At 37.7% G+C, this 144,179-nt stretch overlaps 5 protein-coding genes and 1 gene segment (V, D, J or C); 4 read left to right on the top strand and 2 right to left on the bottom strand.

Moving 5' to 3' along the window:
• Positions 1-17,742: 17,742 nt before the first annotated feature.
• slc39a9 (solute carrier family 39 member 9) lies at positions 17,743-28,435 on the top strand. The gene is made up of 7 exons (XM_079852504.1): positions 17,743-18,286; positions 19,999-20,107; positions 21,247-21,447; positions 21,522-21,590; positions 22,306-22,391; positions 23,719-23,853; positions 26,475-28,435. Exons 1-7 carry the CDS (start codon positions 18,191-18,193, stop codon positions 26,706-26,708), a joined length of 930 nt encoding a protein of 309 aa, XP_079708630.1. The 5' UTR covers positions 17,743-18,190; the 3' UTR covers positions 26,709-28,435.
• A 3,305-nt stretch (positions 28,436-31,740) lies between these two features.
• Positions 31,741-42,072, top strand: plekhd1 (pleckstrin homology domain containing, family D (with coiled-coil domains) member 1). Its single transcript, XM_079854416.1, has 13 exons — positions 31,741-32,066; positions 32,655-32,748; positions 33,219-33,308; positions 33,621-33,697; positions 33,848-33,939; positions 34,059-34,111; positions 34,269-34,363; positions 34,598-34,691; positions 36,393-36,583; positions 37,919-38,051; positions 38,445-38,589; positions 38,784-38,927; positions 40,905-42,072. Exons 1-13 carry the CDS (start codon positions 31,915-31,917, stop codon positions 41,063-41,065), a joined length of 1,521 nt encoding a protein of 506 aa, XP_079710542.1. The 5' UTR covers positions 31,741-31,914; the 3' UTR covers positions 41,066-42,072.
• ccdc177 (coiled-coil domain containing 177) lies at positions 42,033-48,351 on the bottom strand. The gene is made up of 3 exons (XM_079854413.1): positions 48,002-48,351; positions 44,016-47,147; positions 42,033-42,783 (listed from the first exon to the last, which is right to left on the bottom strand). The coding sequence occupies exon 2, from the start codon at positions 47,139-47,141 to the stop codon at positions 44,643-44,645; it is 2,499 nt and encodes an 832-aa protein (XP_079710539.1). The 5' UTR covers positions 47,142-47,147; positions 48,002-48,351; the 3' UTR covers positions 42,033-42,783; positions 44,016-44,642.
• A 13,551-nt stretch (positions 48,352-61,902) lies between these two features.
• On the top strand, positions 61,903-117,845 carry smoc1 (SPARC related modular calcium binding 1). 12 transcript variants are annotated; one of them, XM_079853868.1, is made up of 15 exons: positions 61,903-62,300; positions 74,767-74,932; positions 78,621-78,710; positions 82,182-82,294; positions 82,733-82,832; positions 85,126-85,176; positions 87,822-87,869; positions 90,371-90,421; positions 90,541-90,621; positions 99,029-99,221; positions 100,562-100,644; positions 103,859-103,964; positions 104,937-105,181; positions 106,421-106,454; positions 115,968-117,845. In XM_079853868.1, the coding sequence occupies exons 1-15, from the start codon at positions 62,196-62,198 to the stop codon at positions 116,005-116,007; spliced, it is 1,506 nt and encodes a 501-aa protein (XP_079709994.1). In that variant the 5' UTR covers positions 61,903-62,195; the 3' UTR covers positions 116,008-117,845. The 12 variants fall into 12 exon arrangements, with proteins under 12 accessions (XP_079709994.1, XP_079709992.1, XP_079709990.1 ...); XM_079853866.1 differs by having other exon boundaries at positions 90,371-90,427; XM_079853864.1 differs by having other exon boundaries at positions 90,338-90,421.
• Positions 117,846-124,824: 6,979 nt separating this feature from the next.
• slc2a1c (solute carrier family 2 member 1c) lies at positions 124,825-131,155 on the top strand. 4 transcript variants are annotated; one of them, XM_079853679.1, is made up of 11 exons: positions 124,825-124,857; positions 125,109-125,146; positions 125,313-125,411; positions 125,989-126,149; positions 127,010-127,250; positions 127,370-127,532; positions 127,659-127,843; positions 128,378-128,482; positions 130,036-130,137; positions 130,224-130,427; positions 130,515-131,155. In XM_079853679.1, the coding sequence occupies exons 2-11, from the start codon at positions 125,132-125,134 to the stop codon at positions 130,692-130,694; spliced, it is 1,455 nt and encodes a 484-aa protein (XP_079709805.1). In that variant the 5' UTR covers positions 124,825-124,857; positions 125,109-125,131; the 3' UTR covers positions 130,695-131,155. The 4 variants fall into 4 exon arrangements, with proteins under 4 accessions (XP_079709805.1, XP_079709806.1, XP_079709804.1 ...); XM_079853680.1 differs by lacking the exon at positions 124,825-124,857 and adding an exon at positions 124,920-125,023; XM_079853678.1 differs by lacking the exon at positions 124,825-124,857 and having other exon boundaries at positions 124,920-125,146.
• A 10,251-nt stretch (positions 131,156-141,406) lies between these two features.
• The window catches only part of LOC307148387 (T cell receptor beta chain MC.7.G5-like), a 4,860-nt gene continuing 2,087 nt past the window's right edge, over positions 141,407-144,179 (bottom strand). Inside the window, exons 2-5 of the C gene segment in view lie at positions 142,428-142,778; positions 142,291-142,308; positions 142,051-142,154; positions 141,407-141,848 (exon numbers count right to left, since the gene is read on the bottom strand).

Below are 144,179 nucleotides of genomic sequence, written 5' to 3'. Positions count from 1 at the left end.
CTGCGTTCACTTTCGTTTCGGTCCGGGCTAGAAAGCGCGGAGGCCGACGACTGAACTGTAGCGAATAGCCCTGTATTACCGTGTCCAGCACCCATGTCGACACACCCGGAATAGCCTTCCATGCATTCGCACTCATAGCTAGGGGTCGAATGGCCTCTGAGTCCCGTCCGTCGCATAGCGCGGGACGAGGAATCTGCAGTGGCGGGCACGCTGCGCGCTGAGACAGTGCTGCGAGACGGGGACTCGCTGATAGCAGTGACCGGCCGAATTGCGCTGGGAGAGCGCGCGTGAGTGTTTACAGCAGAGTGTGAACGCGGGGGAGCGGGCACAGGACTCTTTATTAAAACACGGTCGGTGGCGGTGGCGATATCTGAACCCTGAATGTGTGAGACAGAGCGAGCAGTGTGTGGTTGTGAGCACTCGTGAGCGGGCACATTTCCTACACTTATCGCTCGAGCGGCAAGAGCGCGCTTTATGCGAGTGTGCTCTGTAGGGTACACAGGGGGATTTGTGCTTGTGTGTAGAAATGAACACTGGGTTGTGGGCATATTTACTACACTCATAACACTGTCGGCATGAGCCGAATGGCCAGATATTATGCTCATATTGTGATTTAACTGGGTCGCCGTAAAAACGGCGTTTGAGTGCAGGCGAGTGAGTCGACAGACTGGCTCGTTGGCTGCTGAAAACACTACTGCAGTAGCCTTTTTTAAGGGGACTGGCAGAGGAAGACAGATGAATTTTGACGGCGGTCCGGCCGCAGCGGGACCCGGCCGTCTTTTCCTCCCGACGAGTGCTAGGAGGTCTTCGCAGGCTCGGACTTCAGCGAGACTCGAGGCCGGGGCCCTCGCGGGGGCGGCGGCCTGCGCTGGCTGGTTGAGCGGGACCTAGGGCGGCCGCGCTGGCGCTGCTGTGTGGTCGGAGGGCGGGAAGAGCGCTGGGCAGAGCTGCGTGCAGGAGGCTCTGTGCTAGAGCGGCCTGCAGCGGAGCTCGAGCGGCGAGGCAGGAAGAGGCTCATAGCCTGTGATGCCTTCTGCACCTCCGTAAACCGGTCCACAAGGCCACTCACTGCTGGTCCGAAGAGGCCGGTGGGGGAGAGCGGGGCGTTAAGGAAGACGGACCGCTCTGATTCTCCCATATCGGCTAGCGTCAGCCACAGGTGGCGCTCTGTGACGGTGAGCGAGGCCATTGAGCGACCGATAGCTTGTGCAGCTACCTTGGTAGCGCGGAGAGAGAGATCTGTCGCGCTGCGCAGGTCGGTCAAGGTGGTCTGGTCGGGGCCCTTCTTGTCCAGCTGGCGGAGGAGGTCGGCCTGAAGGACCTGAAGGACCGCCATCGTGTGCAGGGCTGAAGCGGCCTGTCCGTTAGCCGAGAAGGCGCGGTGGACGAACGCCGAAGTAGTCCTGCAGGCCTTGGACGGGAGGGCAGACTTTGAGCGCCATCTCGCGGATGGGGGGCAAAGGTGCGCTGCGACCGCCTGTTCGACCGGAGGGATGTTGTTGTATCCCTTCTCCGCGGCTCTGTCCACTCGGGAGAGAGTAGCTGAAGCTGAAGAGCGGAGCCTGGCCGAAACCGGAGCGTTCCACGCTTTGGAGAGTTCCTCGTGGAGCTCGGGCAGAAAAGGCGCTGGTCTGGACGCTGTAGACTGGCGGCGGTTGGGCAGGAAGCATCCATCGAGCCTGTTCGGTGGAGGCACCGCAGGCGGGGACCACTCGAGGCCTAAGCGCTCGACTGCCGTCGTGAGGAGGTGGAGAAGCTCGGCGTCCACACCGGTATGGGTCCTGCCAGACTCTCTTGAAGACAAGGCGGAGCGGAGTGAACCGGACCACTCTTCGCTGTCTGACGCCAGAAGAGAGCAGCTGTCCAGAAGCGCGTCCACTTCTGCTTCATCCTGAGAGGCGACGGCATCGCGGGCCGTAGCCGGCGGCTGCGCGTCGGGAAGCGGGGGAGGCGAGGGAGAGAGCGAGGCTCGCGGGAGGTGCTCCGGCGAGGGCCTGGCTCGGATCTCCGGCTCCGGTGGTCTCTGCGAGCGGCGTTTCTTCTTACGCGGCCCGGAGACAGTTGGAGCGGGTTCTGCATTGAACAAGGCGAGTCGAGCCCGCAGGGTCGACATCGGCAGTTCCTCGCAGAGTTCGCAGCCGCCCGAAGACAAGGCAACGGCTGCATGGTCACGTCCCAGGCAGAGAGCGCAGACCACGTGGCGGTCTCTGTCGCTGAGCGGAGAGCGGCATGAACCGCATGAAACTCGAGGCATTTTGAAACAAACGCCTTTGCTCTTTTAGTGAGTGCTGCAAGAAAAACACACACAAAGCAAGCGAGAAAGGATATATCGCCGGATAGCTGAGCTGGCACGGCAGGCTGAAGGCGGCGAAGATTCGACCGGCTTCCTCAGGCTGTCCTAGGCTGGCTCGTTGCTGGTTTCGACGGCGACGGCTTCTCTCAGAGTGCAGCGATGCGGACAGAAATCAGAGAATTAAGCCTCCGAGCCCTGTTTTTATACGCTCTGACGCCGCCCCTTCTGGCGGGCTGTGACGCGCGAGGGCTCGCGCGCCCTGATTGGGCGTGACGTCACACGGGGCTCACTGGTAGGCTTAAGCAGTTGCCGCGCGGCAGCCAATGAGCACGCAGTATTGCCCGCTCTAGCTCTGCTGTGCCGCCTGCTGCACTGCGTTGACAAATTATGAAAAATTAAGGATAATTTTTTGGCTTCAGTATCTCGAGAAAAGATGATTTTTCCCGTAGCGTAAGTTCCTTACGCAATACGAGAGAACCTCTCGTAAGAGAACCCTGGTTAGAGGTGTGAATGAATTATAGCCATTCTGAAAACGGAATAAAACTCGAGCGTTTGAAGAACCGGACACACATCTCCAACTCATATTGCTCAGTGACGTAGTGTCAACGTGACAACGTGACGAATCGTTCTTTTGAACTAGTTCTTTTTTTGTGAACCGGTCGTACCAGTTCACCAAATCAAAGTGAATCGTTCAAAACAGATTCAGCGCTGACCCAGTTTTCTAAAGTTACTCGCTTTCGGACGTGCCTGACAGTCACTCTGACTCGAAGTAAACAATATTCCAGAGTATAGACCCCTTTTCAGTTGGTAAACATGGTGAAGTTTTTTTGTGGGCGGAGCTTAGGTGGAGGCAGAAAGATCTGCTTGGAGCGTTTGGGCCGTTAACGACAGAGAAGAACGCGCAGTGCAAACACGGAGTGGAATATTGAGCAGAGAGCGCAGCGCGCCGACACACACACGGAACGGAGTTAGCCTATATATATATATATATAAACTGGTGATAGTTTACTGTTCATTAATTCAATCAATTGTTTACATTTTCCAAAGATTTGAAATTACTGGTTCAACAAATAACATGTGATAATTTAGTATCACTCAACCTCCATCACAGGTAACACTACTCAAATTCCCCACACAGGTTCACTATAATTAAATAACCAAATGTATACGCTCAAAATGAATAGTTCACAAAAATACCTTAACAGAAAATTCTTTAAACCCAAGTGTCAATTTCTCCGAATTTTCTAATTATTACGAATGTTAGGGCACACTTTCGGGTGAAACAATACACTTTAGAATCACGGTAGTGGCACCCTACACAAATACAAAACCACTGTCAGCATTTTCTTCATGAGCGTTCAAAGTCAAACTATTTCACGAAAATCAAATATAAAATACTATATTATGCTCGTCATTCACAACCGTTATGCACATACACATTACATTTATGACTTACCGAACTCTTTTATAGAGACGTAATGCCTGCCACGTTCATTGACATAACACCTTCGATCATCTCGAACTCTAACCACAAAATACACATTATACACAGTAGTGATGTTACATTTGACACTGAAGCTTCAAAGTTTTCATGAAGCTCCGTGCCAGTGTTACAACCTATTTGATCCCTGAAATATTTGATTCTAATGGGTGGAGCTACCATGAATATTCACGAGACCATAGCGTGGGCGGGGCGACCATAAGCGAGTGGAAGCGTGAGCGCCTCAGATCGCATTTTGTCGTAAACTACTCCTATAGACCTTATTCACAGCAGCGCCATTTAGATTTTTAATGGGAATGAAAGCGAGGCTGTGAGGGACAGACATGCTTCTCTTCAATGGGCTGTACTGTTATTCAATGTGTTTTTGGATTGTTCTGCTCATGAAACACAGGAAAAATATCTTTCCAAGAAATTTCAGTTGACAAAAAACTCCCGACAATATAAACTGTGAAAAATTGTAAGTCATCTAGGAGCTTAATACAGCTTTTTACAGCGGACGCCATTGGAAACAAGGCAAGACTATCCCTCACAGCCTCACTTTCACGCCTGTCACTGCTCTGAATAAGGCCTATAACTGTTTGTTTCTCACGAATGACTGAGATTATGTTTAAATAAATATTTACAAATATATTCTTGTGTTTTTATTCTGTCTAACAAAGTTGTCTGTAGGCTATTATTAAAATAGCTTTTAAATTATAGGCTGATAACTCAAGACAACATACTGTAGGCTACTTGGAGTTGCATGTTGTTGCATGCTTTGAATGTTGCTTTACACTCAACTTTAAATCATTTTGATGCACAACTGTCAAAGGTTATCCTAGTTGCTTTAACAGTTTCATTGATATCATGCATGGGAGTACCAATTAAGGGCCTTGGCACCCAGGGCAAATAAAAACCTCACTGTATAATACAGTATAAGACCTCATCTAAAAGTAGTATGTTTTGATCAGAGACTATCAGAGAAATCACCAAGTGTTACTTAAAGGAGAACTCAGGTCAGTTTTAACATTGAGCTCATTTTTTTGTAAATTTGGAGTGCTGTCAGTACAGAGAACAACGACAAAAATCGGTGTTGCCTACACGTGTTATCCTCTTTTTAAAATGTGCACATTCAAATTTTCTCTCTTAGCTTAGAGAAATCACAAAACACCCAAGAACTACACCTCAGACTCTACAGGCCTCAGTTAACATGTTAAATGTTAAAGTTCATGACAGTACAGTTAGTAAACACTGGCATGTTTGGAAGGGTTGCAGGAGAAAGCCTATTCTCTCTAAAAAGAACATGTCAGCACGACTTAGATTTGCAAAGTTGCATCTTACACGTGATTTATTTAGGCCCTGTCCCAAATGGCACACTTCATTTGCACTTGCAGTCTTGTGGACTTACAAAAGACTTACAATTGCAGCAGATTTCTACCCGACATGCAGTCAAAGGCTCGGTCCCAGATGGAACCCTAAGCCCTCACAATCTTCCTCCGAGTCCTCACTTTCGTGTGCGGGCTAAGCAAAAGTTTGCATCGAGGGCACATATCGGCCGCGAAGGGGGGCTCGCAAGTACCCTTCTGAGACCTAAAATGACAAATGGGACACCCCACAGTCTTGTAGACTTTATAGACATGCACACACAGCGGCCATTGTAAGTCCAGACCTGAAATGCACATGATGTGTCATTTTGGACAGGGCCAAATATAACACAGGGTTTAAATGTAACACGGACCTTAGTTAGTCAGGGTCAAGCAGGTTGAGTTTCCGCTTATTTTCTCTCGCTGCCAGAAGACGGTCTCCCGCTGATTTGTGGAAGATTTTGTGAAGATACTGGACATAGAGTGTTTTGACACCAAGTACATTTTTTCATCATTTTTTTTTTTTTTTTTTCGGTTTCTGAGTTGGGTGTGTACGTCACCAAATCTAGCTTTATATTAACTTAATCACTGTCTTGTTGGCTAAAACAGCACCATTTTGAAACATATCAGCAACTCCTATAGCGACTGTTAGCTAGGCTTAAAATATGTTTTACTCAGCATGTTAGTTGTAGTACAGTTTTACAACTAAGCCACCAAGTGTACAATGATAATGAAATGAAAACAGGGAGCCACACAACTTTTCAGGTTTGAGTATTTATTTATATATTTATTTTGCCACATTTAATTTTGTTGGACTTTCACAAACAATGTTGGAATTTAAAGTTTTTTTCACATTTGTTTACTATGCATTGATCACTTGTTTATTTATTAAAAAGCCTGTTTTCCATGCAATAAACCCTTTAAAATGTGATTTTAAGCTCGTTTTTATTATTATTACTGTTGTTATTATTATTAATAATAATAATTTTGCATGCAGCTGTCACACACAAATATAATTAAATTGCAATTACAATATTTTATTTATTGATTTATTTATGTATTGCAAAACTGTGCAGCCCTTTCCTATCCATGATATTGATCCATAATAAGGATGATTGGATGAGGGATGGATGTATGGATATTTATCTATACAGATGCACAAACAATATCAAACTATACAGATAAAATAGTACTGAATTATGTGTGACCCCTCTGTCTGTTAAAATGAACCCTGTATATGGGGTAAGTTGTGACATTTGCACTTCTGTCACTTTCAGTGCAACTGTACGAAAATGGTAGGTCCTAGAAAAAGTGTTCATTTGTAGCAGAGATGTGTATGTTGCTTGTGTAAAAAAAAGGATTAATCTAACTTAGTTATTTTTTTTTTAATAATTGAGCCGAAACCAAAATGTGTTAGATTGTGCCCCGCTCTCCCCTATTTATGGCCATCTCTGATGATAAGACCCCCTGAAAACCAAAGTTATACTGACATCAAACCTGCTGTTACTGTATGTCTTGATTTGTCACATCACTTGAACATAATTGCAAATGCTGGAAAGGGAAGATTTTCAATGAATAATGTAGTTGTTTTATTCCTCACACAAAGCTATCATATATCTTCAGAAGACTTGGGAAATCCTATAGTTGTTTTTTTATGGTGCTTTTTTATTTATTTATTTTTTTGCATTTATTTATTTATTTATTAAATTTTTTGCACTGAAGAAATAAAATCAGGTTTTGGGTGAACTATTTATTTCACTGTATGCACAGCATCCTGCCTTACAAACAATGGTTTGTGGCATCATTAATCAGTTCCTTTGTCCCTGACACAAGCACAGATTTCATAGCAGCATCTTTACGATCATTCAGATTTGGTGGTTTTCTTTTGTCTTTGTATCATAGCAACTGCAAAGCATGACTTTATATTGATTCCTTTGGTTTTCAACATATTTGTACTGTCAACATGTTTCCAAGAACTCAAAAAAACAGTCTTTTATTTTTCCTGTAATTTCTGCAGAACATGCTATCTTCTCCAAAATTCAGTGTTTTGAGTATGTTGTGTCGAGAGAGAAACACTTCTAGGTGAAACCTGTTAGACTGCACCTAACTTTCTCTATCTGACTCCAAAATAATATTACAAAACCTCTCTTGGAAACACCTTAGGGTAAAGGTATACAGGCAACTGTTTAGCTCAACAGCTGTTGCTCAAGGTTATTACCTGAGGAGTGAAAACAACAAGGCCCTTTGATTAATCCTGGGAAATCGGATCAAATAAAGAACATTTTTGAATTGAGTGCCAAATGAATCACAATGCTGCTAAGTATCTCTGGAGGGAACTGAATATAACATTCTGACACCTGAATGGTCCAACAAGACACAAAAATCTATCAGCAACAAACAATGACAAGCATTTCCAGCCGATGGGCCCGCAGGACAAGTTCAGTTATCACAGGAACGGCGGAGGAACGAGGGAGAGCAAGGGACGGGTTTGATGAAACTGTCTGCTCATTAAAGAGAACAGGCATTAATCACCAGTCAGCGGTAACCCACAGGTCCGGACGTGGTTGGGACTCAACGAGGCGTGGAGGTGTCCAGGCTCTGATTAGGAAGACGCCGGATGACGGGAGCGGAGGGGGGTTCTTGAGAGGCCGCTTCATTAATTGCTAATTATTTACATGCCAAAGTTCTTATCAGCAAATTTCAAGACACGGCACGATCTGGATGATTCCATCCGGAATGACGACACACAGCTCAAGATGGATTGGACTCTTTCTCACCACAAATGTATAGTTTCTTGTATGTGGCCATTTTGCCCTTTAGAAAGATGTTGCGAGGTGTGTTTGTGTGGCAGATTAGTGTGTTTATGGAGATGTTGCTGAGGTGTTTTGAGTGCATTGCTATATGTTTGTGTGGTTGTTAGGGCATTCCTGTAGCTTAAACAGTAGAGAATGCTGCTTCCAAAACTAATGGGACATGGGTTCAATAATATGACAAAGATGAAATCCATCCTCCTGCCTGGTGTCAGCCGTGTGCTGGAATATCCCACCGCGTCTCAGATCAGCCAGATGAAGAAAGCCGACTCGCTCTGAGAGGGCTGTCATGAAATGAACTATGGCGGCATCCGAAGGCCTCGCAGTGACAGGGGCTTTGATGCAAACCTGAAGAGAACCTGAAGAGACGTGTGCATTATGCAGTGTCATGAAAAGTTGTTTTAATTAGATAGGATCATATATAAGGCACTCAGGAAAGTGGCTTGGTCAAGAAATCTGAACATTAAATCATTGTATCATCTCTCTGAAAAGAAAGGCTAATGGGACACACTAATAACATTTCCCCTTAAGATATATTATGTTTATAAATAATTAAATATATAGGGTTTTTTTTTATTTTGCAAAAGGACAAAGAAGAAATCTGACCAATTATGCAATTTTTTTTCAATAATTTGTATTTATTATTTATCTAAAACACATTGTAGAAAACAAAAGGAGATGTTTAACAATGTTCACGCTCCACTTTGCATACCAGTGTAAGGGATCCACTGGAGGCAAGTAGTAGAGAACCCAAGTGCACTTTATTAAACAAAACAAGATTAAACATAAAACAAAGACATGGACATGGACATGGACATGGACATTAATCAGCCCACAGCATGAGTTAGCCAGAAACGTACACAATATAAAACACAAAACTAAGTATTTTAAACACCCGGTAGAAAATATATACATCAATAATTATTCATAGTTACAGGTTGTGATTCTGAGGAGCAAGCTGGTCATAATAATTTGGGTACTGACCCGAAAGCTGCGATGGAGTCCAGACCTTCTGCCGTCAGTGTGAAGATCTGGCTATGTGAGACTACAGCGTATGTGACTCTCATCGAATGATTTACCAAACGTTCTCTTAACTTAACTTGAGCTATTAGGATCTGACTGTCTGGAATTACATATGGTCGGTGGGGAAACTCCTAAAATCCCTTGAGGGAAAAATGAAATCCTAAGCAGTTAATCCTGTCAGCAGCATTCGGGATAAGCATATTAGGATTCATTTTGGCATAGTAGAATAGACACTGCACTCTGTTTCGTAATTCCATGACTAAAGTCCGGCTTACATGTATCATTTTGTGAGGCTTTGGTCTAATGGTGCCAGTTCGCTAGTTTCTGATAAAGGTAAATATTAGATATGTTCCGACAGAGTAAGGGGTCAAAGTTAGATTGATGTTCCATCCCTAGGATGGTAGATGTCAGTCTTGCGGTGGACTGTGGAAATATTTCATGGGGGTTATAAATTATGAAGACACTCAAAACAAAGCACAGGCAGACTCGATCTGTGGTGTGGAGCATTTCACATGGCAGTCAGATGGAAGCTGAGCGGAATTATAATTTCTCTACATCTGATATATTTGTTTTGTTAAACGCAGTATCTTATTACACCAACAACATTTTGGCAACCATATTTTTTTTTATACACTCTAGGATTATTTGCACCTTAAGAATAATAATAAGATATGTACTTCTTTTTTTTTTTTTAAGAAATACAAGTCTTATTCAGTTTTGTGTAATGTTAGGTTTTGAATTTAAGTTAAACAGTTTTGAAATAATGAATATGCGTAAGGAAATATGTACAACTCTTATGAAAACATGATAGCATTATTTCAAAAGACAACTAGCAGTGTAGAAAGTGTGATCAGTTCATTGGTTTTATAATTCAAATGTTGAAAATGTACCGCTTAATTGTACCAAAATAGTTCCAAAACGATAAACAGAAAAAAAAAAAATATTTAAATGCTTTTGCGTTCTAGTGAGTGAACGCAAAGCTTCTCGTAAAGAACTCAAAAAGGTTACGAGCGAACGCAAAGTTTCTCAGCGAAATGCAAAACATTTGTGAGAGGACGCAAAAGCACATGAATGTTCCTCCCATCTTATATTTTTTCCATCACCGTGTCCCTTTAGTGGGTTCAACAGTAACCCTTGTGAGAAAAAAAAACACTGCTAACTGCTAAACACTGCACATGCTAATAAGCATTAAAAAATAAAAAAAAAGATTACTTAGAGAAATAATACAGCCTACATTTAAAATAATATACTTGTGCAAACTGAATGTAATATTTTCAGACACTTAATTGCATGTTGTTTATTTGCAATTAAATGAAATTGTACATTTATATTAAATTCAATTAGTTGGAGTTAAGAGTGATTTTAAAGACCAACTGCATCTTTAAATATAATTACTTTATTAACTTTGAAATATGCCGTTTTATTTTGACATTATCATGAAGTGCACTCTGAAAAGTTCAGTTCATGAACTTTTCAGTAATATTATACTATCTACAAGTACAGGTTTTTAAAAAATCATAAAGTCATAATCACAAAGTCTGTTTCTGAATGAATGTATTTTTAAGCAACAAGAGGATCGTCCCAGTATATAGTACAGACATGGGGAAAGTGAAAAATTTTGTTGACATCTTTTTGCCTCTGGGGCTTTTGATGAAAGAGCAATACAAGTTGTTTCTCTCAAGAAGGGCTTCTCTTCCTGGGATTGTGTGAAGGCTGGATCCCCAAGCCAAGAGTGTGACCTGATCCTCACCAGCACTCATAAATGTTTGACTGATAGTCAGGTGATTTTTTATATATATAAATAAATATATATATATATATATATATATATATATATATATATATATATATATATATATATATATATATATATATATATATATATATATACATATATTTGTGTGTGTGTGTGTGTCATGTGATTGCATTCATCTATATTATAAATAAATATTTTATGTATTTGGATAACACTGGTATCAATCTCAGACAGGCTTGTTAAATTGTTTACCAGGTCTTCTTAGGTAAATGGAAAACCTAAAGAGGTTGTTCCATGTTATTAAACAAGTCATATTTCTCATGGAGGGGAAGAAAGATCTTTCTGAAGATGAAAAGCATGAAAGGGTGCAATGTCTTGCAAAAGTCATGAAAACAACAAATATTTTGCGAAAACTATCAAACTGTCAATTGAGTGATTTAGAGCACTGAAGAATTCAATTTGAAGCTGCTGGAGTCTCAAGAACCTTTCCATGCTGGCTGGCAGATAAAGTTGCATTTCAGCCACCACTAACCAACGCTCACAAATAAAAATATATATACACTCACCGGCCAGTTTATTAGGTACACCTTTAAACATGTTAACACAAATATCTAATCAGCCAATCACATGTCAGCAACTCAGTGCATTTAGGCATGTAGGTTCGAGCTAATAGAAAGGCAACAGTAACTCAAATAAGCACTTGTTACAGCCGAGGTCTGCAGAAGAGCATTTCTGAACACAAAACACGTTCAGCCTTGAAGCAGAAGAGCAGCAGAAGACACACTCCTGTCCGCTGAGAGCTGAAACTGAGGCTACGGTTCACACTTGCTCACCAACACTGGACAGAAGATTGAAAAAGATGTGCCTGGTCTGATGAGTCTCTATTTCTGCCGCACCATTCTGATGGTCAGAACATGACGTAAACAACATGAAAGCATGTATCCATCCTGCCTCGTCTCAATGGTTCAGGCTGATGCTGCTGGTGGTGTAATGGTGGATATTTTCTTGGCACACTTTGTGCCCCTTACCAATTGAGCATCGTTTAAACACCACAGTCTACCTGAGTTCATGTCCATCCCTTTATGACCACAGTGTTCCCATCGTCTGACGGCTACTTCCAGCAGGATAACACACAATGTCACAAAGCTCAAATCATCTCAACTGGTTTCTTGAACATGACAGTGAGTTCACTAAACTCAAATGGCTTCCGCAGTCCAGATCCACAATAGTGCTCCTTTGGGATGTGCTGGAACGGGATATTCGCATCATTAATGTGCATGTGCAGGATGAAATCAAGACAATATGGACCAAAATATCTGAGGAATGTTTCAAGCACCTTGTTGAATCTATGCCACAAAGAATTATATATAAAATAGAGACCATTAAAACTGCAAAAATATAGCACTTTATATTATATTCTATTATATTCTATTATATTATATTATATTATATTATATTATATTATATTATATTATATTATATTATATTATGTAGCTAGGACAGTCGTTCAATTTATATAGCGATACAAAAAAATATTTTTTTCTTTCAGTTTATTCATTTTAAAATTTTATGACAAGTTTTCATAGTAAAATAATAAAATCTATTCAACCTTTGAGACATTAAACTTAACTTGTCATAAAATTTTAAAATGAATAAACTGAAAAAAAAAAAATTGTATATAAATTGAATGACTGTCCTAGCTACATAATATAATATAATATAATATAATATAATATAATATAATATAATATAATATAATATAATATAATATAATATAATATAATATAACAGATTATATGTTATTATTGAATAGCCATACAATTTATGATATTACATATAAATTACAGATATTTTGTGGATGTTTGTTTTAAAGCTTTAAAGTATATTTTATATATCCAAAGAAGATAGTTTTGGAGTTTCTATTCTATTCTATTCTATTCTATTCTATTCTATTCTATTCTATTCTATTCTATTCTATTCTATTCTATTCTATTCTATTAAATTAAATAATTCTGTAAATATCTGAATATGTAAACCACAAAAATCCACAACATATATGTATTTTAAACATATCTATTCTATGCACTGTAAATGCGCTTGTTTTTACTTGAATAACAGTTAAAATAGATGTTAAGATTTTTAGGTTAGCACTTTTTTCAGTGTGGTTTTTAATAGCATTGCTCTGTTTGTTTCAGTGTCCAATCCAATGATGTGAGTTAGTGAACCATAATATTTCCGCCACTCTCATTATTTGTGCAATTTAGATTGGTGACATTAGACACTTCACCTTTAAACAAACTGTTGTACTCTAGCCGTCATTTAATAAGTCAGCTTGTTGTGGCCTATGCGCTTTGCTTTGTCTATCATTCTCAATGTAATCAAATAGCTTATTGGAATAATCACATTGGCCAAAACTGATTGGGTCACGAGTACACAATGCAGGCAGCGCAGAAGAAGACATTCAATTATTTTTAGAGACGGTCTAAATTTGATTGCATTGGCTTTATATTCCACACACTACACGAAATAGCAGTAACCCTCAGAAGTAATTTAGCTGGAACTAACGAGAGAGAGAGGGAGGACGCTCCTCACTTCAGCTAAAACAGCTTTGATGAACGACCGCTGTCCCACAGCGCACGTTGTCATTAGCCTGACACCAGATAGAAGTTAAGTCTTAAGAAAATGGAAAATTGATTTACCTCTTGCTTTGGAGCAAATTCAGACCTCCTGCATAAACGTTGCAAGAGACACCGGCTGAAAGAGACTTTTTCTCTCTTCATCTTGCAGCAGGAATGACAATTTCAGCAGATGTTGTCTAGGTAACAAGTCAGCATGCATTCACTATATGAAATGGAATATGAGCATCCAATTGAAGATTTGGGGAATAAGTTGAATCTCTACAGCCGAACAAATAATTTAGTAAAGTTCTGTGTCTTTTATAAGCTCATTGGGTTTGAGAAATAGGTGCTGGAAAAAAAGAACACTAAAAGTTGAGTGCATTAATGTTAAAATAAGGATGATTGATTCCTGAAGACAAAGAAATATACTGTAGATGTTTTGCCCCCCTAAAATTGCATGTGCACAAACTTACTGTATTGAAATAGTGGTAATATTCTCCTCTTTGAGAAACAGTAGTAATAAACAGAGGAGATCGGGACTTGTTGTCCCAACTCCAGTGAATATTTCTGAGGTTGAGATTGTGACTTAAGGAAAGCTATTAAACATTTCACATTTCCACAATTATTGCATGGGGAACACACATACACATTGTGAGGTACTCTGTTAGAAGAATATCTTGTTTTGATATATGAAATATTTAAGTGAAAAAACAACAAAGTAATTTTTTATGGAATCACACACTCAAGACAGGTTTTTAGTGGAGAAACGGAGATATTTTATAACAGCAATGAACAATAGGAAATGCAGGTACAAATCAGAGTTATTGCAGTGTAGGGATGATGAATGGATGAGTTTACGGTCTTTGCAGGTGATGAAGGAGATCGTGGACCAGGGATGTACACACCTCGTATATAACACTGGTGGTGAGTAGGTAAGAGGCACGATGGAGATGGGAACACGCTGGAAAACACAGGAGAATCACTGGAGTAACATCAGAGCTTTGAAACACTGGTAAGTTTTCTCATAAACGAGACCGGACAATGGAATCCGAAAACTGAAAAATGCAGCCTTCGAGGAACTTTCCAAGGTATGAAGGCATCAAGACACGTCCGAATACAAAAACAGCTTCACTTCCAGTCTCATGAGATATCTTCATCTGATCGATTTTTGAAATCAGTATAGATGTATCCTTCCCTGCCTTTGATATCCCACAATCCTATGCTTTCCATTCTGTGACAGTTGAGCTAAAGAATAAAGATGGCATCCAAAAGTTGCCAGAACCATGAAGGACACCCTTTTTAATCTTGCTTATTTATTGGGAAAATCTTATTAAATCCAAAATGATATCTAGCATCCCATTCATTAACAACCATATAAACATTCATCACACTATCTAGTCAGCTTGCTTACGATTCTGGAATTTCTGGTAGGCTAAATACGACTTTAGAGGGCATTCATGTCCAATTTTTAACTAGGAAACTCGTATTTATGATCATTTCGATAACACGTGAAGGCAGCATAATACCATTTAAAATACAGATAGCTATTCTGTAATTAATATTATATTATATTATTATATTATGCTAACCACAAAAATTTCTTATTTGGAAAATTAAAATACTAATGTAAAAATGTATTAAACAACATTTAAAACATATGTATTAAACATATTTCATAGCTTTTCAGTAATTGTCAAGAATACTCAGATACAAGAATGAGATGATAAGTTGAATACACACAATGGTAAGTTTATTGACACTGCAGGAACTATGGTAAGCAGATGAGTAATGGCAGCGATATAATATAATACAATAATTATTCTCAAAATCTTATAATTTTAGGACAGAATTTGTAAGAAATCATTGTAATTTACAACCGTTTGAGCGAGGTGTTTGTAATGTTCAAAACCAGAGAAAACGCTATGCAGTTGGGCATTTGGCTCAAATTTTTATTGTTTCTGGATTCAACTTCATATGACAACTAGTGTCCCTTTTACATTTGAAATATGATTTTAGTCCTTATGCTATTTCTTCTATTTCTGTTCCTGTGGCTCAAATGGCACTATAGCAGTGTCAGTGTCATGTGATCAATCCCAGGGAATACATGAACTTGGAAGCCTGAAATATCTTGAAGTCGTTTTGAATAAATTGGTCTGACAAATGTATAAATGTATAATGTCAAGCCCCTGAAAAGGGCTCAGGCAACAAGTGAGCGATTACCAAACAACACAACAGTTCCATCTAGTGTTTGGTTTCAAAGGCTAAAAGAAGAGCTCATTTTCACTGGATAATGTTGCTGCATTTTATTTGTACATGCATGCATGTGTTGTCTCTTTAATGTTTAATGCTCCAAGGTCAGAAAAGATACTAGATTTCTACTGGCAAAATAGGTCTGGTCTGTGTCAAGGTGTGTTTTAACTAATTTAAAGGTTTAGATGCTAAGGGAGGAATCAAGCGATGTTCAAGGACTTGGTATATAATTAAAATTAATGTTTAAATAGTTAGTGTAGTCAGCATTCCCCAAACTGGAGGTCAAATGCTAATCGCTGAATGAGGTCTACTTTCTCATTAGCTATAAAAAAAAAAAAAAAAAAAAAAAAGCATAATTCATCTTTAAACAATGTTGCATACCATTTTCAGAAATAAGGAACAGAAATTCAAATTAAAGTTTTATGTAACGTTTTGAATTCTACCATTGCAATTTTATTTACAGTAGTGGTGACTTCAAAATGACTCTTGAAAGACTAAGAGTTATGGCTTTCTTGGTATTCCAAGTTTATATTTTATGAATGATAAAAAAAATATATATAAAAAAATGGTCATATCTTAATTGCAAAACTTATTATCCAAACAACAAAAAATTACATTGAAAATACAATAAATGAAGTAGTAATTGTGAGAACAAAAGGCACATTTAAAATACTAAAACACATAGTGTGTTTAATAAATTGTAACGGTGACAACAATAGTGTGCAAAAACATAAGGCTTTCAGAAGGCAATATCAGTGCCTGGAATAAGTAACATTTTTCATTTCTGTGTTGATTTTACATTATGCCAACAGTCATTGGCTCACATTCAAACACTCCTCAATCAATATCCATTTTACATTTGCACTGCAGTGTTTGGCACTTTGGGCCTTTCAGCTTGAAGTCCAGGCCAGTCAGGAGCCTGTGAGCATTAGACATCAGCCAATAGTGAAGGAGAAGAGGTCAACTGAAGTGATATTTCATGTTTTCAGACCCGTTCTCTTATGAACCCTTAAATGTTTTATCACCATGCTGCAGCATCCAAGAGCTTACAGATACCAAGCACATTTCTAGCTACTTATATTTATTTTCTGTCCTCGGATTTTAGTTTTGCTTTTAATTATTTAATTTTATGGTATTTGCTAGTGAGCTTTGTTAATTTTCTAATATTAACGCAGGTCCTGAAGCTCTTGCCTGATCATAACCCTTCTTTTTCCAGTGATATTCCTCTGAGCTTTTCTCTTCTGTAATGTCTCTCAGCCAGCTCTCTTTCTACAGTCTTTCTTCAAAGACTTGTTCTTCAAAGGCGTGTCCACTCTCCTCCCCCATCATGAGTGGACACGCCCCTACTGCTGATTGGCTACAAGAGTGTTTTGGTGCTCCGTGGATCAGTCCGATCCACTTTCTTTATTCTCCTATTTACACAGCCACAATACAAACACATTTGTCAGCACTCACACAGAACAGACATCCTTGTTTAGAACCACATTTTTTAGACATCGTCCATTTTACTCACGTGCTTCCCTTTTTTAACAGTTAAAATCAGCAAATTAGTGCATTTTATCAGACACTGTATTAACCATGGTTTATTTTTGCAGTTTTTTCCATGTCTTTATGTATTTAAAAACAACAACAACAACAATGGGGGCTGCGTCCAAAATGAATAAGTAATTACTTCACGACTGCAAGTGTGTGTGTGTGTGTGTGTGTGTGTGTGTGTGTGTGTGTGTGTGTATGTGTGTGTATTATGGATGTAATCCGGACATACTATACATTCTAAATAATAAATTACATTTAAAAAAAAAAAATAATAATAATAAAATAAAACAATTGTTCCAGGGGTAAATTGCAATTTACAATAAATCTAATTAAATAGATTAAATAAATTAAGTGCTTCATGTGTCTTTGATTTCAAAGCAGTTTTGCTGAGTATACTCTGTGTTCTGTTGTTAATAATTGATAATAATTGATGAATTCGGAAGGAACTACATACTACACTTATTATTTTGCCTTAGAAAGATATGGGGGAAATAGTAAATGTAGTATGCTAGTAGTTAGCATACAGTCTGGCTGCGTTTTGATGACGTTGATGGCGTATTTTGGAGAGGGGTGGGGGCTTTTGTTTTGACAGCGATGTGTCCCGGAAGTGCTTCTCTCAGACTGCCAACATCACACACTCGGCTAGTTAGCGACCAGTGTGGCGATACTGCGGAAAAGGTGGCAAACTAGAAAAATGTTGCCTATTTAGGAACCAGCCTGTCATCAACCGCGGCCTGAGATCAGAGAAGCAGACAATGACAAGCGTAAACAAATCTGTTCATTTATGTGGTTATTCGCAGACTGATTGTCATGATTTTAGCCCTTGCTAAGCGTGACGTGATTCTGTGTGATTAAAGTTGAGATAATCGATCAGGTCAATGTACTAAGAGCTCCAAAACCGTCTTCACAGCAGATCAGCAGTGGATGTTCGTTTTTAATCGTGTGATTTGTAAAGGTAGATGCAAACAACTTATTAGCTAACCGGCTAATACACTGACTGGCACCAAACATCGACCGATTGCACAGGATTTGTTGTTAAACTCCTGGATCTCCAGCAGAAATGGATGACTTCAGCTCCATCAGTCTGCTGTCTCTGTCTATGCTAGTCGGTTGTTATGTGGCTGGAACTATTCCCTTGGCTGTTAACTTCTCTGAGGTGAGCTTGAACCCGAGTTGTCCATGTCTACAGTAACTTAGTTTATTTAGGACAGGTGTTCGGGGTGTTTAGTTCTCTGCAGAAGAAGATGTGTTTGAAAATGCAGACATCTATAATGTGCAGTGCTGAGGTTTTCAGAAACAGGTTTGAGATTTGCATTGATCTTCAAATGCTCGAGCAACCCCGATGTAAGCTTCCAAGGGCAAATGGTCTTATAAGTTTGAATGTTTAATGTTATATCAAAGTTTATATTGTGTAGACACGAGCTGTTTAACCTGCCACCCACGCGTGTTTTTGTCTTAAAATGCAGTTCAGGATGATTTTCTGGACAAGTTTATTTTATGGTTTATGATCCACTAAAATGTGTTGTTTTAGTTGTTAATTCAGATAATTAAAAAGTGGGAGGCTGATAAAATGCTTATGTGAGTTTATACAGTATAAATAGCAGTAGAATGTGCTCATACACTGAAATTATTATTATTATCTTTTCATATAATAATTTGTTACTTTTATTTTAATAGGTACACTATTATTTAGAAGGGGTCGTTCACCCAAAAATGAAAATTGTGTCATTTACTCACCCGCATGTCGTTCCAAAACCCGAAGACTTTCATTCATCTTTGGAACACAACTGGAGTTTTCTGTCCGTCCATTGACAGCTATGCAACTACACTGGCGCTTCAAAAAGTTCATAAATAGACCGTAAGACCTAATCCATATGAATTGAGCAGTTTAGTCCAAATTTTCTGAAGAGACACGATCGCTTCATATGATGAACAGTTTTAATGTAGTCTTTTATTCACACAAACATTCATCAAAGAACATAAACAGAAGCTGAAACGCGCAGCGTAACACGAGAATGAACCTCATTGGTTCTTGCTGAAGCTCAAACGTGCTGCGTAACACGAGAATGAACCTCATTGGTTCTTGCTGAAGCTCAAACGTGCTGCGTAACTCGAGAATGAACCTCATTGGTTCTTGCTGAAGCTCAAACGTGCTGCGTAAAACAAGAATGAACCTCATTGGTTCTCGCACATCAAGCGAACATGCATGAGCTTCTGTTCTGTTTACTACAACTGATATGAGTTGATAAATACGTAATATGAATAAAAGCCTACATTCAATCTGTTCATCATATAAAGCGATCAAGTGTCTTCAGAAAATTTGGACTAAACCGCTCAATGCATATGGATCAGTTTTACGATCTCTTCATGAATTTTTTCTAAGCATCAAAGTAGTTGCGTATCTGCCAATGGAGGAACTGAAATCTCTGATTTCATCAAAAAGATCCTCATATGTTTTCCGGAGATAAACCAAACTCTTATGTGTTTCGAGCGACATGAGGGAGAGTACTTAATGACAGAATTAAAATTTTTGGGTGAACTATCCCTTAAATATTTTTTGATGCTGATAATCTCAAAATGACTAAATATTAGGTAATTTATCAGCATGGCCATTATATTGCTCTTTCACTACTGAGATATATGGTGATTATAGCCTTTTTTGTGGACCCAGATGAAGTTTAGGTTCAAATGAAGTTTATAATTCAGAAATGTGATTGTACCTGCATGCCTCTTCTGATTAATCTATTTTCATGATATCCAGGTTATTGACATGAAGATGACCAATGTTAACCTCACACCTAAATGCATAAAGTAGAGCCCGTTGGTTAGTCATGCTAACTGATTCTGCGATTCCTGTCCTGTCTCCAGGAGAAGCTGAAGTTGGTGACGGTGTTGGGAGCTGGGCTGTTGTGTGGCACTGCACTGGCTGTCATTATTCCAGAGGGAGTTCATGCCCTCTATGAGGAAATGCTGGAAGGTGACATTTAAGTTCACACTTCAGTTAATGCATTGATTACTTTTCTTAATAATGCAGAATGAATATATATATATATAAGTTTATTAAGAGTTCTGCATGCGTAAATCCTAAACTGATATCTAGAAGTTTATGCGTGGTAGACATGCTACTTAAGATTATAAAGCTACTAGCTACTCATAATTTAGAGTAGTTAAACTATAGTCGAGCTAATTTTTTTTTTTATTATTGCTTCACTTTAAACTACTAACAAAGAGTTTCTGGCTATTTTGTAGTTATTTATATTATTAAATGCATGTGATTATATACATTCTAATTTAATTAGACCTGTATTATTTCTGGCACAAAACAATAAAGATTTTTGAATGGAGTAATTTTAAAGGGGCTATATGTAAGAATTTTCATGTAGCACTTTTTTTTGGACATCATGTAATGAAACTTAAAAAACAAGACCTTCCCGACTTTGTAGGTTGTCTATGGAAGCCTGTAGACTCATTTTTATGTGAAGGAACATCAAAGTAAACGTGTGCTCCCGAGAGCCTCTCTTCTGTTCAATGACACATGAAATGAGTGCTTATACAATGTTCAGGATAATGCCGAAATAAATGAATTTTCTTTGCATAACATTGACAAGAAATGTCAATATGTTATGCAATGAAAATGGCTTCATTCAAACTATAGTCTCATGCAGCCAGATCTTTACAGTCTATAGTCTCAAATATACGTTATAATCAATCATAGCAGTGTCATTTTTATTATCTCATCTGTCGACATGATGCCAGTGAATTGCAGAGCTGGTGCAAACATTTCATCATCTCTATGATCAGATGCTTTCTTAAAAATGAAAAATGTATCCTCATTTACTCACCCTCAAGTTGTTCCAAATTTGTATGAGTTTCTTTCTTTTGATATTTTGAAGAATGTTGGTAGCCAGACAGTTGACTCTAGCCATTGACTGCCATAGTTGGAAAAACAAATATTTTGGGGTGAACTATCCCTTTAAAATATTGTAGCATTTAGCTGCACCACTAATTCGCCATAACTGTAGTTAAGTTAGTAGTTCCAAACTCCTCATGTGTCCTCATCACTGATGTTATGTATGAATGACTTCTAAAGCTGTACTGGTTCCTGTTTTGGTGTAGGTGGGCACCACCATGGCCATGGGCAGGTGGAAGCAGAGGTTTCTGATCCGAAGGTTGCAGAAGGAGTGGTGGGACCCAGCAGTGAACACAGCCACAGTCACGAGCAGCTCCACGCTTATATCGGCGTCTCTCTGGTGCTGGGCTTCGTCTTCATGCTGTTGGTGGATCAGATCGGGAGTGCTCATATGCACAACAGTGATGGTCCGTGTTGACAAATTACAGTGGTATAAAGTGATGGCATAATGTGTCTGAAACTGTTCTCTCCACACTTTTAGATCCAGAAGCAGCGAGGACTGCCAGCTCTAAAGTCACCACTACGCTTGGCTTGGTCGTCCACGCTGCAGGTAAAACTGATTGAAAAAACTGGTAATGATACACCTTTAATCGAGATATCCAAATGTGTTCTATGTTGTGTGTTATTTTGGTAGCTTCAGATTGTAATTTTGTCATATTTGTAATGCTGTACACTACCGGTCAAAAGTTTGGGAAAATTGCGTGGGTTTTTTTTCATGTTTTAAAAATAACTGGTTTCTATTTGAATACATTTTAGATATTATGCACTTCAAGGCTGCATTTATTTGATCAAAAAAAATTACAAATACTAATATTCTGAAACATATGATAGTTTATATTAAATAACTGTTTTCTGGGTTTATATGCCATTACTCCAGTCTTGAGTAATATCTAATATGCTGATTTGGTTCTCAGTTGTTAGCAAATATATTGGTGCTCAATTATTAATAATGGTTTTCATTAATATCGATGTTGAAATCAGTTTTGGCTGCTTAATAAAAGTACTGTTTTTAACATTGATAATAAAAATGAATATTTCTTGAGCAGCAAATCAGCATATTAGGTTGATTTCTGAAGGATCATTTGACACTGAATTAATGATGCTGAAAATTTAGCTTTGCCTTCTTTTTACTGTATTTTAATCAAATAGACTTCTTTCAAAAACATGAAAAAATCGTAATTATTCCAATCTTTTGACCAGTAGTGTATATTCTGTGTTCTGTTAAATCTGACCAATAATCATATTTGATTTATCTGTTGGTCCAGCTGATGGTGTTGCTCTCGGAGCGGCTGCATCCACGTCTCAGACCAGCGTCCAGCTCATTGTATTTGTGGCCATTATGTTGCATAAGGTACAGTCAACCTTAATGAATTAATGCACTTCTACTCTAGCTTGTGTATTTCTCTAGTGTTCTGTGATTATAGTTATGATAACTTGTTGGCGCTGTTTCTCATTTGTATCGATTTGTTGAGAAAGACCTGCTGAATGACTAAATGTAAATGCAAGCGCCTTTCCAATTGTGTTTCCAAATAAATTCTCCAAATATTTCAGAATGTAAACACAATATATTATAAATGAGTAAAAGCAAACCAGCATGACAGCCCAGTCTTCAGTGTCACATGATCCTTCAGAAATCATTCTAATATGCTGATTTGGTGCAAAAGAAACATTTATTCTTCTTATTATTTGATAAATTGAAGTTTCTAAAGAACAGTATATGTGGAATAGATTTTTTTTTTTTTTTTGGACAATGTTAAAGACTTTACTGTCATGTTGATCAATTTAAAGGGGTGGTTGAATATGATTTCACTTTTCTAACTTTAGTTAGTGTGTAATGTTGCTGTTTGAGCATGAACAACATCTGCAAAGTTACGACGTTCAAAAGTGCAAAGCAAAGGGAGATATTTTCTTTAAAGAATTGGCTTTTTAAGGACTACACGACATTCCTCCCGGGTTAGTGACATCACTAACCTTAAAATGTACATAAACCCGGCCCCGGAACACGATTTATAGATTATCAAGACAGAATATGTTAATCAATGACTAGAAGATGACTACACATAAGCTACATAAATTTACCAACTAACCATTCAGAAATGTTGTCTACATGTTGTCACTTATTCTTGAGTCTCTCCATCTTTCTGACTTCAGTTTGAACATAAAAGGCTAAAAGTTTTTAAAATTTCTGTGCATGTCTGTGTGAGGTAAAAGGACATGAGCTCTTGAAGCTCCGCCCCCTGTGCTGGGAGCATCAGCTCATTTGCATTTAAAGGGACAGACACAAAAACAGTGCGTTTTTGCTCGCCCTCAAAAAGTGACAACTTTAACATGCTATATATATATATATGCTGTATAAAAATATCTGTGGGGTATTTTGAGCTAAAACTTCACATACACACTCTAGGGACATAAAAGACTTATTTTACATCTTGTGAAAAGCATTTTATACCACCCCTTTAAAGCATCCTTGCTGAGTAAAGTTATTCATTTCTTTCAACAACAACAAAAAATCGTATTGACTGGCTATAAATCAATACAGCTATTTTTTACATGATTTGTTTTTTTTTATGAACTGTGTAGCCTTATGAATGTGCTTCTTATGCATTGAAAATGCAATTTTTTTTCATACTGATTTAAATGCAAGTCTATTTTCTATGATGCTATGTATTGTATTTCAGGCTCCTGCTGCATTTGGACTCGTCTCTTTCCTCATGCATGCGGGTTTAGAAAGAAACCGTATCCGGAAACATCTATTAGTCTTTGCCTTGGCTGCCCCTGTTTTGGCCATGCTCACCTACGTAGGACTCAGTCAGGTATGTTCAAGTATTAAAATAAAGCAGACAGTATTTGTAAGCCTTGTTAGTGTCAATTTGATAAAGACAATATCTGCATAACATTTGAACTAGGTTAAAACAAAGACTTTAGATATACAAAGACTCATATTACTATGAACGGGAGAATATGGCGGAATAAGTCCTACATTCTAAATAAAAGAGCCAATCACCAGTTAGTAAAGTCATTGGCCGTTTCTCAATATGTGTCCTTGTGTTCTCGTACTACATCATTATCAACCGTTGAAGTTCAATTCCTATACTCAAGAACGCTAGTACAGACGCATATAGAGTACCCAGATGTGTTCTTGATATCAAGGATTCATCAAATGCTGTTGGAAACCCCAGAAGATGCTACGCTAGTTCACCCAAAAATGAAAATTCTGTCATCATTTACTCACCCTCATGTTGTTCCAAACTATTCTTTTTAATATGCCGAGCACAAGTAACATTAAACACACATACTCGTTTTCAGAAAAACATGCGGTAAAATAAAACAACATAAAATATGTAAATAGTAACTATAATAATATGAAGTAAAAGTTTTAATAGGTTATTTTTAATATTACAGTTTGCCTCTAAAACAATTCAGACTCTAATTTAAATATGTGCTGAATTGGCAAATAGTTTTTTTTTTAGTATTTGTGCTAACATTTTTGTTTTATGTCTACTAATTACCCCATAATGGCACAATAACTAATAAAACTTCAGATGCTTCACCAGGGTTACATAACAACCATGGAGGCCCACGCTATGTTTTTCAGACTCGCCGCAGGCATCCCACATCCCATCGCCATGGGAACAGCTGAGGTGGCAGAGTGGAGATTACTCCTTACCTCTTGCTCCCCTGCTGTGAAACGCCCCATTTCTCTTTCTTTAGGCAGCCTGGAAATCACTGAGATGTAGTGCCATTCCTACCGCTGGGACGCCAACGATCATCCCTGTAACAATCATGAATATTTAATGTTCACCAAAAAACGTCTCCACCTCTCTGACTGTGTCCTAGATTCACCCTTTATCTAAAGGCCCTGATGTGATTCAAGCGAAATCGAAGAACAAACTGCTTTGACGTCGTTTCGGACAAAAGCAGGCCAAAACAAAGTTCCAAACTTTGGCAAGCTGTTTCAAACTCCCAAAACAAACTCCAAACGAAGTTCGTTTTAGCCTAATTTTGTTGAAAATGACGTCAGTATCTCAGTGCCTTTATAGCAGAAAATGAAGTTGTACTTCTGAAAAAGTGTCAGTCACTCGTTTAATACAGTAAAGCTGCTTGATTTTAAGCAATCTATTGTATAAAGTGTAGGGATGCACGATATATTGGCCACCATATTGGTATCGTCCATTTTTTATGTTATCATTATCGGCCCAATAAGAAATTTCGGTTGAGATATTAATGCCGATAAATAATGGATTATTTCCTTCAGTTGAGATACTTCAGATTTGTTCGCCATGATGGTTTTGAATTGCTTGAAATATGATTGAAATCACTTCAAAAATTAAAATACAGTTAAGTACAACGTGCAGTGCAAGTCTGTCAAATAGGCTACATAAATAATGAGAACATTATAATTATGTGCTTGGGACATGGCTTTTAATGACTTTAAAGACTTTTGTTTTTATAATCAGGCTCTCAAAAATTATATAAAAATGTAGATTTGGATTTATCTGCCAATATATCGGTTATCAGCTTTCAAATAAAACAAATTTTCGTATCGGTGCATCCCTAATAAAGTGCTATATAAATAAACGTGACGTGACTTTACTAGACTGCTGAATTGCAGAGCTCGTGCAAACATCCACGTTGCTATGATCATATGCTTTTCTTATGCTTTATTTAAAAAAATGCTTGCTGTTTTCACAATTTGGTTGTTTATTTTGTTATTGAGAGGAAAGCGTGCTGCACATATTTACATATTCATCTAAACGTCGCTCTGAGCAGTGTTGGCGGCATCGGATGTTTGCTAACATGTTGTTGTCGGGATAATTCCGGTTTGCGTGGCTATGCAGATGCAACAAAAAAATTCTGTATTATAAATATTTAAAGCCAGACAAGTAGTTTATTGAGGGTTGATTTGTAAAGAAAAACTACACGCCTGCGCACATATATATTCAAACGCGCATACCTTTAGTCTGAACACGTAATGCGCATGTGCGCGACGTCTGCGTTTTCACGGGTTTGTGTTTTTGAGATTTGCACAGAGATAACGGATAATCGTTTGCACCTTCGAACCTATTTCAGGGAGTGCGTTCTCGAGACACCAGGCATTGTTTTGTGCGGATGGGCGGCCGGAGCGCGTTAAGGGTTTTCCTGCTAGAACCCTAAATTAATAACTAAAGATCTTCGCAACGGAAGTGAATCAATCAATCCAAACTAACTTTAGCTGGACAATAACTTTATTCTAGAGCTGCTGTAAAGCCTAAACAATCTGTTATGGTAATTTCCTTTTAACAATCCATATTGTTAAAAGCGCAATATAAATGAAGGTGACTTGACTTGACTAACAGTATATCGCTGCTCACCTATTTCAAACAAGCAAAGAACAAAAAAGAGCTTCGCCGTGAGTATATCGGGGCCTTAACACTTCTCCTCTTCTTCTATCCAGAGCAGTAAAGAGGCACTATCTGACGTCAACGCCACCGGTGTGGCCATGCTGTTCTCCGCCGGCACCTTCCTGTACGTGGCTACGGTGCACGTCCTCCCGGAAGTGGGCGGCATGGGAGGCCACAGCCACTCTCCCGGGGCCAGCGCGGGGAAAGGACTGAGCAAAGTGGAGGTTGGAGCTCTGGTTCTCGGCTGTCTGATACCTCTAGTGCTGTCCATCGGACACCAGCACTAGTGTTCTTCACTTCAAGCCACAGGTCGGAAAAGTGCGAATTGAACTCTGAACAGCTTTGGCCAAACAACAACCTCACAGAAGTGGTTTGAATCATGCCTCTGTCAGTTTATTCAAGTCGGTGGTTGGAGTGAGCGCAGGAACTTTGCAGTCGGGAATGGGATTTGAGGACATCAGGAATGGGCTGCCCTGCTGCTCCACAAAACACTGTGACTGACAGCTTACGATGACCATACACAAATAAAAGCGATCAAGTGTCCAACTGTTCATTTAATTTGTTCTTTCTTCAGTGGTGCTTGTTTAAAAGAATCTGTTGTGGTTGGGTAGTCATGTTTGCTTTAAATTTGCTATTCTTCTGGTTTTTATATGGAATATGTTCATGGGTCTTTTAAATGATGAACTGGCATAGTTGTGTTCATTTACAAAAATTAAAAAAGTTTTGATACTTTACAAACGTATTAAAATTCATTGGCCCAGAGTAATTATTTTAAGTTTAATTACCCCCTTTTTTGCACAAATCATAATAATGAGATAACAATATTCCATTAATATGATTAATATGGGAACATACACTGGGCTACTGGGTTACAGCTAAATTTCAACTAGTTTCATCATGTATATGGTTATTCGACAAATATGAAATAAGGTTCTTTTTCAAATGTCTAAAGGTTTAGCGGATGAACACATTGTTCTGTTGAGTTCAGTGCATGTACAGCATTATTATTTGACTATTATTGGATCCTGATTGGTTGTTTAATCCTGGAAAAAGGATCTCATTGGTCAGTCAGATGTTTTGTACTGTGATGCTTGCTCAAAGCAGAGCCTGTGTACTGTAAATATGTATTCTCTGTATAAATGACAAAAAAAGACCCTGTTTGACACCATGTTCTCCAGAGTAGTTTTTAGTCTCATTTTAGCTTCTGTAATCGGTGGAAGAGAAAGATCGTTTTTAAATTAATGACATTAAAGGTCCATTTTTGTTCTTTGTCTTAACCGAAGGGAATTTGAGGTCAGTTGGGAAGATTATATGGTGGATTTCTGTTTTGGCAACCTGAAGGTTTTGCACTTGATGAAGAAGTGATCCTTGAGCTGGAACGCTGCTGTGTTCATCACCAAGCCATTTTTAAGGTTGCCTCTGAAGCTTGATTAGGAAAGCATTAGGAGGTAAACTGGGACTCCAGCAACATCCTGGTCCTGGTTTACAAAGTGTTGCATTCTTGCTCTGAAAAATGATAGTTAAAGTCTATGTGAAAGCTGTGTTTTAATGCATTTAGCTCTCTAGCGCCCTCATCTTACTGTAGTGCACAAGTGCAGCATCAATCTCAAATTGTGGAAGATATACAGACGAAAGAGACTTCACGCTGATTTGTAGAAAGGACTCCTCTGAAAGGGAAAATGCGAATCTTACAATGACCTCCTCCTTGAGACTTGGCACGGATATGTAATTTAACTGAATGTTGATTGGTTAGGTGAAATTTTGTGCCATATTGACTTATTTTGACTGATTCTTCTCCTACAGCTCAGCTGTTGCAGAGTCTGGGTAGGAAGGGTGATTGTATTGGGGTAGAGATTTTACAATGAAGCGGAACATGATGAATTCAGTTTTGGGGCTTTTATGTGATCATTCCACAAGAGGAGTATGCCTTATTTTTCTCGCAATTGTTTAACTTAAAATGGTTGCAAAAGTCTTTGTTCATGATTTGAATAAACTTATTTTCTTTTTTAATGGATGCAAGTCGTACTACGTACCTTATTTTGCTTGTCTAAGAACATTTGGAATTGCATTGAGAAATATTTTCACTTTGTGAATTAATAAAGCAAATAAATGAGCGATGAGTAATCATTTAAAAACAGTTTTGCAATTTAATTCTCATTTATTTAGATTTATTCACACAGTTACTGTCCGGTAATTAAGAACAGGCACACATTATGGATTTTGACAGCAATCTGGGACATTTTTCAAGATTTTTAACTTTTAGTGATTTCACATTGAAGTTCAGAAATATATATTACTCCAGTTTTGATTAGACTATTAGCTGAAATAAAATAATATAATATTTGAGCAATATTACTCGAGTAGGAGTGTGATATGGCTCTATATCAGCACGTCTGTGATTAGGCCATAAGCATTATAAGTTATATAAAGAAGTTTGCACGATAGGTAATAAACACAAGCAAACAATTCAGTCAAAATTACAAAAGCAGCGCTAGTTAGTACAGGATTTAAGTTAAAGGTTATGCCCCTTTTTAAGTTTTAGCTCAAAATACCCCATAGATCATTTATTACACCATTTCGTAAATGGCCATTTTTGAGTGGAAGGAAAAACATTTTGTGCATGTGTCTTTAAATGCAAATGAGCAGCTGCTCCCCACCTCACTTTCCAGAAGTGGGCGGAGCCTTTACAGCTCGTGCCTCAGATACTCTTCCAAAAACTAACAAAGCATCTGTTTGGATTTGATTATATTCTCTATTGCGGTCACTCTCACGTGACATTGCAGTTCTTCATCATCATGAAAGTTTATTATCTTCATGCGTTTTAAAGCCATATCAGTCTAAACTTCTGATATGTGGTTTTCTGAGCGCACACATCCGAAGCACACACAGAAAGCTGGCTGTCAGAGTACACGTCCTGTGAGTATTAACATTGCTCTTGCACGTCTTATTGGGCTTAAACTGTCAAATACACACAAGGTTATGTCAGAAACACCAAAGTTCACATACACACAGTCGGTTATGTCTGTGAACGTAAACAGAAAGTAAAAAAGTTGCATGTGTATATTAGATCTGTGTTAAAATGAAAGCAGCGTAATTTACAGTACCTACTATGCTGTTAACATGAATCAAGCAGCAAAGAAAAACTGAAAATAACTCACTGCTCTTGACTGAATAACTTATAGCTTTAATAAGGATACATTTCTTACTTGAATGCTGCTGTTAAATGTTTTGGCGAGGAGATAAACATGGCGGACGGTGTACACCTCACTGAGGGCGTAGTCTATTTAAATTAGGCAGAGTCCATCCGCAGTCGTGGGCGGGGCCTAATATTTGTGACATCACAAAAACTAGAATCTACAAATGGCTTGTTCTGAGGCACTGTTTATGATTTAAGGGGATTAAAAAAGAGGAGTGGGTGGATTTTTACCATTATGGGTGGTTGTGTGCACACTCTGGCGACACACAAACAACACATTTCCAAATAGGCTCAATGTCTACATATAAACCGCGTATTTGAGGTCTAAACAACTACATTCTAGCCTAAAAAACTCTTAAAACTACATTCCTTGACAATAACAGAAGTATTTTTTTAATTATAGTGGGTTTGTTCCTCTGCCATTGACGCTCGCTGTGAGAAATGCAGCCAGTATAGATCCGGCAGAAACAAGCGGAGTGATACAAATTGTGAAATGTTTTCTGTGTGATAGGCTATTAGTATAAAAAACAGACTTGGATGTTCAAGTCATTTCAACTTAAATTACATTATAAATACATTTAAAAAATGAGTTGAATCTTGTATAACTAAAAAACAAATAGAAAATTTCTTAACTTAATTTGATGAGCTAAATTAATGTAAAAACATATGTTGTCATATGTTGATCATATAATTTTTTACAGAATATCGAATGGGTGGAAAATGCTCTCAGCCAATTAGATTCAAGAACCAGAACTGTTGTATAATATAATATAATATAATATAATATAATATAATATAATATAATATAATATAATATAACATAATATAATATAATATAATATAATATAATATAATATAATAAAATCCAAACAGTGAAAAATAATGTGAAAATAATTTATATCAATTATTACACAAATTACAACTCAAGTATACAAGTCATGTCTGTGTTGTGGCATAATTTCCATACATAATAATATTATAAGCATCTGCTAAATGCATACTTGTAGTGTGAAATGACATACAACACAATATAACAACGTACAATATTAAGTTTCCTGTTTTACAGTCAATGTGATTTTTGCTTTACAAATTGAAATTATTTTCTGTGGTAATCAACAGCATCTTTGACTTAGATTTTAACTTGCTTTAAACCAAGAACATTCCTTTAAGATGTACAGTACTATGCAAATAACAAGGTTTAAGATGTAAACCTTTAGTCCATGTGTAAAGTCACAGATTAAGTGTTATTAAATATAAATCCACTGCATATTAAAGCTGTGTTAACTGTCTAGGATACATAATCCCTGATCCATTAGCAAACTACATGCTCATAAACATATGTTCAATGGTGGATAAGATGAAACGCTGTAAACATGGCAGATCTACGAGAATATAGATCCATAATGTGTTTGATAAAGTTGTTTGAAAAAGGAATACATCTATATTCATCATAACACTTACACACACAAACACACCAAATGGCTCTTTAGCCGATTAATCTGTCTGTGAAATTGGACAGATTGCTCTATTATGTAAGAAGAACAATGTCAAAAATCTCCTTTCCCCACCTGTCTAAGGTTATTTATGGTAAATATAAGAAAATTTGTCCTTGTGGACAAAATAAACTTGTTAAAAATTTCTAGTTTGCCCACCTGTTCAACAATGGATATACATTAATCAGCATATTATAATTATTTCTGAAGAATCATGTGACACTGAAGACTGGAGTGATGATGATAATGAAAATTAAGCTTTGATCACAGAGAAAACAGTTATTTTAAATTGGAATATTTCCCAATATTACTATTTTTTGTGTTATTAATCAAATAAATGCAGCCATGGTAAGAATAAAAGACTTTTGAACGGCAGTGTGGGTGTGTGTGTGCGTGCGTACGTGTGTGTGTGTGTGTATATATATATATATATATATATATATAAGTTCCAACGTCATAAGTGAGATAATCCATAAAGTAATAGCATTTCCCTTCAAAATACTGCATTGACGTCCTTCAGATTAAAAAAAAAAACACTCTTTCCTAAAGCCTCTTGGTGTAACCCTCTCATATCTATTCCTCCCTCCCTCTCTGATTCTATTTCCACACTGTCCAGTACCAGCTGATGTCACTATATTGGCAGATACATCATTCCACGTCGCTGAATGACCGGAGGATATCATCACAGACTTTGCCTGATTCAGTGTGTCTCTATTGGAAAGTGTACATGCTACCATTTTAACTTCATTGACTTTTTTTTTTACCACACCTCCTCATCTCCCTCTTCCTGTGAAAGAGTCAGCTATGTTCTCCTCGTCCAAGTCCTCCCTACTCTCACCCTGGACCTCCATGGAGCAAGCTGACTCGGACGCTTTGGATATCAGCACTAAAGTGCAACTGCATGGGGTTCTGTGGAAGAGACCTTTCGGCAGGCCCTCGGCCAAGTGGTCCCGCAGGTATGCATACAAAAATATCAAAAAATAATAATCTTGAGACTCTTTTATTAGAAGATCTTTTTAGTGATCTTTCCCTGCACAGAGATACACATTTTGTTTATCAGTTTTTGTTGTTCGGGTCAATAACGAAGAACATGTTATTATGAAATATATAATGTTATAATGATGCAAAAGAAGAAGCTACGGTATGATTGGAATATGTTTTGTGTGGTGCCTTGTTATAGTGCACTTTAAAAGCTCTGCAGCTTAGACGATATCGAGTAACCCATCATTACAGCTTACTGACCTGAGATGCTTTAAATGTGCCTTTAAAGCTGAGTAAGTCAGATCTATGAGGACGCTCTGTGCTGCCGGTGGCTTTTTGTCCAGCGTACATTAGGACTTATGAAGATCAATTCCAGGAAAGATCAATTCCAGTAAAATGAATGCTATATTTACGGTCATTTATGAATTTGTGGAGGAAGCAATGGACAGTTTTCAACAAGTGCTTAAAGGAGGAAATGTGTTTATTATGTGTTGCGTTAGCTGCGAGGTGATCATTGAATTTCTTGTTGCTGTTAATCGTGAATGTTTGTGCTTTCATAACAGATTCTTCATCATCAAGGATAGTTTTCTGTTGTACTATGCTGAAAACGAGAAAAAAAGCTTTGAGACCAATAAATATTTCAACATTCACCCTAAGGTACACCAACATCGCACATTCTTTTAGTACACTGTAAAAAATATGATTAGTAAGTTATGACAACATATGTTTTTACATTGCTGTAACTAATCAACTTTAGTTAAACAAGATTCAACTCTTTTTTTTTTTTTTTTACGTCAGTTTAATGTAATTTAAGTTGAAATGACTTAAACATCCAAGTTGATTGTACTTAAAAATTTATGGCAGCAACTTTTTTTTTTTTTTACAGTGTACTATGCATTAATTAAATATAAATGAATATAAATTGAATTATATAATCATATACATCACACAAGCAAAAGGGTTGTTGAATATCAGCACAGCTGTTGGATGATTGCTTACTTTTAAAAGATTTTCTAACCAAGATAACATACAGAGTAACTTCAGAAAAATATGTCCAGAGTGTTCTAATATATTTCTTACTAAAAGCATGATATGTATATTTGTTTGAACCTTTTCCTCCATGTCAGGGGGTGATTCCATTAGGTGGATGCATTGTTGAGCCAAGAGAAGACCAAAGCATGCCGTTTGCCATGGTCATCAACCACGAGGACTTTACTGTAAACGCATTTTCTTCTTTTGTATTTTGCATAATTACACTGACAGGTGCTGTTCTGTTTTTTTTAGTAGGACATCAGATCTAGCGTTTATATATATATATATATATATATATATATACTATATATATATAAGGAAAAAGTCACTCAGTCACACATGCTGCATTTTTGTATTTAGTCTTTAGCCATAAATCGCAAAACTATTTTGGTGTTTTTTTTTTATACATGGAAGAAATAATCACTAATAAATAATATATAAATAAATAATATAAATAATACATATATGTCTGTATCTTTCTCCTTACCCTGATACAGGGAAACATTGTCCTGGCTGCGGAGTCGGAGTCAGAGCAGAGTCAGTGGGTGGAGATGCTACACGAGTCGGGGAAAGTGTGAGGGACTTCTAACATCTCTGTGGAAAGATAAATGATTATATCATTTCCATCACTTAAAAAAAAAAAAAAAAGGCATTTGAGCCTTTAGATGCTATAGATTATGACTTTAGTGTTACTTTTTTATTATTATTATTTATTCTCTTAAAGCACTTGGAAGAATGCTCAGTTGGGTGAGGCTATGATCGAGAGTCTTGAAGCTCAGGGGTTACAGCTAGCTAAGGAAAAGCAGGAATACCTGGGTATGGACACAACATTCATATATTCTTTATTTTATTTTATTATGTCAAATTCACAATACAATCTATTAAGGGTGATGTATTGTCTTTTTATTTGATTTGATTGTATTTATTTTATTTAGATAAGCTCATGGAGGAGACTGAGGAACTGTGCTTGCAAAGAGAAGAGAAGGCGGTTAGCTCACTATTTATGATGATTTACACCCACAAATATTTAGTTCTCCAGTTTTTTTTTTTACTATATTATGATGTGTTTGTACACAGATAAGTTTAGATATGCAGTCCATCATGACTGATGGATAAATATGTCTGTGTGTGTCTGTGTTTTGTAGGAGCTGGAGAGACTGAATCAATTGCTGGAAGAAGAAAAGCAGAAGTTTGAAGAAGTGGTTCAAGAGCTGAAAGTAGAACAAGAGCAAATTAAAATGTAAGACACCCCACCGCATTTACTATTATAAACAGTTTTACAAACATATTAACATTTTCGTTTATCCTTCTGTCATTCTTGCATCCATCCATCCATCCATCCATCCAAATGTGCCCAGCCATAAAAATGGGTCTTGAGAGCAATCCAACTTTAGAATAGATAAGATATTAAATGAATATGTTTATATTATCATGTCATCTACCCTGAACATTTTCTACTTCTCTGTGTTGGTAGAGATATGGATGGTACTTCTCAGTGTCTGAAAGGAGTGGAAAATGAGAAAGAGGAGCTTCATAATCTTACCACACTTCTGCAGAAGTCTTTAGAGGTATCCAAAAATAAAATATAATTTGAAGGAAAAAAAAAAATAGAAGTTAAGGGACAATGTACTGTCAGACTCATCATTACAAAATCACCCATAGACTTATCAGAACTCAGATGTGGAGCATAAATAAATAAATGAAGTTTAAAAATAATAATGTTGTGAGAAGAATGAGACCGCAGAGTCATACGAAAGATATTTAACTAGCACATTTTACAATATATTTCTGGCTTATTTTTATCCATGAGGTGTGTCAAGTCAAGTCACCTTCAATACAGATTGTTTCAAAGCATCTTGATAAACAGGAAAATAACAGAATTAATAATGCAAACAGAATTCAGTTCTGTTGTAAAGCATCTCCAAAAAATAGTGTGATTATTATAAATGTATTATTATATTATTATTATTATATTTATTATTTTTATTATTATATAGCTGAAGTCAGTTCAGTGTAGATTCAGTTCAGTTCAATAACTGTGTTAAAGATTACCATGAACAACAAAATGAACAACATCTAAATAACGAGTCAATACATCATAAATCCTTCTTCCAAATCGTGTCTTTGTCTTACCCTGATTCACTAAGATAAGCCTATTACAAGTGTTTATATATTAGACTGGGCAGAATTATTTTCGTGGGAAATTGTTTATATACGTCATTCGCCCGTGTGTGTCTCATCATATTCGTAAATAGAGAAAAGTTGTTCCGGCTACTTGATGGACTATTCCATCAATGGTCCACACTCCAGCCCAGTAGGTGGCAGGAATGCACCTATTATTTGTTTGCCAACCGCCATAAAATCCCAAAAGAAGAAGAAGAAGATAGCCGTGTATGGTGTGGTTAGTTGTCACAACGAGCGAGAAAGGTTGACATGGAGCCGTTAAATCTCCAACCTCTGGAGAATCACCCGTTTTAAACAAACACGGAGACGAGAGTCTGCTGGCAAAAAGAGAACGCGAAAGAGCTCGTAATAAAACATGAATCAACATTAGCTTGGCTTTTCGGAGATGCGAGAACTGAGGGATTTGAAATGTTGCAAAAAAAAAAAACTCAACAGGTGAGTAAGGTATTTTATTGAACAGATAAATTGCCATAGGATGTAGCTCTCTAACTGAGTTCATTGTAAATCATTATCTATTGTGAAGGGTCATTTCATTATGGTTGTTGTAGCGCTGTGCTAGAATTTAATATCAAGTGTTTATTAATGTGTAAAGCTACAGTAACGTTTTCATCTAAACTGGTTATATCTCAACAGCATCAAATATTGCACTTATATGCACATATGGCATCATCTTTGAATTTCCATGTGGTCACCGGTACCGCAAACCACAGTCATGTAGAGCTAAAGCACAACCAAAACAATGTTCTTCTGCAAAATGCATGCAGTTCTGTTTTTTAACCTCTAGAGTACCAAAAGTCCTTTAAGTTAACCAATTATGAAATTACCTCAATTTAGCTATAAGCAACCCTACAGTTTAGTTTTGTTATTCACTTTGAGCCAATTCAGTGTTCAGTAACAGCGTTGATGATACAAAATTCGTCAATTATGAAATGAAGTCAAATCAGCTTTAAAGCAGCTCTGCAGAAAACGGTCCCATACAGTAAATTCTCACCCAATAGTGTCAGTGCAGAGAAATCAATAATATTACTGAATATTAAGTGCCCTGATAAGGTCCATAACAAACATCTGACTCTGTCTGAATTCAGGAGTTATCCCAAGAGAAAAAGCGCACCCTCGAGCTGCTGCGAGAAAGAGGACAGGATGTGGCCGGAACAGGAAGTGATCGTCGGGCCTCTTTAGACTCCCATAATCCTGAGGTGCAGCTTCAGGGAAACCTGTGGCAGATCGAGGAGCAGATGAGCAGTCTGCTGAAAGAGAAAGAACAGGCAGAAGACAGGTGAATAACACATTTTCTTTCCATGTACAAAGATTTCCTATTCCTTTAACAAAAAAAATAAAAAAATAAAAAAAGAGATTTATTTGGAATGTTGCAGTGTTTGTGTGCAGAGCCATCGTTTGTCTAGAAAGTGCATTAGAATAAATGGACCGTTGAGATCCTGACAGTGGAAATGTACATTGATCCCTAAATGATCCAGTCTATCGATCAGATGTGAATGAAGCACACAAGACAGAGAGTGGATTGACTAGCGGATATGAGTGACCTCAAAAGCAGGATATAAATAAATGTGACTCTGCTGTATGCTCCATTACGCATGATACAACAATTTTACAAATAACAACCTGATAAGATGGCATTGATTTTTGCTTAGTTTAAAAAAATTAAGTCTTATTTCTGTTTGCTGTTGCTAACTCTTAAAAAATGTCAGATTTAATAAATCTATAATTGAATTTATACTACTACTGTTTGCTGCAATATATACATTGGAGTATGTACAATATCTGTCAAAAGTTTGAAAACATTATTTGTAAAAAAAAAATTGAAGAAAGTATCTTCTGCTCACCAAAGCTGCATTTATTTACGGTAATCAAAATACAGTAAAACTGTAATATTGTGAAATATTACTACAATCTGAAATAACTGTTTTCTTTTTTTATATATTTTAAAAATGCAAAGTTTTTACAGTGATGCAAAGCTGCATTTTCAGCATCATTCCTCCAGTCTTCACTGTCACATGATCCTTCAGAAACCATTCTAATAAGCTGATATGTTTCTCAAGAAACATTTAATATTATTATCAGTGTTGAAAACTTCTTCATCTACTGTCTACTGTGAAGGGTAATTTCATTATGGTTGTGGTAGCGCTGTGCTGGAATTTATTTTCAAGTGCTTATTAATGGGTAAAGCTACAGTAATATCTTCAGCTAGTCAGCTTGAGATTCTTTCCATCTAAACTGGTTATGCTGCATCTCTTAAGCCTAGAGGTGAATGTTTTATGAGCAGTAGGATAATCTCTCTCCCTTTTTAGTTATGAGAAAGTCACACAGAGCCGAAGTACAACCAAAACAATGTTCCTCTACAAAATGCATGCAGTTTTGTTTTTTACCACTAAAAGTTAGATAGTGTCCCTTTAAATTTTGATAAATAAATATACAAAAGAATATGATCAATAATTTATTCAGCGCTTTTACACAGGAAACAGCAAGCAAAGAACAAGCCTCTGCAAATGTGGCATCTCTGGCATCTAATCATAAACTACATGCCAATGCTCGCTTTTCTGCCCCCTAGTGTTCATGCCAGTGAGACTGGCCTTGTTTCTGTCGCCCCCTGCAGGCTGAAGGAGAATGAGAAGCGAGCCAAAGTTCTGCAGGAGGAGAGGGAGTTTTATTCTTCTCAAGCTCAAGCTCTCCAGCAGTCTCTCACACAGCTCACAGCAGACAAACAGCACACTGAGGAAGAGCTGAAGGTGAACACTATGTGCCCTGAAATTGTGGAGCACTATATATATATATATATATATATATATATATATATATATATATATATATATATATATATATATATATATATATATAAACTAATTAAACTTGCTGTAAATTTGGATGTGTAACTATTCTATTTTCAGTTGCATACAGCATTGTGTGTCACATTACCTCTTCTCCATCTCTGGATCATCTGCTCATCTTTTCTCACTTCTAAGTGATACAGTATAAAAATCAACTGAAATTCTATAAAAGCCCATGTCTGCTCCTTCCTTCATACCTTTCACATCTGAAATGCATTTCCCTTACACTCGTCTTCATAATATACATTATATGTTGTTTGTGTGTATTTGTCCTATTGTGTGTGTGTGTGTCAGGCGGAGATGGAGTCTCGTGTGGAACTGGAGCGTAGGCTGAAATTGGCTGAGGAAGCCCTGCAAGATCTAGAACAAGGTCTAAATGCAATAGAACGTACCCGCGAGAGGGAGGAAAGAATGAAAGGAGATGTCAGCCATCTCCGCAGTGAGTACTTTCCATCAGTCGTGTTCTACAACATGAACAAATTAAGTCCCTTGAAAACTAATATAAAGTGTGAACCACTTTTGAAAGCCCTTTCAATCCAGAATTACTTGAATTATTTTGTTATTTCCAAATATCTTTTAGTAAACGTTACTAAACTGCATAAGAACTTAGAGTTGTGTATATTGTTCTCCCAGAGTTCTTTGAGGAATGTATCTGTGCTGCAGAGATCGAGGCCAAGTTACCATCCATCATGAAGAACGCAGTCTATCTGCATAAAGCTGCTGCCCGGCGCATCAAAAGTTGCCGTGTCCAGAGACGGGCCTCCAGACAGCACTGGTGTAAGTGCATGCATGCACACATGATCACATTATCATCTAAGTAGTTCCATTAGCCGCAACTCTATATTGAGGTAACGTATGCACCTATTACCAGAAACAGCACTCCAACTGAGTAACACTATAAACCTGGTTCCATTGAAGGAGATTTATTTTGTACATTTTTAAACATCCTTTGCATAATAGATTGTTTAAATTTTTTCAAAGCATATAATGAATTCTTTTTATAAATTTTCTTAACATGTTAACCAATATAACTTTTTTTGGTAAAGTGTTATTTTATATATTTTGGGATACAACTATGTCTTCAGAAAAGTAACAGGGTTGTCAGTTCTGCAGTTTACTTTTGCAACGGGTATAGCCAATGTAGCGAATCCAATAAAGAGTTGTGTGAAACTCGATATTTATTAAATGGAGAGCGAGAACACAAACACACAACAACGTTAACTGTTGCACTGTGCACTAATCAAAAACACTGGAACAAATCAGAACTCAGGCAAATGCAATGACGAAGAAAAGCATGGCTATAAACTAAACAGCGGTGCGTTTTTACAAAGCCAAGTTCTGCCATAACAAACAGTTTAGTGGAACTTATGAACATAGTTGGCTAACAACGCTTTTGGAAACAAGACAATGAAACCGTAACAACTTTGACTTCTCTTTTTAATAGGATTTTATGTCATTACGGTTTTATTATTATTGGAGTGTGGAATTAGTTAGGGGAAAAAATAATGTGTTAATAGGGTTTACAGATATACACTGTTCAAAAGTTTGGGGTCAGTTAGATTTTTTTGGGGGGGGGGGGGGGGGGATGAATACTTTTAATAACTGAATACATTTACTTTTACATTTTTCTATAAAGACATATATAATGTTACAAAAGATTTCTATTTGTTTTTTTTCTCTAGTCATAAAGAATCCTGAAATATATTGAGTTTCCTTCTTTTATGGGGACTTTCCATAGATGTAATGATTTGTATACTGTATAAACTGTATATTCTATCACCTAACACTAACCCATCACAGAAAACTTTCTGCATTTTTACATGTTCAAAAAAACATTCTGTTTTCCTCATGGAGACCAAAAAATGACATTTTGTCCCCATTTACCTGAACTACACACACACACACACACACACACACACATAGGCATACCAAGGCTGTACACTTGTATATGTGGTTTACGGGAACTCTGCATATGCGTAATAGTTTTTATACTGTACAAACTGTCTTGCACTAAACCTACCCATCACAGAAAACTTTCTGCATTTTTTTAATTTAAAAAAACAAAACAAAAAACAAAAAGTTTTTATAAGCCATTTGGGGAAGTGTCCTCATAAACCATGTTTACGTTGTAATACCCATGTCATATACACATTTGTGTTCTCATAAACCATCTATACAAGAACACACATTGTTGCAGTTGTTTTTACACGTGACCCTGGACCACAAAACCAGTCACATGGGTATTTTATTTATTTTTTTAATTGAGATGTATATATATCATATGAAAGCTGAATAAGTAAGATTGATGTATGGTTTGTTAGAATAGGACAATATTTGGTCGAGATACAACTATTTGAAAATCTGGAATCTGAGGGTGTAAAAAAATCGAAACATTGAGAAAATCTCCTTTAAAGTTGTCCATTTATGTCAGCGATTGTGCAACATTCACTCACAAAAATAAATGTTTTATATATTTACGGTAGGAAATTTACAAAATATCTTCATGGAACATGATCTTTACTTAATATCCTCATGATTTTTGGCCTAAAAGAAAAATCTATAATTGTGACCCATATAATGTTGGCTATTGGCACAAATATACCCGTGTGACTTGTGACTGGTTTTGTGATCCAGGGTCACATATGAGAGAAACTAATGCCATGTGGAGTGGCCAAAATTACTTTTAATTTGTCAATGGAAATAAATAGCCTCCACCTCCTCATCATATGCTCCACCCTCTTTCCCTGTGTGCAGTGAAGCACTCTCAATCCTTCGCCTCCTCTCGCAGTGACGCCGCCTCCACCAGTCTGGAAGAGCTGAGGGAAACCGCCCGGCGTCTCACTTCAGACAGCTGTTTGAGACGAAGAGTCTACAAGATCATCACCCGCCAGGACACCGTTCAGTCTGAGGACTAACACGATTCTGACAGACAGAACGGCCTGGGACGGAGGGGAAACTAACGCCCTAATCTCTGCTGTGCGACCTCTGGTGAAAGTTTAACAAGTTTAACATGATTCAGTAAGAGGAAACTACAAACACAGCGTTGTCATAATTTGGAAATATGTATCCTTCAATTGTAAATTTATAACACTGTAGGATAATAGAACTTTGAAATGTCAAATGTTAGCTTTTAGTGAAAATAAAATAACTACAACGCATAGCTTCTATGAAAAATATGCCCTTCAAATTAAAATGTATTTTAAGCCTAAGGAATAATTGTGAGCTATGATGTACTTGTCAAAACTGTAACTGAGAAAAATGGCTTGAAGCTTCTTCGTTTTGAATGATTTGATATTTTTCACACTCTGATTTTTTTTTTTCAGTGACCTTGGTTCTAGAAATATTTTTGTGGAAATTATTTCTTAAAAAGTAGAGCTTAAGCCAAACCAAACAAACCAGCTACTAGGAAAGAACTACAATCCCATGAAGCATTGCTAATGCTGTAAATTAGACTTTTAGGATCCCCTTGAAAACAAGATTGTAATCGTAATAAATAAACAAAACACACACACATATATATATATATATATATCGCAATTCTCTGATTGGTGGAGAGTTCATGGCAGAATCATGGGTAATGTAGTTTTCCCCCAGGAACTCCAGTTAAACATGATTATTTTCAGAGTAAGTTGAAATAGCGCAGGCTGGCGGCTTCAACAAAAACATATTCTATTGATTCACAACCTTGTAGCTTATTGTAATTTGTCTTTAAAGGTTTACAAGTCATCATTAAAAATCAATTCCTATATGGAGAAAATGAATGGCATTTTTTACTTCCGGAACCTGAATTTTGCACATAAAGTGAATTCATTTAACATTGTTATGTTCATATACATAAAACAACTAATATACCATACATTGTTTAGAATTTTTATTCTTTTTAATACAGAATGTTATTTTCAAAACTGAATAATTGGTTCTCAGATAAAGTACCACCCTGCATGTTCCTTTTTAATAAACTACACATTTCTTTGCAGTAGGCTATGGAATGAGAAATAAAACATCTGCTGCCAACGGGAAACATATTTTCATTTACATAATTAAAAGAATGGTACTGCGAGAAAAATATGACACCTTGATAAGATATACTTTTAGATTTAAAATAATAATGCTACAATCATCTTCAAGTCATTGCTGGCCAAATTTACTACAGCAAAACTGTCAGTGTGAACAAATCAAGATCTGTATTATATCTAGCTTGCTTTCCAGATAGCCCTAAAAAGCTCTGTTATGGCTCGAGTATGAATTACTCTCTTTTGGTTATCATCATTAAAGCTGAGATAGTTATGACTTATTAGCTACAATAATTAGGAATAATTGATTACTTAGTTATGATCTAGCACCATTACTTTGCTTCCATTTAAAATTGAACACAATAATCTATACAAATGAAATGGTTTCTTCTGGCTTTTTATGCTATTAAAAGTGTTGTTGGTGAGCCATCTGGAAAAGCTGAAAGTAAAATGGCTTCAGTGTTTATTAAACCTTCCAATTACATCATGCCTAGCTGAGTCACTGCCAGAGAGGGAATAAGGGTCCATAATTAAAGTGAAATGTATTTTGCGGTCTCCTGGAGGTTATATTTTACTGAATCAGGTCGCAGATGTCATCATCATCTTCTCCTCTCCCAAACCTGCATCAGAAGAGACAAACCAGATAACAGTCAATTAACAGAAGCTTTCTTACTGTATCTCACATAACTAATAATTAAGCTGTAACCCTTGCTTGGATAACAGATTTGGCATTATTTTGACAGAACACCTGTTTCTTTGTAAAATTCTGCATTAATATAGTTTAATTTTAATATATAAGAGATTTATAAGATATATAAATATATTTTTTATTATATATTTTTTTAATATATAACAATGGTAGAAATGTGTTTTGCAATTATCATACAAATAAATGAAATAATTATCTAAAGAGCCTGTGTACAGAGGCACTGAAAAAAAATGCTAGCCCTAGAATACAGTTTTTGTCCAGGTCGTTGACTGCTGTACAGAACAAGAAATCCTGTGACAGATGGCTGCCGTGACAAACATCACTGTGGGTTAAGCTCTCATAGGAATTGAAATGCCGACTGCAGTGCTTTTCTCACAGATATCGACGCGAGCTCTCCTCCAATCCTGTTCTCTAGATACGTACCAGGATGACATGGCATTTTTTAGTCAAATGTTTTCTGACTAGCGCCCTGTTTCTCACAAGTTCCCAATGTCACCTTCAAAAGTGTGAATATGCCTAATTAAGGTTGGAATGCAAATACCTAGCTATTATGTAATATGAACTTGCATGCAATATGCATATTGCTTCAGTGCACTTTCATTTACATTACACAAGCAAATTATTTTAATGTGATGATAGTGGACATGCGTTCACCATCAATGTGCAGACAATGTTCAAAATGTAGTATGCATCCTGTGCATAGTATGCAAATTTTCTGTATGACCTGCTCCCAAAATGTGCAGCATAAAAACAAAGCATACTGCACAGAACACCATATCCCACAATGCAATGCTCTCCACTTTCTCTGGTTTTAGTTATCATATTTATTCCCAAGATTATGATTGGATGGTCCTCACAAAATGTGATGAGATCAATAATGTACCCCCTCAGAAATAATTGATACTGATTGGTCAATTGTATTTAGCGATCAATTATTTCTGAATAATGACCATTGATGGAGTTCAGTGATTGTGTTTGTGTTCATCATGTCAGGGTTTATTTAGCAAAAATGTCTGGATGACTGTGCATTATTCCCATACATGATGCCTACTGCTTCACTATTTTTTACAGTGTATACTATCATGCCATATATACAGTAGTAAAGACGAATGAAGCTCATGAGGAAAAAATGATTGAACACACCTGAAGGAATGCAGGGGATGACAGTGTGGGATTGCTGACCAAAGACTCCTGTGCTTCATCAGCAGATACACTGTGCTGAGATCATTCTTTGTCATGTCCTGACTCCGCATTTCGCCAGAGTTTGGTTTACACACATCAAGTCATGGCTCACCCTGCAATGGCCTTGAGTCTCCCTCAAAAGATTTACTCTGGGACTCTGGGAGAAGCATCCCCTCCCCCTTTTCTTTCTCTTCTTCTAAGAAATAAAGCCACCCTTAGAAAGAAGCCATCACTGTTGCCATAGTGCCAACCGTCTTTGTAAACAATGAACTCTTTATATACAGCTCTCAAAGCAACATGGCTGCCAAGTTACAAAAAAACAATCATGCCCCAACATATGATCATCCACACATAAGCACAAAGTTCTTCGATTAACATTTAAAATATATAAATACAGAAAAATATTTCTTTAGATGACATGATGAAAATGATCCAGCATCAGGAATAATGAATCTTTAGGTAAAACACTTGAGGGCATGACCATCAGTTTTGTTGCTGTAGTTTGGTGATGAGGCTAGCATGTAGGCTCAAGCACAACTTATTTCTAGACAGATGTGCATGGAAAGAGCAAATAAGTTGGACAGTTGCTCACTTCTCAACTAAATTTGCATTTAACTGAGCCTCCAGGGCCATCTTGTCAAAGGTGCGCATGTTTGTCTCTTCGCGAACGCGATCTCGCACATGGAAAGATGCGCGGGCCACGGATCGGGCACTTTCCAACACTGCACGTTTTTCTCGGAAAATCTGTTCACTTTTTTCCAGTTTGCGCTCAATGGACTGCAACAATTCTAGCCGGCGCTGTTTCTCCTCTTCCTCGACACGTTGACGGTTGAGCCTCTGAAGTCGTTCTTTTTCCTGCCGGCTTTGCCCCGCACGTTGGGCCTTCTCCCGCGCCCGCACTTCGGCCACTTGAGCGGCTTGTTGTGCTCGTCTTTCAGCTTCCCGAGCCTTTGCCTCCATCTGTTCCTTCTGCTGTTGCTCACGCAGCTCGGCGGCCCGTCTTGCTTTCTGGATCTGCTTCTCTTCTCGCTTAGCTTTCTCCTTTAGCTCTTGCCCACGTTTTTCTTGTATCTGCTCATAGTTCTCCAAAGACCTATTTAGCTTCTCGTCGGCTGTTCTCCGAGCTTCTTCTCGCTCGTCTGCTTCACGACGTGCGATCTCTTGGATGAGAGCCGCATGGCGCCTCTTCTCAGCACGGTTGAGTCCACGACGCTCCTCTTGTGCTTGGTGCTCTCGCTCCTGCCGCTTCAGCTCTGCAATAGTCAGTTTCTCCTTGAGGAGCAGCTTCTCTTGCTCAAGAACAGCAGCTCGGTCCTCCTCCAGAGCTTTAAGGTTCTGTTCTTGTAACGACTTCTTGTGTTTCTCCTCACGAGCAGCCTGTTGCAGTTTCTGCAATCGGCTGCGTTCTTGTTGCTCAGCCAATTCCCTCCAACGCTCCTCACTTTCCACTGCTTGGCGAAGTTTGGCATCTGCAGCCTCTCGCTCCTGCTGGTTAAGCCAGCGCTGCCGGGTAGAAACTTGCGACTGCCATGCTCGTTGGCACTGCTGCACGGCCCTCTGTTTCTCCCGCTCTTCACGTTCCCGACGCAGCTCCTCTAGCCGCTTCTCACTGTCCCATTGCAGGTGTGCTACGTAGCGTGTCTGGCTCATTATGTCCTCCTCTTGGTACCTGGCCAGCATTAACGCAGCAATCTTTCGGTCACGTTCTGGAACAGCTTTAAGTCCTCTGCGTTTCACCTCCTTCACAATGCGCTCCACTTTTTGCATAGTCTGTGGAGAGTGGCTAAGGTCTCCCAAGCTTAAACTGCGACCCATCAGAGAGTTAAAGGTAGCTAAAGTGCGGGCATGAGGGCTTGATGTCTTAGCCCAGTGATCTCTTGCCCCTTCCCAGCTATAGGAAGAGGAAGCAGATTCAGAGGAGGTACATGTAGTAGTTGTGGTGTTCGTTGTTGAAGCAGTCGAGGAACAAAACGCGTCACGCCTTCGTTGCAAAGACTCCAGCGAGTGGCTTCTGCATCTAACCTTTGATTTGGAGATGATGTGTCCATTATGCTGTGCAAACGTACTTGTGATGCCATTGGCAGGACTTTGGACAGAAGATTTCGACACTGTTGGGGCAAGTGAAGTTGATGTCCTTGGAAAAGAAGGAGGTTTTTGTATTGATCTGGGGAAGGTATTTGGAGCCTTTGAAGGAGTACTAAAAGTTTTTTTTGTGGCCTGACCTCCTGGAGCTGACTGAATTGATCGTTGGATTATTGAAGGTTTTGAACCTTGAGGTTTTCCCCCAGATTCCACTTCAAGGGACTTGGGCTTTTTTGCAGACGTTCCTTTAGCAGTAGTAGCAGAGTTCACTGGATTGGCTTTTGAGAACGGAGGAGAGCTGGATGTGGACACTGTAGTAACCAGTCCTGATCCCGCTGTCATGCTTTTAGGATTAGATGTTGCAGATTGTTTTTTGGGTGCACCGCTGCAGGTAGGTGCTATTTTGTGGGCTTGATTTGTTAAACTATGATTATTATTAGCATTTACAGTTTCCTGTGACTTCTCTGAAGCCAGCGGACCACCATTATTGTTGAGAGCTGCCTGCAGATTTCGCCTCTTCTCCTCTCTGATAATCCGCTCTCTCTCCTCTCTACAGTGTCGGAGTTTAGCATGTCTATCCCTCTCATATATCTCAAACATTCCTGTGGCGACACGCATGCTGCGGCCGGGTGCCTCACGGGCAAAATCAGACAGTGGACGAGCCAGAAGTTCCACAGGTTTCACTCCACAACGTGCACATGCCTCGAGAGAGCGAGGGCTTGTCAGGACATACCGACTGCCTTCTGCTACTGGCGAGTCAAAATTGTAAAGGTCCAGGTGTAGTTTTTGCTCTTCTGGTTGATTGTTTTGCTGCTGGCATGGTTCTTGAGAGCTCGGTACAGGATCAGTAATGGGCTCTGTCTGTGGACTGGAATCCACACTAACATCTGTCTCTCTATTATCACCTGGCTCAGGTAGACATGGTGCTTCAGAGGCTGCAGCTGGGCTTTCAAACTGGGTCCCTCTGAATTTACTCTGGTCATCAGGTTCCAATGGATCCACCATGGTTCACTTTACAAAAAAAAAAAAACAGAAGGCAAAAAGAATGAATTCTGCAGTGTTTCAATGACAGCACTGGATAACACACACATTTTCTAGAGTGGAATCACAGGGATTATTATGTTCTGTCTAGAGATCAAGGCTTAAGAGTGCTATCTAAGGTTGAGGGACGCCATAAAGCTTGCACATGCATGCATATTTTTTACGCTCTCTTTTGTATGTGATGACGGTTCCTGCCTCAGGGTAATTAAATAAGGTTACATGCATGGTGAGCAATATTAAAGAACTCATGCAGTTATTTTTGGAGTCTGTGATTCAGATGTAATCATGCATGCATGTAAAACCATTTAAATATGCCTCATGTCTGCTCTTTCTTTCTATCTATCTATCTATCTATCTATCTATCTATCTGCATCTAAACCTCATTAACACAGTTACTCATTTATAAACAGAATTGTCACAATTTTGTTATTTTTAAATGTCATATTGCATATTTTTATGCATGCATATTATGTCTTGTTTCGTGCACTCCTTCACATAAGTGATACTGAGGCTGTGTATATCGAAAGCCTCGATAAACAGCCTAGTTTAATAGGCCCTAAAAAGACAGATGTTGTTTGTACAGTAAAGAAACGCTGACTTTAAAGAAGACATAGGCTACTGCATAAGCACGACTCTATCCAAGCACAAATGCAAGCAGCATCTCTCTTAACAGACGGTTTCCAGAGCAGATGTTTTGATTTTACATACAGTGTGCGGGCGCAATAATATCTGATTACATGAATGCGCAAGAAATCAAGACATCCACAAGGACACAGCGAACGACGATATTGCAAACACATCACGATCATAAACGCCAGTCTTACCGTTATCAGGGCCCACTCATTCAGAGGGCATCAGGAGGCTGATATGTCCTCTCCTCCTCATCAAATGTGTTTTTGTGGTCGGTTCTCGTCTCGTTCTTTCCTTCAGCAGTCAGTCAGTCAGTCTCCACCTGCTGTTTGACACTCGCATCCTTGGCCGTGAAGCATCTGTGCTCCGCCTCCGCGTGACTGCGCTCTAAAGATATCGCAAATATTCCGCCCTTTGTCCCCACATTTTGACCATATGAACGGAGAATGAGCGATTCTGCGATGCTGTCATGATGAATGTGCTGAAGGATGGCCGGGCGTTATTGTATGATCAGTGTTGTTGCTGTTAAATTCGGACTTGAAATGGATTTATAATATGTCTATCATGTTTCTGCAACATAAATAGTAATGCTAATAATAATACTTTGTATTAGTATTAGCCTATAATAATTATTATTATTATTATTATTATTATTATTATTATTAAAGAATTCACAGGAATTCAGTGGGTTATTTTGGAGAAAAGGGGAAGTCTGTTTTTTAATGCTGTAATAAGTACATGTATACACTAGAGGGCGCACTATCCACAAATATAATGTGGCTCTGAGGAAATCAGCGCTGCTGCACAAAAGTGGCCAAATATCCTTTGTCTTAACTTTGAACAGCATCGGCATTGTTTTATTATTTAAAACCTGACGTATATTTTGTGAAATGTTTTGCTTGAAAGTTGAATGCTGCTTGGTTAAATAGTTTATCTAACGCAATAGCATTTTTACTTTTCTAAGTATGTCCTAATTGTTTAAACAGTTGGACACTGTATAAGATATGTACAGGGAGTTTGGTAGGGTGTTATTCTTTTACTTTTTCTCTTTCATGGGTATAAATATCTTGGTCACACTTTACAATAAGATTTAATTTGTTAACATTTGTTAATGCATTAACTTAAAACTAACAATGAGCAATATATAGTTGCAGCATTTATTAACATCCAATCTCTTTAATAGATGACGAATGAGAGCCAGTGTTGAGCAGATGACACACTAACACCTGCTGGTCTTAGAGCTGGGGAAAGCTGAGAAATCAAACAGAGATGGATGAAGTGAAGAAGATTAGTCATTGCACAAGACAAGTATTTAACCATATACTTGTAAGACTGCCAGTAAAAACAACTTTCCATATACAGTACTTATCCTTAACAGTGTTGCCGTAATGTAAAAAACAGAAACTGCAATGGTACTGCAATGGCCTTTTGTATGTAAGGATGCAGAATGAATGTTGTTGACAACTAGTGAAGAGCAAACACTGTAAATAATGCACCTAATGTCATGTTATAAGTGGCCAACAATCACACAACTAATCTAATAAAATTGTGACACTAAATTAATAGGCCTATGTAATTAACATGGGTAGAAAATTGATATATATGAATAGGTTTATCACTGAAAATTGTATAATACTTTATCTCATTAAACAACATTATGGTAAAAATGGAACAGTGTGGAAACAGCTTTCTTACCTGTACGGCGTTTTGCTCCGGGTGTTCGGCAGGACTGCAGAACAGCCGTTTTCCCCTCCATTTGGCCTAAAACACTGTGTTTGTGGTCATCAGTTTGAAATGTTGACTACAAACACAGAGGTTTACTCGCGTTGCTCTCTTTGTATTTATGATTCTTTGCCGCCTTTAGCTGCTGCCTACAACACACTGAATCCTTCACTGGAAACACAAAGTAACTCACTCCCTCTAAACTTTTTCTCTTTGAATTTTGTCACCCGGGAACAATACAAGTCGACACTATTATGACTAAAAGTTTGCTAAGAAGTGTTTAATTCTAAAGCAGGGCAGTATTTGACTCTGGTAATGCTGGGGCCACACCACAAGATATTCGGGCCGATTTCTCCCTTTCCGACAATCCTAAGTGAAGTCCAGATTATATGTGGTGTGAGGTGTGTTAAGAGAAGAACATCCGAGCCGCCCTGATCACGAATCGTAAATATTTAACATGTTGAATATTTACGATCAGGAATCCTGATGTGTGGGGGGAACCCTGATGACAAAGTCACACATATTCTGTTGATTGTCAGGTGGAACGAAACAATACCAATCAGAAAGCGAGCTGACAGAAGACAGAAGCATAACAACCGCAGTCAGTGGAATGGATATGGACATCAGAGAAGGAGGATCAGCTTGTCGATTTGTGGCAACAGCACGAGTGTTTTTACAACATGTCTTGTAGAACATACCACTATTCTTGCAATTTCTTGCTGCCTATCGTCCGCCATGTTTATTCTGAAGTCTCGAGAGATTTTGCGAGATTTCCCGTGTTCACAGTCGGGACTCTGGTTGAAAAGCTGTTTGTGTGTGGTGTGTTGTCTTCTTCACATCGCGGCACATCACACACTAGGAGCAGAACTGTTAAATCTAAGATTTTTTGTCCTCATGTTTGTGGTCTCTCACATTTTGAAAATCTTACAAGATTTTAAATATCTTTTGGTGTGGCTCCAGCTGCAACATAAGCGTAACCATAGCAGTCTTATATGTTCACGCCATGTAGTAATTACTTAGGCTCAAGATTAATCCATTTGGAGCTGTTCACGCAATGCCACTTGAAGGCAAGCCTGCAACCTTAGCTGAAAAAAGTATAACGCCTGCTAAAGCTGCGGTACACAAGGAAGGAGACAAGAGGATTTTTTTTAATGGATGTCAATGGAGAAGAGGCTTCACTACGCTGAAATAGCTTATCATTTACTGAATCAACAGCCAACATGTTTGCTGATAAACATTTGCTTTGGATTGATCTATTCTGTTGTATAAGAGAAGTCACGGACAATCGTGCGACAGGTATGATTCGGTTTTCGGCACTTCTCATTCATTTCTATGGTATCCTCAAACAGTGACTGACTGTCGCACAACTATGAACGAAATTCAATGACGTCAAGGCTGTAATGTGATTAGTTATCAAGGCACACGTGATCCAAGTTGGCCATTACGCATTCTCCAATGGTGGAGCCACGGGCCCTCGTATCTCCCAATAATAAGACCATCTCTGGTTCACGTCCTCAGACTGGGAATTATGGTTTTCTATGGCATCAATGCCTATGAATCTGCAGTGGTCACGAGGTACAACTAAGCTCTCAGAGATTTCCCTCTCTTTCTACCAGTTGAAATCTTGTAATTACGGTAATTACGACATGGCGTGAACGCACCTTTGGACGGCGACATTCCCAGTGCGTAATGGGTGTCAACGTTTCCCTACCTCGTTCAAAGGGGAAGACAACAGAATTTTTCTGTTTTTTCTAGTCAGGTAGCACAGATAAAAAAAAATAAAAATCACCTTTCAACTGTACAGGCAACAAAGTTTTATTGAAAGCCGATTTTGCCAGCGGATGATGTACCCCTTTAACTGTCCAGAAAGTATGAAAGAAACCCTGACAGACTGGTCATGAGATTTACCCAACAAATTATGTTTTATTAACAAAGTTCGGAAAGAACACGTTCAAATTGCCTATCCAATCAGTACAAGAGGAGGCATATAAATATATACACAGCCGACTTATTTGTTAGTGTGAACTCATGAATAGCAAATCATTGCATTATCAGTTGTGCTAAATTAAATTTAAAAACAAACAGGATGCGTTTTAATTGGCATCCGGAGCCACTTTTCATGGAAAAGGATTAGATAACTGGAGGGGGAGTCTGTGGTGGTGACCCACTAAACTTTTGACCCAGTGTAAGAACAGTGCGAGTTTAATTGGCCCCGTCCATGGACTCCGTCAGAAAAGCTGTGAGACCGGGGTGACATTAAGGAACGTGCAGGATGCCTTGTCATTTGAGGGCATGAGATCTGGTGTGGGGGGTTATGGGAGATATAGCCATTGCACAGTTCACTGTTCACAATGGTATGTGCTGGGGGTCACAGAGAGGTGAGATGCATGGTATAGTGATGAAAATGGTTGGGGTTAGTGGATTGAGATGTAGCATATGGAAAGGTTTCTATGCCTTAATCAAGACACAACAGGATTTTTTTCCCATCTGGATTGCATTTCAGTTATGAGCACTATTAACTGATAGAATGACAGCTTCATGAACCATGATGTCATGTCTAAATTGCTGCTAACATATAGTGGAATATAGAAACTTGACAGTGTAATGGTGAGTTTTTGTAGAATCCTCATGTTTAAACTTTGATTATACACACGGTGCTGTAATCAAAAGCTAATTGTAATTAAAGATCCAGAAAGTGATTTCTGAGAAACGCTGTTGAAAGTGGATCGGCCTGAGAAGCACAACACACTTGTAGCCAATCAGCAGTAGTGGGCGTGTCCACTCATGATGGGGGAGAAGAGAGAGAGAGATTTGAAGAAAGACTGTAGAAAGAGAGATGGCTGAGAGACATTACAAAAGAGAACAGCTCAGAGGAATATCACTGGGAAAAAAAGGGGGTTATGATCAGGCAAGAGCTTTAGGACCCGCGCTAATATTAGAAAAGCTTTCCAGCAGGAAGGCCTGAAAACGGACATGAGGATAAATTGTTTCTGCTCCATTTGTGAGTAACATTGGTTGTGCTGTTTCACAGAACCGAGATATACTGTTAGCTCTAGAAACAGCACAGTTTTTAAAGGTCCCGTTCTTCGTGATCCCATGTTTCAAACTTTAGTTAGTGTGTAATGTTGTTGTTAGAGTATAAATAATATCTGTAAAATTATAAAGCTCAAAGTTCAATGCCAAGCGAGATATTTTATTTAACAGAAGTTGACTACAAAAAAACGGCTGGATTGGACTACACCCCTCTACTTCCTTCTTTAATGATGTCACTAGAACCGTAACCTCCGCCCACAGGAACACAGGCGTATTGATGGCGAAATGTCAACAGACGTGGTTGATGTTTATCTATAATCGGATACCGCAAAAGTGTTGTTAGTTTGCTCTGTCCATTTCACCACGGACTGTTTTTCTAACCTGGGATAATATCAAGCAGACTTCTCTCAGCGTTTCATACTGACGAAGGGGACTATTTCAACTATATTCCAGCAAGCGGTAAGTAGTGATTTAATATGGAAGTAGCGATCAACTTCACATCGTTTCTCTTAGTAGGATGAAAATAATCTTACTTAAACTGTGATTAATATACAGAAAGCGATCAAAGAACAATCCCTTTCCAGTCGCCCAAGCTATCAATCACACAGCGCGAGTTTATCTGGACACTTGCCAAAACTCGTTATGAAATCAATGACGCTGTTACACTGCACAACGAAGCTCTTACTGTATTAATATACATCATGTTTGCATTGGTGAAATCATTAGTGAGAGTGCAGAAACTGCGTTGCAATGATAAGATCTTTTTTCACGCGATCAACAGACTGTCATCTGCTCAATGCTCATCACTGCAACCTTTTATGTGATGGTAATAGATCTAAATACTTAAAAAACTTCTCACGATTCGTTAATCCAGATAGCTGTAATAGTAAAAACGTATAATAGCTGTAATAGTAAAAGTTTTCCAGATAGTTCCACATGTAATGCCAGATATTTCATATGCAAGCATGTCAGCCAATCACAGCAGAGGGCGTTTACACTGAAGTCTCACAGCAGACACGCCCCTTCAAACAGAGTGTTCAAACAGGGAATGAAATCAGGCTAGGAAATATGCCTTTTATTTCTAAATAATACAAATTTTTGATCTAAAAAACATACTAACATTATAAGGGCACCCCTGGAAACATTATAAAATAATAAAAATAATCCATGGAATGGGACCTTTAATGTGTCATTGTTTGTCTGGAGCTGCTGTGCTGCTGGCGACTAACAACTAACTCTTGCTTGTATATACTCTTGTCTACTGTATATTCGTCATATTTGCTTTATTTTTCTTGAAGCCTTATTTTGCTTTGCTTCAGCTATGATAAAAAGACATCAAATCTTGCATTGCGTGTTTGTGCATTTTGGGGGCGGAGCAATGAAGGGAGGGGTGTGTTTGTTTGGGTTAATATCAGTGTTTCTCAGAAATCGCTTACTGCACCTTTAATTTCACTCAAATTCAGATTATTGGATTTTAGAACTGGTGCATTTTGGATGGATAAAAAGGTTTGGTCTATATATGAAATTATACACAGAATGAGACATATCTCTTTTATTTGGCAAACATATGAATTCTATTACAGTTTTTTTAAATCGCTTACACACAATTTCTCAAACTATAGCTCCTTTTCTCTGAACTCTACACAAAACCACAAATGCACACAACATGCAGAACATCACACATCTCTTGCAAAAGCAAACACTTCATTCAAAACTATTATAACTCTTCTAAAAATTGCATTTTTGTATAATAACTGTGCAAGCAAACCATCAAATGATTAGCCATACACGTCAAACTACACACAAATGTGAAAAATATTGTCTTTTGCTTGTTCAGTGTGCAGTCGAGTGTACAGGAGTTTGTCACACATACATGTATGCGCATAAATACACTGTATATAAGTGCACAATTGATGAATTTTACAGTTATTGAACTGAACTGAATCAACACTGAAGTGACTTCAGCTGTGTAATGACACTATTGGCTTGTTAGAGCTGCTTTACAGCAGAATTTGAATTTGTTACTGTGAAGCTGCTTTGAAACAATATAAAGCACTATAGAAATAAAGGTGACGACTTATGAATATTCAGTATATATTTACAAAATAAACATAAATGCAAGGGTAAAAATGTTTGTTTCTCAAAACATTAAGTTTTGATTTCTAAGTGATCAAATTTGGTATATTTACACTTTAAACAGAATGCAAGGGGTAAAAATAATATATTTGTTTCTCAAAACATTGAGTTTTGATTTCTTAGTGAACAAATTATGTATAAGTGTTTTCACACATGGTCATTGAGTGTGGGTATAATCGGAAAATGAGTGTGCTATTTGAATGGCAGTGTTTACCAAATGAAACACAAGAGCTGTTAGTTTAAAATGATGTGTCTAATGTAGGGAACTGTGTTGAGCATTTTGCAAAAAGTTTGATTTACAATTGCAAAAAGTGAAAAGCATATAATGTGTTTTACTGACTTGATCTGAAGATTAGGTACATGAGTGAATGGCCTCAAGTCACACTTTTAGTGTGTAAAAACTGTTTAAAAAACTGTACTACATAAGAGCATGATATCTTTCCTCATAATTATTTTTTTCTGGATTAAAAGTAACCAGCAAAGTCCAGCCGTCCACACAGTGAAATGGAAGCTTATTGGGATTTTTAAGTGTTTTGATTTATCTTAAATGGCCATGCTCCCTTCAGATAATCATTTATGCTGTTAGGTAGGCCTATATTTTGTCTAATTGCCCAAGCTCTAAAGTATTTATACTCTATGCCATTCAAAAGTTTCAAAATGTATTAAGTATAGGTATAGGAAGCAATACTTTGTAGGCCCCAAACATGCAGAATGAACTACATCCAGCCTTGCGACTCAGCGTCCACCTGGCAGGCCTGTCCTTGCGAAGACCGGGACCTCTGAATGCCCCCAGTTCACATTTCTTGCTTGGTTTTGCCAACAGCAAAGGCCACGCTTTGCTGACATTTTGACAACGCTGCGCTCTCGACCCCTTGCTCCCCCCCCCCCCCCCCCCTCCTCCATCGGGCTGGCACAGAGGGAACGAAGCCCCCCTCTCCGGTGGGGTGAAGGTCCCTGGGACCAAGCTGTTAATTCAATCAGGAGGGTGGTATGCTCAATTAGGCACTCATAAGGGCCCAGGAAGGGTCTGGGGCCCCAGCAGCCCTACCCCTGAGAGCCATTAATTGTGGATGACAGTGTGTAAACAGTCGGGTGAATAGGCGGTGCAGGTGTTGGACACACCACTCGTTGGACACTGTCTCAATGGTTCTTTTCACACCCCGCTTTCCTCTGAACATTCTCTATTTCTGTCTCAATCCCTCTTACGTCTATTACTCAGAACTGAATTGTGTAGTCACACTGTAACAAGGACACCTTTAAATAAAACATAATGCCATCATGCCACAAATGCTGTCGACTGAGCTTAACCTCTACAGAACATGGAATATTCCCTTAATATACATTTATATAAAGTCTCAATTACGCTTTGTCCATCAAATGAGGTGGATGAAGAATAAATCAAAATCTCTGTGTGTGTGTGTGTGTGTGTGTGTGTGTGTGTGTGTGTGTGTGTGTGTGTGTGTGTGTGTGTGTGTGTGTGTGTGTGTGTCCTGGTAAACCCTATTTATGGGGACAAAAGATGGCACAAAAATGGCAATATCCGAAATCCTTGTCCTTGGGCTTTTTTGGTGGGTCCCCATGAGGAAAACAGCTTATAAATCATACTAAATTACATTTTTTGAAATTGTAAAAATGCATAAAGTTTTCTGTGAGGGGTAGGTTTAGGGTTAGGGGATAGAATATACAGTTTGTACAGTATAAAAATCATCATGTCTAAGTATAGTCCCCATGAAAAAAATGGAAACCCAATGTGTGTGTGTGTGTGTGTGTGTGTGTGTGTGTGTGTGTGTGTGTGTGTGTGTGTGTGTGTGTGTGTGTGTGTGTGTGTGTGTGTGTGTGTGTGTGTGTGTGTGTGTGTGTGTGTGTGTGTGTGTGTGTGTGTGTTGTGTGTGTTGAGAGGTATCCTTTAAAGAACACCCCAATGAAGGTGTAAAAAGCCAGTGACTGGACTGAACTCTTTGGCCAGGCCTGGGATCATGTGACTCCTCAAGATACGGGAGCTTGTGAAAAATGCAGCCAGTACATGTAAAAGACATGGAATTCCACAAATGAAAGCCAGATGAGGGACTTTAAAGTGAAAGGGCTCCGCATCTGACCTAACATTCTCTTGTTTGAAGTCCTCTCTCCGTCCATCTATTTTCTTCATTCTTCCACGATCAGGTCAAAAAGGCACTTGTGAGAAATATAGACGAAGATGTATTAAGCAATTCTCAGATCTGAATTGTCTTGTTATACGAGTCCCTAAACTCACAATGCTTTATCTTAAAGTATTAAAGGATTAGTTCACTTTTAAAAAAACTTTTGCTGATAATTTACTCACCCCCATGTCATCCAAGATGTCCATGTCTTTCTTTCTTCAGTCGAAAAGAAATTAAGGTTTTTGATGAAAACATTCCAGGATTTTCCCCCATATAATGGACTCCAATGGGACCCAAACGGTTCAAGGTCCAAGTGACAGTTTCAGTGCAGCTTCAAAGGGCTTTAAACGACACCAGACGATGAATAAGCGTCTTATCTAGCGAAACAATCGGTCATTTCAAAAATAAATGAAAAAGTTTTAGTTTTATAAGCACAAATGCTCGTCTTGCTCTGTTCTGTGATGTGCGTTCGTGACGTCACGTAATACGCAATTACGTTGAAAAGGTCACGCTTGAAAAAATTCTGTCCTGAAGAAAATGTTCTTTTAAGCTTTTTCATATTAAAGCACCCAGGATACGCACACGAAATGGGCATTTTAAACGATAAACTGACACAAATACGTTTGAATATGTGTATATGGTCCTCCTTCCGCACATTTTTAAACACGTCAAGCGTGACCTTTTCAACGTAATTGCGTATTACGTGACGTCACGAACGCGCATCACAGAACAGAGCAAGACGAGCATTTGTGCTTATAAAACTTAAACTTTTTTATTTATTTTTGAAATTACCGATTGTTTCGCTAGATAAGACCCTTATTCATCGTCTGGTGTCGTTTAAAGCCCTTTGAAGCTGCACTGAAACTGTCATTTGGACCTTGAACCGTTTGGGTCCCATTGGAGTCCATTATATGGGGGAAAATCCTGGAATGTTTTCATCAAAAACCTTAATTTCTTTTCGACTGAAGAAAGAAAGACATGGACATCTTGGATGACATGGGGTGAGTAAATTATCAGCAAAAGTTTTTTTAAAAGTGAACTAATCCTTTAAGTGACGGGGAATAAATACACACACACAAACACACACACGGTCCTGGGTAGATTACTTAATAATTGCAGTCAATTACAGATTTCAAATTACATGACAAAATTGTTGTCAGTAATCCAATTACATTACACATTTTATGTAATATAATCTGACTAATTTTTAAATGAGTAAATTATGAATTTATTACAATTAAAATCTCAGGGGGTACTTAAATATATTAAAGTATATACAGTAAAGTCAATATAAAGTAAATATATTTTTATATTTTATAGGTTCGGCTGACAAAAAATAATAATAATTGTGAATCCCTGCATCACATGTAAATACAAAATGACGTGAATCTGTGCATTTTGAAAGAAAAAGAAAAACCTTCCAAAAAGCATAGTAATACATGATTAAATTAATAATACATGATTAAATGACTCCCCGAGAGCAGTGCCGTAGATTACTTACAAAATGTAGTCCGCTACTAATTCCAAATTACAAGACAAAAATTGTAGTTAGTAATGTAATCCATAACAGCACATTTTATGTAATATAATTAGACTACTTTTTGATTACGTTTGACCATCCCATTGAATTTAATGGGATAATCTGGGATAATGAAAATCTATCATAAAATTTGTAAATAATTATATTTGTAAATAATTACAAATTATAATAAAAATGTGTTTGAAAGACAAAAGTCTTATAAAGACACATCAATATTAAATGTGTTCATCAGGAGTTGATTATACTGTATATGCAATGTTGCAAAAAACACAACAAAATTATTTCTGTAAATCCAGTGGTCAAATGCTCTCAATTTTCTGTGTGATTTTATCCACCTGACAAGCGGCTCATCTGTATGTGAAATTCCAAAACTGCAAGACTTTCTGAATGTATTCATATATTATGAGTCATTTACGACTATTGTGTGAATATGTAATCATGTAATCAATAAAAAAATTAACTGTAGTCTGATTACGAGAATTTGAAAATGATAATCTAATTACAAGTACTTAATTTGGTAACACTTTATTTTACAGTGTCCTGGTTACATATGTTACATGTACTTGCATAGTAATAACAGTAAGTTATGTATAATTACATGCAACTAACCTCCAACCAAATCCTAATCCCCAAAGTATATGTAGTTGCTTAATATTACTCAGTACTTAAATCTATAATTACACTGACCCCTTAAAATAAAGTGTAACCCTTATTTTTTGTAATCCAGATTACATGTAGTCAGTTATTACCCAGCACTGAGAACACAGACACATGTAGGAACGTACAGCCTCTAATGAGATCTCAGTTCTTTCTCCATTGAGATTACACTGAGACGAAATGGAGACTTCTGCTTCTTTTTCTCCTGAGTAAAAGAACACAGTGTGCAGTTTCAGGACAGATTTTGCAATCTTTTTCAGTATGAACTTCAATATGTCTCATTAAACTCATCCAATAATAAATGATCTTAAATGCACATTCATTGGATAAACTAGTTTAAGGTGACTTTGTTGCAGTGTAATTGCCTTTAAAAATCCTTTTTAAATAAAAGAAAGGGCTGTTTGGTAACACTTTGATTTACAGTGTCCTCGTTACAAGTTACATCTACTTACTATAGTAATAACAGTAAATCATGCATAATACATGCAAATAACCCTAAACCAAACCCTAATCCTAGCCCTATAAGTACATAGTTAATTAATATTACTCCATACTTAATTGTACAATTACACTGTAACATGAAAACCTTCAAATAAAGTGTAAACTTTATCAGCATTGTGCAATTATGCCACAAATACTGTCAACTGAGCTTTACTTGAACAGAACATGGAATATTCCCTTAATATACACTTACTGAATGTCAACAATTTAGTCACCTGTCTTTTCTCCAAATGAATTTTAGAAGAAACAACAGAATTTCTCCTTGCCTCTCAGTTTAAAACCATGCATTTCAAAAAAAGTGCACATAGTTAAACATTTCATGGATTAATTAGACATCTGGCGAGGATCCGTACATCTTGAAGAAGACAATTGCTGTCAAAGACATTAGCTGAAGGAATCTCTCAGGACTGAAACTTTAACTTCTCTGAAAGCTGGTGAAACCACAATAAAGCTCGGTCCAGATGTCTAATTATAAAAGCTGTAAATGGGTTTAACAGCAGTTAGAAGCACACAATTTAAAGTACAAAGGTATTAAGGACACTTAACATGAAGCGGGCCTGTCATGCTTATCTAAGACATCCTAATAACATAAGAGACCTCTCCTCTGTACTGATGTGTTGATGAAAGCCACGAAATGTGCATAGCCTGGTAATAATTGCGTTGGAGTCGGCAGGGTGCCCGCTGGTTTGGGCTGGCTGCTCTTGTCTACAGACACCTGCTAATTTTCTGTCGGCTTTGCTTGCTATAAACAGACAGTGAACCGCCATTGAGGATCTGTGGAAAGGGTCGGTGTGATAATTGGGCAGCACAGACCTTTTCAGCTTGTTCGCCCTTTCCTTTCTCTCTGCCCCTTGTCAAACATTTGTTTCAAGTCCAGCCAAGTGACAACAGCCGTCTGTGTTGGTCAACGTTTCTCCAACAACAACCTTTTTTTTTCACACGCCAGAAAGCGGCTTTGTTTTGAGGACATGGTTAAAGGAAAGTGGATACAGGACATAAAGTGATCTCGTTAACATTCCATTAGACACTCCTGTCCCCCCTCGCCTCCCCCAGGGGAGCTTCACACAGTCCCGGACACACAGACCAGCTGACACGGTGTGGAACACGGCGTAACCGAGATCCCAGTGGAAACCTAACGGCAGATCGAGGTTCATCCCGCATCCATGATAGGAGAACCACACGGAGGCAGACCTGAGCAGACCTGAGCCCTGCTTGCCTGAGCTTCGCCTCTCTTTCTCTCCTTTTCTCCTTAAAATGCAATTGAATAGGGTAGAATTGAACTTTTGAGAAGCTGGGAGAATGGTCCAAATTGTATTATATATTTTTTATTATATATTTAATCATTTTTAAATCTCTCTCTCTCTCTCTCTCTCTCTCTCTCTCTCTCTCTCTCTCTATATATATATATATATATATATATATATATACTCATTTAACATTATTGAATCAAACATATTATCTAGATGTATGTATGTATGTATGTATGGATGGATGGATGGATGGATGGATGGATGGATGGATGGATGGATGGATGGATGGATGGATGGATGGATGGATGGATGGATGGATGGATGGATGGATGGATGGATGGATGGATGGATGGATGGATGGATGGATGGATGGATGGATAGATAGAGAGATAGATAGACAGACTATGAACAAACATATTAATATCTATCTATCTTGTTTTATTAAATAATTTTACTCTTCCACTCTTTCTCACATGCTTAGACACACATCTTATAAGAATTAATACATAAAAAGGTCAAATGGGATAACACAATTATGCTAGCTAATAATCATGTTTTGAAAAAGATATTATTAAAAACAAATAGTAGTAGCCTAAGGTATCACAATATTTATAATCGCTTGATTACATTTTTTTTCTTATAATACAATAATACAAAACAAAATATCCATAGAATATCAGTATTTTAAACATAAAATAGGCCTTTATATTTTAATTGGGAATATTTAAACAACTTGTCAAAGCCATTGCCTTCACTAAATGAAGTCGCATTTATTGAAATAAGTAGGCTAATAACCGTAATAATAAGAAGATTAAACATTTGTGACAACCTGGGTCAATCTCCTTATATAAAAAAAAATAATTAGGCTATATAAATGATGAAATGTTACATATAAAAATGATTAAATATTACGCTTTATCTTTTACGCTAATCAAACAACCATAAAAAAAAGAAATAAGTTGCGTAGGACAGTTGTGTCAAAGAAAGTCGTAGAGTGCGTCATTACTCTCGCTGTAACCAAGTGGACTGATGATTAATCCGCGGACTTTTGCACCCCCCACCCCGTCGAACTGCGCTGTCATTGGACGATCCCGCTGTCAATCACGCCAACCAATCCCACCTCCTGAGGTTTTAAACGCGTCCCAAAGTGTAAGACAAACTGTTCAACCTGTAGCTCTGGAAAGGACAGTACATCCCACGCAGTGGAAAGAGTGTATCACTACGACTATCTTCATGTTGTCTGCGTTCTCTCTGGCACTATGAAAACGCACACATGTGAAGGAGAAACCCGCTGAGGACGAATTTATCTGGGAACAAACTTTTGGAATTTCCTGCAACTTTGGGACCTTCGCCAATTCTTAAGTTAATCTTGTCCGTAGGCTGTCAGTTGTCTTAATCAACGTCAGACAGAATGTATTTCCACAATCGGGTCCTTTTTGTGTTTTTGTATTCCCACGCGCTACTGATGATGATGTGCCTGCCACCAGCCTCAGCGCAGAAGTCCAGTGGTCCTCGGGTAAGTCCGTGCGTAACGCCGCACATTTACGCATTTGCCATTCTGATAACTTTAGTGCGTCATTCAAAGTTGTCAATGTGACGCATAAAGTGTTTATACTGTATCGATGTCAATGCATTATGCTTAAATAATGATGCAATTCAGTATTCTGATACAGTGTTTCTATGTATGGACATTTCTACAATGCCATTAAATCAAAGTGCCATTCAACTGCATCCTACTCAGAATATGGGTTTGACCATTCTTCTTACTTGTTAGTGATATACATAACTATGTAATTGAATGCACAATAAACCACTGAAAATTTCACAGCATCTTTTAAACAGTGACACGGAGTTAAAGAATATTGCATTGCATCCTGGATACCAGGGCAACTCATTCTCTGTCATTATTATTAGTATGATACATATTAGTTATTGGAAGGATTAAACATTCTAGAATGCGTAATAACCCAACATCAGAGCATCTTTTGGTGATTCAGCTGAATAGTTGGGTTTTGCTTGCTGAGGCACATTGTCAGTGAGACTTGAGTACACCCATTGACCTTTTGTCATAAAGGTCTTTTGCTTCCTGTGCACCCCTCTGTGCCCATAGAAAAGAGGACCGTTGCCTTTCCAATGCAGCATTTCATACGATTTCAACAAAGACAACTGTGTGGAGTATTTCTTTCTGTGGCTGAATCAGTTTGCTGACAAAATATTGAATAGTTGAGCTATATGATGTCTCTCATATGATGTGTCGCAAAAAATGCAGTAAGTCAGTAAGTTTGTGTCAAGGTGATGATCTATTGACCCCTAACATCCTTTTTGTTTTAATAGTAGTAAAGTAAAAAAAGAGACAATTATAGGATCTTACATGCGTGATTAATAACACTATCCGGTCGAGGCATGAAAACTTGCCCCAGAAATCGAATTGCCGCAGCATTCTTTTATGTCCTCAAGTATTTGAGCAATTCAGACAGAAGAATGGTTTGTCAAGATTGCCGCAGAGCTGTTGTGGTAAATGTCCATTCAGTTGTGCACTGAGACCATTGAGATTGACCATTGAGAATGAAAGTGAGAACAAATCAGAAAGAAAGCAGAAGAGAGAAATTTGTGGATGCTGCTGAGGTATTGTAATGCTTGTGGTTGGAGGAGGTGGTCGGTATAAAAATCTGATGCGCACGAATGCACGAACGTGCGCGCACACACACACACACACACAAACACACACACCCTGAGTTTCCATGTTTCATGGGGACATTCCATAGACGTAATGGTTTTTATACTATCATTCTATATGATTTATAAACTTGTTTCCTCTTGGGGTCCAAAAAATGTCCCCTCAAGGTCAAGATTTACTTGTGGGGACATTTGGTCCCCATAACGTAGGGAATTCCAGGAACACACACACCTAAAAACACACCACATGTGTCTGTCTCCAAAAGTGAACAGAGTAAAGATTCATTTCTTTAAAAAAAAAAAAAAATTGCTTTGCTGAGAAGATTCTAATAGTACAAAAACATCACATTTTTTGTCTTCAGGAAATATTTTCCAACCCAGTTAATCTGCATGGAACACACTGGACCTCATTGAGATATAAATAGGTTTTAAAAGTGGATCAAAATAAATTCCTTGGGATCATCAGCTGTATCTAACTCACATCACAGACATTTATAGCCCTGCATAATTTAATTCTTAATTATGGACGTGAAACCGTTATGCGTGATTACCGAAAGACATGAAGTTCTGTATGATTAAATTGTGGTGCTCGTTCTTGAGGGCTGTTTGGAAGAATTGAGAAGCATTAATCTTTTTCATTAATGACTTCTTTCATTTTAATGATTTTGCCATTTTTCTATACTTATGCAGCCACTTTCTCATTTGTCTTGCCATTAACACCCACAGACTTTTATCTCTTGTGATATAATATCTGCTTACTTATTTTTATTTTTGGCAAGAACTCTACAGACTGACATGTACTGTAATAGTAGCCATACAGATTGTGTGTGTGTGTGAGATTTGTTTTGCTCAACAGCAGAAAACAGTGCAGAAATATCTCCACAGTGCTAAAACATCCTTCATCATCCTCATCTAATCATTACAGGAGGCCAGAAAGGTTGCGTTAAAAAAGCTATTAAAAAAATCTGGAGTTAAACGCTTCAAAAGTTATACTCCCTTCTGTGCCTCATTTGTAAAAGCTTATCTCTGAATGCTGTCAGCTCCAAGAACCCAAAGTTTCATGAGGGCTTATGGCTGCTCAACTGGGCTGGAAGACGTATTTGGGCCAATAACAGGATCAGGCTCTTTCCTGAAAGCCAATTGGGTGATTGGGTTTATATATAAAAAAGCAAAAAGAAAGAAAGAAAGGAAGTGTCCCTTGACAGTAGAGGGATTTTAGGTTTCCTTTTCCACATTTAACATGAATTTAGCACACTTTTCCAGTCACAGTTATTCAGAGCTCTTTGACCGAGCCAATTCTGACATGCCGCAGACTTAGAAGATAATATTTTCTGAGGATTTAATTCTGTCAACATGCAGTGATGCGTCTGAGCACAGTGAATATACCGACTTTTCAGTAGGCATTGGTCCATTTTAAGATCTTTGGGTTCAAGTATAATTTCTTTCTACTAGCATCACCAAATGGAATTGCATAAATAACTATATGAAATAATCAAGTTTCCCCAACTCTCCCCTCATCTGCCATTGGCTGGATAAACAGATAGTCCTGCCCCTAATCTCACATGATTGGTTGAGCCAGCATTGCTGTGTTTTCATAGTACCACAATGAATCAACCATATAGAGTTGTCATGCATATAAGGCTGGATCAAGTTTTTTAGCATCAAACAAATTACGCACTTAATCTGTTCCTGTGCAAAGGTTATTAGAACTTTCACTGTTATTTACTTGTTAACAGTCTGACAAACATGATCCTCGTGGTAGCTTGACATTTAAAAAGACAACTCAGAAAAACAGAAATAAAACTTTACAGCTTGAGTACCTCAATAGGAAACACATTGTCAGTGTAGTTTAATGGTGAATTAAAACACATTATTAGCATTACAAACGGTGATGAATTTGACTTAGCATTGGGTTGACACGAACAGGGTAGTTTTATTCTTATTCTCGTTACAAAACACAATGTGGAAGGCCAAATAACCTTATTTAAAATGAATTAAAAGCTAAATGATACAGATACAAATTATGATGCTGAATTTACAAGTTACTGAACACATAACATATTACTACATACTAATTGGTAATATGACTAAACAGACTAAACCCGCATTGTACTGCATGTTACAATGGTAACAACAGCTTTCAACAGAACACTCGCCAATCGTACGAGACCTCTTTAGAGCACTTTAATATTCCCTTCCCTTTGAAGTATGGGCTTAATAGAGTGTGGACTTTTTCCAACATGACAAAAACATAGTCTAATCTGTTTTCATTCAGTAGTTCAATTAAAAGATAAGCATTCCCACACATTTTTCAGAAATAGCTATCCAAACAAACAAATCATCATGGCATTCTGGTTAAGCTGCCCTGTAAAAACCTAACATAACATAACGGTGATTGAAAAATGGACACATGGAGGAACGCGGTGTATACAACATACCTGCTCGAGTACATCACTGAAACCTTGTAAAGTCATGTAAAGAACAAACACAGCGAGGCGAGTGCGAGTTTCATGCCAAGACAACATTCTCCCAACGCCGCAGATGAGGGCCAAGCCCCCCCCCCCCCAACCCTCCCCTTCTCTCCGCTGTTTTATTGAAGCGGCCCACATCACACCCAATGACCCAATGATGCAGGTGTTAGTGTCGTGTGTGTTTGTGAGAGAGAGAGAGTTTATGTTGGGGGTTGTGTATATGTAAGGTTCTTATCTGAATGTATTTCGAAAGAGTGTTTGTTATGTGTGTGTTGCACGAGTATTAACCAAGCATCTAATAGTCTAGAAAAGAAGTCAGTCATCAGGTCATTGTTTACCTTACACAACTCATGATATACTGTACAGCATCAGCGGGCCTCGCTGTTCAACACTCTGTTGACACTCTATGAATGTCCGCGCAGCTGAGATGATGCGGATGGGAAAAGAAAGCTTGCAGATTTCAATTCAAACAACTTGTAATGTCATAAAAATCGTTCCAGACTCACTATAATTTCTAGTGTTATGTCTAGTATAATTTCTAGTGTAAAATCACGAACCTGACTCTCAATCTCTTCCATTCCAGATAGGGGATCCCCAAGCTTAGTGATTCAGGTAGTCAGGAATAGTAGTTTAGCCTTCAGTATCCTCCTTTTTTTATTCTAAAGTCTTTTAATATATTTTATAGCAATTCTTATTCTCAACTCTTATTGTTAAATTTGATTTCTTATGCATGCTATTTTTAATTCCTATGCATCTGTTGTAATTATTTTGATTATTTTAATTCCTTCTAAAGCACTTTGAATTACCATTGTGTATGAAATGTGCTATATAAATAAACTTGCTTTGCTTTGCCTTGCCTATAATTTGGCAGAGGCCATGTGCACTAAGAGTGTGTTCACACTTGGCATGTTGGGTTCGATTAAAACGAACCCTGATGCGATTGCTCTGTTAGTGCGGTTCATTTGAATAAGTGTGAACGCTGCCATCTGAACCCTGGTGCACCAAACAAGCGGACTGAGACCGTCATTTTGACAAAAAATATAAAATCAAGTCAAATGTATTTGTCTAACGCTTTTCACAATACATATCGTTTTGATGCAGCTTTACAGAAAGTCATACTTTTATGCCTGTAACGCCTTTACCATAGAGCAAATTTTAGGGCTAGGCAATATGACGATATACAGTATAACAATGATACAAGTTTACCAGGCACATGTCTGAGCATTTAAGGCAATTAAGAGATTTAAATATTAGTCAGAATTGTTCTAAGTGAATTCTCAAAAAGTAAGTAATTGTCAAAATATAATGGGTTGTTGCAGGTAAAAAGAGTCTGATGCTCGGGCACATGCCTGAATGCTCAATAGTAATTGAGAGATTTGCATAATGTTTTTTTGTTTTGTTTTTTTCTTCAATGAAGATACAACCAATTGTCGTAAGGGAAAAAATATGTCTGATGTGAGTTTAACATTTTCCAAATTGAATTAGCAGTCATTAAAGCGACAATGCTGAGAAATATATGGCGGTAATTTAATTTCGGAACATCTCTGATTTCAGGCCGAATTACTATATTGTGAAATTGTTCCTTACGATGGTTGAAATTATTGTATATCAAAGGTATTGGCAAAGATATTGAAGGATGAATTGTGAATGAAAAGTTAAGAAAATGCAAAAATAGATGGGAATGGATGCATGAGAATTTAGCATGCAAAATGAAAGATTCCAAGTGTAGTCCAGTGGAATAATTCATGTGGTATTATTTAATAAATTGAGAGGTCAGATGTCTATAAGACCTCAATGTCTATTTCTTTTTCACAATGTGAGGGCAGAATAAAAACTAAAAAAGCTGGTAGCACTGTATTTTAAGGTGACATATTAACATGTTACAGGCACTTACTATAGTAGTAAGTAACAGTAAATTCTGCATTGCAAGCAATGCTAGGTAGCAACTAATTATATGTAATCTGAATTACGTAATCAGATTCAAAAATAAATTATTGTAATTGCATTACTTAAAAAAATACTTAATTTCATGATTACTTAATATCCACAGAATGGCAGTAAATTATTCAGAATTCATTGAATCACGTTAAAATAAAGCATAACCAAAAATCAAAAACACTACAAGAGATCTTTCTGCAGAAGTTCTTGTGAAGTCAGTCACATTAAAAATACCAAGCGATACAAAAGAGCCCGAAAAATTATACACAACCAAGTACGTCAAAGTGTTGACTAATGATTATTTCTTGCACAACCTTTGAGTTCAACCCCTAGTGTGTGTGTGTGTGTGTGTGTGTGTGTGTGTGTGCATCATGTTTCCAGACTCAATTACACTAGGCAGACAGCAGAGTTGGACAAGGACTGGAGCAGACCGAGAGAGAGAGAGATAGTGTGAGCAAGACAGAACTAGATAGTCGAGTAAAGAGAGAGGAAATGTGTGTGTGAGGGATAGAGAACAAGTTGGGAGACAGAGTCAGGGGACAAAAGGCTGTTCTCCCTGTGTGGGCCAAAAGCAGCGCTGTGTGCTTGATATACAGTGAGCGACAGCTGGGATTTGGATAAGGAAGGTTTTCTGACAGAGAGAATGTGTTCTGGGTCAGTGCTATGGCATTTTGCTGCGGAGAGATAGCAGTGGCTATCAGCATTTAATGATACGGCTTTCTTTGAGAAAATACCAGAGATTACCAGCCTCCCAGAGGCTTCAATTACAGGCCGATAAAAGTAGTGTCTCTTTAAATTCACAGGACAGCCATTAGTCATGACATAGCAGGCTTCATCAACTGAAAAGCATGTCACAAATTCGCCATATTGGCACGCTGAAACGATATCTTCTCTTTGTGTGATTGTTGTGTGTCTGAAATCTGGATTGGCATTTTGAAGAAATTTGTGGATCCCAAGGATGTAGATGGTTTACAAACCAAAAGTATTTTTTTTTTCCCCCAATGAATGATAAAAATGTGAAAACAAAGAGGGATTTATGGCTAATGCTAATTCATACTTTCTATGTGGTTTCAGCAGTGGTCAATCAATCAGTTTCCCATAATGACTTCATTGATGTGTTGTATGGTTAGCTATAGAGTTCAGACCAGACCACACAAGACCCAGAACAGAACCTGAACCCTAGAACTCACACCAAGACTAGACACCCCAAATCATAAACTGGGATTAACCAAGAACCAGATCCATCCTTGTTGGTCCAAGAACCATACTGTCCATTTTAATGAACCCAGACCCAGAGAGTGGAATTCATAGTGAATAACTGATAGTGGCCCTGCATGTTTACACCTGGTATTAAGATGCGTTTTGGTCGTTCGAATCACACATAGACGAGGGAGACACATTCCCGTTTACACTTGGTGTTTTAATCCGTCTCTTCAATCCATCTTCACTTCTGTCCTGATTTCTAGGGGAGTGTCTATGGGCGGGTGAATGTATGTGTTTTTTCAGATCTTTTGATCTAATGGACAAAATAAGCTATTTACATATGAACGCGACCGGAGACGATGGAAAAACATACGGAGAGCAGCAGCTTTCGTTTTTGCTCTGAAAGCCGCAAGACCAGCTGAACGCTGTAAGTGTGTGTTAGAAATCAGGAATGATGAGAGAACATTGTGCTTGGTTTGTGAGCTTGACTGACGTGACCTGCCAGAACTAATGCCACATGATTTTTTCTTCAAATACAATTCATTGCACATTTATTTTTATAGAGCAGCTTTACAGAAAATGCATGTCTACATTACAATTTAGAGTGATCTGTTATCAGAGGTGACTGTGTCGACTGAACATCATGATCACAATATCCAAAAGTCCAGAGTTTTGTGATCTTGGAAAAATACACAGGAACTAAACCATTTAGGGCCTTATAGGTCAGTAGCAATACTTTGTAATTGATGCGTAACTTAATAGGTAACCAGTGTAGAAGATAACAAAATTGGTGTTATATGATCATATTTTCTTGACCTAGTAAGAACTATAGCAGCTGCATTTTGGACTAATTGTAGCTAATTGTAATATGATTTTCAAAAGTAAAGTTGCTGTCAAAGGCAATTTGCCTCAATCTTATCTGAATTCAATAGAAGGACATTACTAGTCATCTAAAATTTTATATCACAATCCTTCCTTCCTTCCTGTTTTTTTTTTTTTTTTTTTTTTTGGGGGGTGATCAGACAGTCAGTGAGATTCGCCAGAAGAAATAACATGACTGTTCCTTAGCCAAGTTGTGTCATTAGAGTGACAAAGTAGGAAGTTGAGGAAGCAGATTTACAGTTAGCCTGGATTTAATTAGTGATCAGAGAAGAGGGATTATGATTGCAGATCTCCTTCGTATGAAATCTGACAGTCGTTACTGAATAATGCAAAGCTGTTTTAGGAGGGGATTTGAAGTTTGCATAACCAGTTTCTAACACTCTGCTTTTCAATTTCCATGTATGCACTAAAAGTGAATAGCTTTGGTTGGTTTTTAAGTAATTTTTTTCTCTGTTATTACATAAACATTGGTCATTACACATTTAAGTGTAACCTTATGAGTTGAAAATGTGCAAAATATTGTTTGAAATTTAGTTCTAATTTGAAACATAATTCTCCCTTATTTTCTGTACCTTTCTGTGAGATGCCAGCTACATTTGGCTAGGCCCGCTAATTTTGTAGCAGCCAATCAGAAGTCGGCTTTTGTTCGTCACTTTTTTTGTTATTCTTCCTAAAGGTAATGAGTGCTTCACACATTATAGAGTAGCTCTGGCACTCCTTGTGAAAACCACACACACACACACACACATAGAGAGAGAGAATGCCTGCCAAGAATAAAAATCCATCTGTGCAATGAGATTTCTCTGGTGTCTCCAGCTCGTCCAGAAATCTCCACTTTATTGTGAGGAGTCCAGGCAAAAGTTAAGAGTATCCTTGTTCTCAAAATAGAGTTCTAAGAAGAAACATTAGTCATAAACCCCAAACTGAAAAACAAGAACATTTTTGGAGATCATTTTTAATTAGAAAAATGTGCTTGACAAATTGTTTAATCAACAAGGGGATTGTTTTTAACGATTAACATATGATTTTAGTAGTGTCAGAGTAGGATTTATGGATTGCTGACTACTGAACCGATATTTCACTCAATAGGAAAGATGTGTACTGATTGAGAAACCTTTGCAATGCAATAATGAATTGCGTACAGTGGCCCCAAAGGTATTTAGGCACCTGCGCCACAACTAAATACAGGTATACATTTATGAATATCATTGCATTAGTTGCAAAAACAAGGAATTTACTAAAGAGATATAAGCAATATATGTATGTTAGGTTATAAATGGTAAAACAGACAAACCTGTTTAGGTATTTGGTTGTCGGGTATTAGTGGAACATGTTTGGTCACATGTTTGGTGAACGTTAGTTGTGACAGAAGTTTTAGTATCAGTTGTTTGTTGATGCCATTCGGTTTGATATTTTGTTTTCTAATGCAATGCATTAGAAATGTGTGACTTAAATGGTTAGTTCACCCAAAAATGAAAATTCTGTCATCATTTATGTCATAAATGTCATTTTAAAACCCATCTTTTTGATCTGAGAGCTTTCTGTCCCTCCATTGACAGCACGCAACTTACACTTTCAAGCCCCAGAAAGGTAGTAAAGACATCATTAAAGTAATCCATGTTCCTCCAGTTTTAATAAAGTGGTAAATTGTGTTTTTTGCACAAACAAAGCACTCGCATCACTTCATAAAATTGTGGTAGTTAAACCACTGGAGTCACATGGATTACTTTAATGATGTCTTTACAGAAAGCTCTCAGAGAAAGCTCTTTTTTCATTAAAAAAATCTTCATTTGTGTTCCAAAGATGAACAAAAGTCTTACGGGTTTGAAACGATTTGAGGGTGAGTAATTAAGGACAGAATTTTCATTTTTGGGTGAACTAACCCAACATTAAGTATCCTAAAATCTATACTTTCTGGGGACGTTATTGTAAAATGTGAGAATGGTAGATGTTTATGTTGTGTAGGCTTCTGTGCTCCTCTGAGTTCTGGTGCTTAACTAAACTCCTGCCCACACAAACTGACCGATTGTGTGTGATTCATTTCACTTCCAGTTATACACTTAAACAGTCTGTTATACTTAGGCTCATATTTTACAAATAAACACATTTTCACAGACTTAGTCATATATCAGTATGCTTTCACTACGAGGTGATGCATAAATGTGTCCTCTGTTCCATGTCAGTTGTGCATGTTGTTAACTTGTGTTGTGTGAGATACACACTAATATGTGTGAGATAACGCTTTTGGACACTTAATTGCATGTTAATTGCAATAAAATGAAAAATGTCATGTCTTTAAATATATTTGTAATTACACATTTGTAATGAAGTTGCAATTTAGAACATTTAAAAATATATTACCTTTACTTACCTTAACTTATCTTACATGTAATATCTTTAAATGTAATATTTCACACTACAGTTAAAATTATGATCATGTACTTTACATGAGCTTTAGTATGTTAGTCAGAACATCAAAGTAAGTGTACTTCTTTAAAGCACAACACAACTATTAAATATTAACTATATATTAATATTAATGTTAAACTATAACTTTTTAACAAGTTCTATCAACTACCTTTTTAGTGGTTTTCATGTCGTTTTTAGAGTTCAGATGACTGGGAATTCTGTAAAATATCTTATTTTTTGGTTTCACAGACAAAAGAAAATCGTGCCGTTTTGTAACAACATGAGTGTGAGAAATGATGACAGTATCTTAGACTATAAAGAAGTGCACTGTAGGTCGTACAACTGGGTATTATGTTACGTCTTGTCATAACCATACTGAACACATCACTGAAATATGCATGTGGTCAAGATGAATATGGTAATCAAAGTTTTCTGAGGGAGACTACAACTGTTCGGCTTTGCCTGTTGCTTTCTTTTTCTTAGTTTCCTTCACAGAAAATGGACAAATAGACAAAATCACCATCTGGACGTGTCTTGAGTTGTAAATCTCCTTTAAAGCAGCTTGCTTTGGATGCAGCATTTATAGTGCTACTTAGTCTGGGCAGCTTTCTCTAGGAATATTTTGGCCTGTCTTAAAAAACACTAAAGATTTGCTTAGGCATTTATTTTTAATGTGGCTATTCTGGATTATTTACCCAAGTGAGAATTTAAAAAATATTCAGTGTGATATGGACATACATGTATTAATATATAAGCATCATTTAGTACAGTGCATGGAAAAGGAGCCAGATTTAATAATGGCATACTCTCAGCTGAAAAATAAATAGATAAAAGTCTGGTCTGTCTGTCATAAGGCACTCAGACGGATTCACTCCATGTCTATATTAGTGACATAATTTGGCTCTATTTGCTTAATTGCTCAACTCAAGAGATTCAGTCCTGAGCAACCTTTTGTTGTTTGCGGTGTACTGCATGTATATGTGTACTGTATGTGTGTGTGATCAGAAACGGTCAGCTCTGTTTAGTCAGATGGGTCTAGTTAAAATGGAAAATGTGCCCTGTGTTTCTGGCAAAAGCTACCCTTTTTCCAGTAGAAGTTCTCCAGTTTGTGTACCTGATGTGCTGTGAGACCACTGTCACTGCATGATGGTGCACAATCTATAGCAAATTTGTCTTGTACTACTGTAGGGAGGCCAGCATATATCTACACTGAGTTAAGCTGGCTTTTCTTTCTTTCTACCTCTAAACTGTTCAGACTCTTCTGGCCCTCTCAATGACTGGGGGAATATGAAATTGTGGAAATTCAAGAATGATATATATATATTTGAGGTGACCTGTTACATGATAAATGCAGCTAAGGAAAAAGAAGTTAGGACACTGGTTTAGAGGGAATAAGACGTTTTTTCCAATGTGAGTGAGAAGAAGAAAATTACTTTTTTTATCAACATTTCTTTTAATAAAATCAGTATGACATCAGAAATTAACCTGTTTACTTTATAATTCACATTCCTGGTCCTATTGTTCATGATTCACGAGTGTCCATTATTCCAGGGATATAAAAAATGCCTCCATTCTGGTATGGAATACTATTTTAAAATTTTCACCTAATCAATCAGTTACTAAGAATAAATTAAGTCCGTCCCACTTGTGAATACATCACATTTTGGATGTAGAGTGAGTAGAGTAGAACGAGCCCGATCTAATGAAAGTGCGTATCTATAGCACGAATGATATTTCTCGTATCAGTTATACGCCAAAATGAGTTTTTGCGTACATATGATACGCACTTTATGGCGTGTAATATGCACGCCCTCCTCATCCCTAATCCTACCCAAGGGGTTTACAGTGCGTATCATTTGAACGCAAAAACTCGTTTTGGCGTATAAATGATACGAGAAATATCATTCGTGCTATAGATACGCACTTTCATGAGATCGTGTTGGTAGAACTTGAATAGAGTGTCGTGTTGATATATCAGAATTTCTAAATTAGATAGATAGATAGATAGATAGATAGATAGATAGATAGATAGATAGATAGATAGATAGATAGATAGATAGATAGATAGATAGATAGATAGATAGATAGATAGATAGATAGATAGATAGATAGATAGATAGATAGATAGATAGGTCTTGGTTATTATAAGTCACAACAGAAATCTTTATAAGGCTATGTAATATTTCAACTGAGCTATTTTAAGATTCATGATTCATGGCAATTGCACCAAATGATCCTTCTACTAAAACCTGTGAAACTCATTGAACTGTTTTAAAGCTCAGCAGCTCTGTTTAATTTATTGCACAATCATTAAAGTCTAGTCAGGGTATTCTGTCAAGTTCTCCATGGCTTATTATATTGTCATGCCCTCATTGCTCTTTATATATGTACATGTGTGTGCAGTGGCTTATAGGGGAAAGAGAGAGCCCATGTTCCCCTGCGTGCTCCAGGGGTCACGGCAAGCCTGTGTGTGGGTCAGACGGACGCAGTTATGATACCAACTGTGACCTGGAGAGGGCGAAATGCAAGGACCGCACTCTCACCCTCGCCCACAGGGGCCGATGCAAAGGTCAGTGGACATCAGAAACTTTTGTGTGATCATTTCTGAAAACCATTTAGGTAACATTGCATGTGAGGATTGTATCGTGTTGGTTTCACTTCATGGTGATGGTCCCTTTAACACATTCTGTTGACTATAAGTAACGTTGCAACTACATGTCTACTAACTCTCATTAGAGTGTTAGTAAAGTATTAGTAGACTGTTAGGGTTAGAATAAGTTGTTTTTGGAATGTTTATCATCACAATAAAGAGTTAGCAGATATTAAGCAGACTGTCTACAAATACTATAATGAGAGTTAGGTGGCATGTAGTTGAAAAGTTGAAAAGTGTTACCAAAACATGTGCTAACATAGTTATGGTGTACATCAATGCACAGCATCCGAATATTTAAATATCTTTAAAGCAAGACAAATTTACTTTAAAATTGCATAAAATGTTTTCTGACTTGTTTTCAGAATAGATCTGTTGCGTGTATATTGTGTTTTCCCCTGTGACCTAGTTTTCCAGTGTTGTCTGATTAGTCATTTAGTTCACCTGTCGTCTCATTAGTCATCTCGTTAGTCCCTGTGTATTTATACCTTGTGTTCTCCCTAAGTCTTTGTCCGTTCTCGTCTATGTTTTATGTGGTTGTGTTCTCCTGTGTTTGGATTTGATCATTAAATACTATTAACTTGGACTACTCCTGTCGTGCACTTCATTCAACACACACGTTCCCTGACAGAAGAACGGACCAATACAGGTTAATTTTTGCGGGGGAGCAGGGAGAACATCCGCTGGAAGAACACACTCGGGACTTTATCCAGCTAGTGTGTCAGACACACTACCTGGACTACTTGCTCTGTGTATTTTATCACACCAGCCTGAGCGAGCTGTCCAAGGCATGTATTCCAGTGGATGGTCCAAGGGAAGACTTCGTCGCATCCGTGGAGTTGGTGCTGGTGAACAACAACTCCCGGTTCACCTTCGGCCCGGCTGAGGACAGCACCAGCCCCACTCCACATCCAGAGACCAGCCATTCGTCACCGACGACCGGCACGATGGAGATACGAGAGCCCACTTCAGACATTGGACTTCAGCCTGCTGCGACTGACAAGACCGAACCTGAAGAGAGGACGGAAGGAGTCGTCACCACAAGGTGTGTCTGACCAGGTGCGTGAGCCCACTACATCATGTGCTGCTGAGGGAGTGTTAATGGAGTTCGAGAGCTAGGAGGAAAGCCCCGCCCACAACCTCACTGTAGTGGATGGGATCGCTATGGTTGCTGGAACATTTTTTAGACCATTGGATATGTTTGAGGAGGTAATTCCCCTGTTCCTCCTTTCCCCATTGGTTCCGTCCAGCCCTGTATCTCCTGTGATCCCTCCCAGCCTCCCTCTCCCACTTCCTCTAACTGCCTGTTCCTCAGCCTAGTTTTCCCATGTTGTCTGATTAGTCATTTAGTTAACCTGTTGTCTCATTAGTTATCTGGTTAGTCTCTGTGTATTTATACCTTGTGTTCTCCCTCATTCTCTGTCCGTTCTCGTCTGTTCTCGTCCACCTCCTCTGGTACCCTTCAGCCCCTCTTCATCTCCTGCTCTTAAGTGCGTGGATCCACTTTGGTTCTTCAGGCCACTAGCTCCGCCTAAAACAGAGGATCCCCTGGCTCCGTCTCCAGCCGCTGAACCCAACACTCCACAGCAGCCTGTCGATGCATCATCTCCGCCCTGGCTCCTCCCTCCCTCAGCTCCACCGGAAACCTTCTGCCTTATGACTCCACCGGGCTCCCTCGTCCCACAGGCTCTGCCTTGGTCAGACTTCGTCCTGCCTGCACCTTTGATTCCATCTGGCTCCACCTTTCCCCCAACTACGCCATCATCCTCAGTTCCACCTCAGTCTTCAGGTTTCCTGTGTTCCACCTCGGATGCTTGTCGCTCCGGCTCCACCTCTGTCTTCAGTTCCAGCAATGTCTTGTGGGCTCTTCGGCATTTCAGCTCCACCTGGGTCTCTGTCTCCATTGGTGTCTCCATCGGCTGTTCCCAGGGTGGTTCCTGTCAAGTCTCCACCATGGCTCCTCCTGCCTTTGACTCCACCCTGGGGTCTCGTCATGGTTGGTCTCGGGACCAACATCTGGCTCCTCCTGCTCTGGGCTCCCTCTTGGCTCCTCCCACCCTCCACTCCCCCTTGGACTTTTTTGTTGGACTCTGTTTTGTTTCACCCCTTCCTTTGCCCTCCTCCAAAGCATCCACCCTCCCTCCTCAGTTGAACTGTTCTGTACGACGCGAGGACGTGCCTTTTCAGGAGGGGGCTTACTGTTACGTGTATATTGTGTTTTCCCCTGTGACCTAGTTTTCTCATGTTGTCTGATTAGTCATTTAGTTCACCTGTCGTCCCATTAGATGTCTCGTATCCGTTCTCGTCTATGTTTTACGTGGTTGGTTCTCCTATGTTTGGATTTGATCATTAAACACTATTCCTGTCGTGCACTTCATTTAACACACACATTCCCTGACAATATCAGCTTAAACCTTACAAACTTTAGTGAGGTTTAAAAGCAGAAAAAAATTAGCAAATGGGGTAAGGAAAGCAAACTTAGCTATATTATCTGAAAACAAGCTTTATTGTCATATGCATTTTGAAAAATTAAGCAGTGGTGCTCATGCGTAATGCGGGATTTAATATTCTATACCACTAGATTACTGAACCCTAATAAGTATAACATGTCCACTCAAGGCTAATCAAGGTTATGAACTCAAGTGCAATTTAATAATAACAAACATGAAAACTTAGACCAAATGCAGAGTTACATGTAAAGACGAATCTAGACGGCTAGACCTTAGTCAGGGTAGACACCATATTAAATTTTATGTGGATGAAAACGAGGCTGTGAGGGATAGACTTTTACAGTCTTTACAGTGTCATGTGCTGTATAAAGGTTCTAAATCACATGTCATCTTCCCAACTAACAACTTTCACATCTGTTTTATGATGTTTTTGTCTACTGAAAGTTTTTGGAAAGATACTTTATCAGCTGAACAATATGTTGTTAAACAACAGTACAATCAATTGAACACGCTATAATTTTATCCCTCACAGCCTTTTTTTTTTTCATTCCTGTCAAAAAATGTAATATGGCACTACCCTGATTTAAGGTCTCACAAGAAAGCTAATCCTAAAACAAGAAAAACCTGCGCTTCGTCCGAAGTTGTATACTGACTGACTAGGTACCTGTACCACATGATTAAATGATTTCTCAAAAAATCTTTATAGTATGAAAGTGTTTAGTACTATGAATTTAATTTGGATGTATACATCTGCCATGTTGGCATTGTCATGTGACCCAAGGCTTCAATTGTGATGCTTATCTGGCATTCATGACTCTTTTCCTATGGCCTCATGGGATAGTAAAGTGTCCATCAAAAATTGCTGACTCCAGTTTTATGTTTTATACTACTCTTTTGGCATATTATTTGGAGAAGTAGGCATATTCAAACGCAGTGCTGAAAACTAGTAATAAAGGAAACAGGAAAATGACAGACAGGAAACAATGAACAAGGCAACAGGAACTAGGAACAAGAACTTCAAAGCAAAAGCACATAGCAAAATAAAAGACCAAATTCAAAAACATGAAGCCAGAACAAAACTAAACATACATGACAGTAAGCTAGACTGTTCCTTGAGTATTTGTGTTAAGTAATAAATATGTAAATGTGTTTTTCAGGTATTCCAGGTAAAAAGTGGGAGAGGATTGATCAACCTTTTCCTGCGCCAACACTGGTTTCAGAGGTCAAAGAGCTGACAGCTATGAAAGGTATGAGCAATGAGATGAAAACCTATGAACAGTTTCACCGTTTGTACCACTCCGCTTGCAGCATTTCTCACAGCGAGTGTCATTGGCGGAAGAGCAAACCCACTATAATTTTACAAATAGTACTGTTGTTGTGTGACGGAATGTAGTTTTATAAGTTTTTAGACTGAACTGTAGTTGTTTAAACTTCACATATGTGGTTTATTAATAAAGATAGTGCCTATCTTAAACTTTTCTTCGATGTTTTCAGAGATGTGAGCTCCAGGCCGTCAGCGGCCGTTCAATGCTCATGTACCCGCCGAGAACAACCTTACCTCGGCCAGGTTTTCTGTAATTTGCCACTGGCTCTAATGTCTCTATAGTGGTTAAACATGAGATATAATTCGTTTTGGGTATGTCTACTGAGCAGTCTTTGGTCTCATTAAACTATTATTTGTTCCAGAGCAAATAGTTTTGTCTGAGAGCAAAGTTTCAGATCTTTATATTTTTATATAACTTTAATTCATCAGAGCACTGCCTTTGTACTTTTGACTGAATTGCTTAGCGACTTTTATAATGGCAATTGTTGTTTATTAAATATTGCTGTTCAATAAATATTATTTTATAGAAATAATAGTAGTATTTAATATTAGTATTTGGTATTGAGAAATGTTCTGTGTTAGTGTTGGTGATTTTGACTTCAGTGCAGGTTAGTTTGCGACAAGAGACTGTCTTTATGGGTAAATCAGTAGCAAAGACCTTTGTGTTGACTGTTCATTTATCAAGTTTCAGGGCTTGTTTTTTGTTTTTTCATGGATGACTATGCTAAACAGGCCAATAAGAGAGTATTAACTACTGTTATTCCTTTTAATAATGCTAATGACTAATTCAAATGTCTACAAATGTATAAAACTGGGTTTTACCTGATCTCTGATCATAGACACTTGTTCAATGGTTCGCCGCTGGACAGCGATCTCAGTGAATCCGCATGATTCATGGGTTCACGGGTTCACGAGTTACAGAGATCATCGCCCCCCATTGGTGAACCATTGAATTTTGGAAATTTCGAAACAGTTATGACGTAAGAAGTCTCATTTACTGAAATCAGGTGACTTTGGCAGTTTGATACACACCCCAAACCACTGGTTCGAAACAAAAGATTCGTAAAAGTTTCGAAGCTTGCAGTGCAGTTTTTACCTACTTTTAGCTAAATACATTTAAAACTTCTGTGGCAGCTTTGGCTTCACCTTCCTCACCATTTTTTTTCAAACTGGGTTGCAGTTTTGTCTTAGTTTCAAGTGTTGGCACCAAAAAGGTGGCTGATCTCAAATGAACACATCTGTGTGCGTGTCAGAGAGAATATACAGTCCCTGGAGCATTAGAGCAAACTACCAAGGGAACGCGTATGCCCACTGGTATGCATGTAAGTTTTTGCAGGCCGTGTTCACATACTGAAAGGCAGATTGACTGTCTTTAAGTCACGGTCAGCCTGCATCATAAGTTTCTTAGACTGGACCGTGTTAAACTGCAGTTAAAGGTGCATGATCGGTGTCATCACTGTTTTTTAGGAAAACACTAATTGGTGTCTATTAACAAACTCTCTTTAAACTGTGTACTGCTAAATAGAAACTTTGGTTAAAGTACTGTTATTTACTCAGCGTAAAGTTCATATACTGTACCTTGCAAACAAAAAACATCTTAAGCAAACTGAAATAGGAAATTGAAAATAAAAACCAAATGGAGAGGTAGGTTTATTAGGGCCCGAGACGAACAAAGACAACCATTTACCAAAAAAAATAGTTTTGTGCATAGCATATTTTGTCCCATAGAAATGTACATAAATTCACTGAATTGTAAATATATTATATACATAATTAAGGCTTGTTTTGTCCTGATTTTTTTAGACATGTTCCTGGATCAACATTTAATTCTAACCATATCCCTACCCCTAAACCAATCCCTACCCATAAATGATCCCTAAAATCAGAGGGAAATGATAGGTGGATAACACTGATGTAGAAGCAACCGACTCTATAAGCCATGACATAAACTGTAAACTTGTCCCTCAAATCTGATTGGTTAATTGGAATGTTATTCCAGGATCAACAAAGATGTTGATCCAGGAACATGTTGCACTTGGTGAAATCATGTTCTGCATGTTGTAAAAACTAAAAAGGTCAGATTAACAACTGATGTTTTGAGGTTTGGTTGTTCTGTATATAATATATATAATTCAACTCTGGTGTTATCTGGAGCTGACTGCAGCCCACCTGTCTCTTCCAGTCGATCGGTCACAGACTTCACAGATACAACAGGTGTTTCTCATTTTTGCATCATGGATGATTTAAGAGCATCTGCTCACAGGCAAGCGTAGGGCAGATTTGCAGTTTGTCTTTGTGTGCTTGCTGAACTTCCATCTGTCCGGGTTCATATCTTCACGCAAGGATGGCATGGTTTTTAGCCTCCTCATTTCTTGGATGCAGTCCAGCACTGAGGTCCAACTTGTAAGTGTTGTTTATTTGACTAGGATGACTAAATACTCTCTGTATTCATACAAAGTGCCTACATGTTGGAACACGACACTCAGCTTTGCCATTTCAAAACCTCATATTTTCCTTGTTTAGATGACGTTTCAAGATTAAGAATCTGCATGATGCATTTCTTACCACAAGTGATGAGATTTCTTTAGATGGTTGTTTAATGAGATGGCTTTTCCAATAATCCTATCTTCAGAAATCCGCCGGTTAATTGTTTTCAGGATTTCCATGGTCATGGAAATATCCAGCTATTTTAAATTGTGGTTTTTAAGCCAGGAAAACTCATGAACAATTAATATCTTAAAAGGTTATGGAAATGGCATTGATTTTTTTATCGTGAATATATATTTTTGTAGTTGCCCAGGACTAAAATAGAATTGCTCTTTGTGATTGAAATTTCCCCCAAACAAACATTTTTTAAAGGCTCTTTCCTAATAATCATATCTTCAAAAATGCGCCTGTTAATTGTTTTTAGGATTTCCATGGTCATGGAAACATCAAGCAATTTGAAATGGTGATTTCCAGGCCTGGAAAACCCGAAACTGAGTAATACCTTTGAGTAATACCTTTAAAGATCATGGAAATGGCATGGAAATTTCTATTACTTAGTTCTAAAATATAATTGCTGTTTGTCAGTGAAATTTCTATTTATTTATTTTTAATCCCTATCCAGTAATCATAAACAATTGGAAAAGTCATGGGAGTACCCTGGTCAAAAAGTAGGGGGGAAAGTGTGGGAGTGTTTATGTGTCTTATGTGAATTTCCCCCCTTATTACTCAGCCTTATACGTTATTCAGTTTGTTAATTTCCTAGATAATATTTTCCAAAGCAACATTTTTTTTTTTTTTTTATAAAAATCCCTGCAGAATCAAACCCATTGTGGCACTAGCTTTATGTAAGTTTAGCTGCAATTGTATGTCAAGTGTGTAATTAGGCATATTTGTTTCTGTATTACAGAAGCAGGCCAGACGAAATGTCGGACTGAGAGGATTCAGGCTCTGGAACAAGCCAAGAGACCACAGGAATCCATTTTTATCCCAGAATGCAATGACGACGGAACATTTGCCCAGGTCCGACAGAGTCCCGGGCCACTGCACTTAATATTAATGTTGCTTCTGACATCGACAAATCCTAAAGCCTAAACCTATCTAGTGGACAAATTAGCCTTCTAACATCTTCCCCAGCCTTGATAGGATTCCAAAAAATTTGCACTTCCCTGTGTTTCTCATCAGCACGGCTGCTTTGGGAATCTGAATGGAAAGTGTACATTAAATTGCATTTATAGACTCGCAGCCTCTGTTTCACCTGAGCCTTTGCTTTGTTAAACAGCGATCATCCAGTCCGCCTAAGCTTTTAATGCCTCATCGTTTATGAGAGTCGTTTTTCACTCTGAATAATTGTATTCCCCCAGCGCAAGCGCCGGGACGTTTCGTGCGGGTCGTCCAGGAGATACAAGAGCAGTTACTGGAATTTCCTCTCACCTCTCTCTCCGTCTGTATCTCCTCCAGGTCCAGTGTCACACCCTCACAGGATACTGCTGGTGCGTGACCACAGATGGCAAGCCAGTCAGCGGTTCCTCTGTCCAGAACAAAACGCCAGTGTGTTCAGGTACTGTATGTATGCAGATTTTATCTCTAGACTGTTTGCTTGGATTATCGCTTTGTGTTTAGGTCGTGCTGAAAAGCAGAACCGCTAAACCATCAGGTGCCTCGGTCAAGAAGCTGCGCCTGTAGTCCATCACTTTCAAAGCCATTAGACTTTGTTTGATTTAAATTGTGCTCTTTGTTTTGATGGAGTCAGCGTGATGTTAAACTCTAGCCACCGCTCTGTTTAGTTTACTTCTACTGTGTTTGTGCATGGAACCGAGAGGTGATGGATAATATCCTGGAGGACTTGCGCCGACTCCGAAAGTTCATCCATTTTTCTTTTCTCTACTTTAATACATTTCTGCTCTTCTCTGTTTCTGTCTCTTTCCAAATTCACACTCCATCAATCTCTGTCTTCATCTGTTTCATTCGCTACAATTTTTCCTTCTTCTCCATCATTGCTTTCTCATTCTCTTTTTCATTGTATAACTGCTTTCAGTGGACAGTTGGAATGAGGGAGCTTTTCTCTTCGTAAATGAATGGGAACACTTTGCTCAAATGGCTCTGATTGTTCTGTTGGAGATAACACAACCGACTCCTGCCAGAACTGGATTACGTTAGGATTGGAGCACCTGGTTCTCTTTTTTTCTTGTGTCTTGACATTTTATGGTTACATGCTATCTCACGCTTACCTAACCCTGATGTAAAATGTCTACTAGCTTTCTGGATGGTCCCTTCAAGCGTTGTCAGTTCAGTTCATCAGCAGCACATTGCAGAGACACCTGTGAAACTTTTTGGAGTTTTAGCTTGTTCAATATAATTCATTATTTTACTGTTATTATTATGATGGGATGGTACAAAACATACTTTTTACCTCAGTTACTTTACTTAACACTGTTACCATTTCTGCACCACTAGAATTGAAAAATGTAATTACCAAACAAGTTTCCAAACAGATTTCCCAAAAACCCCAGACAGCAACATAGTGTCGGCCTATTCCTATTCTATTTTAATGAATAGGAAGTCCCACCCTCAAACTCATGGCATTGGTTGAGTCAGTAGGTGTGTTCGACTTCATGTTGCGCTGCATAGACTGATCGATCGACTCCACGTCACTGTTACAAATGCAAGAGCTATTCGAGAGCAGATTCATTCTGCACAGCTTCATATCAATGTTATATTGTGACATGTTTATCAAAATAAAACTGATAAAATATATAGATCCCACTTCATAAGGATTTAAATAGTAAATAGGCTTATTTTGAACTTTATTCTTATAAATTCACGTGGTGCATTGGAAGTACTGAATGAAAAGTGTTCAAGTTGCTACACGAAAACATCTGAAACGTCGATGTATTTGACAAATTCTTGGCTCTGACTTGACGGCTCCGTTTTCAACACTGTAAGCGGCAAGTCTGGCCGGTCGGTTAAATCCAGCCAAAGTCGAACACTCTTACTGTTATTATTATTGGGCCACTCAAATAAACAGCAATGCTTTGTGAGCATCACAGAGACAGGCTGTGATTAGCATAGCATGCTACCATACTACTATCTGAAAATTGCCTTCTCTACCTTTAACCAAAAAAGAATAATTAAAAAAAAATTGACTTCATAACGATGGAACCAGAAGTGCTTAAATGCTAACTCATTTCTAGGTTTTGGCCTAAAAAAATACACCATCCCTGCAGCTTTCTGTATAACCAAAGATTTGTTACTTTTTTTTTTTTCATAACATTCGATTATTCAACTCACAATGTTTTTCATTTTGTTTACACTATATTAAATTGCAGAGGAAATGTTTATATTTTTTGGGATGAGAACTGGAAGGCACTTGCTAGTTGCTGTTAGGTAATGATAACACTTTAACTCACAACTCTTTAGCATTACATCATTTACTGTTTCACACACTAGTTTTTAAAATGAATAAACTGTGCTTCAGTGCATCAGTGAATAAAAGGCTTACTTATAGTTGTCTCTGCACATTTAGCTGGAATAGTGGAAAGTATTTCTGTCCAGTAATTGTTTAATACGTTTCTAGGTTTTCTTCCTGCTGCTTGTTGTCCGGCATAAGATCCTGTACTTGTGTTACTGTTTATTTTTAAAAGTAAAGGATTCACATTTAGGTGCCGACCAGTGAATTTTTTTTTTTTTTTTTTTTTTTGCAATAACGTCACACTCCGATATATTCTCTTGTCTCAACCTTGGTTCACTGTTCTATATTTCATGAATGCTCAAAAGATGGACCAGTCCTGTCCCAGAAATGAGTGAATCCCATGAATCACCACTTAAGTTAAATGTCTTGCACACGTTTGCAGGAAACTTCCGTGAATTTATGGGAACTCATGCTGGGACAAGTGGATTGTCAGGTAGTAAATTTCATTCCAAATCGCCCTTTTGTTCAAAGTTCTCTTTCTCTCCAGCATTGAAATTTTTGACTGTCTAATCTTGAACTTATGCATGCCTTTAATCCTGAGCATTTGCACGTACTTGGATCAATGTGATTGATGATTGTTTGTGCATACAGTAACTATCCTCTCCTCAATGTATTTTATCTGTTTCGTGTCACATTAAACTGTGTTTTATGTATGGATATTAAATCCTGGAGATCTATCTAGCTGCAGAATTTATTTTCAACACTAATCAAATACAACAGAACAATCCTTACACTGATGTCTACACAGGAGACTTCAATCATAGTGCCATTCCAATCAGAAGTGCTCAAAACAATTGCTTAAAATCTGATGTGTTAGAACAAGGTTGGGAATATATTCTGCAGGAAGGTATGTCTACAGTACCATTGTCAGTAACAGTAAATAATAATAATGGTTGTAATAATTGTAACAATGGATAAATAAAATATTTATCTGTGTGTGTGTGTGTGTGTGTGTGTGTGTGTGTGTGTGTGTGTGTGTGTGTGTGTGTGTGTGTGTGTGTGTGTGTGTGTGTGTGTGTGTGTGTGTGTGTGTGTGTGTGTGTGTGTGTGTGTGCGTGCGTGTGCGTGTGTGTGTGTGTGCGTGTGTGTGCGTGTGTGGTTCAGATATTCCCTACATTATGGGGACAAAATGTCCCCACAAAGATGGCAATATTCAATATCCTTGTCCTTGTGGGGACATTTTTTTGGTCCCAATGGGGAAAAACTTCATACTTAGTAATTGTTTTTGAAAATGTAAAAATGCAGATAGTTTTCTGTGATGGTAGGTTTACGGTAAGGGGATAGAATATACAGTTTGTACAGTATAAACTATAATCATTATGTCTATGGAAAGTCCCCAATTAACGTGTGTGTGTGTGTGTGTGTGTGTGTGTGTGTGTGTGTGTGTGTGTGTGTGTGTGTGTGTGTGTGTGTGTGTGTGTGCCCTTGTTTATATTACATTGTGGGGACCAAATGTCCCCATAAGAATAGTAAAACCTGAGATCACCTACATTGTGGGGACCAGCCAGCGGTCCCCACTTTTCAAAAGGCTTATAAATCTCACAGGATGAGTTGTTTTGAGAAAGTAAAAATGCAGAATGTTTCCTGTGATGGGTAGGTTTAGGGGCAGGGGCAGTGTGTGTGTGTGTGTGTGTGTGTGTGTGTGTGTGTGTGTGTGTGTGTGTGTGTGTGTGTGTGTGTGTGTGTGTGTGTGTGTGTGTGTGTGTGTGTGTGTGTGTGTGTGTGTGTGTGTGTGTGTGTGTGTGTGTGATGGGTAGGTTTAGGGGTAGGGGCAGTGTAAGGGGATAGAATGTACAGTTTGTACAGTATAAAAACCATTACGTCTATGGAGAGTCCCCACAAAGATAGTGAACCAGACGTGTGTGTGTGTGTGTGTGTGTGTGTGTGTGTGTGTGTGTGCCCTTGTTTATATTACATTGTGGGGAGTGGACCAAATGTCCCCAGCCAGCGGTCCCCACTTTTCAAAAGGCTTATAAATCACACAGGATGAGTTGTTTTGAGAAAGTAAAAATGCAGAATGTTTCCTGTGATGGGTAGGTTTAGGGGCAGGGGCAGTGTGTGTGTGTGTGTGTGTGTGTGTGTGTGTGTGTGTGTGTGTGTGTGTGTGTGTGTGTGTGTGTGTGTGTGTGTGTGTGTGTGTGTGTGTGTGTGTGTGTGTGTGTGTGTGTGTGTGTGTGTGTGTGTGTGATGGGTAGGTTTAGGGGTAGGGGCAGTGTAAGGGGATAGAATGTACAGTTTGTACAGTATAAAAACCATTACGTCTATGGAGAGTCCCCACAAAGATAGTGAACCAGACGTGTGTGTGTGTGTGTGTGTGTGTGTGTGTGTGTGTGTGTGCCCTTGTTTATATTACATTGTGGGGAGTGGACCAAATGTCCCCAGCCAGCGGTCCCCACTTTTCAAAAGGCTTATAAATCACACAGGATGAGTTGTTTTGAGAAAGTAAAAATGCAGAATGTTTCCTGTGATGGGTAGGTTTAGGGGCAGGGGCAGTGTAAGGGGATAGAATGTACAGTTTGTACGGTATAAAAACCATTACGTCTATGGAGAGTCCCCACAAAGATAGTGAACCAGACATGTGTTTGTGTGTGTGTGCGTGCGTGCGTGCGTGTGTGTGCGTGTGTGTGTGTGTGTGTGTGTGTGTGTGCCCGTGCGTGCGCATTCGTGTGCGTGTGTGTGTGTGTATTTCTTTTTCGTATCCATAATGAATGAACGCACCCAACACACGGAATAATTTAAGGGACTGACATTACATGAAACTTAATTTGTAGATAACATTTCAACATATATAGAAGTGAAAAATGTGGTTTCAGAGTGGTCTAGAGGATTTTTTTTTGGGGGGGGGGGGGGTCTTTTAACTTTTTTTTTTCTTGAGCTGATCACTGTTTCTCCCATTTGTGTAAGTTAGGATGTTACAGTTGTCACTTACATTTTGTATTCTTTTGTATCTGACTTTCCAAAGTGCATGCTGTGTTCCTACAAGTGCAGGTTAAACATATTTAACCTGTTCTCCCAAAGTGAGGTGGTTACTGTACTGCATTTCAAAAGTTGAGTAAACATTCTGCTCTCTCTTTAAAGGGTCAGTAACCGATAAGCCACCGGGACCTCCAAGCTCCGGCAGAAAAGGTGAGTTGAGATTTGCAGAAATGTGAGTGTGTGCACTTATGTATGAGAGATATTGAAAACTAACAAATCAGAAGGACGCCATACTGCAACGCCACTAAACTTTCTATTTTGTGTCTCCTTTTATTTATTTATGTACGATTAAATGTGTTTCAGCACATTTAAATAGATGTCAAATGTGCCTCATATGCTTATTTGGCCTGACTCTTTCTGTCAAGCTTTTACTTCAGACTTCAGTTTCTCGAAGGACCATAAAGGATGAAAACCTATTCCAGTTGTTCTGTTTAACAGCCAGTGTAAGACCTTAGCACACATCAAAGACTGGGCTCTGTTACAGCAGTGAAATCTCAAACAGCTAATATAGATGTTAAGAGCAGCAATGGCAGGCACCTACGTTTCTGGGGCCCTAACTCAGGAAAGCCAGACTGTCATTTACAGGCCCCGAGGGTGGCGTATAGGGGTTTGAGAGTGCGTTTAGGTTTGAACCACTGGGGTGGGAGATGGTTGTGCTGGGAATGTGTGGTAGGCTTTGGGAATGGAGTTTGCCTCTGTTTTTTCAGATCTTGTTTCACCTCTTCTGCACTGGGCTGCACTCAAGACAAAGTGCATGTGCACCAGATGTTTATGTCACCAGCAGGTGGAAGGTGGTTGTGTGCCACTGTACGTGAGTCTTTTGCACTCAGTCCTGTAGAGATCACTGTTGGGTTTCAGAAGTATAAATGCCATTCACACTCTTGATAGCATAATTGACATCTACACTTTTTAAGAAAGACCTACAATGAGCTCTGATGTTGTTAAAAGTAAAGAGTCTATTCATTGTTGTGTTTTAGGCTTTAAAGCTTCAAAATCACATGTAGTCAACTAGATAGTTAGCTAAAGGGTCGCCTCCGCTAGTCTGTAAAAGTCTAGTCATAGCCAATTGAAGGCAAACCTGCAAACTTAGGCTAAAAAAGCGTAACGCCTGCTAACGCTGCGGTACACAGGGAAGGATACAAGAGGCCTTTTTAATGGATGTCAATGGAGGAGAGGCTTCACTACGCTGAATAAACCGCTTTTGTGAGGAAATAGCTTATCAGTTACTGAATCGACAGCCCATGGGCTAATCTTCAACATGTTTGCTCTTAAACCTTCGTTTTGGATTGATTGGCCGTTACGCTTTCTCCAATGTTAGAGCTACAAACTCTCGAATCTCCCAATAATAAGACCATCTCTGGTCATGCCCATGGACTATTGGTAGGAAATTGGAAAACACTTCAGGAGTTTCGAAGTCGTCATCTGGTTGAATTCTACAAGATCCCGGGAGACGTGTGTGACACGTTCTTTACCGGTCCACCTGGAAACAAAGCCGTCATGATGCCAAACCCCCTCATGGACGAAGAAAGACGTCGTGTTTACAACTGTGACAATGAGAGCTTATCGGGATCAACTAAACACTGGATTTTTTTTAAACAATTTGGAGACTGATTGTTGCCATTGTTGCAGTGAATTTTCACAACGTTCTTCAATGAATGATTTATTGGTTGCATGTCGGTCTATTATTGTAGGAATATTGACTTGAAACTTTTTACCCCCTAAACATGACACTGAACCAAACGAACTGTGATCGGTTGCTCTACATGTCAGTCATACGGCCTCTGGGCGGTCCTTGGCCAACAGAAGCTGCTATGGAGTCCAGATCAAATGCTGCGACGCTGAAATTCATCTCGAAACTATGTTTCTTTTTTTTATTGGTCACATGTTGCTCTCAATGACACATTCTCTGATGTTTAAAGATCTTAAAGACAACAAAACGAATTGGCTTTTAACAGTTTATAGTTCATTTTATTACTACTGCCATTATCTTTCTAAATGACCCTTGTTTATATAAAAGACAGCGAATAATAAAATTCACTTTCAGAACATGTACTTATTTTGCAGAGGGGATCACTGATTTTAAATGCAAACATGGTGGACAGGGAAAATTACAATGTCACTTTGGCTGTAATTCAGTTCAGTGAACTACATGTATTCTTTGAACTGGTTTTCGCTGCCACCTTATTGTGGCTTTAGCACTGTGGCTTTGGCCCCTCCACTGCCAGGGCCTACAATGATGTGAGCCACAAGGAAATCAGCCAGAATGCAATAGAACATAAGTGGGTAAGTACTGTAGGATGTTTGACATTTCTCAATTATCATGACACTTTTGACTGAGTGTGTTAAATTATCTACAATTGCTTGTTTATACACAATTATATTACTATTTATCTAAACAGTATGCATATGAAAGCTAATTTACGCATTCTGAGATGTGTGTGTCTGTTCTTGAGTGGATGAATACTCTTATTTATCTGTGTTTTCTGACTTGTATTTTCTCTCTTTGTACCCTCTATCCCTCACCCACTTTGTTTTCTGTGCTAATGGCCGGGCCATGTGCAAATCCCAATCATTCAACAGTTGTGGAGAGTAGATTGTATTAACCTCAATAATGGTAGTCTCTTTCCGTTTCTTTCTCACCCTCAATCCAGATGATGGCTCCAAGCCCACACCAACCATGGAGACGCATGTTGTCCCAGAAGGTGAGGGTAAGTTTCGACCACATGCAAATACAAGCAACATGAGCATGAGTCTTGCATTTATGTATATGACTGATATCAATTTGTTTAAAACATCAATTTTGTTTGTTTTATCACCACAGAGATTACAGCTCCAACATTGTGGATTAAGCAGCTGGTGTACAAAGAGAACAAACAGAACAGTTCAAACAGTAGGAAGTCAGGTGAGAATCTATCCATCCATCATCTGTCTGATATATTCTGCTCTATCAATTTCAGTTGTCTCACAATGGTTAATAGCTGATTTGATTTCTTAAAGATATAAATGGAAAGAAACAAATCATGTTAGTCCATTTCCCTCTTAAAACAGTAATGACCAAAAACACACAATTTCAAGCAGAGCTTTGTGTTGACACACACAAGACTGATGGCCAGCCTACACAGCTAGAAATATTTCAAAGCATCGTCATTGCAGCGTCCAAGTTGGTACATTCAAGCGCCCTAGATTGTGCAACATTTCTGTTCCAGTTTTAGATTTAATATTCAGCATGTCCAGGGAGGAGAAACCCAACACCGCTAGAATTATGGCGCCCCACTTTCTCTGTTTGTCTCAGCTCTCCTCTGTGTAATTTGTTTAGCTTTCTGTGTCTCCTTTACAATTTCCTTCAAATGAGTCGAGCACCCTCTGGGCATGCTCAGTCAACTCCGTCAAGTTCTGTGAGGTTTTTGGGCAGTGCGGTTGAGAGGTAGGGATCTGAATTTTTGTGGCACAGGAGGAGAGCAGATTGAATGAGGGTGTGTGTGTGTGTGTGTGTGTGTACTTGTACAACTATCTTTGTGAGGACCAGTTTGAGTTTTAGACCATTGGAGTGAGGACAAAGAGAGTAAAGTGAGGACATTTTGGCCGGTCCTCACTTTCTGAGAGCCCTTTAAAGGCCTGTTTGAGGGTCAAGACTTGGTTTTAGGGATAAGGTTATAATGAGGTTAAGGGTAGGTTTAGGGTAAGGGTTCGGGTTAGGCACTTAGTTGTGATGGGTAAGGTTAGGGTAAGCGGCTAGAGATTGCATTGTGTCAATGAATGTCCTCATAAAGATAGGGGTGTGTGTGTGTGCGTGCGTGCGTGCGTGCATGCGTGCGTGCGTGCGTGCGTGTGTGTGTGTGTGTGTCGTATACGTCAAATTGTGTATGCAGTTCCAGTGGCGTTCCCTTGTTTATTGCCTGGGTGGCCTATAATTGGTAAACATTGAAAAATAATCAATTTATTTCACCAAAGAATAATTGACAAAATTTTGACAGAAGATATTCTGTGCTGAAGGAAACACTTACCTTGAGCAGACACGTTGTATATCTAATCTGACACGTCTTTGGAACGCTTCAGAGGCTCCTCCTGTGACCAATTAGCATCTGTTGCACATCAACGCTATTCAACCAGAGTAGCAGATCCACGGTCATCACAGGGGTGCTATTGGTGCAGAAGTGACGGAGTTGGCATCGGGCTCCACCGTTGCTGCTCTTGGGAGTGTGTGGGATCTGGAGTAAATTGAAACACTGAGATGTTGTTTTTGCTGCTAAAGTAAATCTCGAAGAAAGCCAAGTTTCCATCTCTCAGTGCATTGTGGGTGGTACGCATCAGTTCGATCTTTCACACATCAACTCGTGCAGTTATAACAGTGAACATGCTCATCTGAGGTGAGGTAAATTGTGTGTTTCTTTGGTAATTGTGGTTGTGGTCCCCATGAAACAGAACAAGCATAATTATCATTGTGTCCCCTAAGATTTGGGGGTAGTAGTAGCATTACAGGTTTGGACTAGCTACTGTATACAAAGCTCCCTATACTGGTTTGAGGGCAGGTATAGATATTCGGCAAAAAAAGGATATATAGAGTTACCGTGATACCGCAAGCTCTAGAATAGCCTTTTAACCATGGTGACTGTACCAACAATTTTGTCATTCTCAGGAAATGTTGCCCTTTGTGCCTTAAAACTTATAGGGTCGCATTTCCATAGACATTTTGGGACCACCACATGGCCTCAAACTACTACTTCTAATTCTTATGTATTGTTATTGTTATTTTGAACCCGACACAGTGTGAATTAAAATACTTATTAATATCATTTGAATGAACTGAGTAAATTCTGATAGTCAATCAGTTTCAGTGCTATATCAACTAAAAAAGGGAAAACATTTAGACATTTCTTTTTAATGTTTTTTTTATTTATTTTTTTATGTTCTGCACCAACCTTGTTGTATTTTGAAATGTTTCAGGCATTACTGTTATGGGTATTATATTATATTATATTTAGTGCTGGGCAACGATTAATCGCATCCAAGTTTGTGTTTGCATAATATATGTGTGTGTACTGTTTATAATTATTTTGTTTAAATAAATACACACATATGCATGTATATATTTAAGGAAAATGTGTTTATTTATATATAAAATATTTATATATAATACAAATTATGTATACATGTATATATACAGTTTATACATGCAATTTTTTTTAAATATATACTTGCATATGTGTATTTATATATACAAAATAATTATACACAGTACACACATAACTTTTGTGTAAACACAAAATTTTATTTTGGAAAAGATTAACCGTAAGTGATCGTTGCCCACCACTAATTATTATATTATATTATATTATATTATATTATATTATATTATATTATATTATATTATATTATATTATATTATATTATATTATATTATATTAATTAAGTTACCTGTGTTTTCTAATATGTGGCCCCCAAAAATACATGATACCAATCCTATGATTTTAGGAAACCAACCAAACAGAAAGAAGAGGAAAGACGGTTTATTCTATTATTACAGCTTGTTAAAATGTGGGCATGCAATTGGCTGATATTTTAATGAATAACAAACATTTAAATATAAAATGTAATTGATTTTCTTTTGCGTTCTACAGAGTTAAAACAATTAAACCACTGTATATGACAGAAGTTCTGTATCTTGTTAAATAAAGTCTGTAGTCATAAGTCATGGGAACACTAATGAGGAATAATCCCAATTTCTCAGAATGACGCAATATGGTAAGTCACTTTGGATAAGACATAACCAGGATGTGTCACATGCCCAGGAAGTATTAAGCGATCATTGGCTCATTCTCTGTGAAAAACAATACATCGTGTTTCTCGATATACATCCAGTCACCAAACCTACTACTGGCCACGTGAAGGAAATACAAATGAAGAGGTCAGAGTACTTATGAGGATGAGGACATGTTTGACATGATTGTCTATAAACCTTTCCATTTAGCATATTAAAGTTTGAGGAGAACATGTTGCCCACCCCTCCTCTTCTGGCCCATCATGCCCTCTTCTGTTACTTTATGAGCTCAGAATGCATAGATCCAAGACTGGAGTGATTACTTTCCCCACAGCTGAAAACAATTGCAGGGATGGCATATGAAGAAAGAGAGATAGAAAGAGAGAGCGAGATATATGCATCTAAAACAGAAAGGGAGAGAGAGAACACTTTGTTTAAAGGAGGCTGATAAGTCTGAGTTTCAAGCTATTTTGTTTGGCCTGATCTTGGCACGATGAAACACATGAGGCTCTGATTTTCAGCCGTTATAGTGAGGAAATCAGCAGAGTTTACCTACAACATACCGCGCATAAACTAATCAATACCAGCCTGTAAACACTGAGAGAGAACAACAGCAAAGCATTCTGGGAGCAATGAGGTCTCACCTCGGCTGTATCTCACTTATGTCTGTTTGTTTAAACAGAACTCATGCAACTCACTTCTTGGAATAAAAAGGGACAGAGTGCATAAAAACGACTGTACTCTGAAAAGAGAGGAGGGTCGGATCAAGTTTTACGTGCAGATCTTAAAAAAATGAATGCATAACAAAAATGTGACGCAAATAGGATTAAATGGGATCTGAGACTGTTCATCCTTTTCTGTCCTGTTTTATTGTATTATGGCGAGAGAGAGAAAAAAAACAATTTCTTTTGGGAATCCCATCTGCTTGGCGCCAGTATACCCTCGCTACAATAAACAGTGCTAAATAATTTAGATATGAAGGAACCTTGGCGGGAAGCGCAGGAGTCATGGACTCTGCCGTGAACACTTGGATGTGGATTGTAAAGCCCATCTCTGGAAAAGAGGACGTATTAATGCTCTCCCCCGTTCCTTGTCTTCGCAGTCAGGTTCCACTTAAAACACCCCAAGCCTTGTTCCCGATCGTGCCAACGCTGTCAGAACTTACCAGAACTGTTTGTAATGAAGACAAAAGCAAAAACAGCAGGATTTGGTTACACTGAACGGGCTTGTAGCTCATGGTTTTCATTTAGAGGCTCAGACGAACACTCTGAGTGGGCAGTGCTGTTCTCAGTTTAATTCTCTCACACTCCAGATCTTGTCCTTCCTCTGTACCACCCCTCACCCTCCGGCCAGGAATTTTATACTTCGGTACAGATTCATTTGGGGACCATTTAGTGGTCCTCCTCTCCAAGTAAAACTAGATTAGTCATTGTTCAGTTCGCAATGCATAATTCCGTAATCTCGTCCCATTATTTCTACAAACAGAACGTGGGTAATGTAAAAAATTTTGCGCTATGAGTGGGGCAAAATGGAATTGCAAGAATAATGTTCCCAAGCATATTTCCCACACCACCATAGCGCCCCAAATGCATCTGCCATTGTTTGGCCCCATCCCGCTTCGAATTCATTTAAATGAATTTACACGACAACAGCGTTTTGGGGGCCTGATAACACATGCACATAACACATCATTTTTTAAATGGGTTTCAAAGTGCAAGTTTTTGAAAACTATATTATTATCATCTCCATGTGAACTACAAAACACAAATTTGTGAAAACAGTGACGTCATACGCATTCTTTACAAAGTGACATCATCAACTATTGGCCTCACAGAATAACTGGCCTGACAGTTGTCGTGTAAACATACCCTAAATTAATTCGGGGCATTTCTCGAGTTGCCCCGAATTCATTTAGGGTATGTTTACACGACAACGATGCACTAAAAATGGAAACGTTTTTTCCTTTGTGTTTTTCGCGTACAGGCGACAATGTAGTCAAAACGATCCCTGTTCACAAGGATCCGTGAAAATGACAAAAAACGCTGTGTTATTCTGTGAGGCCAGTAGTTGATGATGTCACTTTGTAAAGAATGCATATGACGTCACTGTTTTCACAAATTTGTGTTTTGTAGTTCACATGGAGACGATAACAATATAGTTTTCAAAAACTTGCACTTTGAAACCCGTTTTAAAAATAATGTGTTATGTTATGTGCATGTGCATGTGTTATCAGGCCCCCAAAACGCCATTGTTGTGTAAATTAACGTCCAAAATGCTTAAAAAGTTTTCCGTTTTTAGTTGAAAATGTTTTTCGGCCCCTTAATTAGTTCAGCCACAAGTTCATATCACTCAAATACATGCATACATTTAATTAATTTATACGGACTGTTGAAAGAAGAAAAAATAACTGACACAATGCTCCATCCATTTTATTTTTAACTTCCTGTTTATATGAAGATTGTTGTTTTCAACCCAGGCTTATTCAAGTACGTGCCTATGGCGACATATCTGCAAAATGATATTATGTTGTTTCTTGCACATTTCTTGAAATTTGTGAAATTCCAGTGAGTGGGGCTAAAAGTGCATTCAGATGAATGTAAATCTGGCAATGTTTTATTACATTGGCTGTTGAATGTTTCGCGGTATTTCTGAAATTAAATGTCCAGCGAGTAATGCTAAAATGTTAATGGTCTATCGCATTGGAAAATAACGTACCACCTACCCTAAACCTAACTGATAGTATTAACAAAAGCAAAATTGACATAAAAACACATTTGCTGAAGCAACCATGCGATTTTAGCTTGCAACCATGCTCTCCGCATCGCAAGTGCAGCCTTAAACCAGGTGTTTACTACATTAGAAAAGCTATATAAAGCTGGTTAATTGATGCATAACATCAAAATGTATTTGTTAATAGTTTTGAGATGATAACATAGCACTTGAATGCAAAAGGAATGGAAAAATGAAGGTAGAGGTACATATTTCTAATGAGCCTAGGTTGGTTATTTGACATGTTAAGAAAAATGAATGATAAACAAACTGTAGTCTGGGAACTTACAATGTAGTTTTATTAAAAGACAAAACATTTTTTAAACTTAAAAATATGTTAAATGGTCATAATCACTAATTTTAACCTCAGAAAAAGACAAAAAAAAATTTGTATTAAATACATTTAATAAAGGTATCGCTTGTGTGTGTGTATGTGTGCGTGTGCGTGTCCTTTGTGTTGAACCCATTTATTTTGGGATTTAATGTCTGACTTGTGTGATTAATTAGTTACATTTTGAATCAGTTCACAACCCTAACATTTTAACATTACAAGAATGAAGAAACTGAAACGAGGAAGAAGAAAGGAAAGACTTGAGAGAGTTTTGTATAGCTTATGCATCCCAATCTAATGATTAACAGCTTGAGTGTCCCGGGCTGTCGTGCAGAGGAAAACAGCGGTTCTGATAACTGTTCTTGTGGCACGATATTCACTAAACATCTGATTAAAAATGACATCAATCAGGAGTGTTAAAAAGCTCTTCAGCACCCTGCTAGCTGGATTAGCCTCAACATCTGCTGCTATTATACTTGGCCCGATGCACTACAAGTGAGCAGCGTACTAAATGGATTTCAACATAAATAGAGTTTTATGAGACAAGGTGTTAAAACATTTAAAAGAACATCTCTCAAGTGTCCATTGTGTTAATAAATACATGAAAATTAATTCCTAATGGCTCAGAAAAGAAAAGGGGCAAAGATGCCCCTTGAAAGTGTTTAAGTCAATTCTGCCTCAATTAATTTTAACACAATTTTGGTGAAAGTTTTATTGTAGCAGATCTCAGTCAAATCTAATTTTTGATTACACAATTTCCATTATAAATGGACATTTACCGCACAGATCTTTCAGGACTTGAATTGGTTCAACTCACCGACACACTGAATTTATATATTGAATGAAAACATTTGCAACATTGTTAATTAATGACGTTAACCATGAATGTAAAGTCGCCTCTTAAAATCTGTTCAAATTAAAGGTGCAGTAAGCGATTTCTGAGAAACGCTGTTGAAAGTGGATCGGACCGAGCAGCAAAACACACTTGTAGCCAATCAGCAGTAAGGGGCGTGTCTTCTCATGATGGGGGAGGAGAGAGAGTGAGATTTGAAGAAAGACTGTAGAAAGAGAGATGGCTGAGAGACATTACAAAAGAGAAACGGTCAGAGGAATTTCACTGGGAAAAGAAGGGTTATGATCAGGCAAGTGCTTTAGGACCCGCGCTAATATTAGAAAAGCTTTCCAGCGCTGTTTGTTTGTTATCTTTCACAAAGCATTATTTTGCTTCACTTCAGTTATGATAAAGAGACATCCGATCTTATATTGTGTGTTTGTGCATTTTGGGGGCGGAGCAATGAAGGGAGGGGTGTGTTTGTTTGGGTTGATTGCAAATATCAACAGTGTTTCTCAGAAATCACTTACTGCACCTTTAAGGGAGCATATGGTAAAAAGATTGATACAGTGGATGCATGACTCAAACTTGTGTTGCAAATGTTATGCTACTTGTAGAAAATCTGGCCTAATCATTTACATTGGTAAAACTTTATTCCGATGGTCCCACTTTAGACATTCTACTAACTATAATTAACTTTGCAACTACATGTCAACTACCAGTCATTAGAGTATTAGTAGACTGTCTGCTTAATATCTGCTAACTCTTTATTTTGCTGCTCCTCAACAGACATTCAACTGACTATAAGTAACTTTGCAAGAACATGTCAACTTATTCTACTAACCCTATCCTAACAGTCTACTAATACTCTAATGAGAGTTAGTTGACATGTAGTTGCAAAGTTGTTACATCAGTTCTACTTCAGTTAGTAGAATGTCTGAAGTGGACTATCGAAATAAAGTGTAACCTTTACATTTTAAAGACATCTACAAATCATTTCTATTTCATATAAATGCGGTTATTCAAACTTTCTCTTTTAAACTTTCAAACTGACACTGTATCACAGATTCTGCACTACGTAAAGCAGCAAAAGAAAAGTTTTGAATGCATTTTTATATAAACGCAGCCTTCGTGAACATATGAATCTTATTTCAAAAATGATAAAAACGTACTGATCCCAATCGTTTTCCGTCTTTGTACGGGGTACAGGAAGAGGGAATAAAGTTATAGGGAGTTAGAGACCTAAAATGGAGGTCAAAAGGAGGCTGCCTAATTCTCTACAGTGTTCGCAAGCTAAACAAACGGAAGCACTTTTAACAACAAAGAGCTGGAAGTTCTTCCACTTTGAACAGTGGTTCTAAAAAGACTGCTAAGAAGACAAAGACATTCAAACAGAAAAGCTGGAATTGCATTAAGGATACCGCCTTTCTGAGAACTCTGACTGTTGCCATGCCTCATGCTTTCCATGTGGTGTCCCTGTTTGTACATTGTACTAGCTCAATATATATAGACTATTGTATTGCTTTATTGCCATTGTTGAAAAATATTAAACCATACCTGAAGTGCACTACCTGATATGAGAGATTTCTGTGTATTGAGTGTGTTTCTCATGGTTTTAGAGAAAGTTCCCTCTTGTGACCAGGAGAGGCAGACGGCCCAGGATGAGGCTCGGCAGAATCCGCGGGAAGCCATCTTCATCCCTGACTGCGGCCTGCAGGGACTCTACAAACCAGTCCAGTGCCACCAGTCCACTGGTTACTGCTGGTGTGTGCTGGTGGACACTGGGAGACCCATACCTGGAACTTCTGCAAGGTAAGACAGAAACAAACTGTCTTATGACAAATTGTGTAATAGAATGTGCCTAAGACATTAATATCAAGATATAAAATCAAGGCATAATTATCTGTTCTGTAACCCCATTATTTATACGACATGTCTCTGGATGAGCTTGCATGCTCTAAACATCTCAAAATGCTAAAAGAATGGCGATCATCCAATGAGACTGATTAGTTTAGTTGTGGAATGTTATGACAATCGATTTTCTCTCCAAACCACAATCTTTATTTTTCCATGAGCAAAGCTGTCAGTGCTGAATTTTGTTTAGAAAGCACTCAAATTGAAAGCGTGACACGTCCTGATGTGTTTCTACCCATTATGAGCTGTGATTTATTTTCCACTTTTGGAGATGTGTAAATTGCTCTCTTTTTTTTTTTTTTTTTTTTGCCCTGGAAACATTGAGAAGGTTTAGCCAACTGGTTCTTGCTGAACGAAATACGCAATTTGAATTCAGGCATGGAGCCCATGCTGCCTCTGAACCATGCTGAGATGGCGTGATCCTTTGGATAGATGTTCTGGATGTTTCCGTTAAATCCGAGATTTCTGCAGTGTCATGCATTCTTATGTCTGTCTTACTAAAAACCAGTCAACCAAATTGGATCAAACAATGAAATCAAATACTCAGGGTTTGTCATTTCTTCGTGTGTTTGGATAGCTGTGTTAACTGAGACAGGACTTGTATGGCTGCATTTTTTTTGTCCTATCTCTGAATCTACAGTGAAGGCCAAACTCTGCATTCTCTACGAACATGAAAATGCGTGATGTTTGTCCATGATAATTTGGTTGCCAAGTCCTTATTTTTGGGGTTGTCAAAGTTTTCCAAGATGTTGTAGGCATATAGCTAAGCGTTTCCTAGGAAGATTTGGGTGGCTGCCTACTGTCCCAAGTCAAAAGACTCCATAAAAGCCATGATATATTCACTGTGAAGTTCTTTTTCATTCTACACTTTGGGGTAAGTTCAAAATACCTTTGCAGCATTACTGAGAACTGTAATTCAGCTCTCCAGTCCAGTCAAGTCACGTCGTGTTTATTTATATAACACTTTATACAATTGATTGTTTTAAAGCAAGCCGCTTTACAGTAGTAAACATGAAAAATGTCAATGTCGCTTTCAATTAGAATTACAACTTCAAGTTCTACAATAAAGCAGCTCTCCAGTGTGTTCACGTTTTCACTCTCAGATGTCTGACTTCGGCAGACTGAACTGAAGAAATGTGGCTCCACATAAGGCTTGTGTGGCTTTGTACAGATACTGATAATAGAGGAGAAGATGGATAAACATTGTAAAAGTGCCTCATGTTTGTGTTCTCCATCAGGTATAAAAAACCAGAATGTGACAGTGCGGCTCGTTCTCGAGACTCAGAGATGGAAGATCCTTTTAGAGACAGAGATCTGACAGGTGAGCAGAACAGTTGACATGAGGTGCAAATTCTCCCAATTTGCATACGTATACACTGTTCTATGTTGTTTTGTAGTATAAATAATGCCAGGTTCAGACTACACAATATTTTTGTCAGATTGTGTGATTTTGACCCCTAAATTCTTGTCATGTTGTGGACAAGAAGCATGTCCGACTGCATGTTGCTTCCAAACCAATCATCGTTTGTCGTATTTAATTCAAGAGCATAAACAAACAATGGTTGTACTATCTTAATGCTAATTCCAGAACTCACGCCTCTGCTATCGTTCACCAGCATTTATCTTTTTTAGTTGTTGTCCACCGAGGAAACATCATAAAGGCTGGAATATTGTTGTTCTAGCTCCACAAAACTTTCCTCCATTGCTCTATTTCTCTCTTTCGTTTTGCCATGTTTTAAAGCTGTGTATGGAAGAGCTTCTGTGCTCCTATTGGTCAACGTCACAGATGTGATGGAAAAAATGTAACATGCTAGTCTTTCTGTCAGGACGTTGCGAAGCATTGCAGATGTCAGTTGTCATCCGCTTTGACACTATACGAGATAAAGCGATTGATTCTTGCATCCCAAAGCCCATTGTTGTTTACGAATCACCACAACACCCTAAGTCAAACGGATCATGACAAAAGTGGGCTGATATTGTGTAGTCTGAACCTGGTAGAAATGTCATACACTAGATGGTAGAGTACATAGTGTGAAGTATAAGTGCATAATGTATATTATGTCATTTGGGACACAACTATGGACTATGGACAAACAAACTGTTTTCTGTGAGTGTATGCACACAGGTGCCGCCGCTGTGTATTGTGCATTTTTTGCATTGAAGCGTTTAACTTTATGTGGCTTGAAAAAATCTATAAGCTTCATATAGAGAGCTATAATTATATTGATCACACATTCTCTGTACGTTTGCCCTGTTTTTCCAAATACAAAACTTTAAATTCATTGATGCCACTGTTCATTCTTGAAGTCTACTAGACTCTAGACGATACTGGCGAGTTGTCCATGCCACGGCATTACGTTTGCCGTCCGGTGTGCGACCGGCTTAACTGTCTTCATTAGTACATTACATGTCAGTCCTTCTGTTTATTAGTAGGCTACATAATTTCTAAAATAGTTAGATAGTTCCTGACTGGTTATACAGTGTACCAGTCATTTGTTAGCTTTATTAGCTATTAGCTTTGAGGTCATTAAAAGTCTATTTTCTCTTCTGGGACAATGGATCGAAATTATAAATTATTTATTGATTATTTCCCCAATCAGATGCTCTTTTGAATGAGAATATCCTTCCCCCTGCAACTAACTAGCAAGTAGCGGCTAATGGCTATAATCCAGCTAAAGCCTGTTGCTTATTTTGTTTTATGTGCAACAATGCCTGATATTGCAATGGAAGCTTGTTTCCGCCACAGAATAAAACAATTGAAAAGATAATTGCGACTTTTTTTCACAATTGTGTCTTTATATCTTGCAATTCTGAATTGCAAAACGCTATAAAGTCACAATTGCATGTTATGGAGTCAGAATTGAGAGATTTAAACCCACAATTCTGACTTTTTTCTCGAAATTCAGACTTTTTTTTCTTGCAATTGTGAGTTTATATCTTGCCATTCTGACTTCTTTTCTCAGAATTAGTAGATAAACTTGAACTTTTGAGTTATGACCAATTCTAAGACTTTATTACAAGCAATTTTGAGTTTATTTCAGGCAATTCTGACTTTATAACTCCCAATTACAAGTTTATATCTCACAGTTGTGAGATAAAAAGTCGCAATTACCTTTATTATTTTTGTATTCAGTGGCGGAAAGAAGCTTCTATATATTGCTAATATGTTTATTTAAATAATTTTATTGTATATTTTCATTTTCCTTGACTATGCCTACAATAAATAAGAGTATGGTTTTCTTTTTGTTCTGGCTAATAATGTTTGACAAATGGTTGCAAGAACATGCAGTACCACATGTTAGCATTTAAAGGTGGTTTTCCCTAAAAATATTAGGCTTTCGCTCGTTCCAGTTCTTTCCCTTTCATTTAGAATTTCATTGTAACTCCTTTATAATTCCCCATCTGGTAAGTTTACAGAGTAAAACATGGCTCCTGACTGGGTAACAGATGTGTGGAGTAGTTTATGACGGCGTGGACCACTGGGGAGGACAGCAGCGGGGGGCCGAGAGGTGCTTTCAGTGCCCAGGGGGACTTCAGTCAAATTATTTTTATGTACTCTACTTGAGTGCAACCTGGCACCAGAGCAAAGAGTTTTGGTTTCATCCTTTCAACACAGGAATGGGGAACTTTTGGATGGATGTACTATAGCTATTTCCACAGGCCAAATTCCACTACAAGGCCTACCTGTGGCATCATCATACTAGTGCAAACAAACAAACAAACAAACTCATGGCTGATCTAAAACAGGGCTTCCCACAAGCTGGCGTTGTGAAGTATACATCTGCCGAATATAGTATGGGAAGTTTGACAAGATGAGTCTGATTCCATATGTTCTAATTTAACACTTGGGCTGAGAAGCACTGAGCCGGCACGTCATCACACTTGTCCAAACCTTACAGATACTAATTGGAGTCACCTGGTACTGTAAGCCACAGGCCCCCACCTCCCAAACTGCCCTGAACCAGCTAAATTAGAGTGAGGATGGCACGAGAAAACCAAAATTGACCAAAGTGAAAATGCAAACTGAGATTATTTTATTACATTCTTCTGTTTTAAGTCACCCTTTAAGAGACACAATTAAGGCCGAAACATTGACTCAAGTAGTGCACGCCATTGCAGCCGAGCATCTGGGACAGTTAAAAAAAAAAGCGCTACCCAAGGTGTTCAGCAATGTGTCGTAAAAGTTAACTGGGCTGCGGTGGTCTGCGAAAGTGCCCTCATCACCTTTTCGATCTAGCTTATTTGCTACTTTACATTTCACACGTGCACTCAAGCATTTGCAAATGCTAACATCGTTTGTTTGGCATATTTTATCTTTGAATTGCTATAAGCCTGATTATCAGCGTTGACATTTATGTTAGAACAACCGTATTGCATGATGTTGTATATTTCAATGGGACAGCTTAATACTTTCCTCTCTAACTGTGGGCTAATTGAAAAGGATATTTTAATGTTAAAAACACCTCTTTTGTGTTCTGCTGTAAGACTAAATGAGAATGCTTGTGGTTATGTGGGTATCTCTTTAAATGTTACAGGGTGTCCAGAGGGAAAGAAAGTGGAATTCATAACCAGCCTGTTGGATGCCCTTACTACTGACATGGTGCAAGCTATCAACTCACCAACCCCCTCTGGTGGCGGGAGGTAAGAACTTAATAAAGTAATGCGTTATTCACAAATGCATCAGCATTTTAGTTCAAATATATAAACAGAATACAGAATACATTTGTATCGATTTGAAAATAAAACTGAATTGTTATTAGAATGAAGTCATACAATTGGGAGAATAAAGCTGAGAAAAAATATTATGAGAAAAGGCATAATTATCAGAAATTGCTTTTTCAAATGAATGTGGAATTTAAACTGTTCTCTAAAATATTGCTACTATAGTGTTTTGTGTTTATTTGCAAACCTTGATGGCTAAATTTAATTGTTAGATCAAAGTTGTAATGATTTGAGAATCACACTTTAGATTAGGGTCCAATTCTCACTATTAACTAACTATTAACTACCACTTTTAACCTAAATAAGTTTAGGTATTGGGTGATTAATGGATGTAGAATATGGTCATGCAGAATAAGGCCTTAATATGCGCTTTATAAGTTCTAATAAACAGCCAATATCCGAGTAATATGCATGCTTATAAGCAACTAGATAATAGTGAGAAATGGTCCCTAAACTAAAGTTTTACCCTATATGAGTATACACAGTATATTTAGTTCTTACGTGTGCAAAACGTCCCACCACAATGTTGTCCTGACAAATTTCCCACAACTTCCCACGTCTCTCTGATATTTTAGTGCCTAGTGGCCAAGGATGATATGAGTTCAGAGTCTGTAAATCAATCAATTTTAACATGTTTTAATTGCAATTCTTTAGGTTCCATTAATGTCCACATAGGACAAACAGTTCTGGATAAGTTGTGTCGATTTTAGAGTTTTGTATATAGAATACAATTCAAATAGTATTCAAATAGATACAGTCTGTATCATTTCATTAGCTTCTGGTGAAAAAGTTTAAATCGTTAAGTTTTATAATAGCCAGACTTGTGTAAATTTGACTATATGTGAAGTAATATACAGTACACTCCTCCAACTGGGATTGTTTGTGCTCCAGGTTTGTTGAGCCTGACCCAAGCCACACACTGGAGGAACGGGTGGTTCAATGGTACTTTGCCCAGCTGGATAATAATGGCAGTTACGATATCAACAAGAAGGAGATGAAGCCCTTCAAGCGCTACGTGAAGAAGAAAGCCAAACCCAAACGATGCGCCCGCAAGTTCACCGACTACTGCGACCTTAACAAGGACAAGACCATCTCCCTTCAAGAACTCAAAGGATGCCTAGGAGTCAATAAAGAGGGTGTGCAGCTTTTATGATATAAAACAGATGATAAAGTGCTTTGGTGGAACCACATTTGGCGAGGTTATTACGGAAGTTACTTAATTTCCCCTGGTACTTCCTGTTTCATTGAATACACAATGAAAGTTGGTGTTCCAACCAACTTCCTACCAATTTGATATGTTGGATTCATTTCTATTCTGATGACATTGAACATATTGTAGGCTATACAAAGTTATATGTCATAAACATGTCATCTCTGTATGTTTTGCACAAAAAAAAAAAAAAAGTGTAAAAAAACTAATAACAAAAAGTAGACTTTGAGCTATAAGCACGTCCTAGCCGGGTTTGTCACTTATTGGGGTCCCCTGGAAACATTTCCGTTGTGTTCTGTTCTATTTGCAGCGCGTTTCTGTATTTGGTTGTGTTGTGAGTATTTGGAGCACACGTGTTGTAAAACCGATGAAGATGTTTTATAATTTGCGGGTGTTTTACTATTTGCATGTGTTTTCTTCAGTTGCAGCGCGTTGAGCTCTCTCGGCCACCGTAACTTTGTCAAACAACATGACTTTATATCTCACAATGGGACTTTATATCTTGCAATGTAATATTATATCCTGCAAATTGAGACTTAAAGGGATAGTTCACCCCAAAATGAAAACAATTCTGTCATCACTTACTCACTCTCTTGAGTAAGTGACTAAATGAGTAAGAAACAGTATGAGTTTCTTCTGCTGATTCCAAAAACTATTCAGCAGAATTAGTTCAACTTCTTTTTAGTTCAACAGAAGAAATAATCTTGCACAGGTTTGGAACAACATAAGGGTGAGTAAATGATGACAGAATTAAAAATTCTGGGTGAACTAACCCTTTAATTTCGATTAATTTCGATATTATGTCCATTACTTTTTAACTCCAATTGTGACTTTAAGTCTCACAGTTGTGATTTTATAGCTCAAAATGCTGCTTTATTTTTTTTACTTTTTATCACAATTTGAGTTCATGCTAAAACCCCAAAAAGAACATGGGAGTAAACAAGGCTCAGGAAAGACAACCGAAAAACATTCTTTATAACTCTTCTTTAGTGACTGTATAACATGAGTCAAATACTGGCACAGAGACATCTTTGTAAGATTCAGTAGATACAGGAAGAATGCTGTAAACATCGATAGTAGAAACACTTGTCTGGGAAAACATGTTGCTCAGATCTTTTTCTTCTTATTAACTTACATCTGTCTTTCTTGTATGTTCTGTTTGCAGGTAGCACTACAAGCAGCAGCAGTCAGGGGACAAGGCAAGGGACAAATTTGTTCAGTAAGGCCTGACTAATTGCTTTCGCACTAACATTTGCCTCAGCAGCTGCAGAGAGCAGAACTTATAATATATTAACAATATGAATAGATAGCAAGCAATGTAGTGAACAATATAAACCTTGGCTTTTTACGATGGAGACGGCATGAATGATGCATCTTTATGGCCACCCACATTGTGTCTGCGTTTGTGTGTGCATGTATTCTTTGTGAGCTGGATTACTTTAATCAAAGTTTTTCATGGTAGTCATGGTGCTGTATATAATTGAGTCAGAAGTGAACTATTCTCAGATAATAATCAGGGTCTAGATAAAAAGAAAGTGACATCATTACTTTGAGTAATTTGGTGGAAAATTCACATTCAACTCCTAGAGACTGTTGAGCTGTCATCTCAGTGAGGAAAATATGAACCTTTGCTCATAGGCACTTTTTTTTAAGTCAAACTTTTAGTTGACAAGAAATCACAACTAAAACAACATTTGAAAAATGAAATCACAACTAAAACAACATTTGGAAACTGTTGTAAAAACCTTAGAAATAACATTACAGTATAACACTATTTTTGTGAATTCATGCTTTAGCTGTTTAATGTCTGTGTTGTTGGTTGTTGTTACGTAAAGAGCATATTCACAATAGTAATGTTTCCATCCACCTACTATTATGCGCATTTTGGGATATCACGTAAAAAAAAATCTGGACAGAAATGGCAAGATGCGCATAAATTAAAAAAATGTGCATAAAAAACGTATAAGCTCGTTTGTTTCGGATACATTTTTTATCCGATAAGACAACATGCACATAAACTACGATGGAAACACATTTACTGAATAAATCGATGCGGATCTAAACAATCACGTGACTTTGCGCGATGGGACGGCATTACTGGACTACCCAGACAGCAACAAAGTGTTGGTCCAGATCCGGCCCACATCTGGCTCACGTGGAATCCACACGTACCAGATGTGTGCCGGATCTGGGCCGACACTATGTTGCTGTCTGGGTAACTGATCTTTTTGCAACGGTGTTTTGGTTGTTCTGATATGCCTGAGTAAAGTCTGTCGTCAAAGTGGTTAATTACCTTCCAGAACTGTATTACACGACTGCGTTCCCGAACAGCAGGCGTCTGCCTTGAAACGCAAGTTAACACATTTAGTGCACTTCGTCTGCGTGCTCTGAGGCGCAAGTCATTTATTATATGCGAAAATTATTATATAGAGTGGCTTCTCCTACTTTTTCCACCAGACAGTGACGAATTAGAAAGCTAATTAACCAGCTAACAAAGTGCTTCTGTTTAGCAATGTTCGTTTGTTCTGCTTCAGCTCATGCTGCTCAAGTGAGCCAAATTTCCTGCATTATTGACTATGCGCAAAGCAAATTAAATAAGATGTGCACAATGGTGTAGTGAGGTCATGTACCAGCTAAATTATGGTGAACAGCCCTTGGGTTGGAACTTGGAAGCAACTACTTAACCTCAGATAACTAGGCCGGATGGCGCGGTATCCCACAGTCCACCTGATCCTCCACTGATCGAGTTAAAATAATGCTACATCCCATCATTAACTGCACCAGAAGTTCTGCTATTCCATCACTGGCCGAGAGACTTGCTACTTAATGTTACTTATTACAAGAAGACATCCCGTCTAATAGCTTTTGTTGGACAAAAGTTGCAGGTTTGGAGTTACTCTCTTCTCCTCAAACACATCATTTGTTCTGCTTCATAGATAAGCAATGACAAGTGCATTAGTAAGTCTGTAAAATGTTTCCATCCTCATAAATCTAGTAGGAGAATACGATTTCCAAAATAACCACCAGGAGTCACTGGGTTTTTTAACTCTTTTCCATTTTACATAAAAACATTTTTTTTTATTATATATATATATAGTGCTGTCATGAATATGGCTGTATATTACCAGGTTATGAGAAGGAAAGTGTGGTTTTGATATCAATCCTGATGTGCTTCTCCATATCGGCCTCCTCTGGTTTGCGGTTCTCTAAAGTGGAACTTAAGGGGAGAAATTATTTATCCAAATGCTATAATTCAGTGTGTCCAGACCCACCTGTTTCTCTTTGCTAAATTACAGCGTGAGGTTTAATTCATTGGGCTCCTGTGTGTAGACGCTCAGAAGTCATGCGCAGCTTTATAACTGGTTTGAATAAGACTTTGTGGCACCATTTACTTCACATTTGATTAGTGGTAGTCTTCAGTGATATTTTCTTTAGAGCCAGAGAAAAAAAACACACTTATTTGGAAGCATGACTGTTTATTTGAAATGATGGCAACTGTAATAGCTCTGAGACCGAGACTGTCTCACTTGTGTTTTTTTTTTTTTTTTTTTTACCGTTTTGGAGACAGAGACACAGAGCAGAAAGCAGAGACGTTCTGTCTCATAGCACGATGACAAGTCACTCTCTCGCTCCTTTGCGCTCACTGTCTGACTTTTGCCAGCCATAATGTTTTGCTTGTAGTTAGGTGTTTAGCGTTTGATGACAGGCTCGCTAGCCCACTAGCACCGTTTCTCGCTAGCTCGCTCTCCGACCAGTGGGATTCCCTTGTTATTAGTCGCATAGCTGCTGTTTACCCTGGCTTGTGGGTTCTGGTAGCCTAGCAGAGACCCAACAAGGACCCAGCGAGGGCTGAGCTCATGTGTTTACCCTGGCACTGCCCACTTCAACCTAAAAACAGTGGCCGGGAACGAGCAGAAACTCAGGCCCAGTGGACCGTGACTAGCACTGCCAAGATAAACAGCTGCTTGGTTTGGAGAGCTGAGGGGGCTTCTCCTACCCACAGCCAAAGAGTTTGCTTTTCGACACCCCCCCGTCTCATGTACACACTCGAGGGTTGATGAATTGGGCCAAGCTTCTCCTAAAAGACAGTTTTATGTCTTGTCGCTTAAGTGTACTGGAAGTAAAATTGATGAGTCTGATGTAGTCGGGATTTGGGACCGTGCACTGCCAAAATATGGCAGTGATGAGAGCCAATGGACATTTCCTTCATCTGGCTGTGGCTGTTTGACAGTGAATGTATGACATTTATTTAGTTACAATATTAGTTGCTGCAATCCAGACACCAGAATTATCTCTTTAAAATGCTGATGATGCTCCTTACTTCACTGTGAACCTGGATATATGGTTATAACCTGGGCCATTCGCAGGGCTTTATAAATACAGAGGTTCCAAAATTGAGGTTTTCTTAACCCTCTGGTGCTCCTCAAGTGGTGTTCAAAAATGACCTTTTTTTCAATGTAATGAATGTACTATATTTTATTTTGATGTTTTTTTATTGAAAAAAATTTTTTTAGGGGATTTGTTTGGGACTAAATTATATTTATGTAGTTATAATCCATTTATTACCTGTTAACCACTTTTTGAGCATGACATTTCAAAATTCAACTGTTTTAAATCTTGAATGCTTTGGAGCACAGACTTAAGTTTGGACTCTTTTTAAAGAAGAGACTTGGTTGATTATTGCTGAAGTAAAAAAAGTTAACTTAAAAAAAAAACATTATAGCGGTTTAAGTTTATTATGAAAAATGCACAAAAAAGTTTTTATATGAGAAATATATTTTCCAAAACCTGTTTTACTCTAAAACTGTGAGAAAACCAAAGCCATAAATCTAAACAAGTCATGTTCCAATTTTAAGGTTGATATGTCAAAATATGAGCTTTTAGTAAGATTTTGTTTGGGCGCAATACCAAACGTTTCCACTGTGTGAAAATTGTTTCCCATTCATTTCCAATGCGGTACAAGCGCGTTTTCAGGGCCCTTTAACCTTTCTGAATCAAGGTTGTGTGCGTGTGCGTGTGTGCTTTGGTGCGTGCATGTGCGTGCGTGTTCGTGTGCGTTCACATAGAAAGTGCCAAAACCTTTACAAAGTTTCGAAAAATAAAAACTATAATATGAAAATTCAGTCGAAACCAAAGAGCACCACAAATTAATTTACTGAAGGCTACCAGAAAACCTAGCTTATTAAATTCACTGACAATATGTGCTCATTCAATATTAATCGTATGTCTAATACGTTGAAAATGGCTCCTTGAATGTGTGTTGTGTTGTCACCTTGACAATTATGAATTACATTACATGAATCACATTACAATTAACACATACACATTATTCGCAATCAAGTAGGACTGTATATTTTCAGTTCAAAATGGCTAAATTAGTTAGTTAATTAATTAAACTGTTTACTAGTTTAAATCCCTGATTAATTCTGTCCGTCGTTTAACATGTCTTTCATAAAACAGCTGTCAAATATTAAATATTTAGTTTAGCTACTTACATCTTATCCCCTACTGTCAACTGAAGCTTCGCTCTGGAATTCGTGTTCAGCAGCCCACCCATCATTTATTTGATTAGCAATCTTAAACATTGACATTGATGAGCACTATTAGCTTAGAACTATGACAGATTTATTTAAATATGCATTAAATATTGAAGAAAAAGTTAAGTAAAACTATAATAAATATGTCAAATAATGCCTATTGGGATTTATTGGCTGGGAGGGAGGTTATTTTAAAAGTTCTTTTATCAAGATGAAGTGTTGTTGAATATGCTATTCACTATCAAACCATCTATCATACAGGCATTCTTTTCTTTGTATGTAAGAAACTCAGAACTAAATGCACTAATTATTAGTCTCTAATGCGCGGCTTAGCTTTTATGTTTTTGTTGGAAATTAAGAGGGCTGTTAAAACAGGGGTGGGCCATCCTTCCAGGCTAATTGTTTAAGGAGAAATATCACTATATGGGACTCACCTGCTCTGCACATTTCTACAGATTCTACCAGTGCATTGTAACACTTATTTTGGTACTTCCTCTCATTAATGCAGTTTATAGTGTTTTAGCAGCATATTTGAGATAGCATGCATGCCTCTTAACTGTTTTTGAGCTTTAAGTGCTAAAAATGGGCAGTTGCTCTTGGATGGACTAAAAGTAGATGTCAGACTGAAGAAGTTTTAGTGAGCTGGAAAATACGTCAGTTTGTTTGCTTTAATTTTGACAGCAGACGTGAGACTCAACTCACTCTCTACTTATTTCTTGCGTTAGAAAGAGACTTTGTTTGTACGTGCCATTAGCCTTGTGAAAAAGACTCTTCTGACGCAATCTGGCTGGGAGAATGTTGCAGACACACTGATTTGTTGCATCTTAGTCATTTGTGATAATTATGGATGACATCATGGTGATGTTTTCTATGGAGTATGCAAAAAAAAGGAAGCAGACTACTTGCTCACTGGGAAATTTGGCGCTGTCTGGGAGTGAATCGCCCTCGCTTTTTTTTTATTATTATTCCTTTTCAGTAGCTTTTTGTATACAAGCACAAGTCTAGCTTGAGTTTATTGTATGTTCAGATTATATAGCATTTGCTTTTAAATTTCCTGTTTTTGCAGTGCCCAATTTTTTTTATAACTAGGGTTGTGATCCAGAAATGCAGCTTGCAGGTCTGAGAGTATGTAAAAAATCTGTAAAAAAATATCTGATTTTGATTTTAAGGACATTTTTTGTTGACGAGTTCTAAACACTATTGGTATTGCATTGGGTTTCCACTTAATGCCCAATATAAAGTCTGTAAAGTCCTTAAGCAAGACAAGTTGAGAACCACTATATATTCTGTATCAACACCTGATTTTGCACAATACTAGTAGTAACCCTCTAAATGTTGAACAGATCATGCACAATATTCGTTTTGAATCAGCATCAGTGATACCTTGATGCACACCTTTTCTGCCACAAGGCAGTATCCTCCCCTTCCAGGTCTCCAATGTAAGGCCTATAATCAGAGATCAGCAGTCAGGTAAAGCAGCTCTCAGACACACTGGATCTGGTTTCCCCGGCCTTTATCAGATGAGGGGGACGGGGGTGAGCAGGGAGAGGCTTTGTGTCCTTAATGGCACAGTCATTTCATCACTTTACCGCTCTGAAAGAGTAGAGGCCAAAGTGGACCCTTTTTCTGGTGCCTGTTAATTACCGAAGGGAATTGGGCTTTTGAGAAGAATGAGTATGCAGACACTGAGAGCTAAAAGAATTCTCCACGCTAACAGACAAACAAGACATACTCTCAAATTCGCCTCAAAACCGCCCCCGCAACTATGTTTAATAGGTATGTTTGCTGTGGTATATTTATAATACAGTATAACATGTTTCTTTCAGTGTTGGGAAACTATCTTGAAAATGTAGCTTATAAAACAGCAAGCTAAGTATCATTTAAAATAGTTCAACCACAGTTAAATAAACTGCTCTTTTGAAAAAGTAGTTATCTATTCCACAAGCTATAGCTAAAGACATTGAAGCTAAGAGGGTAATTCAGGGTGAAAACAATGAGTGATCCTATAGCTAAGCTAGTAAATTCTGCAGGGACTCGAAATAGTTAAAAAATAGTTTTTTGTAGTTCAATAGTAATTGACTAGAGTGAATCAGACAAACATTCCAGAGAAAGGACCGCATGTAAGCGTGTAAAACCTCACTTCAGTTCACTATAAAGCTATACCGCAAGACGTTAAAAATGACAATTTTATAATGACAGTTGTTGGAAAAGTCGGTTGCTACAGTATTTTGAAAGTAACGTAGGTATTCTTATGCTTCTGAAAAAGTTAAAGGTGCATTATGGAACTGTGGCCTCTCTATCACCATCTGTGGTTGAAAATACATCTGTGCTTTTTCATATGACAGGTCTGTCATTCTACTCCAAGACCCCTGACATTAAATAGAAAGTCCTACAAGATGAAACTTTTCTTGAAATAAGTTTCATACGTCACACCATAATAGCCGGACCTTCTTTTCTTTACTTACTGTACAGACATGATGTAAGCATTCAAGGACAAATGACATAAATCTGTAATTTCCTGCCAAATCCAACTCAAAATGTCAATCATTATTGTAGGCTTAACGTAGTGAATCAGGGTACACACAAAAAGCCAAACGTCCTCTGCAGTACACCTTTAAATTTAGCAGAGACACTTTTAGTCAGGTAATCCCCATGGTTGTGGTTTCAACTAAAGCTAAAAGTATAGCTTTAGTAAGTATAGCGTTTTTTTTTTGTTTTTTTTACTGCGACTACGTCTTGTATTGTTTTGCATTAATTAGGTGGTCTGCAAGGTGGCAACACTGGCAGGCCATGTTTTACAGTTGAAAAGGGATGGAACGACACACTAATTTAGACCACAACAACAATGACTGGGTTAAGAGACACTCATAAATGCAAAGTTCTGTCATGAAACTAGATGGCGCAGGCTGATAGGTCCAGTCACGTGGTTCTCTATATGGCACAACTGATTGGTTCTTGCTGTATCAGTAGCCAATGAGCTTACTGCTCAACCTTTATACCCTTGACCTTGGTCAGTATTTGCTGTAGCAGTGCAGTGCGCTTTCAGAAACCCTCCACCCTGTATAGATCTGCTATGGGTAATTCATGTATGTATGTTATTCATGTATTTTATGCTCCTAAATATTTGTATTATTTTTAACAGTTCTTTTGTCTTTGGGTCATAATATTTCTCACAGATTTCTGCTCGTTCTAAATCAGACACAGATAAAGTAGCACAGTAATGATTACATTTATATGAATGCATTAGTGAGAGAACGATTGCGTGTGAATTAATTCTACCTGGCTCTCACTAATAGTGAAGCTGTGAGTTTTAGGTACTAAGAAATATATGTGTGAACTTTTCAGTTTCTAAGCTAATTTATTGATAAATCACAGAACAATGACAATGCTTCTGTGCGCGCGATCTGCACGTGATGTGTGAGCTGTCTGTGTGTCACAATGCAGCAGCGCATTAGTTTAGAACGGCGGTTAACTTACGTGTACAATAAGTAGTTTGAAACGTGCATTTACCTGATCAATTTTGAGCATCCAGATGGTATAATCAAACATATCTTGTGGAGCGCTCTCGGAGTGTGCATTTATTTGTAATTTTAACTGTTGGAAACAGAGCGTAAAAGTGGACTTTAAAGATTTCTTATCCTGCTACGCCCTCTATAGGCCATGATCAGCAACTAGTCGACATCAAGCTTACTGCATCAGCTCGATGGTGTTTTATGCCCCCAATGGCTCCTTAGAGGCAGCTAACCCTACCCTCAACCTTAAACCTACCCATCCCCTCGCTGCCTGGAAGGCGACGTTGGGGGCATAAAACACCAAAGACCTACTGCATCATGGCAGAGCATTAAAGTCAACTAGTCTGTGCAACCTCTAATTGGCAGTAGCAAGTCCTGTACTTGCAGCAATAACAACAGCAGCAGCAGATCTATTCCACCAAAACTAAATATATCAACATTGTCATATCCATTACCATGCCAGCCACTCCGAGAGTTGTCATGACAGAACTATAGTTTAACTGAGTACATTTTTTATCAGTCATAAGTTCTGGAAAGGCAATGCACTCAGCTGTATGCATACTGTACGCTACTGTAAGCGTTCGTGTAAAAACTGAAGTATACTTCACTTCACTATAATACTATAGGCTTAAGTTTGTGCAAGTAATAAATTCAGCATAGGTGATAAAACAGGTCTGTTCCTTTTGGGTGTCCACCTGCATTTCCCCACCCCCAAATGCCTGCTGTTGACCTCACACATACACACACATCTGATGGACTCTCCAGGGCCCGGGACCCCCCTCCGCCTGTCAGTCCCTTCCCCCATGGGGTAGAGGAGGGGGGGTTCTTCACTGGAACTCTTGTACTCCCTTCTACAGCGGCCATCTGCAAGCAATCTGTCTGTGTTACCCATCTCCCAAGTTCCTCTCTGATTGATAGCCCCAAAAGGAGTCCTATGGCCCAAACTGTGGACACCAAATGTCCCTGTTCCCAATGCCATCATGATCCAATTACTCGCCACATCAGTCCGTTATGGTTTACCGTACTGTACATGGCGTGAACTAAATGCTCTTTCTGTCGCATGTTGGGTTACTTTTTATACTGAGAAGCAGCAATTTGCATGAATCACCAATGATTTGTGGGCTAATGTCAAACGTCCCAGCCTCAAAGGCAAAATGGATAAGTGAGAGAATTTAAGACAAGGAGGTAGCAGTAGAGAAAGAATTGCACATCAGCCGCAGGGTAAGTGTCTGTTTCCCAATGACTTTGGAAAGAGAACAAACATGGCCTCTTATCCTTCCAACAACATTACGATTCTCGCATAAGCACAACATAATTTGAAGGAAGCCAGCGCATCTTTGGAGCTGACATTGAACATATCATCTTGAATGCATTTGGTGCATCTGGAGATGTTCTGCTCGCAGACAAAGCCTACACATCCAACCATGTTGTTTGCCCCATATCTCTCTTCCTATTTGTCATGTGTGTGTGTGTGAGATCGCAGACAAGATCTAGGGTGCATGTATGTGCGCATATGTGAACGTGTGCATGCATGAGTGCAGATAATCTCAAGAATGCTGCCGTCTTGTCACGCTATGGCTGTGTTTTGGCGCATCTGCAGGCCAGCAAACTGAGCGCAAACACCTCGCCGCTCACCTGTCTCACCACACTGTCTGTTTTCCAGTAGGTCGTCTGGTCTGAAGACAGAAAGTTCCAGAAGATGAGGCTGTAGCACGAAGCACAGTGGGAAGGCATATGTTCACTGCTGGAAGAGTACAACGAAGGATTCTGAGAAATTATTAAGAGGTTCCTCAAGAAAAAAAAAAAAATGATGAAAATTATATCATGGAGCCAAAATATTTGCACTTTCTCCTCCCATTGTTAGGCATTTTATAATGTCCTTTGTTTGTGTTGTAAACGTTTTATTAATATGACTTAAAGATTGACAAAAACTTATGTCAGAGAACACAGACTGTAAGTGTTGAACAATTATCTGCTACCGTCCACATTTTCAGCACATTCACACTCACTGCTAATCCAGACAGTATTATATAGTTGTTTTTGAATGAGTCATTTTTGAATGTCAATTCAAAAATAGAAAAAAAGCAAGCATTCCATTTTGAAATAAGCTTGTCTTTAAATGTCTTCTGTTTTCTGTTGTTTACGAAAATGTCCATTCAACCAATATGTTTGCTCCTTTGTTCACCTTGGCAACGGAACTAATGGAGCATTAGTGAAAAAGAAGTGGAGTGAATTATTTTCTGTCAACAAACATTAGCTACGGTCTCTCAGTCTTGCACCTCAGGACACTAGTAATGTACACCCAACCATCGCCTGAGAATTAGCTGTAAATTCTACATGGTTTGTTCAGAAGTCAGAGGTCAAAAACACTATCACGCAAAATTAGTTTTGTAAATGTCACGAAATACTTAGCTTAGCTTTGCTTTCTTCAAATGGATTATTCAGTAATGGTGTGTCTCACATACTCAACAACTGGTGTTGCTTTTTCACAATGTTTTATCAAATCTTGAACATTACCTTGATACAACGTTAGATAGTACCGGGTTTTCCAATTGCTATAGACTGATAAATGCACGCAACTGGCCTAGTTTAGGATCCATATTTATAATATCCTTTCATAAGAAATACTTGAGTGTAACATTTTTCCATATATCAGTTCTTGGCATACACTAACCAACAATACAATTTTTTTTTACATGTTCCATGGTATTCCTTGAAAAAATTACAATGTAATCATTCAGTACCACTGTATTTTTATTTTTTACCATGGTATTTCCACAGTTTTTTTTTCTTTTCACATTTTCTTCTCTGGCTAGAAGAGGATTTTCTAAATCTGGAGGTTCATGTAGCTCTTACTATAAATGGAGTGTGTTCGAAAGCAATTTATTCTCAGCCAATGTAATCAGTTGTGTAGTAGTTATGTTGCAGCAACGAATACGAGAAAAGGGTAATTGATTAAAAAAAAGAAATAAATAGATGTATTTACATTGACTCAAAATAACATTCTATGTCATCTTTTACTGGACTTTGGAAATTATCATTTCTTGTCCTTTCCAAAAGCGATACTTTCGACGTCTTGCAAGAAAACAATAAAAATAGAGATATATAAATATATGTACCCCTTATTTCTTTTTCGATAACTTTCTACTTTAGGAAAGATGTGTTTGTTTTGTTTGTGTGCGTGCGTGCGTGTGCGTGCATGCGTGTGCGCGTGTGCGTGTGTGTGTGCGTGTGTGCGTGTGTGTGTGTGTGTGTGTGTGTGTTACATGTGCTTGGAAGCCATTACTTTGGCTTAAAAATTAAAATAGTCAAGTTGTAAATATTTACATATGTGCTTTTTTGGGCTTTTCTCCAATTCAATCTTAAAACATTGTTTAGCAAACTCTGAAAGCAATGTAAACATCAATTAGATTATATCTTAGAGTAAATAATTGTAAGTAGACTGTTCTGCTCTCATCATGTCTGTTTTTTTTTTTTTTTTTTTTTTTTTGAAGTCTGTTCAACACAATGTAAAAATGACAGCCAGTGACAATACACATTTAAAAAATTCTAACTGTGTCCATTTGTTTTTGTTTTTTTGATCTGATAATGTACATCTTTTGCTTATTGGAGTTTAAATCATATATTACCTTGTGAAAAAGACATACACTTTAGCATACTTTTAAAATGAAGTACATTTAAATTATATTAATTGTGTTATCATATAACACACTACAGTCATGTTACTAATCAAGTACTTCACATGTGTATTGTGTAGTGTGTTTTAAGCAGGCCTGAAGGTTTAATGGTTCACATTCAGTCATCATTCTGAAACTGGGTATGTCAATAGTAGTCCTGGGACAACTGAGTTTTTGAATAGAGAAGTAAACACACCCTTGTTCACAGCTGCCGCCCATTTTCTCTTTTACGCCCACCTGAAACGCAGGTCTGTGCGTCCCGTGAAGTACTTCCAGACCTCAGCTGAGGCCTCATCACATCTTAAATGTTTCAAATCGTTTGAGCTGTAATCACGGCCAATCAAACGAGGCAGCCAATCTGGAGAGAGGCAAAGATTACTGTTAATATCACAGATAGACAGAAGGTGCCTCAAAAGAAAGGTATTTAGAATGGGAATGGGCCTAAACCAGTCGCCCAACCACCGAATTGGCCTAAACCATCGCCATTCGAAGGTCCACAGTAAAGAAAAGGCCACGTGTTCAGAATTGTACGGAATGGCAATGAAAGCGAGAAGTTCTATAAAGGAGGCAACTCCCTGTTCCCAGGTGCACAACTGATCAGATGTCTGGTGATATCGAACAAGGACAGATCCAAAGAGGATGTGAGATCATTGTTGAAATGCAGTAGAGCATTGAGGTACCAAAGTTTGATCTTCCCTTGGAAGCAGAAGCACGGAGATAAGTTCTTGAAGACGAGGGTGGTGTCAGAGATGGGGTCAAGGATTTTGGTGATAGCGGGGGTGGAGAAATGAAATAAGGGTTGTAAAGCAGCTGGGATGCATGTGTCTAACACGGACACATGTGGCATTTGACTTTCAGTGTGAAGTTCAAAAGAATTTTCTAATGACGCAGCTGCTTAGGGATGTGTACATGAAAGAGTGTGTGTGTGGGTGCTTTGCGGAGGAGGATAATAGATTTCCATTGTTCTTAAGAAACCTATTGACTCAAATAAAATAAAAAACATTGGAATTACTTAGAAATGTCATGTTGAGTGGTTTCATGTTGTTAATTAACTTCAGTCATACTTTATTCATTACAATATCAATTAAGTGATCATTTATTACGAAGGAAATAAATCATTTATTTAATGAAGGAAAAAAGTACATAATTATGTACTGAAAGCAGCCATTTAGAAGACAACTACCCATAGAATCCTACAGTACATTTATTACAGGTTATGGTCCTCCATTTGTGGGAATCAAATCAGCAACCTTCAGATTTTTTTTCAAAAAACAAATTGGCTGTATATATAATTTCCTCTTAAATTATATTAAAATGACAATTTTAAATGTTTTTATATGTTTTTTTGACTTATTGATCATATACCTTTTTATATCTTGTGAAGGGACAAAAATGACTTGATTTCATAGAATCATTTATGCACGATGTTTGGTTTAAAACAATAGTCTACTAGCTTATAAGATCAGCAAATTTTAATTAAAACAAAGTATAACTTTAGACATTCTATTATAAGTAACTTTGCAACTACATGTCAACTAACTCTCATTAGAGTATTAATAGACTGTCTGCTTATTATCTGCTAACTCTTTATTTTGATGCTCCTCAGACATTCTACTATACGTAACTTATTCTATACTGGCCCAAACCTAACAGTCTACTAATATTCTAATGAGAGTTAGTTGACATGTAGTTGTATTTATAGTTAGTAGAATGTTTAATAAAACAAACAACAATATTTCGTTTTTTGAAAATAATTTAGGTGTATATTGAGTGTATATTACATAGGTCTGGACAAAATCCAGAATTTAAAACTCCTTTTAAATTAATGAATTAGAATCAAATTGGCCACAAGCCATATGTTGAATTAGACTGACAGAAACACAAGAGGAACATTAGAATTTCAAAAAAAAAAAAATTATTATTATTTATTTTATTTATTTATTTTTTGCTGATTATGCCTACTTATTTGCAAAATGCATGTTATTTGGGTAAAGACTTTTTGGGTAAATTAGACCATCTGTTCTTTGAAAGAGTGTTCTTTCTTTCAGAATAAGCTGAAAGTCTGATATAAAAATAAAGTTAAAGACGTTTCAGCAGTCTAGTGTGAACTACAAAAATAGTATTTTACTGTATTTCAATGGACTAAAGAAAAATAACCAGATTTGATTAAAAGAAATGGACCGTTTAATGCGTTGTATGCATTATTTTGAAGGAGTCAGTCCAAATGTTTTGATTCACTAGTGTGAAATAAGGATCTTACATAAGCAGTTCCACACATGTGCAAAACTCTGTAAGCCATTATAAAGCACATTAGAGCTCGTGGAGGGCAGTCATTTAGACAATAATGCACTTAATAGTTAAAGCAAAATACCTTGTGAAATTAGAAAGGGGCATGTCAGGTCTAGCAGTGTGAAACATTTGTGTGTAACACACTGCTGTCTGTCTGTCTGGAGCAGCACCTGCCTAACAGGCCATGCTCTCCAGGGTCAGGGGTCACCTGCCAGGAGGCCTAAGACTGAGGTCAAAGGTCATATCCCAGACAGGCTTGATGTGTGATTGAGAACACAGCTGGGCTAACCAGGGCAGGTGTCTGTCCTTTTGTATCCTTCATCTTGAGCTACGCATCCGAATGGAACAGTCCAGCTTACTGTGGATGGATGGATGGATGGATGGATGGATGGATGGATGGATGGATGGATGGATGGATGGATGGATGGATGGATGGATGGATGGATGGATGGATGGATGGATAGATAGATAGATAGATAGATAGATAGATAGATAGATAGATAGATAGATAGATAGATAGATAGATAGATAGATAGATAGATAGATAGATAGATAGATAGATTCATCGCACTGGAAATGGAAGTTCAAGTTAAACATTATTTGTATAAATTCATCTTGCACCTTTTGTGCTATAGACATGATACTTGATATAATGAAGACTTATAAACAAACTTTTTTTTCCCCGGCATCCGATAAAACAGGTGGAAAAGGGCAAACACAGTCCTGGTGAAAAACTTATGGGCAGGTGCACAGATAGATGGATGGATGTATCTTATATCAAATAAATATATAAAATATTAATTTTCTCATTTCATTTTTATTTAGTTTTGGTGTACTAAAATAACTAAAAATAAAAATAAACAAAATTATCTCTTTGTGATGGAGAGCTAATTTAACACTTTTAATACACGCTCGTTTGGGATTTACACTCTTTTGGATTCAGTTTTGGAACATCTGTGTTTTATTATATTTTGGATCGGAAGAAATTGTATTCTGATTGTCTCAAATTTTACTGCAATGGATAAACAATTTTATCAGCACATTTATCAGCACGAAAAATGGAAAATGTTTTCTGCTTATGAATTTCAGTCATTTCTGTAGTTAAAAAAAAAAAGGATTGGGTATAGGCCAGATGTTTTTGATCACATAATCCACTCTCATTGCAAATCACTAATGTTAGTCCAGCTTCATTCTAAATACAATGAGTACTGCTACAAATTCTAGATTAAAGATTTATTTATTTATTTTTTAGTTCTTATGTTGAAGATCATAAACAAGAAAAGCTAATTTATGAAATGTACGTTATGGTTAAAGATGAAATGATTAATATTGAATAACAGCAACTTTACTGTAGATCTGTGGCAGTATTTAAAGCAGGGCAAGTCATTCTGTGTGAACGTAGGCCCCCTGTTGGGGGACAATTGAAAAAACATGCGTCCAATTTTACTTTTGGCCTCTGATAGGAGACTGAAAGTCAAAGTAACATTGAGTTAAAATATCCACTTTCTCAAAACTCCTTGAAATGAAATCAGTGAAGCAGTTAAATTAGAATTTTATTTCAGCAATCTAAGCACAATGAAACAGGAGAGCAGCCGAATGACGTGGTTTCTGCGCTAACAGCAGTGAGTCACATGCTTCGCTGAGGTTTACCTGGAACTCAGCACCCCTGAGGGCACACAGAGGGCACTCTGACTTTATAGTGTTTTCACCCACTTTTATTGTCCTGCTGTTTCTGCCCACTTGTGATGTGGTCTGTGCGCAGGAATGCCTCTTCACCTCTCTTCATTATCCCACTGTGTTTGGCCTCCCCTTTTTATTCTCTTGGATTGGCTGCTCATATGAAGTACCCTGGGAATTCTTCGCCTCCCAATTGGCTTCATTTCCTCAGTGCATATGAAGTGTACAGTAAATCATGATCTGAAGTCTTAATGAGTAGATGAATCTGGCTACAGATGAAGCAGCCCACATGTTCAACACCAATTGGTTTGGTCTCTATATGGCATTTTTTTCACACTATAAGGATTCCTTGTCTCCGACTGAACACTTGATAAATTTAGGAAGAGATAAATGAGTGATGTGTAGGAGTCTAGATTGATTTAAATTACTTACAGCGTTACAGCACATGGGGATTTTAACTTTTGCAAATGCAAATTTGCACATTTGAAACGTGTTTGGGGTGCTTCTGTACTTTTATTATACAAGGAGTCTTGAACTTATGTTACTATTCATTTTTAAGATTTACCAATTATTTTTATCATTTATTTATAAAATAAATCATCTGGGTCATCTGGATGATGCCTTATAATGTTTACTGTTATTACCTGTTATGTCACTTCATAATATGTTTTCAGTTGTGCCACCCTGACATACAAATTGCTGGACAAATGTTTTTCAATTATCTCAACAGCTTTAAAACTACTGATATTTATCAAATTTGTTTATATGAAAGGTTTCAAACCTAAAATGATACTATATAGTATTTAGTTTCTAATTGTTTATTGTTAAGACACAATTTTAAATCGTTTCTTAGTCTGTTTATGTGTTCGGGAAGTTGCACCACCTGACAATTTTGGGGGTTTAAGATAACAAAAAATGAAAAATAATTTTAATAATAATAATAATAATATATATATTATTGATTATATTGATTAAAGTGGTATATTTCATGAATTGATCATGCAGAAGTTCATCTGCCTAGAACAGCAGCAAATAAAAATTGAGAGATGAGTCAAAATGAATGGACACTGTTGACAAAACATATCGAATTTCAAACATTAATTTTGTTTTGCACTGTTGGTCATCGCTTAACAGTGAAATGAAAACAACTTTGAAACATTTGCATACATTGCAAATGAAGCGGTTCAAACACTCACACATTAACTGTGTTAAACCCTAAAGGTTGTGAATTGTTGCATGTTCATGTGAAATGCATGAGACCTATACGGACTCACTCATAGACACACAATAATACTTATGCAATAATCATAAATCTCTGCTGACTGTGTTACAGTGGTTAAGCAACAATGGCACCATCGAACCATAAGCAGTCCTTAGTTTGCACTTAGCAATATGAGGCGACTTATTTTACATTCACATCCACATAATGGAGTCCAAAGTCTGACACTACAAAAATCCTTCTATTTTATATTATTTTCTACCTCAATATAGACAATACATAGACAGCTAATATAGTTTGTCTGTCAATTACATATCAAACAATATTGCTGAGCATAAATACTGACTTTATTTATGCTGTAGTTGTTGTTTTACGTATGTCATGAGGTTAGTTATATGTTGTGTGATGATGTTAGCTCATCTTTTTTACTTAATGGTTGTCACCATTATTGAGATTTTTGTCTATGTATATTTTAGCAAAACTGATGTAATATTGATAAAACACCAGATGTGTAAATCAAATGTGTTTTGAGGCAAAATATATCTTATGCTGGCCTGGTCAAAAGGCCCAGAGCTCCATGAGCAGTGAAGGTTCATTGCTGCAATTCCATCAGACTCAGCTCAAATTCACCAGGCCGGTGTGACTTCATCGCGGCTCTCAGGGGTCCCAGAGACGGTGGTGTGAGTCCCGGTATGTGCAGGGGTGTGAGGGACGGCTCACCGTAGGTGGAAGGGGGAGGAAAGAGAGAAGGGTGTGGGGGGTTTCAGAGACAGTTTGGGATAGATGGATGCCATTCTGCAGAACGCCGGTCACCGGTGCTTCAGTGAGGTGTAATTTCATGGATGAAGTCAAGACATACACAAGAGGTGCCAGGGAACAGTGAGGACATTTTTGAGCCACTGTCAGCCATTTCTGAGCAGAGCTGTTGGCATCCGTAACCGATCCCGACTGTTACGCACCGGTAAGCGATATGTTATTTTGTTATTGAAGAGAACTTATCAGCACAAATACTTCATTGACATTTTTTGGGGTTTTTTTTTAATAAAAACATCAACTCTGTATGTTATAAAATGAAGTGATATAGTTTGAAACTGCTAACTCCACAGTGCTTCTGATGCTCATGTCACGCTATAAATAAAACATTATTAGAGTAGATTTTACAAAAAAATGCTATTTCAGTCTTTCTACTTTAAAATTTCTTTTTTTTTTTATATAAGTTATACAAGATTCAACTTATTTTTTAAGTCAGTTTAATGTAATTTAAGTTGAAATGACTTAAACATCCAAGTTGATTGTACTTAATTTAAGGCAGTGAATGCTTTACTTGCAGATTTGTGATATTTACTAGCAATTTTGATTGAAAAATGTTTCGCCACAAAACATTTTCAATGTACACGTCACATGATAACTGAACCCATGTGCGATTTATTTAATCCAAACATGAACAAAATAAACAAAGGCTTGGCCAGACACATAAAACTCACCAAATAGTGGTTACACAAACAAAGCTAGACAAGATACAATGGAAACATGAGGGCTATTTATACAACGAGACTAATGACTAACAAGAAACACCTGTGAGCAATAACGACGATCAACCATTCAAACCATGACACATAAGACAAGGGAAGCACGAGATATGATCACATGAGGGCAAGGAATCACATGACATGGAACCAGGAAGCATGACAGTGAGAATTACAAAATAAAAGCCATGAGACATGAAAGTGATAACAAAACCCAAAACCAACCCTGACAATGGCAATGAATGAACTTAAAAATCATTAAATAAATATTGCATTATATTTCAGCTAAGCAACCACTTGAGCATCTTTAAATGTTGGACTATTTGCATTAGTAATTTGTTTTCACTTCATAAAGCAATTCAAGAAACTCATGCAAAATTCAATGTAAAAGTACATTTTCACCCCCTTCATTTTAGGCGGTGAGATTCATTCAAGGCCGATGACTTTTAAGGAGGTTAGTGCATATCAGTAACTCATTCATTTCACCCTTTATAATAAACTGTAAGCAAGACTAGTTGTATTATACAGTTTATTTACCTGGGTATATAGTTCGAGCTCTACCAAGAATGCCTTGTATGTGTTTGCCCTGTTGAATCAATAAACCTCATCCTTGGCCACAGAATCAGCTGACCGTCCCGCTGCTGACCTCCATCGTGGCAGCGGTGCTCGGCTCCCTCCAGATAGGATACCACACAGGCAACATCAATGCCCCTGCCCGAGTGAGTAGAGTTGACTTTGGGGGCCAGCCGCTGGTTAGCATGGTTTCTCAGTTTACATACAAACTTCTCAGGGCCCTCATAAAACACTGAATAAACTTTACCAAGACACAGAATATTTCTCTTCAGCCAGCGTTGGATTTGGATCGCTCCATATTTGCGCACAGGTAGCTATGATGTCTAGCTTGTGTTGATTTATCGTCTGTGTGTGGATATAGTCCAGTTCCCTCCGGTCGCTTTTTCATTATGAAAACATTGGGACTGGTCTCAAGATATTAGTCATGTCTTTCAAGCAGGTGAAATTCAGAGTAAAGTATTAAAATGACAGGCTGCTCTGAGTTTTGGTCAGTGTTAGCATTACGTATGCTGTTTGCTTGTTGATGTATTATGAAGTGTCTGAAATGAAAGTATTGACTATGCCAAATGTCTATATTTACTGTGTTCATGCACAACAGTTTTGCTGAATCAACAATGATTGTCGGACTTTTCTATATATCATGCGAGTGTGTGTGTGAGCATGTAGAAAGTTGTGGTACATGTACTGTATCTCATTTACATCCTTTTGATTTTCTTCATTGAGGTCATTGAGGAGTTTTTCAACTCAACATGGAGATCCAGACACAATCAGTCAATACCAGAGCACAGTCTCACGTTCCTGTGGTCCCTCTCTGTTAGTATTAAGGACTTTGGAGCACTGCTTGGTTCACTTGGGGTCAAAGGTCTTGCTGACACTTTTGGGAGGTGAGAAAACTTGTGCTTCAATAATCCCACTTTCAGGGGGGGGGGTAAAAAATGCCATTTGTGCCTGAATATTTATGTATGTGAGTGTATGTATGTATTTATTTATTTGGATCAAATATTGCAAACATATAGCATTAGGGTTAGTAATGACAAACATCCATCCATCCAATCCCATCCATCCATCAATGAAGAACCCATTGCATTTCTCTTTACAAACATCTTTCTGCTACCATTACGTTTAAAAATATATATATATATATATAAAAAAAATCACTTCATGACTCTACAATGTTCACAATTTGTCATTTGTGCTTTTGGTTGAACTTTATTTTGATACTCCACTTCAGACATTGTACTAACTATAAGTAACTTTGCAACTGCCTGTCAGCTACCTCTCATTTATTTGCAACCACATGTCAACTAACTCATTAGAGTATTAGTACACTGTTAAGTTAGGGTTAGTTAGTAGAATAAGTTGACATGTACTTGCAAGTTTATAGTCAGTAGAATGTCTGTTTGGGGAGCATCACAATAAAGTGTTAGCAGATAATAAGCATACAGTCTACTAATACTCTAATGAGAGCTAGTTGACATGTATTTACAAAGGTACAGAATGTATAAAGTGGACTATCAAAATAAAGTGTTACCAAACTTTTTAAAAGTCGTTTCTGTGAATTTTTGTTCCATAACCCAAATGAAATTCAGAGTGTGAACACATGAAATAGCTAAGTGAGATAGCTACTGATAAAGAGAAATTATATTATTATTAAAGAGAAAGTATATTATTAATTGGCCCACCCACAGTGGCACAGTATGTGAGTGCTATTTTGAAATAATTCTGTCAATACATTTCCTTGCAGGCGTAATGCAATTCTGATAGTGAATGCTTTATCAGTGGTGGGTGCCTCTCTGATGTTCATGAGCAAAGCCACAGCGTCATTTGAAGTGCTTATCGTGGGTCGGCTGATCTTTGGTTTGTTCTGCGGCCTGGTGATGAGTCTGAACCCGCTGTACATTCAGGGTGTCTCGCCCACAAACCTCCGCGGTGCCTTTGCAACGCTGAACCAGGTCTCCTTCGCCTCAGGCATTCTGCTGGGCATGGTGAGACACACCTGCTCCCATTCCGTTTCCAGCTTTGCCCTTAAAAGTTACGTGAATCGTAAATACAGGCCTGGATCTCATCAATGCAAGCCTGATGGTTTGTTGTGTGTATATCTCAGGTGGTGGGCTTGGAAACGGTATTGGGTACAGAGAAATACTGGTCCCTGATGTTGTCTCTGTCCCTTATTCCTGCAACGCTCCAGTATCTAAGCCTTCCTTTTTGCCCTAAAAGCCCCCGATTCCTCTTCATCAACAGGGGCAAAGAAAAAGAAGCAGAGGCGGGTGAGTTAATGACAGTTCCGTTGGGACACACTGTTGGCTCATGACTCACTTAGAACAGAAGTAAACATGTTGAACCTAGTGTGAAGAGAAGTTTGATCCAGCATCCTCCTTTCTTTCTTTTGTCAGCCCTGAGAAAACTTCGGGGAAATCCAGAGATGGTGATGAAAGAAATGGAGGAGATGAGAGAGGAAGCAGCCCATAGTGAAACAGGAGTGACTGTGAGAGAATTCCTCAAGAAGCAGCGCTACAGGCAGCCGATAATACTTGTGCTCATCATAAACCTGGGCAGCCAGTTATCTGGATTCAATGCGGTTGGTGTTCCAATTAAACAATCATTCCTTTGCCTGAATGTACATCACTGCAATATCTGATTTAAACATGATCATATTTCATTTTTCTAGGCTACATTTTGAGTTCTGATTCATGATATATTTAACTTTTTTTTATTTATTATTCCTCTTTCCATATCTCCATGAATCTGATGGTGATGGCAAATTCAATAGATGGGGCTGAAAATATTTCATTCTTAAATGCAAGGCTTGACACACTATTTTTGTATCTGATTTAGTTGTCACCTTTTGAGTATTAGCAAAATTCCCTTGTACTTGAGCATTCATTTTTCTAGTCCTGTTACCCATTTTGTCCAATGTCATTAGAACAAGTGATGTATTCCATATTGTAGCCAATTTCAGTGCCGATTCCACTAAAGTTCTTTTCATCAAGAATCTAATCTCAAATTAGAACAAGCTGAATGTGCTTATAATGTTTTTTCACAAGGATTCTCCAAAGGGTTACAAGTAACATTGCGCAGAATAACTCTTTCCCATGTCTTACTTTTCTTCCAGATCATAAATTATTCTACAAAAATGTTTGCCCAGTCCAATTTTGATGAAGCCAAATATCTGACACTAGGGGTGGGGGCCGTCAATGTGGCATTCACCATAGTAGCAGTGAGTATTCCTTACATGATCTACACATTCAGTCTGCTGTTATTGGTGATTACTGTAATTAGTTCAAATAATCCTTATTTTATTGTCAGTATTGTTTATCTTTTACTGGCCTATATAGTTGTAGCTGTTCTTTTTTTTTTTTTTCAAGATAAAAAAAAAGTGGAATAATAGGAGTGTTTTTGGCTGGTCATGTGAATTCAACATGACCCACTTTATTTAGAATAAAACTACTTCTAAGCCTCTGATATGGCTGTCATGTCAAGTCACATTTGCTTTATACAATATTAAAGCAGCTTAATGTTGTTAATGTTGTAAAATTCATCAGTTATGAAACAAAATCAATTTCAGCTTTAAAGCAGCTCTACAGAAGTGTCATTATTCAGCTCATTTTAGTGTCACTGTTGCATGTTCATGAAAACAGTTCAGTTCAGCCATAAGCAGCTCTTCAAGAAGGCAATAGTGGCTTTATTCAGTTCAAGTCAGCTCAATGTTGGTTCAGTTCAGTTCAATATCATTGTCAATGTTGCATGATAAAGATGAGACGTAGAGGATCTTAAAATGCAGCGTGAACTTTATTTAACAAAAACAAGAGTATATTTCAACATAACGATAATACAACATAAGAGAAAGGCAACGTAACAGTGTGAATGAACACAAACAATAAAGAATGACTGAACTGAAGGCATTAAAGGCCCACTGAAGTGCCTTGAAACGTGCAGCATTATTCAATGTGTTGATGTAATTTCCACTGAAACAGGAAGAGAGGGCGGGACATCACGCAGCCCCTCCCCTTTTTTATCATTTATATAACAGCTTGACCAGAGCTGTTGAGCTTGGCGAAGCCGCATTTGACACCTTATGATAGCCACAGGCTATCCCCTATATAATGCACTATGTGCCATTCACCATGTAGAAAATAGTAATTGTGTGAACAAGTGACCGATTTCAGCCACAGCTTTAGTATCTATTTATAGGGGGATTTATATATGTAGGGGGTGGAGCTTCAGATTCTAGAGAGCATTTGATTGGACAATCTATATAGAAAGATATAGAAAATCTGACAAAAAGCTGAAGTGCTGGAGTGATGTCATCAAATCATTGATTCATATTGGCGGAGGTGAGAGACTGTAAGTTTTGAATGCTTATATCTTCTAAATGCACATTTTGTCATTGTTTTGGGGCACATAGTTTATAGATAACCTTAAGGCTAACATATTAAAAGTAGGGGGAAAAAAATTATTTCATGGGGACTTTAAATACACAGAACTATTGAACTAATGAGGGGCAGGTGTAAGAAATCAATCAAACAATGAATAACCATTGACAATCGAGGACAAGTGGGAACATAGGAACGAAGGAAACAAGAAACAAAGAGAATCAAACTAAAAGTCTTTGAAAATGAAACCAAAAAAACTGACATAACATGATATTGAATATTAATTGTCTTTTAAATCATTTGATCACTAAAAAAAGTTTATTTGGGCCCTTTAAAAGCCTTTAAAGGTAAAATATTTAAATAAAAAATTTTAAATATTTTTTTCCCTTCTGCAAAGTTCTTTTTGGTGGAGAGAGCGGGACGCAGGAAGTTGTTGCTTGCTGGATTTCTGTCACTAGCGCTCTGCAACCTACTGATGACCATCACATATTCCATAATGGTGAGATTGAGCATCCATCATGTTTCCAAACACCAGAGATGAATCAAAATTCTTGACTTTTACTCGTCTCTCTTCTCAATCCTCAGACCATGGTTCCAGAGATTCGTCATATTCAGGTGCTGGTGGTTTTCTTCCTGATCTCAGCTTATGAAGTAGGGCCTGGGCCAATCTCTTGGTTCATTGCCGCTGAGCTTTTTGACCAGTCGGCTCGTCCCATTGCCATGGCCTTCACTAGTATGCTTAACTGGGGAGGGAAGTTTGTACTAGCACTGCTCTTTCCACCTCTCCTGGTATGTGCATGTCTTATTTTCAGAACACAAGATCTGTATTGCACACTTATATAAGAGTTTACTTTAACAACTGAACCTTGTTTGCAGAAAATGTGTGGGGCGTACGTCTACCTCCTCTTCATGTGTATGGCCTTGCTCGCCTTCACCTACACCATGTTTCGTCTTCCTGAGACCAAGGGACGCACTTTTGATGACATTGCGGCTGAGTTTCGTGGGGCCGAAGGCATTCCACTACATGACAAGACCACATTTAACACATTTACCTGATCACTTTAAGCTTTTGGGTTATCGGGACCAGTAAACAGTGATCAACTCAAATGCAATTGGTGTGTTTATGCAACATATTAACGAGTCAAGGATTCTGCGTAGAATATCTAATCAGGAGAAGTTAACAACATATATTCTAAAACACCAAGACGTTTTAAGACAAAACATAAACTTTATAAGTTTTTATCGCACTGTGAAATCTCAAAACTCTCTGGTTTGTGCACTCGTGCCAGACATCTATGTAGTAATCCAAGTTTACCAAACAATCTGACTGATGATATCGACGGGTATAATAGCAGCAAAACTACTTGATAAATATATGTTAGGAAATCCCTGTAAACTGTTTTCGATTTATATGCATCCCCTGAGATATTTGCAATGTGTTTCACAGCAGTCCACAATTTTTCCCATTTAAACGTTGATAGAACATGTGAATATGATTGTAAACATGAAATAAAAGATTGAGCATTTCAGCATTTTGTTCCAAATTACCGAGAAGTGCCACACATTGTTCTAATTTACCTCTCTCATATTTGTCCTTTTCTTTGTTTCTTTCTTTCTTTGTTTGTTTCTTTCTTTCTTTCTTTCTTTCTTTCTTTCTTTCTTTCTTAAATCGAAAACATCCAGAAACCCCACTAACTGATAAGGTGAAGACATGACATTGTGGACATCTTGTGAACTCAAAGAAAGACAGAAAAAACTCACTCTCTTGTTGCATGTTGTCATAACAAGCTAATTACAAGATTACAAGAACAGAGAGAATTTCTCGTTAGCAGAACCCATTAAAAACAAATATTAGAACAAACACGGTCTTCACTGTAGAACAATGAAATGCACTCGAAAGAAGCCACAGAGTTTTACAGCTCAATTAAGTAGAGCTGTAAAATATAGCAGCATTTCTTAACAGTCCCTCATAGTCCAATAATGAGAAGCGTTTGAAACTGTCAGCTTTCGTGAGGAGATCCAGTCACTTAGTCATGTGAAGCATGTGCTTGTTATACCTAATCACTTTCCATGAAAATAACCGCCAGAGATATTTTATCTAATGTAAACTGCCAGTTAAACAACACTGATCAAAAAACTATGGGTCGCTCAGAGGGCAGACCTTTGAATTTTGGCTTGCACCTGAAATGTCAAGTATACTATATTCTTAAGATAAATAGCTAAATTATTAAGCAAACAGATTACAAAAAGAAATGAATAAATCAAAAAGATTGATGATACTATGTATCTGGACACTTTCTGCTTGACAATCATCAATAGAACATGTTTTCTGCTTCAGATATTTTACTTTATGTTGTGTTTATTGAACTGTTCACAATCATTCTGTGTTCAATCATTATTATGGCTGTGTGCTATTTGACTTTTCCTTACAAATATTTTCCTTACAGCTGAACACACCTGTCATTTTAAATGAAAACAATAGGGGGAGCTCATGACTTATTGTATATTGTTGAACAGCAAATTTAGAGTCCCATTATAATAGATTCTTATCTACAACAGAGTCCAACAGAATCTGGACAAATTTAATGTTGATACTTTGTGAATGGAGCATTTTCACAACACTTGTACTTTGGTGCAAGCAATTTTTTAGATTTCTCATTGAGTCTGCTAGAAAACAGAGAGTGATGTCACATCCTGTGTCTCTCCATTAAAGCATGTATGATTTCCTTCTATTTCTGGCATTTCTAGTCTAGCCAGAGAACTAACATGTTTATGCTAATAATCATTAAACTGATAATTCTGCAACATATTTCAGGTGGGATGTCATTAACTTCCTATATCATTGTTTTGAACTTAACTGAAAAAAAAAAAAATCTAACTAATTTATTATTATTTTTCAGAAGCCAGTGATGTTACACAGACTCCAATATTATGGGCTTCACAGGGTAAATCTGCACAAATGAACTGCAGTCATACTTGGGGTTCTTCCTATTTCTACATGTACTGGTTCCGACAACGGCAGGGAGAGACAATGAGACTCATTGCGTTCACAATGACAAACAACAATCCAGACTTTGGTGAATTTTCTACAGATAAATACTCAGCTGATAAGACTGTAGCTGAACGTGGATCTTTCACAGTGAGCAAGCTGGAGCCTGAAGACAGTGGTGTGTATTTCTGTGCAGTGAGTGAGCACAGTGACACAGACTTGCTCTGCTGCTGTACAAAAACCTATTACAAGATGACAAACGTCATAACTTCTTTAACTTCATAACATATCATAAAACAGCACTGCAGTGTATAAACCACAAAGAACTGTATTATGTATGTGACCAGCCTACGAATAATGTGACTTTTTAGGAAAATAAATATAAGTACATACATACATTTGCTTTTAACCAAAGTGATGGAACATCACAAGCCATTTACACTGCAAGTTCATAACATAGGGGTGTAGCTCGGTCCTGGAGGGCCACTGTCCTGCAGTTCAGCTCCAATCCCAATTAAACACACCAGAATCAGCTATTCAAGCTCTTACTAGGCATGTTAACTTCCAGGCTGGTGTGTTGAGGCAAGTTGGAGCTAAACTCTCCGGACAATGGCCCTCCAGGACCGAGTTTGGACACCCCTGTCATAAAGCAAGTCAATAAATGTATCAAAAAGAAATATGTAACCGAAAGTCATCTATATGAAATAATAACTATATAGTAATATGTACTAATGGTATTATGGTATGTAATATGTGTAATACGTGACCAAAGGTGCCTTTGCCTTCATACGTTTGAGCTGCAATAAAACATGAATCCAGCAGATGGCGCTAACATATAACATTACCAATATTATGGACTTGGAAGCAGCTCACAGATATCAGATTGCTGTAACATCTCAGTTAGTTACAGGAAACATAGTGTCACATGATTTTTTTTTTACCTCGTGGATCTAGTTCTATCCAGTCCTAATAATTATTCCTGTCCAGGCCACTGATATAGTTAACACCAGCCTTGTTTAGTGTTCTTTAACTATCTATTACGGGTATAATCAAACATTATGATTATCGCTTACATGATGTTTAGACATCAACATTTTTTGTTATTTAGTTGTCATTATACTAAGGCCTCTATGTTCTGCTGAGAAGATGTAGGCGTAGAGTAGAAGCTTCTGTCATGTTTTTTTTGTTTTGTTTTTTCTGCAGACTGTACAAGAAAAAGCTTGTCACACCTAGTTGGAAACGTTCCTCGTAGCAAATTAGATGCCAGTTAACTACAAGTAATATTCAAGCAGTTAACTACAAATAATATGTTTGTGTAATCTTGTAATTACCATCTGTTCTCCACATTATTTGTGAAACTGAGTTCGAAAATAAATACAAAACCAATGGCTAAACAATTAATCAGAATTTTAGATATTTAATGGGATGAGGTAAAGGGGATGCATCAGAACTATCATTGTTAAAGTTACTAATGCAACTATATATTACAGTGCAGCTTAATAATTGTTTTTGCAGTATTCATGCATTTATCTCTGAATTACTTATCTTACTGAATTAATAACCACATAGGCCTATCTAAGTTTAGCAAAATACTGAGTTTCTAATATTAAAATATTTATATTTTTTTACAGAGAGCCAATCAAACACTGACTACGCAATTTAAAATATAGAAATGCACTGCTGTTATTGCTCAGACAACTTAAGATGGCTATTCTTTCATGTATACTAAGATGTAATTATGCCTTAAATTCAATCTTACTCTATTCACCTTGTTTTTTGGTAGTGAGCAAGTGCGCAAGTAACACACTCAACTTGTTAATGAGTAAAAAAAAAAGTCACTCAGATTGTCACTTTGTATAGAAAAGGTACATACAAAGTGACTTACAGTATCGTACACTTTATACATGAACATCCCCCTTGACCAACCTGGGGTTCAGTATCGTTCTCAAGTCAAGTGCTGACAGTCGATGGATTTCCCCTAGACAACCTAGATCTTTATCCACTAAACTACAGTGCCCAACCTCGCCTCTAGAGGCACACCGTGTTTATTTAAGCCTCAAGACTTTGCTAAGTTCAGCTATTCATGATGCATTTGCATTTTGCCATCTTTTTTCTATCATTACAATGGCCTGCCACTATGTGTAAGCCTTTGATTTGCTCAAAACCACCATTTACAATGTTTTAAATCTTAAATTACTCATTCCAATTCTTTTTATCTCAGGTATTCAGGTAAACCAAAACCCACTGGAGCTTATTCGTCTACCAGGTGTACCTCTTGAAGTCACCTGCTCCATCACAGGCAATGATAACCCAAACCTGTACTGGTACCGATGGACCCCAACAGACGGTTTCAAGCTGATGTTCACTTCTTTGGGTAAAGGACAGGTGGATCCAGAAAGCGTGGGGGATTTTTCGTCTAACAGACCAGGGTCTCTTCAGATACTGCTGGAGTCCAAGAGTGTAACCCAAGTTGGTTCTGCTGTTTGGTATTGTGCAGCCAGTCCCCACAGTATGACAGACTATAGTGAAAGCTGTACAAAAACTCTAAGGCCCTGCATGTTTACACCTGGTATTAGGATGGTTTTGGTCGATCAGATCATATAGACATTGGAGGCACATTCCCTTTTACACCTGGTGTTTCAATCCATCTCTGTTGTCCACTTTCAACCACTTCTGTCCTCATTTAATCAAGGGGAGTCTATGGTCGGGTAAACGTAAGGTTTTTTCATACTTTTGATCTAATGGATGAAATAAGCTCACTCAATTTACATATGAACTCTACCGGAGACGGAAAAACATACGGAGAGCATCAGATTTAGTTTCTGCTCTGACATCCGCAAGACCAGCCGAACGCTGTGAGTGTGTGTTAGAAATCAGGCATTTTGCTTGGTGCGTTTTTTGTCTTCAAACTAAACTTGGGTCTCCAGCCGACAAAGCTGGCTAATTTACGCATTTGGTCAGTAAGCGGAGAGTAGACGGTATTTTGTGGCTGTTCGAACACATTCGACCACATGAGCGTTTACACTACGAAAGCAATCCGGTCGAATGCGTTTTCAACTACCTCTGGAAGTGGTCGAAAGTGGACAAGCTCAAAACGCTTCAGATCCTGTTTACACCTGTATTTAGCTTCGTCCACTTGTGATCTGATCGACCATCTTAATATCAAGTGTAAACAGGCCTTCAGAGATGAAAACCACTTTTTGAGTTAATATGAAGGTAATGTGAGGCCTTGTCTTAAATTGTTTGATTGAAAGAGGTCAAACATCCCTATTTTTTCTTTCAACTTTATTTTGATGCTCCTCAACAGACATTCTACTGACTATTAGTAAATTTGTAACTATGTCAACTTATTCTACTAACCCTAACCCTAAAGTACACTAACAGTCTACTAATACTCTGATGAGAGTTAGTTGACAAAGAGGTGACATATTCTTTCTTTTTTTTATCATCTACAGTAAAATGTAACTCTTGTGTTGAGATTCACTTCACTGTTTTTATATTTGGGGTCCCAGAGACCCAAATGATTTATGTGTAAAACAATAATCAATTTAACCGTATTAACTTATTTTCTCTTCAAATTCTTTAAAAATGTTTCTCCAACCTAATCAAAACCCATTTGAATGATATCATTGAAGCATTAACCCTCTTAATGTAGGCTTAGACTTTACTGTAAAAATTACGGTAATCAAACCCAAATATGCGACTGGCAACTGCTACACTCTGTACATCAATGAAAAATTCTAGCATGTAAAAATATTATGCATTTTATTATGTATATAATTAATTGGAAATGTAATTCTTTTTACACATTAAAATAAAACTTTACTAAAAAGACTTTCTAAATCACTGGTGTTTTCAAAAAAACATTTTAATGTGTTAGGCTTCCTTTTACTCAGACTGAGCAAATGATTCATGATGCATGAGTTAAACATCATGTTCCAGAAAAACAATACAGATGTGTGGGTGTGTAGTACAGACTGTTGATACAATACCCTGCAAACATGCTCCTCGAATGAATCAGCTCTGCACCAGTTTCCAGCAGCTCTTCTCTTTTTGATTGGTTTAGTCTGCAGGCGTGTATGAGCTTTGAGGCTTGTGTGCAGCAGCAGGTGTGTGAAAGATGCAGGATTGATCATGAACATCTCGAGAACGCTCTGACCACATCCTCCACAACACCTTCACACTGCTCGAGAAGAGCTGACACCACATCCTGCTTTCAACTCCAGCAACCTGATGCTTAAACTCATCTAGACACCATTCAAACTACAATCATTCATCTGAGGTGTATTCACATAAGAGTAAAAAACACCAATATTTTTGGTAACACTTTATTTCGATGGTCCACTTTAGACATTTTACTACTTATAAGTAACTTTGCAAATACATGTCAACTTCCAGTCACTAGAGTATTAGTAGACTGTCTGCTTAATATCTGCTGACACTTTATTTTGATGCTCCTCAACAGACATTCAACTGATTATGAGCAAATTTGCAACTACATGTCATGTACTTATTCTACTAACCTGAACCCTAGCAGTCTTACTCTAATGAGAGTTAGTTGACATGTAGTTGCAAAGTTACTTATAGTTAGTAGAATGTCTAAAGTGGAGCATCGAAATAAAGTGTAACCATATTTTTTTGTTGTTGTTGTTGCTGTTATTTTCAGTTGCAGTCATTGTTCTCAGTACTTTTGATGTGCCTTGTTCCAGGAATTATAGAAAAGCTTTAGAGCTCACATTATGAGAAATGTCGAGGGCACGAGTCATATAAAGTCTTATTTTCTTATTGCCGTGGAAGATTCTTACATAACTGAGATAACAACCCACACTTTCCAAAAGCACATATTTTCCACTGCACAAAACATATGCAAATATCCTCTGTTTCTCATAAAATCAAAGGTCTAAAAGTTAAATACAGGATGTTTTAGTCATCGCAGAAAGTAGAATCTAAAACTTCCATTACATTCTGCCGAATATGTTTCTCATTCTTAATTGTTCATTTCTGCTTAATGTTTCAGGCTAACTAGTCACTTATGCATTCAACTATTGCGGTACATGTGCGTAACAAGCAAAAACGTGTTCAGGAAGGTATTTGTAAAATTTTATTATTCAAAATTAGAAAAATAAAATCATATGTGTGATTTGAAGTCATACAAAACTACATGAATCTAGTGAAATGAAAAATACACAGAAATCTTACACATTTCGTAAATAATAAAGAAAGACACTTCTGGCCTCTCAAGGAGAACGTTTGTGGACACAATCATGGTCAGTCCTCTGGTAATGGTTTCATCTTCATTGAAAACTGCAGGGAAATAAATTCATATTAACTTAAGGGATCATAACGTATCTGTCTTTCGTTAACACAACACAGTTTTCAACTAAAAACTTAAAACTTAAGATTTTTGGCCTTTCATTTACACAACAACAGTGTTTAGGGGGCCTAAAAATGCAAACTTTTGAAAACGTGTTTCAAAGTGCACGTTTTTGAAAATGATACCATTATCGTTTCTGTGTAAACTACAAAAAATGCAAATTTCGGTTATGTCATGCACATACAAATTACATGTTCAGTCTATAAGCAGTCTATAAGTCTATAAGAGTTTTTCTTTACAAACTGACATTGGCAACTACTGGCCTGACAGCAGAATACAGCGTTTGTAATCATTTTCGCAGATCCGTGTTGTCGTGTAAATGTACCCTAAGTCATATATATCTTTATTCTCTTAATACATATTTGATGTGTGAGATGTGCATTATGTTAATCAGGGATTACCTTGAGTTTCCACACTACACCAGACACGATCAGCGCATACAGCAGGCTCTTGCAGAGGAACACGATGTAGCCAAAGCCAAGCAGTTTCAATCCCTTTGGCTTCTCTGAAAGCATCAATACACAAACATGTCTGAAATATCACTTGAAGTCATGAATGCAATGACTGTCAAATTAGACAATTAAATATTGTCAATAATCTATGTTGTCTCATACAGGCCTGAAAAAGATCTCACTGCAATCTCAATAGATAAAGCTATCAAACAAAGTGGCATCTGCGAAGTAATTATGCTAAATATTTCACAAAACCTTCCTTGCAATTTTGCAATTATATCCAAGCATTACAGTCTAATAATCGGTCTATGTAGATTTGGTGCATTTTCACAAACCTTTTTGACCATTTATGGTGTTTGTGACATTGACATAATCTTCTCCGTTGTAGAATCGAACAGTACAGGTGAAATTTCTGCTGGGATCCATCCAGTCATTTTTAGAAACTTTCATTCTGCTGCTGATATGGTACAGTAATGTCCCATTGTCCTGTTGGGCTGTGGAGTCAGTTGATACACTGTCCTCTCTCTCTTTGCCGTTCACTTCCCAGGTCAAACTCACATGATCGGGATAAAAGCCCGTCGCCACACACACTAACGTTACATTTGAATCTGTCTCTTTATGGGAACAGATTTCTCTTGGAGATGGTGGTAGGATCTTGACTTTAGGTAGAGTGATGTTTCTAGCTTGAGAAGGAGAGCGCAGTGTTAGGAAGTTTGATTATACTTTATTTTAAGGTGTCTGTTACAGTGTAATACATTTACTGAGTAATAATAATCAACTACATATACCTATAGGGCTAGGATTAGGGTGTGGTTTAGGGTTAGTTGCACGTAATTGTGCACAATTTGTAGTAATTACTATAGTAGCTACATGTGACGTGTAACAAGGACACTAAAATAAAGTGTTACCAGTATTAAAGTGTTATAAAGTGTTTATTATACAACAATTACTATGTTATTACTACTGTCATTATTAAATGGCTCAATGAAATGCTTGATTTTAATTGATAATTCGCAGCATGGTCAATTTTGGTAACACTTTATTTTACAGTGTCCTTGTTACATATGTTACATGTACTTACCATAGTAATAACAGTAAATTATGCATAATTACATGCAACTAACCCTCAACCAAATCCTAATCCTACCCTAACCCTATAGTAAGTACATGTAGTTGCTTAATATTACTCAGTACTTAAATATATAATTGTAACCATCTTTTTTTTTTTTTTTTTTGCAATGATTTTTCATGGCAACACACTGATACTACTTTCATGTATTTTGTGATTTATGCTAATACAGTATGTGGATGAAATACTGTAACTGTCCCAAAGGAAAATGCACATAGCAACTTACGTAATCTAGCTGCTTTGCTTAATCATACATTTAAATGTTTAGATGATTTCATTTGTATACTGTTTTCAATAGTTGTATGCATTTAACACCTGTAGTTTATTGTAAATCCTTTTATTATCACATTTACGTAAATAGTTACAGTATTATTTCAGCGGAAATGTTCCCCAATTTACTCAATGAAAATAGATAGGAAATTAATATATTATTAGTAATAAAAACACTGATCATTCTTAAGATAATGATTAAATAAACATTTTAAATATATAAAATAAAATCATTTCTAGTGGCCTTTATGGTCCTTGCTTCTTTTGCCAACCTATTTTTCATTTGCATGCCATGTACATTATGACCCATCTTACTGCATTTCACAAATCAAACAAGTGCATTTATTGATATGTCTACTGAAGTACTATTTCAGAGTTTAAAAATTCAAACTTACCCAGAACCGTCAGTTTAGTCCCTTCTCCAAATTCTAGTTTCGCGTAGCTAGTACACGATGATTTATCTCGTTACCTAAACCTCAACAACTCAGCTAATAATGGGCAATGGTACACTGTTTTTGGGGCCCCTTTTCAGTTTGAGACCATGAAAGCCATAGTGGCCTCCCAGCTGTTACTCAGAGGCCTCATGTGAGCTGAAAGAATAGACTGAAATGTAGTTTGTCTAATGTGCAACTAATTAAAACTAATGAAAAGGTATACTGTATACAGTGGCTGGATGTATAAAGGTGAATGTCATTGCATTGGATAAAATATCAAACCAAATACCATCTACAGGGAAATGATGCTAGAATTTTTTTTTAGAACCTCACTGTTCTTATAATTATTATTATTTTTTTTTTTATTTATTATTTTTTTTTTTTTTAATTAATTAAAAAGTTTTGGTGGATATGAAGTCAGTTGCACTCAAGTTCACACAGGTTCACACAGCAGAGTAACCACAGGTGTAGTTCATCATATTAACTGAGACATGTTCTATTTATGTTTGACAGTCATTGAATGGGATGTATAGGATGTACAGATTGAGAAAATCCTTCATTAAGTGTTCGGGTGCAAGTCTGCAGCATTAATAAACTAAAAAAATACAGATTTTAAATCCCATTTATTAAGTAGGAGTCTAAACTGGAAATAAATAAAAATACAAATATGCTATGAGCTTTTCATTACTTTCATTTTCATTCAGATGATTCGCCTTCAGATAATGAAGCTTAAAGAAGCTAGAACATGTTTCTTCAAGGTTGGAGTCGAAGTGAGATCACTAAAAGTTATGTATTGCTAATAACAATGTTCAATTCCCAGTAACAGTGTATTCACTATAGAGGGCTTCTCATAGACCACATACTGTAGGTTACAGAATATAAACAACCACTTATATCTTTGTTACCATACTTGATTCAAAGTAGTTGGGAGATCAATGTAGTAAGTCCTATAAAGGTTATTGACTACACAGGGACTTTTCAGGGTATATTTCAGGGAATCAAACCTATGACCTTGGCATTACTAGTGCCATCTACTCTACCAGTTTGGCTACAGCAAAACAATAAAATAAAAATGCAACTTGCATAATAAAATAAATGAGAATTTTCTTTGAGGATAATATCCATGCATCATAGATTTTATTTGTATTATGTATAGGCTATAATACAAATTAAAATAAAAACAAAATACATTAAATCTCAATGTGTAAAATAATGAATTATTTTTACTTCTGTTAAAGTCTATTTTTCTAGTATAGTAGTATGCTATTGCTATCAAATTATTACTAAATAGCAAGGAAACAAGCAAAAAAAACACCAAAAAAACAAGCAAAAAAAACAAATCAAATCAGTAACACAACTAGATTTTCTGATTAATCTGATCTTAAGCATCTTCACACTTGATAAATATTCAGAAAAGAGCCGAAAGAGAGAAATAAAAAGTAGAGAGAATCTTCAGTCATATACACAGCATCTCTTCTCCTGGATGAAGTAAATGGAGAGAGTTTTCTTGGGTAACTTCATCAAACCAGACATGATCAGTTCTTTCACTTTCTATGTGAACCCTGTAAAACAAATATCACATAAATATTAAGACATTCAGAGAAAAAAAAATCTATCTGTCTATCTGTCTGTCTGTCTGTCTGTCTGTCTGTAGTAGCAATTAGTAACAAATACACTTGTAACCAAACACAACAAGTTGCTTATGATGTTAACATCCTTCCAATTCTTATGTTTGAAATTATTGAAACTAATTACAAGCCTTACCTTTCTCCATACAAACACAAAGATGACAAGGCCATACAGTCCACTCTTAGCAATGACCACGCCATATGAGAGTTTAACCACCTTTGATGAATTTACATAGTCCTCTGGAGATGAAGAGAACAAATTATAACATATTATATTTCTATATAGCATTACTGATCAACTTTTGACCTCTGACCCTAATTCCTAATATCCATCTCTTGCACATAGTCATACAAATAGAAAAGAGTATATCCTTACCTCGGGTATAACCACCCCCTGCAATTAGATGATAAATAATTAGAAGACCCAAATATTAAAATAAGTAAACATATTATATTCACAGTCAGCAGTTTCTTTTTCTTTTCTTGTTTGATCTAATTATCTCTAATGCATACCTCCAGCTCCAAAGACCTTATTTTCATTGAAAATTTCATAATTTTCTTTTCCATTGTAGAAGTCCAATTTGCAGCGGAATTCGGTTTTTACATCGTTCCATTCTTTTTTAGTGACTTTAAGTCTGCTGGATATGGAGAACAGTTTTGTTGATTTGTCTTGGTTGGCATAAGGGTCTGTCGCTACTCCTTCTTTTCTTTCTTTGCCTCCAACCATCCATGTTAAACTGACATGGTCTGGGTAGAAGTTCCTGGCCACACACACAAGAGTGACCTTCTTCTTCTTACAGAGCTCATTTTCAGAGGGTTTTATAATTGTGACATTTATGTTACTTATGTCACTGACATCACGATCTGTAAAATAATATTATAAGCATATAACAGTCAGAAATGCATAATTTATTTATATTTACATTAACAATTTTGAATGTGAAGAATTATTCAGTTTTATGAAGTTAACTTTATTATTATTGTTATATTTAAGGTGTCCTTGTACAGTGTAATTATACACTAAGTACAGAGTTATAATAATTAGCTACATGTATTTACTATATGATTAGGTTTTGGTTTAGGGTTAGTTGCATGTAATTATGCACAATCTATTTAAGTGGGTTACACTTTATGTTAAGGTGTCATTGTTACAGTGTAATTATATATTTAAGTACTGAGTAATATTAAGCAACTACATGTACTTACTATAGGGTTAGGGTAGGATTGGGATTTGGTTGAGGGTTAGTTGCATGTAATTATGCATAATTTACTGTTATTACTATGGTACGTACATGTAACATATGTAACAAGGACACCATTAAAATAAAGTGCTACCATAAAGTGTTACCGGGAAGTGTCAACAGTGTAATTATAAATGTAATTACAGAAATACAAGTACTGAAATTATGTACAGATGTAATTGCATGCAGGTTTTATAATAATATATGTAATGCAAAACCAAGTATGTATAAGTGCATTGTATCAAATGATTAATTGAAATGATAGAAAATACAGTTAAAAACACTTAATATAAAGTGGGACCCAAAATTCAGCAAGAACATTAAGTTACAAAAAATTAAGCACTTTTTGTGGCTAATGTTATCATATTACGCTCAACTCCGTGTATTGTACTGCAAGGAAGCAAGAGAATAATAAGGTTGCATTTCTACAGTTTATGTGCTCAATTGCTTCTTCAACAGGAAAACCACAGACAACTTTACATGAAACTGATGTATCTGCACTCGCCAGCTGACAGTTATATGCAGCTCATATCTTACTTGATAGAGCATACAGAATATCAACAGTAATGCAGGTTTATAAAAACACTGATTCATATAGTGCACAACAACAAGAGTTTCCATTGAACAGGTGCAACAGTCAGATCTAGAGAATCTAGAGAAACTATATATACATCATCTATATATCCAGTTGTTGGCACTGGCTACTCTGACAATGCAAAGCACTTCACAATTGCAAACGAACTCAAAAAATTTACTTTCTTACCTAGAACAGTGAGTTTGGTCCCCTGGCCAAAGTATGCAGGTCTGTTGTTCACACTGCTCAACAGCTACAGTAAAACTCTTCCTATCACTTTAACCTGACTGCATTCTATGCATTTATGTAACACTCAATAAAGATTTTAAACACTGCTGTAGACCAATAACATTGACTGTCAGTACCATATACAATAAATATATATCAAAACTTTTCAGAAAAACAACAAGCATCCATTTCACCAAATTAAATATTATGAAGGATTTGAGT

The sequence above is a fragment of the Squalius cephalus genome (genome assembly GCF_949319135.1).
Source record: "Squalius cephalus genome assembly, chromosome: 20".
NCBI lineage: Eukaryota > Metazoa > Chordata > Actinopteri > Cypriniformes > Leuciscidae > Squalius > Squalius cephalus.
This window is presented reverse-complemented; position numbering and strand designations above follow the sequence as displayed.

Bases quoted from the DNA above. Each gene is read 5' to 3' on its own strand.
- plekhd1 (XM_079854416.1), top strand. From the start codon at position 31,915: ATGTTCTCCTCGTCCAAGTCCTCCCTACTCTCACCCTGGACCTCCATG. The intron at 34,112-34,268 runs GTTAGCTCACTA...TGTGTTTTGTAG, and splicing joins TGCAAAGAGAAGAGAAGGCG to GAGCTGGAGAGACTGAATCA. The intron at 34,692-36,392 runs GTATCCAAAAAT...GTCTGAATTCAG, and splicing joins TTCTGCAGAAGTCTTTAGAG to GAGTTATCCCAAGAGAAAAA.
- slc39a9 (XM_079852504.1), top strand. From the start codon at position 18,191: ATGGATGACTTCAGCTCCATCAGTCTGCTGTCTCTGTCTATGCTAGTC. The intron at 21,591-22,305 runs GTAAAACTGATT...CTGTTGGTCCAG, and splicing joins CTTGGTCGTCCACGCTGCAG to CTGATGGTGTTGCTCTCGGA. The intron at 22,392-23,718 runs GTACAGTCAACC...ATTGTATTTCAG, and splicing joins TGGCCATTATGTTGCATAAG to GCTCCTGCTGCATTTGGACT.
- smoc1 (XM_079853858.1), top strand. From the start codon at position 62,196: ATGTATTTCCACAATCGGGTCCTTTTTGTGTTTTTGTATTCCCACGCG. The intron at 103,965-104,936 runs GTAAGAACTTAA...TTTGTGCTCCAG, and splicing joins ACCCCCTCTGGTGGCGGGAG to GTTTGTTGAGCCTGACCCAA. The intron at 106,455-115,967 runs GCAAGGGACAAA...TCTGTTTTCCAG, and splicing joins AGCAGCAGTCAGGGGACAAG to TAGGTCGTCTGGTCTGAAGA.
- slc2a1c (XM_079853679.1), top strand. The intron at 126,150-127,009 runs GTGAGAAAACTT...ATTTCCTTGCAG, and splicing joins CTTGCTGACACTTTTGGGAG to GCGTAATGCAATTCTGATAG. The intron at 127,844-128,377 runs GTTGGTGTTCCA...CTTTTCTTCCAG, and splicing joins AGTTATCTGGATTCAATGCG to ATCATAAATTATTCTACAAA.
- ccdc177 (XM_079854413.1), bottom strand. From the start codon at position 47,141: ATGGTGGATCCATTGGAACCTGATGACCAGAGTAAATTCAGAGGGACC.